General features: G+C 40.0%; 3 protein-coding genes and 1 long non-coding RNA gene across 11 annotated transcripts; 2 read left to right on the forward strand and 2 right to left on the reverse strand.

Annotated features, from left to right (window-relative positions):
* The first annotated feature begins 2057 nt into the window (after positions 1-2057).
* On the forward strand, positions 2058-30845 carry LOC107207177. Of its 6 annotated transcripts, none has more exons than XR_004498332.1 (6): positions 2078-2404; positions 2543-2686; positions 20033-20113; positions 25263-25426; positions 30089-30230; positions 30307-30845. It is a non-coding gene; the product is annotated as an uncharacterized LOC107207177 (long non-coding RNA). The 6 variants fall into 6 exon arrangements; XR_004498331.1 differs by having other exon boundaries at positions 2081-2404; positions 25263-25419; XR_004498330.1 differs by lacking the exons at positions 30089-30230; positions 30307-30845 and having other exon boundaries at positions 2058-2404; positions 2543-2634; positions 25263-27141.
* A 2890-nt stretch (positions 30846-33735) lies between these two features.
* CCDC93 (coiled-coil domain containing 93) lies at positions 33736-67267 on the forward strand. Of its 3 annotated transcripts, XM_015634865.1 has the most exons (23): positions 33736-33871; positions 34900-35013; positions 36673-36767; positions 39107-39218; positions 41736-41834; positions 42869-42925; positions 45239-45339; positions 46367-46406; positions 47805-47897; positions 48304-48354; positions 49328-49414; positions 52432-52548; positions 53988-54050; positions 54247-54320; positions 54829-54910; positions 55985-56056; positions 57115-57186; positions 57452-57560; positions 60089-60171; positions 63147-63184; positions 64036-64120; positions 64769-64882; positions 66093-67267. In XM_015634865.1, the coding sequence occupies exons 1-23, from the start codon at positions 33830-33832 to the stop codon at positions 66144-66146; spliced, it is 1854 nt and encodes a 617-aa protein (XP_015490351.1). In that variant the 5' UTR covers positions 33736-33829; the 3' UTR covers positions 66147-67267. The 3 variants fall into 3 exon arrangements, with proteins under 3 accessions (XP_015490351.1, XP_015490352.1, XP_033371832.1); XM_015634866.1 differs by lacking the exon at positions 66093-67267 and having other exon boundaries at positions 64013-64120; positions 64769-64791; XM_033515941.1 differs by lacking the exons at positions 33736-33871; positions 34900-35013 and adding an exon at positions 38252-38292 and having other exon boundaries at positions 36679-36767.
* Positions 67268-68445: 1178 nt separating this feature from the next.
* LOC107207551 (5-hydroxytryptamine receptor 5B-like) lies at positions 68446-79546 on the reverse strand. Its single transcript, XM_015634867.3, has 2 exons — positions 78535-79546; positions 68446-71804 (listed from the first exon to the last, which is right to left on the reverse strand). Exons 1-2 carry the CDS (start codon positions 79306-79308, stop codon positions 71472-71474), a joined length of 1107 nt encoding a protein of 368 aa, XP_015490353.1. The 5' UTR covers positions 79309-79546; the 3' UTR covers positions 68446-71471.
* A 5375-nt stretch (positions 79547-84921) lies between these two features.
* DDX18 (DEAD-box helicase 18) lies at positions 84922-94431 on the reverse strand. The gene is made up of 14 exons (XM_015635417.3): positions 94245-94431; positions 93955-94143; positions 92850-92984; positions 92190-92325; positions 91751-91851; positions 91454-91653; positions 91252-91366; positions 90267-90406; positions 89906-90067; positions 88745-88897; positions 87972-88085; positions 87455-87511; positions 86294-86471; positions 84922-85668 (listed from the first exon to the last, which is right to left on the reverse strand). The coding sequence occupies exons 1-14, from the start codon at positions 94360-94362 to the stop codon at positions 85526-85528; spliced, it is 1941 nt and encodes a 646-aa protein (XP_015490903.1). The 5' UTR covers positions 94363-94431; the 3' UTR covers positions 84922-85525.
* Positions 94432-128016: the final 33585 nt, after the last annotated feature.

Here is a 128016-nt window from a genome sequence, read left to right on the forward strand (position 1 = left end):
GTTTTTTTAATCAAACAAAATATCTTTCCTTAATGTCAGATAAATGCCTGTGGCCAGCCACATGCCTGAAGCAGAACAAAGTGCCATATCTATTTTTGCCTTAAAGACCAGGACCATCAGAAAGCTTGAAATCCAAAGCTTTGGGAATATCAAGTGTGTGCTGCAGAGAGAAATGTCTGGCATAAGTAGATGGAGACTGCCAGTGATTGCTGGATCTTTCCTTCTCCAGACACATATAAATATAGTCAGGTAATTGTATATCAATAAATTTGGATTAGTTACAGTCAAGTCTGCTGCTGTGTTTGGTACTGTAAAATCACAAGTAATTCCTACCAAAAAAAGTGACCATATGACAAATATTAGCCATATTAATAGAGACATATTCAAACTAATATGTGAGAAAATAAATAACCAGTGTTGGTATAATCACTGCAGGCACAATATCCATTATACAAAAACGGGAGAAGCATGAGGGAAAAGCATACAAAAATGTATCTGAATTGGAAATTGCTAAAATAAATGCATCATCAAATAGTTTTACAGAGAAAGGAGGCAGAGATATGACCTGCAGAGAAATGGCATTTGCTCTGAATTGACTGGAATTGCTATGAAACATCATGGGAGAATCACCTCTTGGAAAGCAGCACAGAGTTGTTTCATTGCACTGGCTGCAGAACAAGATAATACAGAATGCTCTGAATTTAGTTTTGGGACATCAGTATTGCTCTGGATATAATAAATCTGACAGTGAAATACTCAGGGAAGTTCATTTAGAGCAGAGGAGTCTAAAGAAGCCACTTTAGGCTGCAGAAAAAATGGAATTGCTCTCTGTTCCTAACAATGGCTTTTTAAAAGCTATATTTGAAAGGGCCTTCAGAGCTGCCTGGGACATTGGTTGAGTGAGCCAAGGTCAGTTGGCTTGACTGGAGGTGTGTCTGCAGCAGGACTATAAAGGAACAGTAAGAAAACAATGGGTATATGGATACATGGATGAATGGGTGAGAAAGTGAAAAAATAATAAGAGACTAGGTAGAAAAACCTAACCCGAGTCTGTGTGGTGATCCATGATAAAATATCAGGTGTTTCTGCACCTGTATCGTGTGTAAGTTGGGAAAAGCCTATGTGTATGGCAAGGAAAAGCCTTCTGTAGAAGTCTGGAGCTGATGCCTGGTAGGGCTCCCAGAATTTATATAAATAAAGGACAACATCAGTTCAATGTTTTTTGTTCTTTTCCAAGGCCTTCACTGTGTCCAGTAGTGGGGCAACCACAGAGTGCACTCAGTGTAAGAAAACTGTCTGTGTGGGAACCTTGTTCCCAGGGATTAGGCCAGGTTTGCTTTCTGCCAGGTGCATGAATAAAAGTTCATAGAGCTCTTCAAGCACAGTCTGCAGACCCTAAATATCTATGACAGCCCTTCTGCAGAAGCCTGTTTGTGAGCTGTGCTGAAGCATGGCCAATGACCAGCAGCAGTTTTGCAACAAAGAATGCCTGTCCCTCCCTCATTCCACATTGCAGACAACTATATCAAGTACTGCTGTTATCTGGGGCCTTTAACTGGGATTGTAAAAAAATGATACTGTAAGTTCTAAATATTCTTCAGAAATGCAAATCTCTTCCAAAGCCTTTTTGGAAGTTCTCCATACATACAGAAGCCTTCATAAATAAAGAATAATAGAACTGGGCACGTTTTCCAGAAATGCCTTTTATCTCACTAGCTGAGGATGCTGTTCTGTGTTTTATTATCTTCAAGAGGAGGTGCAGTAGCCACCTAGGTTAGCACACAGCTGGGTCACAGGCAGAGAGCGGCACGGCTGACAAGGCCTGCAGCACAGGAGCTTGTTAGGCACACAGCAGCGTGCTGTGAACTACTCCAGGGTCTTGGCAAGAGCGCAGCGAGCAGTGGACAAGTTCTATAAAATTGATTTTCCAATAGTGTTGGCATTTTCGAGAGGAAAGGGAAAAGAGACAGCAGCAGTGTGAAGCCATCGGATCACGTGCGTTCTCACTTATGAAAAGGGCTTGTGCTTATCTCAGGTTAGCAACAGGATATGCAGTTTTAGGGCTGATATCAAAGGCATTTCGGTTTATTTATTTAGCCACTTGCAATAGATGCTGTGTTGTCAGCTCCAGGAGCTGAAGTCCCTTATTTATGTGCCTGGATTTCCCTGTGTCATTCTGCCAGCGTGGCTCAGCCCTGATCTGGTTTCCACACTCATTCAGTACTTGCTGAAATAGTCACCTAGGGAGTAAACACTGCCAGCCACGGCCGTGCTTTCTGAGATATGGAGCCCAGCCCAGTCAGAAGTTTGCCAAGATAACCTCCTTGCATCATGTGCCAAAGAGCCTCAAACAGCTGGAGCATTGAAGGACTGTGACATTTAAACAAGATACTGAAAATGCAAGGTAATCATCATCATGTTAGAATGCATGCAAATGTGGAATTTAGAAATTAAAGACTTCCTACCATATTTTTATATATGCACCAGTCAACATCTAGGTTTAAGGAACAAATCAAATAGCTGGGACACTGATTTTTTTCAGTGGTGGCTTCTGGTGAGAAGCAAGGACAGTGTGGAGCCTGAAGGTAAACAGCGAATGTACCTGAAGAATGTACCTGGATGCATTCTAGTCCTGTGAGTGTGTGCATCTGTCATAAGTGTGTCACTTGCTAAGAGTCAAAATAAGGTCAGTGCAGATGAGTAAGTATATGTAAAAAAGGCAAGGAGGAAATTCATGTCAAATCAATCTCAAAATAGATGGCTGAGTGGATGAGGAAAATGGCATAAGAAATGCAAACAGAAAAACTACAGTCTGAGAACAAAAGCAGCCTTGCACAAGAAGTTAATTTTTTCTCTGGGCTTGATTGAAAATATTTTAAATATATCTGTCATTGAAGTTAGAACGAAAATTAACGTATCTAAGTTTGGAGATTCAGTTTCTCTCCTCATGAAACTCAGATTGTCTCCCTTCCTTCCTCCCTCCCTCCTTCCTTTTCCTCTCCCTCCCCTTCATTTCCTTTGTCACATCTCAGATCCACAAGGAAGGAGAAGATTCTAGGAACTGCACTTGAAAGCTTCTGCCCAGGACCCAAAGTTTTCTGTGAAGTCATTAGCAGGCAATCACAGTGACAATTGCATTTGGCAACACTGTTGGCTGAATTTATTTCAATTAGCACTATATTTGTAGAGATACAGACTTTATACTTAGGCCTAGAAAAAATATCAGCAACTCATTTTAAATTATTGTGAGATAGGGCAATAACCCGCCCTGTTTTGCCCTTCAGTGTACAAAGGCAGAGCGTGAACCTCTCACGCACACATCTTGGGGTGGTGCTGTGCAGGCTCAGGACTGGACTCGATGATCCTTGTGGGTCCCTTCCAACTCAGGTTATGCTATGAATCTGTCCTGTCTGAGCCTGAACAAGGCTACTCCTGCAGAGTTTTCAGTCCAGAGAGAGCAGCAGATTCCGCTGCAAGTGGTAGAAAGAAATAGCACACACAGAGTGTGATCCTTGTGCTCATTTGATGCATCTATTTTAAGTTAAAAAATTGTCTTCTGGAGAGGCCTGTTTCTTTCCTTCACCTGTTGCAGATGGAAAAGGTGCCAAACTTCATAGACATCTAACTTCTAGGCCTCGGAATAAGGAGATAATGATGTTATCCTGTGTAATTTGTTCAATAGCACAGGTTATCTGGGTCAGTGTTGAGGAATGTTTGTGTTGCAGCAGTCTCAGGCACTTCTGTCAGACAGCAATCACTGCTGGCATTGACAGTGCTGGGAAGGACACATTACAGAGCAGTTTGAAAAATGTCTATTTCTCTTAGCCAACAGAAATCTGCAAATTTACAGTGACAGTTCAAATATCGTAAGTTCTCGTTTCCAACAAATACATCCATTTTGCAGCATTCAGCTTCCTCACAAATTTGACCTTTCCCTCAGAAAGCACAAGCTGCAAATGCAAAAATAAGGGAACTAAGAGCTCACTTAGAAACACCATTTTCCATTACAAGCAGTTTTAATGAAATATATTCCATCAGCTGGAGTTGCTTTTGACAGTCAGTAAGTGATTCAGATGCCTAAACACAGGATTCATGGTCTGTCTTAGAAATACTTGGAGGCATCCAGGACACCTGCATGGAGCTGGGGATGTGACAGCCACCTGCAAGACCCTTACCTTGCTGAGGCTGGGCTGGGGCTGGGGAAGGGACACTCTGGGGTATCTGGAATAGCATTGCACACCCTGTGGCTGTGCAATTAGTTCCAGAATCTCTACAATTTCAGACAATAAAACACCCCATCTGATGCCATTACTAATGGGCTGTCAGAGCCTGATAAAGGAGAGGGGACAGCGGCACAGTGCCCTTGAATCTCACTCTAAATTCATGACACTCTTTTGGTCCCTCCTGGTGATTTTGCACCGCAGCAGGCAGAAATTCCTGCGTTGGCAGCTCCGTGCTGCATGGAGCAGGTGCTGGCTCACACACTGCCCCCGTGGCAAGGCCCAGAGCAGGAGGCAGGGTGCAATGCAGGCACTCAGGGCAGGAGCCCGTGCTGTCCTGGGAACACTCCCAGCACATGGCATGCAGCCACAACAAGCTCGGCAGGCAACAATGAAGTCTGGCGTTGGGCAACGGGATTGTGCAAGGAACAGCGGGATAAACGGAGCGGTACCTGGTAATCAACTCTGTGTAAGTCTCCCTGAAGCTATAGAAAGACAAGGAGGATTAATAATTGCCTGAGTCAGCATTATTATATGTATAGTTTTTATTAAGTCTCAGGGTCACAGAGGCACCACTGGAGAGCCATGTGCCTAGAGAAGGAAGACAAGAACATAACTGGTCCAGGCTGGCTGCGGCTCTGAGCAACCTGGTCCTGTGGAAGGTGTTCCTGCCCATGCCAGGGGGTTTGGAATGGGATGATCTTTAAGGTCCTTTCCAATCAAAACTATTCTGTGATTCTATGGGAATATAATATAAATGGAATTGGTATTGCAGACTTCTCAGGCCTTTTCCTATTTCATAATTATATTACCATTTTGGCTATAATCACTATGAAAAGATAAAGAATTGTCTCTATTCTATAGTGACCTGCTAGTTGGTGTCAGCAAAGAATTATTAGGCTGCCCTGGATTTCTGAGCTACTGCTTAAACTTGACCTTTTCTGATGAAAGCAGGGGCTTAGCCGTGGTGTGTAAGATTTGATGATACTACATACAGAACAGGGTATGAACCTTCTGAACTTACATTTTAATGTGATGGCAAATGGATCTGTTAACAGAACCAGTTATATTTTCTTCCACATATTTCTAAGGTTTAATGAGGAAGGCTTAAGAAGGTTTAATGAGAAAGATATTCTTTTAGTTTTTGCTTCTTTTAGTAGAATTATCACACAAAAGTTGAACTAAAGTACGCAGGACTTCAGAGGTACCGAAAAATACGTGCTCAGCTGTGTTGCTCATGTGGAACACTGAACTATGATCAGCTTAAAGTGGCTCCTGGATTTTGTCTTAGCCCTTTACTCCTATGCAACATATTTTAAATGTGAATTTCTGCTGTCATTGTAAATTTACCCCAGTGAAGAATTTGGCCTTCATGTTGCAGAGACAAAATCTCAGTATTGTGTTTGTGTTTGGATTGTTCTTAGTGGGTTTTTTTTGGTAAGTTGTTTTCTTCTTTTTGCTCGAGTGATTCATTTATGAAACAAGATGATGAGATTCAGGTTTCTGATGGTCTTTCCATTACCCAGGAATTGAAGTACTCTGAGCAGGCCAGGACTCGCATAAAGATAAACACACATACTTGAAGTGAACACAAACACTTTAAATACAACTTGTGCCCTGTGCTATTTACCCTGCTGATCTTCTGCTGTGGATTTATGGCTGTTGTCACAGTACTTTCTTTTCTGGTCTTTCTCCGAAGAAAGCTTTCTCAAGAACTAAGTTAATTAAATTCACAGAGTGTTAAACTAAAAATATTGTCCATACAGATATTTACATATATACATGCATACACCTACAATTAGAAACCAGTTCTTCTGGAGATTTGATCTAAATCTGGCAGATTAGATTATCTGATAATTAGTTTGAGTTTGGATGTGCAGGGCAGATGCTGGACTCCAGATAACATAATTACTTTGAGAAAGGGCACCAGTTTCTCATATGTGCATCCTTAGAGTCTTAGGAAGGTCCATTCCAAATAAATTCAAAGCCATGTGTCAGTTGCCAAATATATTATTTTTAAAAGGGAATTTTATGCAGTAGTGTTTTTGAGAGTTATCTGCTTATACAATTTCTGGACTTTAGATAATTTCCCAGTATTTGTGGTGCAGCAGAATAAAGATCATGTTTTATTCCAGTGATGAGATTTTAGCTATATATTATTAGAGAATTTAGAAGTAGTTTTACATTGTTGTAACCAGAGCACGCCAATGGCCCACCAGGACCAAAATGAGTAATATTTTGCCATTTCTGCTGCTTCAGAAAAAGTGATCTTAACTTCAGAACCTGCAGCAATGTTACATCTTATATCTTCAGATGAAACTTGGTCTCTTGTGTCTGTGCTACAAAACTGATGCATTTTCTATTTGCTCTATAGGCAGAATTTCAGTCATCCTGACTTTCTCTTTTTTCTGCATAATAAATAAGGATTGTCATTCAGGGTTTTTTTTTCTTATTCATAAGTAAGAAATGTCATCTTCGTTTGGTGTAGAGCCACTTCAGATGCTTTACTAACATTTTATTGTCTGCCTCACTAATAAATACACTGTGTACAAGAAACACTGTGGCTTCCCTTAGATTGTTCTATTCATTTGATTCAAGTGGACAATAAAGCATGCTGAATGACAGAGTGTCACTGATGACTAGAGAGCTTTAAAGAAAAACCATTCTGCCTCCTGCCTTTTCATCGATTTTCATATATTTGAATGTACCTTGCACACACACACACTTTATTTTAATAGTCTTGTTGATATATTTCTGTTAATTTTTAGTGATGAAAAAATAGTGAAAATAGGTACCCAGATATTGAAGATTAATAAACAGTCTGCTATTGAGAAATGTTAGTTACATATATTTTTGGTAAATTATTCTGCTCTACTTGGAAAACATTGGAAAACAGAGAGGTCCTTTAAAAGGAAAAAAAAAAAAAAGGTGTATATATATATATGTCCATCTGCTCTGGGCATAGATGAAAGAGATGACTGAGAAATTCCAGTCTGTGACTTGTATCAGGGGTGTGAGTTGGTGGGTTGGTAACAAAAGACGTGGCTTTCTCTCAGGTTGGAGTTTGCCATGTTGCAGAGCCTGGTGCAAAGCCAGCACCTCTTGTGTTCCCTTTTGGCTCACACAGTGCACAGGTCTCATGTGCTGCACAGGGATAAGCTGTTATTTACATCAGTTTTTCTTTTTTCACTCTTCCTAGTCAAGCAGAAGACTGTAATTCCTCTCTCCGTTAACTAGATGTGACACTTCAGCAACTTTTTCCTGACATACATCTGGTTTTCTGGAGCCCCTTATCCTGAGGGATCTACTGGACCTCCAGATGCCCTTCAAGTATTAGATACCCACTGTGTGATTTTCAAGGTAGTTCAGCAGAGATTTCTTTCTTTCTAAAATGCAGGTAGGGTTTTTTTTTCCCTGTTTATCACATATTCAGGTGTAAAATACAGATGCATTGGGAAGTAGCAATGATGGCAGCACAGGCAAGGTAATTAAATGAACTGTCTTGGAGGGGGATGATACTGGAGGCTCAGAATGTTACAGCTCTCCACCTCTTAAAATTACATACACTATTTACAACACCTCTTAGCTGAGTAAGAATTTATTTGTGTTGCTGCATGTGCAGCTACATGTTAACTGTGCCATCATGCAGTACTGCTCTGTCTCTGGGTGAAGATGCGAGTGGAAAGACGTACAGAACTTCCTTCTGTGACATTCCCATCTACAGATACCCATGAACTGCTAGAAATAACCTTTCATAATACCCACAATTTTCTGTGGTTCTAATTTTTATTGTGCCTGCTGCCTGAAAGATGATAAGACTTATTCATAAATTCACACTCCAGTGGTTTGATAAATATATAACAGTCTGAAAAGGAGTTTCTTGGTGCAGTGCATGTTATTTATCAGGTCTCGGTTTTCCTTGGGTTTGGTCCTAAGGTTTGTTGTTGATTTTTTGTTGGGTTCTTTTGTTTTTTTTATTTTGACATTTTTGGCTGACTTCTCTGATCCTCTTCCTATTTAGAGCCACAAGGAAAAACAGCACTTGGGACAACTAAAACTAAATTCATTGTGACAAAAAATATGTTTATATACCTTTATTATATTATCTCTTCCTCTCTATCTGATAAATGAGGAGGCGAGAATATTGTAAAGTGATATTCTATAGCAGGCACAACGCTTATCAGTTACTTTCCTTTGACCTTCTGCCTTAGAAAATTAATTCACTTGAGCTGTTCGTACACTAGAACATTAGGAAAAAAATAATGTTAGCACTGGTGAATATAATCTCTGCAGGAAAGCTGGGCAATTATTCAGTGGTCTAATCTTATCTCTTGTTTCATTTTTATATGGCAAGTCTACATTTAAAGTATTAGATATACTGTTCTTCTGCTCAGTACCATCAAACCCCAGTAAATAAACGCTGCTAAGTGCCACCATGAGTGAAGGAGCTTATAATGAGAAGTGTGAGCAGCCCTGTGCACCATTCATCATTCTGATCAGGCCCATATTGGGGCTCTTTTTATCAGCACTACTCGGAGCGGTGTCATCACCTCTGGTATAAATCTTCTGTCAGTGTCTGTCGTCCCCGTGCCCTATTAAACTCATGCTCTCACATAATCACTGAATGACCTTTGGATGTCTTTCATTAACCTCTGACCTGAACCCCGCTGCCTTCTTGTTGGTAGGTAAATCTATAACATGACATTTGCTTATGACTCAACCTTTATCCTTGCTTAATAGTTGTGCCTTTCAATTTTATTTTTTTTTTTATTTTTTTTTTGTTGTTGTTCTGGAGCAAAAAGATAGTTACAATCTTAAGGCACAGCTTGGATTTTAAAGGTTGGAACACAATATTCACCTAAGTGTCTCCTAATAGACTTTCTAATATTTTTCTGCTACTGCATGTTGAATCTTATCTGTTGTAAACTGATGCAGGATGTTAGCCTCTCAAGTAATAATTTCATTTCTGATAGAAGTTTTCTTTCCCTCAGATATTTTCTTCTTGCTATGTTTACCTAATCAGGGATTAAAGATTGATTAATTCAAATTCAATTATGCAGCTGTGCCACAGCTTAGCCTAAAACTTCTGATCCTGCAGGAGAGGGTAGTTACTACACAGGAATAATGATAAAAATAAGACAAGATTTTGTTCCTATGAGGGTCAAGTGGGCTGGAAAGTAGTTCCTGCAGAGCTCTCTCTGTGTTGCCGATGTCTTACTGCAAAGCCTTGGTCAAGCTACTTGCTTTTTCTATGACTCATTTACCTCACTTGTAAAACGGGCCATGGTAAAACTGTGCCTGCAGAATAAAACATGAAAAATGGCTTCTATTTACCTCTTGTGTGCTCGGGAACCAGGCTGATGCTCTTATTAACCCTGCTCAGCTAAGTGTGTGTACAGAGTTGAAAGCATACTGAATTATATTTCTCCCCCTTCAGTCCTCCCTCCCCTCTGTGAATGAGCCTCTAGTTGCTCTTAACTATAATTAGTACCAATTAACTAAAATTCTTAGCAGATTTAGTGCTGCAAACCCATTGATGAAAGGGGTTCTTGGCAGTGAACAGGGAAGGAAGCAATTGTGGTTTGTGCAGGCACTGGAATGAGGGGTTTGTGAAAAGGCAGGAGTGGCTGATGTTCCCTTGGCGAGGGTTGGAGGAATGGGCTCAGCCTCTGATGGGAAATGGGAGACAGGGAATGGATGTGGCACCAGAGAAGCTCAGGGGACACAAAATGCAGGCATTAAGGCTGAGTGAGATTGTGGGGATAGGTGTGAAGGGGGTCTGTCTGTTAGGTGCTGTGGTGCTGATTCAGTCTTTGGAGTGATCACAGGAAAGAGCACAAGGCTTCCTGTGGGAAAATTAGGGTAAAACTATGAGTACATGTACACGGATGGCTTCTGTAATTCTCTGCCAAAGTGCTGTAAATCCTCCTGAAGCAACGGTAAAGTAAGAAGAGATTAAATGGCTTTATCTTCTCCTGAATTTGACACATATCTTTAATAAGAATATTTTAGCATAATTGTGTACGTATAAAAATTTCCACTAATTTATGTAATGGCGACAGTGTTTCCTGCTCCGTATAATGCACACATTCTCATTAAGTCTGTCTTGATTTTGCTATGCAGGAATGCAAGCAAAAAGCAAAATGCCAGCAGTTTGTTCCTGAAATTTTCTTTTACTGTATTCAGGAGTGGCAAGTAGGTTATGCTTCTCTTTCCTGTTCTGGTATGAGGCTGTCTCCTCACAGCTGGAAGGCCCATCTCTTCTCAGCTTGTGATCAAGTACCATCAAAATGGAGACAATTTCAGGGAATTGGGAATGAACAGATAAGCAATTTGTCTCTTCTTTAAACCTACAGCTTTGATCTAGCATTTCTCCCTGGTTTTATCAGTGTTTCTCATTTCTCCTTTTTCTCTCTCATTTTCTTCTGTGCTTGGGTTTGTGTTTTTTGATATCAAGGGCAAAAAACCCCAGTGTTGATATTTTTCACTTCATAAAATACCTGGAACAGGTTACAGGGGTAGCAAAGGAATCTGTAACAAAGCCCAGCTGTCAGCAGATACCTGTCCCTGGTGTTGGCTGACAGCTGTAGCTCCTCTGCCCCTCTGGAAAGAGAGGCTGCTCTTGGCATCAGCCATCTCCACTGGAAGGTGACAACACCACATGTGCCTGGCACTGGTGTCCTCTGAATGACTGGGGCATTGTCTGAAACAGCATCAGCCTCCTTGTGGCGTCTGAGCTCAGACACAGGAGATCTCGGGGGATGTGGCTGCAGAGGTGACAGTGCCCTGGGGGTTGTGGCTGTGGAGGTGGCAGTGTCCTGGGGGATGTGGCTGCAGAGGTGACAGTGTCCTGGGGGATGTGGCTGCAGAGGTGGCAGTGTCCTGGGGGATGTGGCTGCGGAGGTGACAGTGTCAGTGTTTGCACAGAGCTCACTGCCACTTCTGGAGCTCTGGCAGTGCTCAGGTAAACACCAGGGAGTTCATGGAGTTGGTGGTAAATCAAAGCGTGAGATGGCAGCTCCAGAACAGAGTGCACACTAATGTCCTGGCAAGAGGCTGTGGCTAGATCAACCTGCTCTCATTAGCATATGGCACAAACTGGGCAACACGCTGTGTGATAGCAGTCCCTGGGCCATGGGGGGCTATTAATGCCCTCGGGACACTGACCCAAAGCCCTGCAGTGACAGGGAGCAGGGAACTACAGAAAATGTGATGGAAAGCTCATTTCTCTCATATGTGCCTAGTGCCAGTCTTAACTTGGGCCCAGCTTCCCCGGTGGTGCCCATGATGTGAGCTGGTACCTGGGCACAGGTTTACTGGACAGGGATCTGTTATGTCAGGTTTCGTTGGAACTGTTATAATTCCAAATAATGGTAACACTAGTGGCAATAGCAACAAGGTACTCTGGAGCTCTAGCTCTGGATCAGAATTCTATTGTGCTAGGCACTGTAAAACCCTTTCCATCAACCCTGGAGAGTGAGATGAATAAAATCACAAAAACGTGAGAATAGAAATAAAAAATAAAGGACTGTCTCTCTCTACTTTTTATTTGTATTTATAAATACTTTTGGAAATGGTTGTCAGGTTCAAATTTGGCAAAATGCAGTTGAGAACCTCTGGGAAAAAATGTATTTTGAGGATAAATGTGTAAAGTCTCTTAGATAGCTCGGTCCTATGAACCTGAGTGTGCTTTTGATCTGGCCATGGCAAAGCAGAAGATTTTCAACGGATGACAACAACTGGGAGGATTTTGGATGATGGCAGCAAAGAAACACAAAGGGATGGTTAATTGTGTGACCCACAGGGAGCACTGGAACACATTAATGGGTATAAAGAGGCCATATTTCCTTAAGTGACCATTAGTCTTCTGCAAATGTTCCTTGAAATATAAAGGAATGATTTTCTCTCTCCAATTAATCATCCCAGAAATCCTCCTTCGTGTAATCTTGAAAACACGGGAGAGGACTTAGTATCAGTAAGTGTTGCCAGATGTATGAAACGGCAGAGTAATGTGTTGTGTAAAATGATTTTGGGTGGCAGAAACTGGATAGGAAGCCAAGAATACTGCACCAACATTTGAGCTTTTCTGTGAGAGGCGTTGCCAGCCTCGGGAGGGAGCACTGGATAATTTATAGGTTAACATTTTCTTTTTATGTGAATAGCATTTTTTCTCATTTATAGTTAATTAGGTTAAGCATGCATGGGGAGTGAGGGAGGAAAGACTTTCAGAGAGAATCTAAACGATTAGTAATTTGAATGAAGTAAAAGAATCTGCTAAAGGATGTAGCTCTGGAATTAAATATGTTGCTATAACAAGTGTAAGTATCAGATAGGAGTTTTAAAGGTTCTTACATTAATTATAGCAGCAGCATAGAAAGAGGTAGAGCATATTTACAGATTTGGCACATGAATTATTTTCCCAAGTAGCTGGTGTTTCATTTTACTAGAGAAGAAGAAACTATTTGTCCCACCATTTCACAGGTTTGTATATTTTGCACATATTTCTTGTCCGGGGGCTTTGGTTTACATACAGGATCAGTTAAGGTGAATTACAAAGTAAAATGAACATTCCCTTAAAGACTGAGTTTCTTCAAATCTTTTTTCCTGTATAAAATCTTCTTGACACATTCTGGTTGGATGAATATTTTTTTGGCCAGTTCTTTGTGTCCATCTCTACTCAAGGACAGGAACAGTTTCATATAGGTCCCTCCAAAAATTTTGCACCATATTTAGTCTGGGACAGACTTTTATACAGACACTCAAATGTCTCAGGGTATTGAAATCACCTGGGCTGCAGTTTGTTTAGTGGTGCACAGAGCTGTCAAATGCAGCACATTGGTGGTGAGAGTTACACAGTGGGCTGGCATCTCCCACCACGAGGATGGTGCAGTTCTCCTTTGCAGCTCTGCATGACAGGCTCTGTCCTGTGCTGATGCCCCATTTCTCTGGAAAAACTGGCTGGTTTCAACCCCAAGCCTGGCTTTTTCACTCTCTGCCTCTATTGTGTGATCCAGAGCATAGATGCCATGGCCTGAGACAGGATTTTGTGTTCCAGGATATCTATGATGAGCATTTTCACCTGGAAGGCTTTCCATTGTGTCATTTTTGAAAATGCTCAAAACAGCTCTTTAACTAATTTTCAGTACTCTTAAATGTTGGGTGGAGTTTCTAAACGTAAGCATATAAGTTCAAATTTAAGCACCTTTGTCCAAAGGACCTGATGTACAAATTCTCCCAGCTGAAGAGTGTGGAGTACTTCTGACCATCAGGCAGGACTTTGAGTTAGATACTAAATACAGATTTAACCGTTTATCCCCTGACACAAATAATTCAAAAGGTGAATGATTTATGATTTCAAGAAATGAGTGATTATTTATACTGAAAAACATTGTCATTTTTATTGCACATAAGCAGTTCCACATGGAGAGTTATTCAAAGTAATTTAATGTTTGTGCTGTGCCCATAAATGCCAGTTTCTTTTTCTAGGCAAGGACCTTTAAAATATGCTAAAAGAATTGAATGCTGAGCCCCAGTGAAAGTCAGGGAGAGATAAGCACTGAATTCTCTAATTTTAAAAGATCCCAGTGTTTATTGGCTTACCCCCCAGCTGAGAAAACAACATTTTAGGATAAATTTTGGGTTCTTCTAACATGACAAGTGTGGTGCAATGGGTTTAAATGCCCTGTCTTGGGTGACCCAGGGAAGAAGAAGCAGACCCAGTAGAACAGAGGCACCTGAGTCAGAGCCCATTCACCTCCTGATCCACAGGCCTTCTCTCACAAGCCAAAGGGATTGTTTCACATGTGCAAGGAGACATGTCAGACAAAACAACAGTTCAGCCAAGCTCATAGTGGGTTTGGATAAATAGGATTTGGCCAAGCAGCCCATGCTGAACAGCGGAGCCCAGACCTTTGAGTTTGCTTCCTGGCTAACTGCACCTGTGCCTCTGGTGGCTCCTGGCAAGCCCTTCAGCTTGAAAATCTGGGCAGAAATGAGTTAGTTGTGAGAATTAGCTAACACTGTGCAAGAGCTCTGCCAGGGAGCTGCTCTGCCCACAGTGGGAGAGCCTGAGACATGTGCTGCCTCCAGCCTCTTGCTGAGTAGGATTGACTTGCTCGTCTGTTGCTGCTGAGGTCATTGGGAGGTGTTTTGATGCACCCTTTGGCCCCATACTTGCCCAGGCAGCCCCATGGACTGAAGCTGACTGAGATTGGTGCAGTTTAGCTGTTTTGACCATCAACCAATTCCCACAGCTCAAGGAAGGAGTTTTTATGTGAATAATCAATAAGCAATGATCACTGCTGCCTGTGGAGCAGCACCAGACCTGCAGGGCAGCTCTGCCACACCTGATTGCTGCCCCTCTAAAGCAGGTCCATAGCTCTCCATGAAGAGATTCCAGCACAGTTAGAATGTTAACAGGACTGGTCCCTCTGCCCATGTGTTGGTTCCCACATGTGGCAAGAATGGTCACAGCAGAAGGATCCAGGTTGAGGAACCACAACACTTTTATTTCCTGACATCCTTTCTGCTTAGAGGGTCAGATTGCAGGGGGGCAGCTTTGGGATTAGACAAAGGTGGAGTCTGCTGCTGCTACTACTTTATTTGTCCCAGCAGCATCAAATGTCTCCTCTCTTCATCAGAGAGAAGGAAGAGAGGTAGGCATATTTTATCAGTGGCAAAAATGGCAATATCCAAGGAGAGGGATCACTGGTGTGCATCTCTTCAAGACCTGGATCATACCACTGGCAGGTGAAATGTTTCTCCTTGGACCAGTTGGTTTTCCCATCTTTGGGAATGGCTCCTTCCCTTGCACCTGGGCTTTGTCTCTTCTCCACTTCTGTACTTGATCATCAGGACAGTGGGAGGTGCTGGGTGCACTAACAGTGCCTGGAGAACTGCATAGCTCTGAATGGCTTTTGCTGTTTCCTTGTGGGATCTCTCCTGGAGCCTGTGCCAGTGGATGTTCCAAAGTTTGGCTTATAGTAACATTCCTTTGAGAAATAATGCTTTCACTGGGAGAAGTTGCCAGTACATTAAAAATGTAAGAAGGACAGCATTTTTCACACAAACACTTGCTGTCAATATGGATAATGAGCTACGTGCTGCTCGTTTCCTTCTTGGGGTGGGAGACAAAGGAGGACTGGACTTTGTGCTGAATGGATGCTTGTGAGAAGCTGGTACTATTCAGTGATTCACGAGCAGCTTGCAGACATCAGGAGTAAAGGTTCATTACATCTCTAATTTTTTTCTTCCTTTGGGCAGGTGGCCTCACAGCCCAACAGCTGATCCTACGTTTTAAATTTAATTTTAATTGAATGCACTGTTAGAGATGCCTTAAATTGACTCTTTTTGTTTGAATTTCCTAAGGGAGTTTGCCCCAAGACCTCTATCCTAGTGATAACTTATTCTGGCCAATGGAGCCAGTGTATATTTATTGCACAGCTCTCTGTCCCCTCTCCAGCTTCTGCTCCCATGAACACTGCAGTTGCTGATGACTAGAAAATTACTCAAGTGTGAACTGTTTCACTGTCTGTCACTTTGCTCATTAGCCTAGTGAGAAAATGTATCTATGGCTCTGTCACACACAGCCCTCATTAGGTTAGCAGCACATTGAGATCATTGCCTTTTTTAAAGATGGCTGCAGGAAAATGGCTGGGTAGTTTGATGCTCCTCAGTAATAAGTGGAAGTAGCAAAATCAGGGCTCACTGCATTCCCTTCTGAGATAATTGCATTGTTTGCAGAGCCTGATCAATGGAATGAAGTGATACTGCTGGGCAAGGCAGCGTATTCCCACTTCTTACTCTGAGTGGAAGGGGCAGAAGGTGCTAAAATAATTCAGTATGCAAAAGAGATTGAGGACAAGGACACTCCATTTTTTGCATTAGCTTCTCCTTGCGCCTGTTGAACTGGAGGAGCCCCGTGGAGGGCATTGTGCTATTATTTGTATCAGCATGAGCAGAGTTTAGGTCTATCAGCTATAACTCTAACTGGAAATGAGGGCTACCAGGGGTTTCTAGTTCTTACCTCCAGCAATTAGCCAAAGTAGCACTAATCAATATAGAACCATTTTGGCCATTCTCAGAAGGCTGAATTTAGACACCCTCACTGGCAAATGTCTGTGCTGTGCTTCTGCTAGAAAAGATGTGCTAAATGACCACAAGCCTTCTCTGTAATTAGTGCTTTCTTTCTAGCTCCTAAGCAAAGAGTGCCACTAACCTCCACACTGGCATTGCCCCTCAAGTTGCTTCATTAACTTTTATTTTCTCTGGAAAGACAGGTTGGTTCATTCCAACCACTGAGCACTAGGACTTATAGCAGGACCACAGTGTAGCATGGGACCATTGTATTGATGCTAACTGCTGCTTGCTTTGCTGCAAAGGGTGATTCTGGGAGTTGCAGTACAGCCTTTTCTGTCATGGCTTTGGTGTGGACAAGGTCTAGCTCACCATCTCACAAGGTGCTGTTAGCACTGGGAGGTGATGGTTTGAATGTCACTACAATTGCTCAGGAAAGTAACTTTACATGAGGCATCTCTTCTATACTTCCATTGTGAAGTATTTTTACTGGTGATTTGCTTCTGTGTGGTGATCACAAAGACCTGAAAAGTAGTTTACACACAAACTTTTGCATCAACCGAATCTTTGTAGAAGTATGTGGGGCAGTATCTGGTCACCCCACTGGACCTGCAATGCTGATGATCCATCTCTATTTCACCACAGGAATGTTCATTAGAGGATCCATGGTGTTCTGTAGCTAATTAGGTTCATAGCAGATATGTATCCCCTAGGGATGAGGAAAAAACTTAAGGCCTTTTTGCTTATTTAAAGTTGATACCCAACTCCAAGTTAAATTGGATATCAAGTACATGACTTGCTCTTCATATATTCTCCTCAATTCCATATACATAAGATTCTTCTCATTATCTGCATTTACAAATTCAAAGGCAATTAGCCCTGAAATAGCTGGAAATGTAGAGAAAGAAATAAATGTTTGAATTTTTATTTCCCATAAAGTTCACATTTTCTTTTTCATTTAAGTGGAACTTTAATTTCTTTTGAAGCATGTAAGACAAGTGTAAAAAAAAAAAAAAAAAGGAAAAAAAAGGAAAGTCCCTCATGGGACAAGAGGCAGAAAAGAACCATTATCATGAAATACAGTATTTGCTTCCTAGGCTGCTGATTCAAATACTCCTTGAGAGGCTGAGTCTGCATGCACAGGTTGAGAGTTCTGGTGCTGGGATGGCTGGGCTCTGGTGTTTCGGTTCTCCTGGCAGCTGAAGCTGTGCTGGGAGCAATGCTGGCTGTTTCTAGAGGCCAGCCTGGTTTGTGTGCTCAGTACCAGCCTACAAGGTCACCACAAAGCACAGCCAAACGTGCAGCACTCACCATCTGCTGTGTCCAGCCCGTCCCTGCCGTGGGCTGGCATTCAGCTGGCTCTGCAGTCCCCAGCAGGAACTCAAGTTGTTATCCAGGCCAAGCTTTGGAGCTCCCTGTGTGGGAATACCTGTGTTCAGTCACAGGCTGAGTGGGTGTTAAGGAACGTGGGAGCAGAAGAAAGGGCTCCAACTCTCATTTAAGATGTAATCCTGGTGTAGCCTATGTGAAAAAGACCACTCCAGTTCCAAAGGAATTGGTGTCCCCACAGTAAGAATGAGCAGACAGAGAAAACTTGGCTCTCATGAACCCAAGCCCTGAGCAGCCACAGGATGGGAGCCAATTTCTTGGATTTTTTCCTTTGTGTCAGAATGGAACAGTCTGGTGAACAGGAAAGCCTGAGCTTTCCACTTGTCCTGTGGCTGCAGTGCCTGGTTAGGGGGCAGCTCTGGGGACCTACATTCCCTGCAGGATTTCACAGGGCTTGTCCCACATGGCCACTGGGAATAACAGGTTCATGCTTTCTGTTGATTTTGCAGTTGCCTTCAGTTTTATATTAGTATTCAAGTTTCCTTCTCATACATAACTTGTCTTCAGGCACACCAGCTTTTCATGAAAGTAATTAACTTACAGCAATATTACTTAGTTCATCCAGCTGGCTGGTTGTGCCTTATTAGTGCTTAGGAACAAGACTGGGGTTTTTCTTCTTTCTGACAGGGATTCTTGGAGCCTCAATGAGCAATTAGTTTAAAAAAGCTGTCCTGGGGAGACAGAATTAGTTCTAAAAAGGCCCAAGACCTGAACTGAAAATCCTGGAGATGTCTGCAACTTTGTTATTCTTTTTATTCATCAAAGGATACATTATAAACTAACAATCTTCCCCAAATATGTATCACCTATTAAAACTAATAACAAGAAGTTAATTTTGATAATTTTAATTTTAAGTAAAAATATAGCATCATCCAAGAGATGAATGAGTGTCCTGCTGAGCAGATGATGCGTCATGTGTTGTTTGGGGTTTTTTGTAGAATGATGTTTTTGTAAAGAAACTTCCCAAAGCAGAATTACTGCAGGAGATGACCTTCAAAGGACAGTTGGTGGCATCCGTTTCTTCTTTTTATTGGAGCTGGTGGGACCCAAGACTAGACTGTAGACTTTTTAACTTCTGTAAACTCTGCAATATCTGCTGCAGTAGGAAAATAAATAACCAGCAGCAATACATGAAGACATTATAGGTAACATGGCCTGAACTAGTACCTCACTAATGTGTACATAACCTGCTTTATAAAACCATATCTTATCCAGGCTAAAGACTTAATTATTATTGATTAGTTCTGCCCACTCTTCCAATATCAGTCATTATTGAAATAATCTCCGTATCCCTCATTAAACATGCATCTGTTTCCATGGGAATGCATTTTTAAATAAGTGCTATTTGAATATTATTGGTTTCACTGGTTGTTCAGGCACTTGGTGCTGTGGTTGCCCAATCTGTCATAGTTAATCAACTCTCATCTCTTAACACTGGCTGCAGTTATCAATGAGTTGAGGATTAATATTCTGGGCGAAGCAGATGATAAATCATTTGTATATAATTAGTGTACAGCAAGGTTACAGCTGACATGAATTTTTATCTTAATTACGAGAGAAATTTGTTCCATTAATTTAATTTAGTTTGCATGAGTGGCTAGACACCTAACAAAGTTAATCTTACACCTGTCATTACAACAGTAAGGAGAGGCTCATTTTCAAGCTGTAGACACAGAAACTCCAGTATATAAGGATAATGTTGCTCATTCTGATGTGAAAATAGATGATCGTAGACAGAAGATACAGAACCTACTCTTAAAGGCTTCCCAAAGGATTTATGTGTGAATATTACAGGGATTCAAATCTGGTTGCTTCTGTACCGAGCAGACTAATTTTCCTTCATTCTCCTTCTGTACTTCTTCATGAGGGAAGCATGCAGTGCCTACAAACAAAGGCAAAGATTTCCCTTTTATTTTCATTTTAATTACTTTAACTATATACATATAGTTAACATGTGACAATACCATAGCCCTTGTATGACATAATATCTGCATTAATAGCTATGGGTGAGGAAATTGTGCTGCCTGCAATCCAGACTTCATATTTATGTGAAAAAGAATTATTCATAACTTCATCTACTACACAAATGGCAATTATGCAGGCATTTCTGAGGTTTCAGCAGACTGAATAAACCTAAATTCTGTGTTAATTATCCAAGCAATTATCAAGTCTGATAAATCATACATGATTGATAGATAAGGTGGGGCTGTTTGGGTAACAGGATATGGTGTTAGTTATTTTGCTGATAATTAACCAAGCACCGAAATGAAAGAAGACTATTTGTGGCATCTCTTATAAAAATGTTTATTTTTATAGATTTGTTGATTATAGTTATTTTATTCTGGTAGGATGACATGGAAAAAGAAAAGCCAATACCTGAGTCTTTTTACAGCTAATGAGATGAGACTGAATACAGTGGAGAGAGAAATGTAAGTGAAAATTGCATTCTGCTCTAGCTCAAGTCCAAATACATATTTGTAATACAAGCCACAGTCTCCTTCACATTTGCAGCATAAAAATAACCCTCAAACAGAAACATTAATTGAACAGTAACTCAGATTAATGTTTTGTAATATTAGTTCACAATTATTACTCTCAGCTAAGGTCAAGAAGTATATAGTTGGATATTCACAAAGAAATGACTGATTTAAAAACAAAGAGCTCTAATGGAATTCAATAGTGCTTTTCAGTCATTCCAGTTGGCATCTCTATTACCTGAAATGATTCACAGTCCATTATGGGAGCTTCCATGCTAATAGAATGTCTATCTTCTGTAATACAGACACATCAGGGCACTAACTGAGAATCTGTCACAATGAATTTCATCTAGATTTCACTTCATCTCTTCATGGACTGTAAAATTTGCTCTTGTACAATGCCTAAATTTACTGTGGGTAATTGAGAGAGATCTATAGATGCAGCACACAGTAAAAAGCAGTTTTCCAAAGATCTATTGTAAATTGTGCAGATTTGGTTCAGTTGGGAAAAGATTATGAAATGCTGGACACCACTGGCTGCTAATTAAATGTTTTTGGTGAGCTCTGAAAATATTTTGAATGGATCACGATGAATAGAAGAGTGAAACCAGCAGCCTGGGTAAAATACCTCTCTTGCAGCTAGAAAGGCAATGAAAAAGCTTTCAAAATCTAAGAAACCCAAAAAAAGAGATCAGCAAATGAGTAAAAGTAAGCTCCATTACCCTTTGTAAGACTTATGGATCATATCAAGTAGACCTATGATATTTTTTATCTCTCTTGTGTTTACATAGTGCAAAGTGGGATATTATCCACTTAATCTGACTTCTTCTAGTTCTTTAAAAAATCATTCTTAAATAGGGCAAGCAACTCCATTTTGTTTTTGCAACTGAGAATATCCACCCTATCTGAAAATGTTGCTGTTAAGTTCTATGCATGGATTCTTGATAAAAAATTAAAATAACGTTTAATGCGCGGCTCATTTTTTTTCCCAGATGAGTACTTGCTCCTCTGCTCATGAAATAGATATCCCAAGCATTTTCAATCATTTATTTTTATTTTTTTTTTAATTTCCTTGTTTCCATTAATAGCTAAACAAAGTTATTGGTATCCTTACTGATCACAGACTTTAATATTTGTTAGTCAATTGCAATTGTGATATATTCTATAGCTTTTTTCCTAAGCCACAAACAGAATAATAGCATCACGCTTCACTGCAAGTGAAGTGATCTCAGCCTTTACATTAGGAGAAAATCAGAATGGTATGACTGCAGTTCATTACTGAAATAGGTAACTGATGAACTGAAAAGACAAAGGGCATTGTTAAATGAAATGTCATTATTAGAGCTGCTCATGTTTAACAAATGTACTGTAAGTTAATTCAGTGGTGTTTTCTCCAAAGTTCTCTGTAGGACGTTCACCATTCATGCTTATGTCTTCACATGTTCAAAGTATTTTTTTTTTTTTGGTGTAAATAAACATTAACTAAATATTAAGTAAACACCAGTTAAACTGTTGTAAAAAACGCTACACCAATTTTTGTCCAAGGTTTACTTCCAGAGCTATGGGTCGCCCAGTGAGGTCTGAAAGACAAGCTTTTTTTAATGTTTCTGAATGTTTATGTATATTATGTTTGAATAAATGCCTCGTTTTCCTTGAAGGAAAACAGAAGGTAAATCCAGAATTTCATGGGGAAAAGATTCAGTCTTTAGGTTCCAATTCAGCAATTTGTGACTATGCAACAAAGCACTTTGGCACGTGTTTAATGTCAGGACCTGAAGCATCTGTTTTAATATGTTGCTGAATTGGGGCCTTAAAGCACAAGCAGAATCTTGGACCTTGAATTTTAAGAGCTGTGTAAAAGTGGTGTTCTGATATCAAATAAAAAACATATCATACTTTCAGCATCTGTGGGAAACTGTTTGCATTGCCCCAGAGGTGATAAAAATAATTTATGGACTCAGTATTTTTCACAACAAGGAAATGACCTCAGCTTTGGCAATCTGAAGTAGTTAGTGAAGCTTTTCTGCTACATTTATAGATTTACTTGAGCTACATATTCTTTGACCTGTATTTGAGATTTATTGGCAGATACATAAGTCACAGTGAATAACCTAAAAAGAAATTGATGCTCTGTGCATTTTGTGCATGGATTGACTGACAGATTATGAAGGGCTGCTTCTTCACAAGTGATTGAGACCTGTGCCTTTGCTTGTTATAAATATGTCTGCTGGGGTGTCGTGTGAATTTTTTAACTAAAGGTTTTAATACAACAGGAAGATTAAAAGCATATTGAGACTATAGGATGTGTGAATATGAGCTTGAAAGGAGACAATATGTTATGGATGCCACAATAAGGCATCAAACCATCAAACTCCTGGGAGCAGCCCTGTCTTCTCTGAGCAGTCCCACTGGCCTGGCACCTCTCTTAAGAACAGGACTGCAAGAGTCCAAGTCAATGTTGCAGAGCATTAGTGATCCAAAAGAGCAGGACAAGAAAGGTTCCTCTGGGTCCTCTTCTCCTGCTGTCCAAGTGGTGACACTCAGGTCAGCACTGAGAACAGCTGAGGCTTCACCCAGAGCTTGCTTTTTCTTGAAAGGGTTTTGAAATGAAGTTCTGGGCCTCCAAGGTATATATTCAAGGCACTCCTCAGCTCTTTGCATAATCCTAGAGGATTGAGTGCTTACCTTGGTATGTGAGAGAGGGAGAGTCCTCCTGTGTTTCCTCAGGTGGATTGAGCACTGAGCAGTAACTAGGGAAATGCTCTATTTGATGGTCTAGCATCTGGCTGGAAATCACTGACCACGCAAGCATGTTTTTTCATGACACTGCCATGGATCTAAGCTATTAATGACATTACATAGATATCCCTAATATTTTTTCATCCCTTTTTCACTTTAGGCAAGGAACTTAGAAGTTGCAATCAAGTATCTGTACTGATAGCTCCATCATTTGCCTGATGGAAACTGGAAAACAAACAACCCCCTCTTCCATCCTGCCACCAGAAGTGAGACTAATTTAAAGTGCAAGGCAAGACTGTAAAAGTTTACTCTCAATCCCTGTTCTTGTGGCCTTAATAACCCTTTCACATGATTTTTTGACAGCAAAAAATAATTGGCAATATAAAAGTTTTAAAGCAATCCATGGTGCTGTATCTTCATTGTCTCGGAGGAAGCACAAGACACATAATAAAGAGTAAAAGTTTACTCACTTGAAACTGAGCTTCATCCTCATCTGTTCAGCATTGCATAGATTTTAAATGTATGAAAGAGGGATGTAAGAAAGAAATGATAACAGAGTCTATCTGTTCTGCTGTTTCTGTCACCAAAGACATCACAACCAAAATAAACATGATTTGGACTACAAACATCTATGGATGAATTAATATTTTCTGCCTCCTGAATGTGCTACAGGAGATCTCTGCATTGGAAATGAACCTTGCACTGTCTGAATATGCCCAGAGCTCTCTGAGCTATCTGCACCAACACCAGCCACCAGGCAAAACATATTTTCTCGATTTATATTTCCACTCATTTGTTTAACTTCACTGCCATCTGCTGTTAAGTATGAGAACCTGGCCTGGAGGCCTGGGAAATAGCTGTGATGTGCCCAGGTATGGCTTGCCAAAGCACTTCCAACTCTTACACAATTTTACTGTGTTGTAAAGGACAGGAAGGAAATAGTTGCTCATGAGGTTTGTGTCCTGTGCATCCTTAGCTCATCCAAAGCAGTGTCTTATCCCTGTCACACCTTGTGAAGACTCCAGCAGCACCAGCCTATATAACACCACCATTCTTTGAGCATGTCTTCCTTCTGCATCTTCCTCCCACTTCTGATCATGTTTTTTTTTGACAGCGCTATTGCCCTATGTTCCTTCAAACAGATCCTGAAAAATCACCTTTTCCACCCAGCATAAAAGTACATAGCATAAGGGCTTGAATAGTAACCAGTAATTATAGCATTTCTCATTTTGTGCAACGGAAGCAGCATCAGTTTATCAAGCAGAGAGGGCTGGAGCAGATGGATCATCAGCTCTTGTCATTCTGTACGTCAGGAGGTTCCTTCTAGTCTAGTTACTTCATACTGGCATTTTCACTGCATCTAACAAATAACACTCAGTGTGGATAATGGGTTGCATCCAGGAAAAGAAAAAGGACACTCAACCAACTGAACAGCACCCACTTAAAAAACATCAGAAATATACATGTATATTTAGGCTATGAATTGAAATAATAATTTGCTTATGGATCAAGATGTCAAAAGTGGAATATATTTGTCCTTTGACCACAGCAGGCTTTGGCCGAGACTTCCAGCAAAATTACAGTGGGAGATAAAGTAGTATATGAAGATTAACATAAATGTTGAGTTTACATAGTTAATCTAATGGCCTTGAAAGGTAAATATTACAGTTATATACGTTTATTACAAACAGTATAGTTTTACTCTTCAGTGTCAAGAATGGGCTCTTGTCAGTGTCAGTTTACTACTGTGGTATTAAATCTTTCCTCATGGCAATGCTTTCAATCTCCTTGCTTTCCTGATATATTTTTTTTTATTATTATTACTAAAAGAGCTGATAATCATTACAGCTATAAGAAAAGCAATATATAGTCTACATCCTCTTAAGTCCAAACAATGAAATTGTATTTCAGTCCTGATCTCAGAATATCTATTGCTATCAAAGTTATGTAATGAACTATATGGCTGAAAAAATGTAGCTCAATTTTCAGATACTGTGTAAAATGCAGATCTGGCATTAAAAAATTATCTTGCCTTATAGAGTGAATTTGATATGGAGTTTAGTGAAGAAGCATCAGAATGGAACACAAACGTGCCAGTTCCTTAGTAGAACAACATCTCTCAGGGCAACAAGATGTAGGTGAAAAAGTCTTCTGTAGCATTTGGTAACCAGTTAGCACAGGACTCTGAAAATTAAAGAGTTAAATAAAACACTTTGCAAAAAAGTTGGGCTAGAGTTGACCATGATCTAAAGCCAGAGATGTTCCTTTTTTTCTTTTTCCTTTATGCTTTATTTTTCCATAAAATATTTTAAATCCTTGTTCTGACTCTAACCCTTTACTGTGCATTTCTTTGTTTCCTCAGCTTTTCCTAAGGAACAAATGGATGCTCTCCTGAGAACATCCAATCTTCTGCAGAATCACCCAGCATATGTGGAAGCAGACTTCATGAACTAAAATCTCTTCAGAACTGGCTCAACATTTGAAATTCTGCATGTTGCCAAGTTCGTGGAAAATTACTGGTACTTGGTAATTCTGGCTTACTGCATGGTACAAGAGCCACTGCTGTCCTTCTCACTTTGGAACTCCCAGCTCACTTTGTCTTCCTGAAAGCAGGCTTGGCTGTTCTGCCTCTCACAGACCAGCACAGATCTGTTTTCTCTGAGCCACTGTGAAACATGCTGCTTCACTTCATACACACTTCCAGAAATAAAGGCAGGCGAATCCTGATGTGATGTTCTGATAGAGCATATGCACTCAATTCATCCTACTTCCTAAATCAAAAACTTGCAGGATTTTTTTGGCTATACAAAGGGAAGAGTATAGTTGGTGGACTGACTAGACGACAGCCAGTTAGGGAGGCAAAGACTGACAAAAAAGAAATGCACTGTCAGATTTTTCTTTAAAACTGCAGTACAAAGGGAACTGGGAGACAGTTTCAGCAGAAGAGATGAAGACAGACAAATGGCTTTAAACTCAGTAGAACAGTAGGCAAGGTAAAAGGTTAATTATTCCTTTGGTGGAAGTTAGAGTCCCTGAATTATTGGGAGCAACTTCATCTCCTCCCTAGAAGCAATTCCTGGATTTAGTAATTTCTGCTCCCCCTGGGTTCAGTTATGGCACTGCTCCATGCTCACTGCTTGGCTTCCCACCAGCCCCAGGCTTCCCAAAGTGGAAGGAAGTAATTTCTGCTGCGTCCAGCCATAGGAAATTAAGAGTTTGGCATGGCATTTTAGTTTACAAGAAGTCTGAATAAGAGAAGCAACACATCTCTACAACCGCAGGACATCACAGCCTGGAGCATGGTGTCAGAGCAAGGCCAAGAGATGGGAAGGTGGAAGAGGTTATATTCCCTCACAGAGACAGATTTAGGAAACAGGCTGCACGCCTATTTCTTATAGTGAGTAATTAACACAGATCACAAGAAAAGACAGCAGCAATGGGCAGCAGAGCTTGCTGGAGTTTCTGACACTTGTTTTGTCAATGAGCTGTGGCTTTAACAGCCATTCCAAACAAACCATGCTGGACAGCATATGGCATACCCCAGGTGTTTGTGTACCTGTAGGAACTTTTCTCCTAATTTCAAAAGTCGTGGAAGTTACAAGGTATCCTTTTCAACCTTGTTTCTAGAAGGCATAGTTCCTGGTAAGAGGGCACACTTTGGAGATAAGCAGGATAACTCCAAACATATTACAACTAGCCTTTCAAAATCTCAAGGATATGAACTACTGGGGACAGTGGAGAAACTGCTGGGAGATTTCTACAAGAAAAGACTTCATTTGGCTTGAACTGTAAAAAAATCCAACACAGTCACTGGAGTCAGCCATGCTGCTGCTTTTGAGGTGACTGATAAGAAAAATCCTGACAATCTTAGAGCTAAACCTTTCTCTTGAGTGCCCCTGCATAAAAGATGTGAAGTTTCATAATAAGATAGTGATAATTCTTATTTTTATTATGAGCTTTGCAATATTTGATATTTGTTTATAGACCAGCTCCCAGAATCAAAGGATTAGGTGAAAGTCTGTTTTAATTAAGAAACAAAGGTTTTCTTCAGATTTTTCTGCCCACTTTGTGAGATGCTGGGAGGAAGCATATCACTTTTCTTTCATGGTAATCATGAGATGCTCTGTGCTGACTTATTCAGCCATGCTACTCAGTTTTATGCTAGGTAACATTCTGATGATTATCTTTACACTTTGGAGATGTAATGCTGCATTATCTTACTAAATAAAAGATTAAATCAATATTACGTGGACCAGATAAATTGGTAATTACATGACCATTTTGTCATGAATTAGGTCCTTGGGTTAATTATAGTTAAGAACTTCCATGGTGTTAATATTTTTTACATTTACCTAGTTTTTTGGCAAGGTTCCCTGACGTTTAGGGGCTTTGCACAGGTCTTGGAGTGTGAGAGAATCAATCTACACAAATCCCAGACTTAGAAAACCAGTTCTTTGCAGACTAAAATTCCAGAAAGTGTTTTCTAAAGTTGTTATAAACACTAACTGCTTTTATTAACTCCTAATGGAACTCATATTAGCTTGCCCTTGAATTTTAATGAAAGGGGTGCCATCAGCATTGTGAAGAAGAAACTATTCAGGAAAATCATGTATTTTATTTGTTAGCATATTTGGGTTTTATTTGTGCTGAAATTAGCTATGATTTGCAAAGAATAGTTAGGTGAATATCCATCCTTTTTCCTTACCTCTGAACAGAAAAAGGGAACAGCAAAAGGTAATTCATATTTCTTAATAATTGCTTCTGTGGAAAAAGAAAATCTTTGAAAAGACAGCTCAGCCAAGTTTCGTGAACACTGTAAGACAATACTTGGATCACACTCTGAAAAGCCTTGAACTGTCCAGTGCAATAAAACTCGGGACTACATTTCATGATGCCCATAAAACCTGCTCTAAAGCCTCCTAAAAAATGTCTCAGAACAATTCAGAAAATGTTTGATTCAAATTGCAAGAACTCAGTGATTTAAGGGACAGAAGTAAGGTCACTGTCATCCCTAATTTGTTTTCAGGACGCTCATTCTTGTAGTCCTTATGTACAACTGAATAATAAAACATACTACAAGCGCATCGGGGCGGCTTTCCAGAGCGCAGCCTGTGCTCGGGGCCTGCGTTCCCCGCTGGCAGCAGAACACAGCGGTGTCACCAGAGGGTGCTCTTCCACCGTTTGTCACTGTCTGCCTGAGTGTAAACAAGATTTGCTTCTTAAAAAGACGCGTGCTTCCACTGGCACTTTTGGGTTACGCCAGAATCCCCTGTTTAGAAGCAGTCTGATCACGGAGGGAGTAGTAGTGAGTGGTAGCAAAGTTTGCTTTTCATTTAGGGTTAAGTTGCAGCCAGGCTAAAATTCCTAAAAATCATTGTTTCATTTCAAAATGCACACATGTATAAATTACTGAAGTTAAATTGGATGTGTATCCAGACGGTTCACAGCCATTTATTTTTTTCTGCAGGCTGTTTTCCTTTTTGCTTAGCTCTGTTCAAGGTTACGCTTCCAATGCTCACCTCGAATCTCTACGTCTCTCTTTTTTACCTCTACATCACTGATATTTTATCTAGCTTCTCTTACCACTCATCTGCCTTTTCAATCCCCTTTCAAAAAATCAACATGGAAGAAGAAAACCCAAATAAACCCCTTCCATCTTAGATCATTATTCTTTTGGGAGTGAGGTGTTTCTGTGATGTCTGTTACTGTTTCAGATTCTCTCACTTCATTGGGAAATGAACTGTTCATTCTTACAACTATTTTAAGTGAAGGATGTGTCATAGTATTATGGCATGTAGAAGGTAAAGTCTAAATCCATGTATTTTGCCTAAGAATACCACAGTGAAAATATACACCTCTCTGTCCCTTTGTAAGGATTTGTAAATCAGTAACCCAATGACCTGTAGTCTCTTATTCTTTGAACATCAAGTAAATCTTACTAGTGATTCTGTTTGGGGAAGTTTTACTTTTCACAAATATAATGTAAGTTCCTGGGCATTTTGTTTTCCAACAATTCCATATCAGATTTGCTCAGTCTAAGTATAAAAATGAAGGAAAGCATTTTTCACTGTGTGAGCATCACAGAGCTGTGATCTGAAATTTAATATCCTGGCCCAACACAAGGAGACTGCGATGCACTTACAGTGCAAAGGTTCTCATTTAGTTTGTTCCTTCTCAGGTCAAGGCTCAGTGAATTGGATTTAATTAGTTGTTCCACGGATGATACCTGAGTTAGAAAGACCCACTTCATTCTCCTGGAGTTTAATTTCTTTTGAATGTAACAGCTGCAGATGACCTGAGACTCTTAGAAGATGTGCAAAGGCACTGTCCCAAACAAACCTCTCTGTGGGTGACTACTCTCTGTCAAGGTGTGCTGTGCCTGTCCTTGCCTGGACCTTGCAATGTGTACACACATAGAAACTGAGAGACTGAGAAACTCCTCAGCAGACTGATTTTCAAAGAAGGCACAGTATCACTCTCTGAAAATGCATCCACTCAAATAATTGAAATACCTAAAATGATTGGCTACTTGCATATAGTGACTACAGTCTCTGAGTCATACTTTCAAAATCATGACGCTGCAGAAAGAGATGTCTGGTATAAACTTTATATTCACCACATACTTAGTTATAATATTCTTATTACTCTCCAGGCAGACTTCTAGACCTGGCACAGATGAAACTGTAGAGAGGACCAGACAACAATTCTGTCAACTTCTGTCATGTAGACCATGAGGAATTTTTTTTTCTTACTAGAATATTAATATTTCCACTATCAGATTACCTTTTCCTCTACAAATTCCACAGGCCATAAAGTCTTTCCTCTTCCATCTCCTTCAGAAAGGAAGCAGATGTGTGACCCTTTCCTAACCACATCACCAAGAACGTGACCACAAATAGGAGTTTTTTGTATTTCCAAAGCCATTACTCCCACCTGCTTTGCCTGTGTTTGCCTTGGGTTTTGTGGCAATGAGCTAATAGCTCAGTAAGTGAGCTAAAAATGTTCATGTTCATATTGCCAATCTTACAAAATTATATTAAAAATTACATGAACATAATTTTCAATATAAAAATGTCCTCTTGTCTGCCTCTATGTTTTAAGCTATTAAGGGCTGAAAATAGGAATTGTTCAGAGGAGAGACTGAAACAGGACCTTGTCTGGACTGAACCTTCTAAATGTCACCCACAGGTATGACAGTGAGCATGTTTAAAACACCATTTCCTGTTATATGTGAATGCTGAAAGGGCACAATACCTTGCAAAGAATATCAGCTGATGTGATGGGATGCAATGGCCTGCTGCAGCCCCTAAGACAGCGGCGACTGGAACAGGTCTGTGACTTTTTCATTTCACAGTGCAATAACTGGGAATGTGCAATTGCCCACTGAATGGTTCTCTTCATCTCAGGAAAGAGCTGAAGGGGAACTGAGTAACTGTAAGGAGATGGAATACAACCAAGACAACAAATTAAAAGAGTAAATGCATGCAGAGGAAGATACTTGTGCTGTAGCTAACAGTATTGCTGATTCCAGAAACCTGGATGAAAACCTTTATCACAGGAATCATTTCATTACGGATCAGGATGGAAGTGATGTCTGTACTGGGGCTGCCAGGCAACAAAATGGGTTGGAAAAGATCTGAGCCACAGAAAACAATGCAAAATCTGATACTGAGTTTGGAAGGCTTCAGCTTCTCCAGTAAGTAGGAAACCAACTGGGAAGATGCAGTCATGGCAGTACCAAGGTCCATGGCCTGATGCAACCACTGAGATCCTTTCCATTTACGCCAAGATCTGTCCATCACAATTTGTTTTATGGTATCCTTAAAAGAATGTTGCACCCTAACAAGAAGATTCTGTGTAAAGGACCATTTCACAGGAAGCTATATGTGCTTTATTTTATCCATCACGCAAAACAGAAATAAATCTCTTTTTGGCCTTCTCAGAACAGAGACCATTGGAAAGTTACTTAACTTACTTTATTTATCTAACTGTGTCTGCTGTACCAACAGTGGAGCCCTTGCTGTTGCTGTTACAAATCCACCTCACATTTTTATTCTTATTACAAGAAGAAACAAATATGTTCTAAAAGATACAGTGAAACCTACTGCTACATTTTCAGTGGTGACTGAGTTGAATGTTGTCATAAGTCCAGGCTGAGCAGCAAAATTAATCATATGGCTATATAAAAAAAATGAGGAAAATTTTTAGCTCAGCTTTGTGGGATCAAGACCAATGAAATAGGAAAATCAAGACAGGATTGTTGAAAGCAGCTGCACCACGAACCAGAGCTCACTTACTTTCACAGATCAAAATAAAGTAGGGAAAGGGAAAACTAAGCCTAAATTGAATCTGCTAGAGATTTGCAAGCACAAAATCTAAAAGTCTGAAGGAAATGAGATTTGTCCTTTTTTGATGGTGCCCCTCTTGGGACTCTTTTTAAAACTAATTGGTATTTAGAAGATTGATCATCCAAATGTTGTAGGGGACAACAGCTCTGTCTGGGTAACTGAGTGAATTTGCATCACAATAAGGTGTTGGGAAGCAATGATTTTGCAAAGTATTTTGTTGAGGTTCAAGTGATACCAGATGAGTTGTAATGACCATAGATTTTGTATTTTTATGCTCTTCCCTTTTCTTTCCTAACTACACACCAGATGAAGGAAAATTCTAGCCTATAAAGGAGAAAAATGTTTCCAGCTCTTGCGTCTCATAGACATAGAGCAAATTAAAAGAACCTATTAGATTTCTGTAAGTACATAATTTCAAGCCAGCTTTGTGATTTTGGAGGCCAGCTGCATGAGTTTTAAAGTTCATAGGAATAAATTAGCCCTGTCTCCCTCCTTTGCCTTACTTTACTGCTTGAAAAAGCCAGAGAAACAGTTCCATTTCCCAGACAGGTTTGTTCCCTGCCTTGTCTGATACTCAGTTACTACTTAAGCCCCTAGTTCATACTACCTTTGGCTGTTTATTTATAATTTTTCTTTATCGTGTTTCTTTGAAAAGGAATTTTATGGGTTTTTTTTTAAGATGATCTCTCTTCGCAGCAGTTACACTACAACCTGCACTTCCTGCTGCATTTGAAGGTCACCTACATCCCTTCCTAACACTCCCCTGTTTCCCTACTCTTTGTCCCTGCTTTTTGAGGGCTTCAGTCTTATTCTGCAAAGCAATCAAATTAGAACCATACAGTTCTCTGTGAGGAGAAGGCAGGCAAAACACAGAAACCCCATATTGCTGTGGTGACCACATTAGCCTCTGGGGCTGTGGAACACTGCTCTGCAGCTCTAATTAAGATGTGGCCTGTGGTTACACTAGTACATGGCCTGAGCTGGTCTGGCCTATTTTTTGCTTTTACTACTACTACTATTATTATTATTATTATTTTTACTATTATTATTATTATTACTATTATTATTGTTTTGATCACTCTGTCAGGGCAGCAGTAGGAACGGACTGTCTCATGTAGGCTCTGCTACCTTCCAAAGGATAGGAACACTGCACTCCTGCTCTTTCACCTCATTGGGATGCTTCCAGCCACAGCTGAGTACAGAGTTATTTTTTTTAATATTCTGTGTGTGGCAGAGTCTGGAAACAGAACACCTGTGATAGACCTGAAAAGACATCCCTGTCAGGTATTTCCAAAGCTATTGCCAACAAGAATGCTACCCATGAAATGCTACCGTGGTTTGCTATCTGGCTGTTCAGCCCTTCAAAGCCCTGTGCATTGGTGTGATTTTATTTAGGAATCCAACATGTGTTCACAACCAGCCTGGGCACGGCATTCAGAGCCCAGCACACCCATCACTCTGCAGGGTCTGCCCGGTGCTGCCAAACCCGGGATGGGAGGCCAGGCTCCAGCACATCCACCTTCCCACCAGGGGATGCTCACACATGGCCCTGCGACGTGCCATGAGGCAGAGCCAGCCCAGATTGTGGGGGGTTCTTGCTGTGGGACTGGAGCACAAATCTGATGAGCAGCAGCTGAGGGAGTGGGGGGTGTTTGGCCTGGAGGAGGCTCAGGGGTGACCTTTTCAGTCTCTACAACTCCGTGACAGGAGGGTGCAGCCAGGACAGGGCTTTTCTCCCACACAACCAGCCACAGGATGGGAGGACACAGTCTTAAGCTGTGCCAGGGGTGGTCTTGGTTGGGTATTACCAAAAATTCCTTCACAGAAAGCATGATTAGATATTGGAATGAACTGCTTAGAGAAGTGATGGAGCCAGTGTCCCTAGAAGTGTTTAAAGAAAGCCTAGAAATGGCCATTGGTGGTGTGGTCCAGTTGACATGGTGGTGTTCGATGTTGGATCTTTTGCTCATCTCAGAGGTCTTTTCCAACCTAATTGATTCAGTGATTCTGCGCCCCGTGTGCAGAGAGAAAAACCAGAATGAAATCCCACTTCAGCCGTTAGGTCACCAAAGGAAACACGGCCGGCAATGAGAAGAGTCAGCGCCCAGCGGGGCATGAGCGGCCGTGAGGCGCCTCGCAGTCCGAGCACTCAGGAACTTGTCCTCCATGCCTGCGGGAGGCCTCAGGATCCCTTACAAAAGGAAAAAAGGAGAAAACAGCGGCGGGCGCAGGGCAGTGCGGGCAGGGGAAGCGCGCGGGGCCCGCGCGGAGGAGCCGCGCTCTGAGGGGCCGCGGGCACGGGGCCACCCGGGGGCGCCCCCAAGGGCGCAGCCCGCGGGCGGGGCCTCGGCCGTTGCGCTCCGCGCAGCCAGTCAGTCACATGAGCCGCCGCCCTCCTTCCCCGGCACCCCTCGGCCGCGAATGGCACGGCCCGGATGCGCTTGTACGCAAGGAGGGTGCGGGCGAACCATTGAGCGGGGGCGGGGGAACCCGGCAGCCGCCGGCCGGGAACACCCCTTCGCCGGGGCGCTGCGGCGGCGGGGAGCGGACGTGACAGCGGCGCGGCCGGCGGCGGAGGGCGATGGGGGTCCCGCGGGGACAGGAGCGCCAGGCCCCGCAGGAGGTACCGGAGCCGCGTCTCTCCCAGCCCCCCGTCTCCCGGGCGCTGCCGAGGCGCGGCCGCTGTTCCTCTGGCTCCGCTGCACCGGCGTCCCCGGGATCCCCGCCCGCTCCTTCCCCTCGTTCCCGGCCCTCGCCGGCAGCGCGGGGGTCGGTGCCGCGCAGCGGGCTGGGCGCGGGGGGCGCGGGGAGGCCTGTGGAGCTGCCGGCAGGGCTGTGCGGGTCACCTTCGGTGCACCATCGCCTTCCTGTGTCCCCTCCGCAAGCCCGGCTCGCCGGGTTCCCGTGGGAGGGAGTGGAGAGGAGGAGGGTGCCCAAAGGAGTGGAGGTGGGAAGGGTGTGCAGGTGAGTCCCTGCAGCCCCTTGAGGCACACCTGGAGCCCTGTTACGGTCTCTCAGGCCTAGGGCCGAGGTGTCTGTGCCTCTAGGAAATCTCGTGTATCCCCGGAGCTGTGGGGTTGCATCGTCTAGGGTGGGGACAAAAGCCCTGGGACAGGCTGGCTGTGCGGGTGAGGCTTCGGAGCACTGAAACTGTCCGGGCTGCCTGTCACAGTTTACTTTTGTTACTGTTGTGCTTTGAAATTGCAATTGCCCAAAAAATGGAATTCCATGTGAGTGTCTTCTCCTGTTTTTGTAAAAGAATTAAGAGAAGCATGTCTTGGTTTTGGCTGGGATAGAGGTTAAATTGAGGTGTATGATTTTATGAACCCTGAAATTAAAGAAATGTGTGAAATGGAGAATAAATTAACTGGCTTATGGCAATAGGACAGTCTCAGTAGCTGGAGGCAAGCAGTGGACCAGGAATTTGAACAGAAAAAGCAGATTAAAGTATTTACGTGGGTGGAAATATGTGATGTTAAGTCCATGTTGAAATTTGTTACCTGTTTCTTTAATGTCTTTCAAATTAACAACCAAATTGCTAATGGAAGGCAGGTTTTCCCTGATATGTGGTCTGTGCCAAGGCTAGGCTTGAAAAACACTCATTCTTCAAATGAATGAGAAGAGCTGAATTAGTGTTTTGTTGTTTGTCAGGTTGAAACAAGAGAAGATGAGGAACAAAACATCAAGTTGACTGAAATCTTGGAACTGTTGGTGGCTGCTGGGTATTTTCGAGCAAGAATCAAGGGGTTATCACCCTTTGACAAGGTGAGGCCACTATAATATTTTGAAACTCCTCTTTTAAGTATAAGAGGCTTATATGTTTTGCCAGTTTGCTTAGCAATTCTAGGTGACTTTAGAAAAGACAGTTGCAACCTATGAGGTTTCCCTGTGTGAATAATTCTGCAAATGACCTAGTTTCAAACAGACAGGACCTCCTCAGTCTTGAAAGACAATTTTGTGCTGCAAGGCCTGTTTCAGAGAAGACAATTGGATGCAAAATAACTGCTGTCTGCTTTTTTGTAGGTGCTATGGCCTGTTCTAGAGTTGTGTACAGGGAATTTTCCTCCCTCTCCCAACAGCAGTTAGAATAGCTAGTCTTTGGGTACTCTGAGATAGCATGGTAATTAAAAACAGCATTGATGAGAAATGAGGAAGTGTCTATGTAAGAATGGAATAGTTATTTTGGGGCTGTTTTTACATGTCTTTAGAATGTCATATTTGTTAACCTTTCATTGTCCTAGACAGGAAATCTGTGATACTAACAGTGAGCAAAGTTCAGGTTGAAGAGAGATTTCTGCTTTAATGCTGACTCTGTGAGAAATTCCTGAACCAAGGTTTGAAAACACAGAACTACAGCAGCCTTGAAATGGATTCGGCTGTTTTCTGCTCTCTGTTTGATCATGGCACAGCCTCACTGTGCACTGCAATTTTATTCAAACTCCTCAGTATTGCTAGCAGTCCCTGCTCAGGAGTCTGTGCTTACGGAGTAGTTTCAAGGAGTCTGCCTTAGGATGTAACATTGTTGCATTTATGTGTAGAAATCACTTATAGTTACTTAATTATAATTGCAAAGTTACCATTTCATGGCAGTGCCCAACCTCACTCTCAGAATTGCTGCTGGAAATAATCACACTGCTGATGCAAATATGTAAGTTATCAGTTCCAGAGGGGAGTGTGAGAGGGGTAATGTGTCAGAAACCTTGTTAGAAACTAAGGTTCTTAATTTGCTGAATGATGTTGGCAAATGACTCCACATTTTAATCCCTTTTTCTCTTTGCCTTTGCATAAATTTAGGTTATCTTTCATATGTTTATGCAAGGTTGTCTTTAAATATTTATGTAAAGTTGATGAAATGTCTCAGTTTAAATATGCTCATGTCAGAATAGGGCCTGAAATAGAGATTTCTGTAGAGCTGGGGATTTCCATTGCTGTGCTGATACTGTCTCTAGCACTTTGTGTTGCATATGTCAGCAAGCAAGAAATAATAGTAGCAAAGATACATATAAAAAGGTAATATAAGGCTGCAGTAATTATGATCCTTGATAAAATTTTGATATGGTCACTTTTTAGAGGTCATGACATTTAACATACTGTTGTGTTTTATCCATTTTTTTTTTTGTTTGGTTTCCTTTTTTTCAATTTGAGAGCTGTTTGCAAAATAATATATAAAGCTAAGAGAGGAATTTAGGTTGTCAATAACTGCTGGGTTGGTTTCTGTCTTCTTGTACTTGTGTATTGTGTGTACTACTGTATGAAGTTGGTGTGGTTATGTTATATGACCTCTCTGTCTTAGAGCAGAGAGGATACTGAGGACAGTAAGATTACTGAGATGTAGTTTCTAAAATAAATAAAGCCTTGAAAGTGTATTTGGGTTTACCTCTTCAGTTTAAAGTGGCCCTGACCATGCTGTTGCTCCTTTGCCAGGTGGTGGGAGGCATGACGTGGTGTATCACCACCTGCAGCTTTGATATCGACGTGGATTTATTGTTTCAGGAAAACTCTACTATTGGTCAAAAAATGTAAGTTGATTAAATGGCAAGTGGGGGATTTTTCTTCTTAGAAAATAGAAATTGGGCAGGGAGTGGGAACTTACCTGCTATGTTTCTTAGAAAGAGTTTCAGTTCAAATTTCCTGCTTTTGAGGCCTGCCTGTTTACAAAACACTGCACAGGTTTTTGGGTTTCTCAGAAATCCAGAAAGAAGCTTATTTCAAAAAAGGCAGGGCTATTCCCTTTGGGCTGCCATGTTCTTATATCCCTACTAAGCAGTAAAAGTGTTTTTGTGGCTCCACACTGAACTGAATTGGGAACTGATCCAAATTAAAACCTACCAAAGAAAACCCAAAAAACCAAACCCAAAAGAAAAAAGAGAAAATAGTTTTAACATGAATGAATTCCTGGATCCAGTTCTCTGTGCAGCTGCACAGATGCTTGTGCTGGCACAAGGGGAGGATGCAGAGGCCAAAGCAAAGGGCAGAGGGAGACCACGCTGCTGGAAGCTGGAGTGCAACATTAGAAGACCTTCTCTAAGTTCCCTGTGTCTGCAATTCTTCTGTGTAAATAACCTCTGACTCCCTTTTATGGTTCTGGGTTGGAATTGTAGGCATCAGCAAACAGAATTTAAAGTATGTCACTGTTGCCAAAATAGTTACCTGCCCCATACTGAGGAGGAGGATTTCCTTCCTCAGAGGGACCCAATGAGAACATTTTGGTTTGATTCATTTCTTATGCATGGAATTTGCTCATAAGCCAGCTAATTCCTGTACTTGAGAGACTATAGACATAGTTTATGCTGGAAAAGGGAACACATTCTAAATTCCAATATTTCTTTATGTGTATCTGTGATAAAAGAGCCATAATTAAAATTTGCTGGCAATAAGATTACTCTGACAAGTTACAGTGGCATCATAGATAACTAACCATAACAAAGCATTGCTGAGTGCAAAGAATAAAGTAGAGACTAGGAATGAAAATGGTGGTGGTAGTTTTTTATCTTTGTTATCCTTAAGAACAACAGGATAGGAAACAGTTAAGTTGTTCTCAAAATGTTCTGTTATTTTTCCAGCTGACTGGATGCAAAACTGGCAAAACAAAAAACCAGGCGCCTCTCCCAAAACAGCAACAATGATTTATTTGTAAATCCAAAATGTTCAGAATCATAGGAGCATAGGCTGTTTGATGTCTGTGTAATGTTTGTGTTGGTAGAGGCTCAGGGCTTCTGTGGTGTTTTCAAGATAAAGAAAAGTTAAACTGTGTTTTCTCAATATAATTCCAAAGTGATGGTGTTACACCATTGTGATGGTGTCCTGCTATTTAATTGCTGGGCTGAAATAAACATGAAAAAATACCTTAAGAGAGTATCTTGCATCTATTGGATAAATAGCTTTTGTTTTAATTGCATTTGCTTTGATTGTGCTTCACTTCCCTTTAGGAAGTAAAACATTCCAGGCTCTATTCCCAGATTTTGGTCACTGTCTCATATCTCTTGATCCCCTTTTGTTCCAGGATCTTAGTTGTCCATTTGGGCAGTACTAAATATCACTGAGGTCAGTACTGGACCAGTTAATTTTTTTTCTTTCATGGGGAAATAGCTTTGGTTTTCCAAGTAAAGTTTTCATCCTCCGTGGTTGCACCTGCTTTAAAAATGTACTTGCCAATATTGACAGCAGAAAAAAATTCCTGCCCTAAAATTAGGTATTCAGTGGAATATTCAGGATGAATTTCATGCAGATGGATCCCTTGTGGCAGGGTAATCCTTTCACTTAACCAGCTCTTACTGAGCTCTAGAATGAGATTGCTGCCAGCAAGTCACTTGAAAAGTATGTGAAGTGCACTGTGTATTTAGCTTTCAAGTGCAGAATGTATTTAAATTCATAAAATTTCAGGAGTAACATCAAGATACATTTTGAGAGTTCTGCTAAAAAAAAGTTTTAAGTCCTTACATTTGATTCTGGATTTCCTTGGAGCGTACATCTCTTACTTAATGTAACTATTCTTAAAGCTACTGTCTCTTCATGTTGGGTGTACACTATAACATGCAAAGGTGTTTGTGGGTGTATTTTATATGGGTATTTTATCTGTCCAGACACGCAGATCTTGAAATTTTCTGTAACAGTTAAATGAATTTCCAAGGCAGGAGCCTGTAAGTGGGGCTTAATCACCTCTTCACAGGCTGATAATAAATAGATTAAATAGTGCCTGTAAAAGCTGTTTTGTAAATGAATTTGATTGCTTTTCATTTTATACAGTGGAAGTCACTAGAGGGAATCTTTGAATGGCTGTGTTTGCAAAAATAATCTATAATTTACAAAAGAAAATTGTGGCATATATACCTCTGTCTTTTTGTTGTTTTTATAATAGTGCCTTAACTGAAAAAATCGTGTCAGTATTACCAAAAATGAAGTGTCCACATCGTTTAGAACCACATCAGATCCAGGGACTGGATTTCATTCATATATTTCCTGTTGTACAGGTAATAATTTCTTGGTGTATTGATACTTTGCTGAAAAAGGCCATAGAACTTGCTTAAAATAATGGAACAAAACTTTGAATTCTTGTTTGGCTCCCTATTTAACTTTGGAATAAATGAACACAGAGAAGTAGTTTGAATTTATGTTTTTAAAGAATGAAGTGACATTATGGATGATAGAATTTTTAAGTGTTGTTTGATCTGTGTTTAAAAAGTAAACAAAAACTCTGAAATCTTTGCAGTGGAGTCAGACTGTGCCTATTGTGGAATGCCTGCTTAAAGAAACTTCAGTTTAATCTTGTTGTGCAATCTGATACTCTGCTTTGGCAGACTAGGAAATAGAACAAATACCTTACAGTCTGTGTTTAAGCTTATGGAATAAGTTATGCACATAGACCTTGAATCAGAATATGGATAAGGCAAAAGCCACTGGGGTCATTGCTTTAAGCATAATTCATCCTTATTTCCAATCACTTAAAAACTGTGCTCTGACAAGTGATCCTCTTTCTGTGCATTTGTTGAGCAACACTAACTCACCATGTGCATCGTTCTCAAGTTTATTAAGATTTAAGCTAACACTTGATGTGTTCCAGTTGCATGTGGTATTTTGAGAATCCTTGGCATGTTGTTATCATTTTTTGTTTTTCCTTTCATCTACACACAGAAAGGTATCTTTGACAGATAGGGAAAATGAAGACTCTTAAGTAAGCTTCTTTTCCATTAAATATCTCCTCACCTCATGCTTGTGAAGGGATTTAGCAAGTAATTCAAATCAGTTAGATTCAATTCAAATCTGAATTTCATTCTGTAAGAAGTGGGGAAAACTTCCTGGTGCTTTTTCCTGTTATCTTCTAGTTGGAGGCTCCTGAGGAAAGCCACACTTAACTGTATTTCCCACAAAACATTCTGTGGTGCGTGCTACTCTTACACAGCTTTCAGACTGTGATGATGTTGCCTAAGGTGAAAGTTTGTGTTTTGCTAATGTGAGTTTTTTGCTTCTAAACCCTTATTTCCTGCACAGGGAAAAAAAAAAAATAAATTCAACCCAGGTGAGTTTCTTGCCCTGGTCACTTGATGGCAATGAGTGGTTATATTTATCAAACACTAGGCTTCTTTCATAAGAAGTATATTCCTAAGCAATAGCACTAGGCATTCTTTTCTCTCACCTGCTTTATCCCAAATCCTGGTTTGGGATATTACTTCTGGAAAGGAGAAATATTAATTCTAAACAGGGAGGAAATATACTTCTGGGTTTCTCTGAGGGCAGTGACTCTCAGTATTTGTAGCTGGCCAGTAGGAGGTAGAGCTGACCCATATGTGGTGCTGAAGTCTTTTTTGATGGGCTTAGTTTTTGGTATGTGGAGGATCTTTGTTTAAAAATTGTGGCTTTCTGTTGGGTTCCTGTGAAGTTCTGCCTGTTCAACATACTGCAGGTTCCTCATTTCATCCCAGCCAAGGCAGACTTCCAAGAAAACTTGTTGGTGTCACCAGAATACTGTGTTCTGAAAAAGACCATGCAAAATATAAAATGCTGACTACACCATGTAGGAATTATGTATTTGATAATGGCCCTTTATTCAATGCCCTATTAAACTCAAGATTCCACTTGCTGTCTGTAAATCTCAAATCAGTTTCCAAATAATACAAAATCTTGCTCTTAAGCCTGGCATTGTGTCCCATTTGACTCTTGCACTATGCAAGAATTTAGATGGATCCTTCCCTACAGGAAGAAATTAAACTGAGTTGGCTCACTGCCATAGAACTTTAAAGAAAAAAAAAATCTAAAAAGTATAACAGATATTCCATTGGGCAGAAATGTCATTGTTCTTCCTAATAAACTCTGCATATGATCACAGGCAAAAGTATGTACAGTGTCTTGTGTTGATATGTGCTTGGTAATTAATAGTCTTCATTTTCATCTCTTGTTGTCATCATGTTCCCCTCACTTTCCAGGGGTTCGTGGTTATAGCACAGGAAACAGTTGCTGGTTCAAACTTGGATCCCACAATTGATCTCATCTCTTCTGTGACCTCCTGCACAGGCTGTCAACAGCCTGCAAGATTTATCTTCTCCAACATTGTTTAAAATGTACTTCAATATTTTGTGGCTTTTTGTGTGGTCTTATAAATGTCAGAGGAAGTCTTTATTCTTGCACAGGCATGTGGTTCTTCATGAACACTTCATAGGCTTGAAAATACATCTTTTCATGGTGGAGCTGTAGTCTTTTAAACCAGTGAGTGATCCACAGTATGAGAATTTCATAGAAGAAACATGCACAGAAGAAGAAGAAATGTTTATAAAGTAGCAAAAGTTTTTATATGTTTATAAAGTAGGAAATACTGACAGATTTTGTTAAGATTAGGCCAAAGACTTGCTGTTTACAAATAAATCACATGTTCTTGTTTCTGTGCTTAAAAATGTGGTTTTAGCTTTTATCATGTATTGAAAAATTATTCAGTAGTTTGGTGCTTACTGCTATTATTCTTATGTTTTCAGCTGATATAATATTTTCTTTTTCAGTGGCTGGTGAAACGTGCAATAGAAACAAGGGAAGAAATGGGAGATTATGTCCGTTCTTACTCTATATCACAATTTCAAAAAACTCACAGACTGCCAGAGGTAAGATCAAGGCAGTTCTTGTTTCTGTTATTATATCGCAGATGTTCAGTTGCAGTACCAGCCCCACAGCTCTGAAATCTGCACATTTTATGAATGAGTCCTGAAGGAATCCCCTACAAATTTATCTGGGAAGAAATTGAAGCATTATTGTGACAGAAATTTTGTAGATTCTGGTTAACTTTTGCCTAATGATTTCCTAGGTTTTTCTGCAGTATGTGGTATTTTTGTGTCATTCTAGCTGTTCAGAAACACCCAGCATGCTGTGCAGAAGCTAATATAGCTAATTGAGAATTAATATGCTGTTAATGCTCTGTAATTTGGGGTTTTTTTTTAGAGTGCTGAAAGGCATCTCTTGTCTTCCTGTATCCAAACCCCAAAATTTGTTCTTGAAAACTACATTTATAAAAAACTTCATCCAAAAACTGAACTGTTCTTCAGCAATGAGATGAAGTTTCATTGGAGGAGATATTGAATGAGCTTGGATGTGTGCCTGTAGTGCAAAGCCATCCGTTCTGTTCATACATTTCACAAGGCAATTCCATTTTTCATATGTAGAACCCAAGTTCTGTGCCTTAGTAATAGGATTTAAGGTAGATGTCCCTAGTGTTGGGACAGACAGATTTTATTAACTTGGGGTGGTTTTAATTTTGATTTTTTAAAAAATTATTATCTTTAATGCTTAGAAACTAAAATAACAGTAGAGGAAACTTCTCTTTTCCACATCAAGTTTATCCCAGCTTCATTTCTTAACGGTGTAGTGAAAGATTGGAGGTCCCAGTAGTGGGCTGGAATTGCTTATGTGTCATGTACTGCCTAAGCAGAGAGCAGCCAGGCTGCTGATCTGGACACAGTTTTGATGATCTATCTGAAGGCAGAGGCAAGTACTTTTCTGTTACAGCAAATCACTAACATTTCACCAAATCATTGGGCAACTCAGAAGCTGATTGACAGCTTTGTTTCACAGAATCATTATGTTGTTTGAGATTTAGTCTCTCTTCCTGATATTTTTAATTACCTCCACTAATGTCTTTCAGGATGATGAATTCATGCAAAGAAAAGACAAGGCACTCAAAACGATTACTGATATCTTTGTAAGTATGTTAGATTTCTTTTTTTAGTGGCCAAGTGAGTGGTTTTAGTAGTGAAATGGAGGTGGTTAATTCTGTTTTCTGCAGCCAGTCCTGGGTTTTCTCTGAGAAGATCCCAACTAATGTTGATGATCATTCTTGAGGCAGATCTCAAATGGCAGTATATCAGATTGATAGGTGTGCATTGTATGAGGAGATAAACCATACTCACTGTCTGCAGTGGGGTGTGTGGAACCCCACACTATCAAACAAAAGTCACAGGATAGCTTACAGATTATAAAACCCTCAGCAGACTTAAATGTGCGTTTGAAGCTATCAGCAGTTGTGCTATTTGTCTTGAAACTAATTAATATGGTGATGATCTCAATTATCTGCATTTCAGAACTTGACTTTTTTACTTCCTGTAATTAGCAGTGAAAGTACTCACTCTTCTTCAGAAATGTTTTCTTCAAGTAGCAGATGTTGGTTAGGAAAGGTGGTCCCACCTGTGTTCTCCCTGTTCACATGCAAATCTTCTAACTCTTGGATAAGCTGTTGGTATATATTTTTTGAAAGCTTGTTCATGAATGCTACAGAGTGTGGCACATAAAATACCTAGGCTCTCTCACTCTCATAGCTGAATTCAGCTGGCTGGCTGGCAACTGGAGTTTCTGTCTTGCTTCTAATTTCCCTCTTTGCTTGGGACCATCAGTTCACCATTTCTGACTCAGTAGTTCACTACTGGTTTGGGGTTTTTTTGGATCATCTTGATAAATTCCAGGCCAGCATTTGCCAAGAGAGGAGAAATCTGTGTTTGCTCTGAATGGGACATTTCCAAGGCTCTTCAACAGAAGGTGAAACCCTGCTTTCCTGAGAAAAATCACTGTTTTTTCAGACAGCTCTAGTCAGGCACCCTGAGCTCTTCATGCATAGTTGGAGGTGCTCAGTGTGGGTGTAAGGAGCCATAAGAGAGGTTGTGTAGTGGGCCACACAAGTCACCTTGGTCTTCTGTCAGGTTTTGGAGGGAGGAGGCAGTTGCTTTTCTGTACAAATTACCTGAGTGCTGCTGAGCCAAATAGATGTGGTTGAATTACAGTATGTGTTTGTAGAATAACATTGCAATGGAAGTCTCCAGGTGATGACCAATGTAACTCCTTTGTTAATCTAACTGAATAATTGTCCTTGCTTTGGAAATTTCAATTACAGTCTCTAAAGTGTTGTTCCCCATGATTTGATTGGGTTTTTTAATTATTAGCAGACTTACAATGAATCTTTTTCTCCAACTAGAAACACTTGCCTTTCCAGTGAGACATGTATTCTGTTTTACAATTTAGCTCACCCTCTGCACAGGTATCATTGCATAATTTATGCACCTGTATAGTCCTTTAAACTGAGAGACAATTCAAACCTGTGGGAGAAAGCAATTTCCAAATGCATCTTCTATCAAGTAGCACTTGAAACTCATTGGACTTCTGCTTATTTTCAGTTTTCAAAATAATTGTCCTTATTTTTTAAGTGTGCCCTTTACCTTCACTGTCTTTAAATAGCACTAAAGATTCTGTATCCAAGTGGCTGATCTTGACCTTGTCACTGAAGAGGCAGAAACAAAATAATTACAGTACTGTTATGGGACACCCATACCTAAAAATTTCAGTGTAATTTAAAAAAAAAAATAAAGAGGATATTTGATTAACAGTGACAAAGGGTTGCCTTTGGTTACTGAGAACCAGAAGTGTTTGCAGGGCTTTGTGTTTATATGCTATTAATTTGTACTCTGTCTCCTCTGTGTCACAGATCTCTAGTTTGTGGGTGCATCTTCATGGTACATAACGTTTTTTACATTTGTTCATCATTGCTTAGAGTCTCATTAGCCAAACACCTTCTCCTTAAATGGATGAACTCTGTCAGGATCATGTCTTCTACAGCTGGCACCTGATCTTCTTAATGAAAGATTAGTTCATGAGATCTCTTAAGGCATTTAGGCATGACTGCAGTCTGGAACACACAGAATAGCCAAATCACTTTAATAGATGTTGAGTGTGTTACTTTTTACTCTTCTTTGAAACATGACAGAGGAGATGGACAAGACATTGTTTGATGTTAAATACTCATTTATAATTTTTTTTTTAAACTAAGACAATTTCTATAGCAAATTGCTTAGAAATGAATTCAATAAGGTTTTATAATGTATTTCCAAAAAGAGAAAGTGAAGGTGGTTTATTTGGGTAGGTCTGTTGTGCTGGAAAGCAAACAGTGTGTATATCACTTTAGATACCAATTCCTCATTTATTTTAGAACACCTTTTTCCAAGCTCTCAACTCATTCACTGTCTTGCAGGAGGTTTACAAACCCCAGAGAAAATACAAACGTCAGACTGGAGCTGAGGAACTGCTGGATGAGGAATCAAAGGTTCATGCTACACTTCTGGAATATGGCAGGTGAAAGGCTTCATTTAGCTCTGGTTTTATAAGTGTGTATTATAAGCAGTACAGATAAAATTTGAATTGTGGTAGGGATTTTCCTACTATTTCAGAATTTCAGAACTATTTCAGATTTACTCCCATTTGGTTTCAGACAGTCCTCATATTTGTGAACCATATTTTGTCAACAGGAGACCAGGTTTTATGCTCCTTCTAGGGTGTTTTTTTAACATGTTTTTTTAAAAAGTGGCTTAAACACATCATCCTTCCAGGTAGTGTGTGTCAATCAGTATCAGTTTTTTGCAAGCAATCCAATAAAAATTTGATGAGAAAGGACCTGCAGTTGCTGTTGCTTCTTTTTCTAGCTCTCATGTGGTTGCTGCATGAAGAGGCTGAATCATGGTTGAATGTTTTGCCTTCTCACTTTCCTCCAAACTTTGATTCAGACAAAGTTACCAAGGCTTTCACTTTTCCATTATCTCTGAAAGTCCCTTTGGTTTTCTGAGAGCTCTCCAAACACATAAAAATGAAGCTACAGAGCTTCTAGTTTGTTTCCAGTTTTCTTTTCAGTTTAGTGGTAAGGACATCTTGTCTGCTGTCTGAGTTCTTAATACTTAATGAGTGCATATGATATTTGAATTCCATTTTTATCTTCTGGGGCTTCTTTTCCCCCAAAGCCATAGAATTTTTTTTATTTTTTTGTGTCACTGCTTTGAGTATTTTCCTTTTAACAGTATCACAGACTGTAGTGTAATAGCTCAGGATTAACTTTGAAATGGGAAGAGGGCATTGCTTTTTCCTTTCATAAGATTTACATTTTTCATGGAAAGTCAAGATTTGCAAATCTTGATGGAAGGAATAGATGGATCTGAAACCATTCTGTGACTATGCTCCAGTACTTACTTAGTTTACTTGAAACATTTCAAAACTAATTTGATGCTGGCTGTTGATGTGTATCTTATGTTGAAAATTGATAAAAAGTTAATGTATTTGTGAAATTCATAAGCAACGGTATTTTTCCTTCACGTTACTATTGTTCTTTTAGGAGATATGGATTTAGCAGACAAGCAGGAAAAACAGAACAGGTAAAAATATACTCATTTTAAATACTCAAATAGTGGGAAGAACTGCATTGTTGAAGTGTTGGTTACTGTTAAATCTTAAAAGAATACAGCAGAATAAACGGCTATAACTTCTATTATTAATGGATCTTAAAAATGTCTAACTGGAACTAAATATCTGCATGCCATGAAAGGTGGAATTGATCACCCTTTTTAAAGGATTTCCTTCATCTCTGCTCACAGATCACATTTTGCAAACTTTTTTTTTTGTTAAGAAGAAAAAAGGTTTGGGTGTTGTTTGTTTTGGTTTGACTTTTACTGTTAGGTAATGGCATGTCTTGTATGTTTAGTATCTTTTAACTGAGGGTTCCATAATGTGATCATTAAAGGGTTTTTCTTTTTAAAGAACCATTCAACTTGGTAAGAAATATTGTAGACATTTATTTCAAAATGCTTTGTTTAATGTGATAGAGAAACCTGACACCATGCCATAAATGAACCCTTGTCATTCTTGAAAATGAGCATCCTTGCTGTGCTTTTGATGATTATGGAATCAAAAATATGTCCATAAAATGTAGGGTACCCACAGTTTTGTTATTTCAGTGCACATTTTAATTTGGCTACAAGTTTTTATTGCAGACAGAGATAATGAAGATAATGCATTGAACATGTCATGGACCCAACAATACATTGAGTAGATTAAAGTTGCTCTTCTTCATTATCTCAATATTCCACATACAAATGTCACATTTAATTTTTTATAAATGGAGATATTTCCCAATCTGGACCCTCAGAGTAACCACTATTCATGTTTATAGAGTTCATTTTGTTTCTTCAAAAATTCTGTTGCCTTTGGGGTGTTGTACATTAAATGTTCATTTTGATTGTTGTGGAAGCTGAGTCTCCAGTAAGGCAGAAGTGGACAATGAAATAGGTTAGTGGTGCAGTGGGGTGACCTAGAAATTGAGTCTGGCTGTCCCCAGTTCTCTTTACTTCGATGGTACAAATTCTTCTAACTGAACCAGGCATGTTTGCACTTTTTAGGTTGAATGTTTGTTACATCAGTATTAAGTTCCAAAAAAGATTTATGTAAAAAAATTCAGTCTTGTCCTGTGTAGTAGACATCATTTTCTGGGTTGTCTCCTGAGGTTGGCAGCTCTCAGAAGGCTTTGGAATAAGGAATCTTTGGACCAGATAAGTCCATGGGAAGCCAGAGACACAGTTGGAACAGTTGGAATACTTGTGAGAAATCAGGGAGGCTTACATTTCAGCTGGCATGATTTGGAGGCTGAGGATGTTTCACTAGCTGAAATGTATTCATATAAACAGAACAGCCACATTCAAGTTTTCTCCTTGATGTCTTTCTTAACACTTTAGAATATTGGACCTAGGTGTAATAATGTCTTAATTTTTCTTCAAAAGGCTGAAGACAAAAAAGCAGTGGTACCTCCAGGGCTTGCAGGAGCAGGGAAGGCTGAGCCTTGTGATGAAGATGACCTTCAGGCCGCTGAAGAGGTGAGCCCCAGACACAGTAGGCATGGGAGTTACTAACTTGTGAGTTGAAGTGAGAATTTCTTCCCACAGGAGAATACAGAGCCTGAAACTGATGCACAGAATTACTGCTTGTTGATGTTTAATACCCAAAAACTTTTTTTTTTTTCTTGAATGTGAGTATTTTTTTAAAGGTTGATTTTTGCTTGACAGTGGGAGCTGAATAATCTGAGGGAATGTTTACTGTTACAAGAAATTTTTCTTAAATTTGGTAACTGTAGCCACCTCTTCTTTTCACAGATTTAGTGCCTCATTACATGTTTTAAAATACACATTATATGATACTAATTATATGTATGTGTCCCTGGCAGAAAAAAGCTAAACAATATAAGTTAAATTGTTATGTATAATTCTTGATATTTTGCTCTAGCTTCGCATTAAAACTCTGATGACTGGAATGGCTGCAATGGCAACAGAAGAGGTCAGTAGCATTTGAAACTGATACAGCTTTATTTAAATTATTGTTTATTGTGGTAATTATTCTTAAAATCAGACTGCTGATTCAGGTCTGAAGTCTTGGAATGACTGTGTTTAAATTTTCATAGGGAGAGTGCATAAAAAATGGTTGAATTAGGAAGACAGTGAATTTTACAAGGCTAATTAGTTCATCATTTGCCTTGAAATGTTAACAATAATATAAATAAATGCCTCTTTCAAATGGTTTCTACAAGAATTTCAGGGGAAAGACATCACAGCTATCCAAAATGCACTGTCTTACTTTATTCATCTTGTGAAGTTACTCAGAGGATTACTGGGAAGAGTGCTGCATAATTCTGTGCCTTTCAAGGTTGTTTTCAAAGCATTTATAAATAAACAACGACATTAGTCTAAGCCACAGAAAATACTGGATATGTAGCTTCTTAATTAGTTTTATTTAATGATATAATGGAATTTGTAGTCTGTTCTTTGATTTCTGGGTGAAAGGACTGGGAATAAATTCAATTGTTAAACATTGTTTCTGTTTATGCTGGAGACATGAAAGAAAAGGTAATAATTAGTCTAGTCTCAGAGCTGATTGACATACTTTGTATTGAAATCTGTTGTAGAATTCCATTCTGTTTGAAAACTGATTTTTTACATGCATGCAGTTTAAAGGTGAATTCTTGCACATGCCTGCATGCTTAGAGGTTTATTAAGAAAACACAAAATTCAGCATAAAGAATAAAAATTTAATTTCTGAAATATGAATAAAAATCTGCTAAAAAGGATTTAAATGAGAAATTTCTATCAGCAAAATTAGGCTTTTAGGGTGGAATGTTTCCTGGACTTTTCTTATGATTAGAGATTTTTACTAATTGTACGAATTTCTGTTTAAAATTAGAACTTAATGGATATTGTCATATAAAAGTATAGGCAGTTCCAAAACCCCAAGCATTTTCTCAATACAATTGCAGGGCAAACTGACAGCAAGCACAGTTGGCCAGATTGTTGGACTCCAGTCAGATGAGATCAAGCAAATTGTGTCTGAATATGCTGAGAAGGTAAGTGTGTTACCTGAGTGGGTTTAACCATGTGGTGTTTGATAGCTTGTGAATTTAAGCTTTAATCTGCCAACTGCATTGCCATGATGCTCTTGAACCACACCTTTTAATATATCCTGTTGGTTCAGAGTTCAGGAAAGTACTTTAAAGAGACTTAAACATACCCAGGCTTTTGGTGTGATGGTACATATCCCTGAATTGCATTTGTGACTAATTTGGGTTTAAGCACCTGCCTAAATGCTTGCATGAACGAAGAGGGGCCTGAGTTGTCTCTGTTCAAACTAGAAACCTAAATACTTGATATGCTTTAAAGTGTTCATTGTTAAGCATAGAAATACAGTCCTGTGGGCCTGGTCAGAGAAGAGTCTGGGCCTGCCCAGAGAAAAGTCTTGGCATCCTCCACTCAGATTTCCTGATGTTTGCACTGGACTCCAGTTCTCAGTCATGCCCTTGATCTCAAGTTTTGAATCTCATCTTGTCAATCACAATCCATTGTTGCTCTGAGAAGTCAAAGTAATTAAATGTGTGTGTTTGCTTCAGGTGCTCTGTTCAGCTGTGATTGTTTTTTGCAGTAATGTGAAAAGAAAATCTGGCTCTTCAGGCAATTAATGCATACAATACATCACTGACAGATATGAGTTATAGGTCCCTCTTACTTGTCCAATAGTTTTCTCATATTTCCTCCTTTTTGTTGACACATTTGAGGTATGGAGCTTTCCCATTTTGGAGATAAACCCTATAGCTCAACAGCAAATTCGTGGCCTTTCTTTATTATAAAAGATTGGAAGAACAGAAGCCCAAGGGTCATATTTCAATGTTACATTTCTTCTGTTCTGAGAAAAGAGAGTAGGACCTTGACTATTATAGTAGAGCAATGATTAATACTCTGAAAAATAAGAACTGATTCAAGTCAAATCAAAAATAGATCACTTTTTAAATCTATGGGATGTGATAAAAATCCCCCAGAATTTCTGTGCACAAATGCATGCACCAGGAAAAGAATTAAGGATGTTATCAAAGAGTTTATTGAAGCATCAGCAGTGTTTGGATATAATTCTAATAGTCTTAGCTGGTAACTGTGCATAGCCTGAGAAACACAGCAGTGCTTATTTGTTTACCAGAGTCTTAACAGAATCCACAAGCCCAATGAAGATACCTGACAACCCAAATTCTAGACCTGATGTTGCCATGAGCCAGGACCTTTCTCACAAGAGACATTTTTGCAGAAGATCAATGCTTACGATTTTCTGCATTTGGCCCTGCATTCTGCTGCCATGTTAGCCTGCTGAGTGAACTGGAGGAAGGATTGTAGTGTCGTTCCTCACCTTCTAAAAGTACTGGCAGAAAATTATTAACAAGCAGCAAATTGGTCATCTTTAAACAGTCAGAGACATTAGTGATGGTTCTTTCCCATTTTCAAAAAGCAACCTGTAAAGTTCACTTCTTGAAATATGATCTGTTTTTTTTTTTAATGCCAAAGCTGTGCTATATGGATTTTTACTATTTCTGCAAACATCAGTCTCAGAGTGGTTTAGTTCACGTTTCTTTCTCTTGTGTTTCCATTTTTGTCCATCTGTATCTTATGCATGTAAGAAATGTGGTGAGAAGGAGGAGGTATTTTGGAATGCATAACATGATGAAGGGAATGTGATTTGACCAAGCAATGAGAGAAATAAGTAAGACTGAGTGTGTATTTGTTGAGTAGTTCAGGGTTACAGGTGTTGCTTAGAGGAACTTCTTCCTTTCCTAACAACAAAAGCAAAGAAAGCCTGTGAATTGTTGGGTTAACCCATCAGAATTCATCTTTACTTGCTGGGGATATAAAAACATAACAAATCATTAAGCTGCTCTTCAATATGAAAAACATAAAAAATGGAGAGGAGGAAGACAGGTTTTGCCTCTTATTTTCATTTAAAATTAAGCTGCTTACCCATCTGCCTAGAGTGGAACAAGGAGCAAATATGAGTGAAGAGTATATCACACTTCTTTTAGAATTTTATCTGATTATACATTGTAGCAGTTGTCAACATTTGGTAATTATTCAAAAAGCACTTAGTATTGAAGCTGTTGACAGGCTATAAATTAGCACTTGAGGTACTTGAAAATTAACTGCTTTTCTAATGAAATATTGGAAAATGGATTAAGTGAAAAAAAGAAGTCTGAGTCCATGAAGCAAATTACAAAACAGATGGATTTAAGAATTAAAGTGAAGACTTTCAAAAGGTACAAATAATTTTTAGGCAAATAATCCCTTAGAGATCAAGATATCACTGTTTTTTAATGATTCTTTTGTCTTCTGCAAATATAGAATTTCTATTATACATGTTATTTTTGATAAAGAATGTTTCTGTCAGCTTTGCTTTCACAATTCAGAGAGAAGAGGAGACTGGATCCAGATTGCTCTCTCCATTATGCATTTATGAGATGCTTTTGGCAATGCATGCTGGATTGAGTAGTTCTCAAAGGCTGGTGTCAGCAATAAACTTGCACACACAAAAAAACCCCAGAGTGGTAAATGCATCTACCACACTGAGTATGTCATTGTCATTCAGCATGAAGATGCATCCAAGCCTCTATTTCAGAATGCAGTGTTGTTCAAGGCTTCTGAAAATTCTGGAGCTACTTATTGGGGTGTGGAACATCTTTGATTCAATGAGTTCAGTGAATACCACAGCTTAACGTGTTTTTTAGTACACTTGTATTTTTACACTGAAGAACTCTACCAGGTTTAACCATAATGCTGATGCAAAAAAAAATGTCTGTCTTTTAGTACACTGTAGTATTTTCCACCTTTACCAAGGCACCTGACTATTTTAGCTTGTTTGTAAATTTTGGGATATAGTTCAGTTGTTCAGCTGCTTTTGACATGAGGTAAATCAGTAAGTCATTCTTTTGGATAGTGAGACATAGTTTTTGATAAGGAATATCATAGGTCCCACTTTGCTATTTCCTGAACTTCTGAAGAAGCAGAAAGCAATGTTGTGAGGTCCAAAAGGCTGCTGTTACTGTTTTTTCAGCAATCTGAGCTTTCTGCTGAGGAGCGACCAGAAAAGCTTGGCGCCGCCCAGCAGCACAGAAGGAAGGTGGCATCTCTCAACAAGCAGATTTTGCAAAAAACCAAACTCCTCGAAGAGGTAAGTATTGTGTGTGTAGTAAAGAAGAAAACATTGATAAAAGTGGTTGATTGCAAAGTTTTTGCCATCCAGAAAATACCTGCAGGCTATCTCCTGCACCAGCAATTTGCCATGTTGAACGCTGATTTCTCTGAATGTCTTGCTTGCACTGCCCTTGGATTGCAAGAACAGGTTGTGTTCTTGGGGGCAGTTAGCTCAGCCTTAATTTTGGAGAGGACCATGCTTTTGCCATTTTAACAGTTGAGGGCCCTTTAAATCTGTGCAGCTTGTTTTCAGTACATAACAATCTCAGTGCTGTTTTTATATGGGGAAAAAATGTACTGACAGCTGTAAGCCAAATATAATCCTTTTATCACTTTACTAAAGTAAAAATTTCCTGGCTGAATTTTATTTACCACTTGCCAAAAGCAGCTTTTGAAATCAGTGACAGTCAAGAACCCCGCCTTTTAAAAAATATTTATGGAGTTCTGGCTTCAATACTGCAGTAAAGTTTGGCAAGATTTCTCAAAACTAGCAATTCATGTCAGTTTTCATGAGATTTGGACTGCAGACTTAATTTTTTCACTTAGTTGGAATAGAGTTTATTGATGAATTATTGGTGAAAAATTATGAAAAACTGAAAGAGCTTTCTTTTTAGAAATTTGGCTGTGGAAAGGGAGGAGTGGAGCATTAAGTCACAGCTCTGTGTTGTGAACAGCAAATTAAAGCAGCACAAAAGGAAATGGAACTGAGCTACATGTGACATTTTTTTTTGTACACTTTTGCTTCACTTTTGTAAACCACGTATTTTTGTTGTTACTATTTGTAATGTTATCTTAAATCATAAGGAGTTTAAAGAAGGATGTTCTTCTAAAATTAGCCTCTGTAAATTAATTGACAAATGAAATATCTAATATTTGATTATAATGCATACGTTGCTAACTGCCTTATTAGACTTTCCATAGTTATACAGAAGAAAACCATAAAGCAGCTTGGTTGTTTGGTGTGGAAATGTCCGTGGTTTGGTGCCATGGTTCTTCTGTTCAAGTCTTGAATTGCCCTGACTTACTTGGAGAAGTATAAAATGGGACTCGTTCTTAGTCTGGTGTGAAACTAGGCCAGTACAACCAGGCTAGAAAAGGTTGAGCAGTTTAGCAGAGATTCTGTCCAATAAGTCACCATTCTGTTGGCTTCTATTTTGTAAAAGCTGTTGTTTATTCTGGGACTTTATACACCTAAAAGATCAGGTGGTAAATGCTTGCTGTTAGTAACTGAATATTCAATCAGAATTCTTGCAATCAGATGCAGGAATAGCTGACAAGAAAAGACAGTGTTTGTTATACTTGACTTGCTGTTTGACAGACAACCATTATGAACAGCTCAAATATTCTCTGTTCTCCATTACAGGTGTAATTAGTGTGAATATAGAATCCAACTCTTTTTTTTCTCTTTCATAACAGTTGCAAGCTAAATGTGCTGATCTGCAGGCAAAATGTACTGAAGCAAAAAAGACATTGACAGAGGTAATCTTTGTTTTTTTCTGTGCTGTTTGTAGCTGAAACTTTTTTAAGAAATTCTTTGTGTTAAAGGATATGTTAAACAGTGAAGGTGTTAGCTAGCTTAACTCACTAATGTCATGATGTAGGAAAGTCAATTTATTATTAACCAATTTATTATCAATTTATTATTTATCAATTTATTATTAATTGTAACCATTAGGTTAAGACTTACAGTGAAAAACTGGACAAGGAACTGGCAGCCTTAGAAACAATAGAATCCCAAGCAGATTCTAGGTAAGTTTCTTTGTTATCTTTGAAATTCTGAAAAACAGTGGTTTTACAGTGAATCATTCAGTGTTTATTGCTTTGTCAACCTAACCAAATAACTAAAATTTAAAAATTAAATAATTCTCCGTCTTACTTTCCACAAACAGGGAAATGAGAAATGTCAGTCTGTAGTTCAAAATAATTGTAGGTGTTTAGAGCAGAAAAACCCTAGACATGTCTGACAAGTAGATGAGGCCTTCTTGATTTATTTTGTTCATATTTGAAGATTTCATCTCACATAAATTAAATAGAAGTCTCTCAAAACTTTCACAGTAATAAGGTTAAAACATAGCAAAGCTATCAGAATACTCAGTGTAACACTCCATCTTTATTTTGACCTTGTATATCAGTGCTGATATTTGGGTTTATTGTAAATTTATGTAGAACTAAGCTTGTTTTAATGTATGTTAATTCTATGTCTATTTAAATTGGAAACTAAAAAACTAACATAAGTTTACTGGATCTTCAAATTTAGCATATTACAGAGTCTGCGAGCACTGGTGGCCATGAATGAAAACCTGAAAAGCCAGGAGCAAGAGTTCAAAGCACATTGTAGGGTAAGTTCTAGTATCTCCTAGAAGGATTCATTTACATCTTGGTAAATAATCACTTTGCTGGTGTGGTGTTGTGCTGTGTGTCCCTGTCTGTCATCTGTCCCACACCCCCAGCCTCCAGGTACCGCTAACTCCAGGTTTGTATTGGATCTTAGCACCCTGGAGCAGAGAGGAGTGAGGAAGGATCTGAGTTTGGATGGCCCTCCTTAATACAGGGCATGTCCTTGGCACCACATCTGCTTTCTGCTGCTCAGAGCTGTGGCTCCTGTGGCTCCTCTCCCTCCCATTCCCATTCTGCTACAATGGAAGTGTGGGGTTGGGCTGTGCTGTCACAGCCTGGCATGGATCATCTCCCTGGGTAATGCAGCCAGTGTGACCTGACAGGTGCTAAAGAGGAGGGGTCAGCAAGGCCCCTGCCTTTGGAGCAAGCCACCAAAAGAGACAAGAATGAGATGGAGCCATTGCAGTTTTCTCAGAACATGTTTGAGTTTCACTGCTTTAGTGCTGTGTTTGGTCTCCTGCTACTGCTGTGTTTGTGGACTGCCCAGAGATTGCATCAGAGAGAAGTGTTTTCATCTTCTCTCCAAACAATAGTGGATGGAATTTAACAGAATGAAAATAAGTAAATAGTGGTGTAAGGCCTAGACTGAATACAGAACCTTGTTTTCCCATATGGACTCATTTGGAAAGCTCTAAAGGATTGTTCTGGAAACTTCCTTGAAAGGAACTTTAGGTTCAGTCATTTCTTCTAATGCCATGTATCACTTTCCCATGTCACGCTGTTGTAATGCTGCTTTGCTTCTTCAGTTTCATTTTCCATGTCACTCATTAGTTGTCTTAGCTGGATCTGGTATATTTGCAAATAAGAAATAAATCTGTTCCCATTTTTTTGTAAGCAGACAGTTAAAATAATGAATATTAATGGCTGTCTTACCCTTAAGCAGAGAATGCTGTTTAATCTTACAAATTTAAATATTATGTGTGTGGTCTGCTCTGAAATTTTTTTAGAAGTGTGTGTGTCAAGATTCTTCTTAAGAGGTCTCAGTTAAAAAGAATCAACTTCTATTTGTTTTAAAGGAAGAAATGGAGAGACTACAACAAAATATTGAGACTTTGAAAGCTGAAGCACTGGAAAATGGGGAGGAACAGGTAATAGCAAAAGTCTAAGTTCTTATTTTCAATTTGCCTTTTGAAATGTTTGTTTAAGTCATCTTTCTGCTTTTTGGGACATTCTTACAAGCACTTAAGTATCTGCTGGAATATCTAAAAAGTTCTGTAAAGCCACAGTTCAGACTAACAATCCCAGAAATACAGGAGTCTGAAAACAGCAGCAGCATTATCTGTTCTTTTTGCACAATCCATGGGGCTCTGCTCATAGATGCTTTTGTGTCTTTTACTTCCTTCTCTGTAGTACCAGAGAAAAATCTCTGGGTGTTGTGCTAAGAGCTGTGCATATCTCTGACAGAAACAGGTCTTCCTCAGAAAGAATGTCTGCTTTGGTTGTTTTTTTCTTAGAAGTGGGGTTATCTGAAGGACGAAAGCAGGAGCTTTCAGTGGCTCAGTGCATTGCATGCAGTGAGCAGCTGTCAGAAGTTAGGCTTTAACACAAGTGCATCCAGACTGATGGCAATGAATAATGAATGAACAGAGAAGGAAAAGCTTCAATGACTTTATTTTCAGTGGGTAAACATTTGATGCATTCATGCCTCTGGAGCAAGGCAGGTTACAACTTCCATGATGCTGCTGTCCTCTTCAACACAGCATGAAACATTAAAGTGCAAACCCAAATCTTAAATTTTTTAGCAAGAAAAAGTTACCTTGAAGTCCACACTGCAGGAAGTCTAGAACACATCAGAGGGTTTATGTTCTGTTCAGGTGCCTTGTACCCCATCACTGAATCAAAGTATAAACGCTCAGACAAGGGGTACTGACAATCTTTGGATTATTATCTTCATTTAAAGTGTGACTTGAAAACTAAAATATCAAAAGTTAAAAGCTGTCTAAATGCCCTTGGTTAGAGTAAATTATGTCAGGCTTTTAATACAGATAATGAATTATTATTTTTAAAAGCCCCAAACAATGGTGGCGTTATTGTCAAGGGAGTTAAGGATAGGAAAAACCAGAAAACAAACCAAATCCACCATTATTGCACTGCAGCTCTTGTATGCTACTGTAATACACAATTGTTTTGGCTTCTCAACTTCCAGGAGCCAAATAAGATCATAGAACAGCAGTACAAAGCTGAGAAGGAGAAACTTCAAAAGATCCGCCTGCTACTGGTGAGTTATTCTTTGTGTTCTTGTACAAAATTGTTGATGTTTGTCTTATCACGTTACTTCTAATACTTTGTTTTGTTGTTCTAATTTTAACAAGTGTTTCTGTCACAAATCAATTGCAAAAAAAAAATAAAAATTATCCTCAGCCAGTGCTTTTTGTTTTTAAAATCAATTATTTAATAACAAAGTATTGCTGGGGGGGCTTCATCCATTTTAAGAAGAGAACAAGAAGAGGCTTTCTTTTCTCCCCTCCTAACTTTCTATTCAGGCGCGAAGAAACAGAGAAATAGCCATTTTACAACGCAAGATTGATGAAGTACCCAGCCGAGCTGAGCTCACACAGTATCAGAAGAGGTTTATTGAACTTTACAGTCAGGGTATGTATATCAAGCAGGACCATCCTGCTGAAGGCTAAAGCCCTGAAAGGAGGGCAGTTGCATTTTAAGCATATGGCATGTTACAGCAGCACCTACTAATTTGGTGGTATTTTAAAGGTTTTTGGTATTCACATTACACATCATATTTTTTAGGTTTTATAAGCTGGGCTTTAAGAATTTTCCTGAGGGTGACACTCAGTGCACAAGATCTCTGGGCTAAATTTTGTCTGCAGCAGGTTCTGTCATTTAGGTTAATGACCAGTATGTTTTGAAAGTCCTTAATTCACATTTACAAATGAGGTTTCTGTTTGAATTGTATTTAATTAATTTGCCTTACCATTAGATTGCTTTTATTGTTTCCACTGACATGACATAACTGGTTCTGAACCAAACTATGTCAAGAACTACAAAGTAAAAGCAGTTTCTTGAGGGGATTGGTTTCTTTCATTTTTTATTAACACAATTCTGCAATATCTTGGTAGGAGAAGGATACAAATTGTCTTTAGCTTTTATGGTCAGAAATTATAAAATTGGAAAATGTGCAAATGGAATAAAATTTCAAAGTTGTTCCATTAAACTGATAACAGACCAGTATGCTTGCTGGTGTATCTTTAACTAGCTTGTGTGTTAGCATAAGAAAACCTAGCTAATGATTCAGAGGTATTCTACATTTATTAAATATATTTGTGAACCAAGCTCTGGAAAGGTGAGCAGTTCCAAACTGGTTATTTGAGTGTGATGTAAATCCCTTGCCCCTCCAGTGGCACAGTCCTGTGCTGTCCTCCACGTGTACTGTCTAACTCAGTACGTGGAATAGATGTGAGTACAACTCCAGTACTTCTTCCCCTCTCTTTTCTGTGCCATGCACTTTAGTTAATCAAGTCCAGCTATAAAGAACTTCGTTGTTTTGCATTAAATTTCTTCAGATTCTCTGTCATGTCTTATGCAAAGTTTCTGGTCAGCTACCTGCTCAAAAGATGGAGCTTCCTTTATATCTGAAGTACAGAGAGACTAGGATCAAAGAGACTTGTGTAACTTTGGGTGTAGCTTTTAAGATGCTTTGAATTTCATGGGACTTTGTTTTCTCAAGTACAAAGTGTGAGTAGTATCTCACAATAACACACTGCTCATGTGGTTGGGAACCTGCATTGTACGGGCTAAACTTCTAGAGAAATGATCTGGAAATCTCTAGCAGGTTTTTCTGTGAATTCTGGTATTTTTTGAGGTACTTAGAGGCTTTTCATTTAGCCAGATTCAGCTGAACCTTCTGTTGCCAAAATGTAGTTTTTTTGAACTTTGATTCAAAGGCTGTTAGACAAGACAATCCTCAGCATTTACTTCAAACCTTAGTGATTTTTTGATTTTTTTTTTTTGTACCAAAATCCTTTTCATTTACAATATTCAATGCTTTGGTTTTGACATAACTGAACCTCTTCCACTGAAAGTGTTTTAGAGTATCAATGAGCTAACTGGTTCCCTCTTCTCCCTTTGTCTGTTTTACCCTGCATGGGTTCTGGTGTGTGCCCATAAGGCTCCGTAAGTTGCACAACTTTCCAACACAGGTGAAACCTTGAAAGGTTTTCTGAGTTGTTATGTGGAATCCGCTCATGAAAGACTTGTGACTACCAAAGCTGCTGGAAAAACAGGAGTGGCATGAAGGAAATGGTTTGGGAAAGGCCTCTTTCATTCAGCAGTTTACAAATCCCAGACTAACAAGCATGATTTCATTGAGGTTTATGGTTTTTAACCCATACATTTTTTCCAGGTTCTGGTTTCTAGCCAGAATGACTTTTGCTGCCTGTTGAACTCTTTCCTTGGGAGTCACAAATATATTGGATTTCCTTAGGCTTTGAAGAACTAAAGTCTAGAGGAACACTCAGCAGATTTGAGTATCATCTTGTAGGCCCAAAGAGAAGGCACGCCTGAGCTTTGCCTTCCCTGCTGAGCTCTGACCAACATCTGCTGTAGCCACCTAAACCAGAAAGTGTTAAATTTAATTCTATCACCACATATAGATTTTAAGAAGATAAAAAGACTTCAAAACAGCAAAAGCTTTGTTGGGCATCTTGCACATGTGTAGCTTGACATTTAAAGTCTAATGTACTGTTTCTACACAAGATTATTTCTACCAAGATTATCTGCTCTTCCCTGTTCCTGCCAAGCCTGTGCCCCTCCATCAGCACAGGCACGGCCCTGTGAGCAGCACAGCTGCCTGGGTGGTGTCCGGGGAAAGCTTGGGAAGGAAGCACAAACAGGCAGCTGCTGGTGCCAACATGTGTTGGCAGAAAGGGCTGTCAGCAGTTGGGGCTTAATTTAGACACTGAGCTGTGCTGTTCTTATAAGAGATGATAGCTGGAAACCCTGCTGAGAGAAACTCTGAAAGGATGTTCCCTCTGCGTGTGCATTAGCAAGTGTGTTCCATTATTGATAGTGGAAAATATGTTATATAAAGCATATGGAGTATTTTTACAGATTCCATTTTACCTCATATTCTTTTATTATTCTACCCCTTTCTTTTTTGTTTGCAGTCTCAGCAACTCACAAAGAAACGAAGCAGTTTTTTACTCTTTATAATACACTGGATGATAAGAAAGTATATTTGGAAAAGGAGGTAAGAAAGTGTTGTTACTATTTTATAAGTTTTCAGTCTGTGAGGAAGGAATTAGAAAGTTTTTGCTTGGCTTTCACCATATTCAGTCCTGTCAGAGCAGAGTTACTGGTCTTTGTAAGCAAAAATGGAACAATTGATTCGTAAGAATATTTGTAATCTTGGAGGGGAAATGGTCTGTGTTGCAAAAGAATTGCTGTTAGTACAGCCTGTTTACACCACTCACTGTGCTCTTGAAACATGAGTAACGTTTGATCAGCAAATATCTCTGTCTTGCTATCACAGCACCAAATTACCCTTTTTTTCTCCTTTTAGTCAATACCTTTTATTATGAACCCAGACCACAGTCACTGACTTTGGAGAGCAAATTTAAGCTGCTGTCAGCAACATCAAGATTTAGTTCTCAGGGTTTGAGCTGCCTGCACTTAATTTGCTGGTGATTTTACTGGGTCAGAATAATTTTCATGAAATGTTTTTTCTCCGCTCCTCTTTCCCATCTATGTGGAGTTTGCTTCTTTCTTGGGCATAACTGAGGGATTTCAGTATTATTTTTTTTTTTTTCACTGACAAATGTCTGATTTCAGCAAGGATGGAGAAACAGGAGGAAACAAGAGGAGATAAAAATTACAACTTTTAAAATACGAAGTGTTTTAATGCCTCAGGTTTCTCTGTTTATTCTAATAAAATAAGAACAGATTAGTGAATTTTGCATCATTAAGATATATTTTTTTAGTATGTGAGACAAGCACTGGTCAAATTTCTGACTATTTAAAGACACTTTTCAATGTCCTTTCACATCCTGTTTTGGAGATCATGAGCAACCATTTCCTTCCCTTAAGCAGCTGATTCTAATCCATGTTAGGTAGTTTTCATTTTTTCCATTCAGAAAAGTCATACACCATAGTTTAAAAAATACATGAAGTAGAAGCTACCTTACTTTAACATCTCCCCTACATTAGCATTTAATACAGATTTATTTGTTTGATTTTTTATTTTTGGTTTGCTTTTGTTTTTGAGGGCAAACCTGAAAATACAAAAATTATAGAGAGACTGGTTTTGAAATGGGGACATAAAAAGCAGATTATGGATAATATAGAAACATAATATAGAACAGATTTATTTCACTGTTGTATAATCTGGAAGAACACTTGCCAAAGTAATTCAGTGCCTCTTGGGGGCATCTTAACTTAGTTAAATGTATAGTAATCATTGAGATTTCCTTGAGATGCATTTAATATTAGAACCAAAGTCTCAGAAAGTGAATATTGTCTAATAGTGTGTAAAAAATGTCTTTGGCTTCTGTGCCTCACAAAGATTTCTGGAATATACTTGCACTTTTTCTTGTTCCTGGTTTTGGGGAGAATTTTTTTTCCCCTTTTTCCTCCCCAAATCAGCCCTTTTGTAAAACACATTGAGCATCATTCCTTTCAAACAATAGTAAGAATTATTGTACAATTTTGTTGAATTTTGGCTCTGAGGGTTTTAGTTCTGACATGAAAGGTGTCTGCGATCATGGCTCATATTTAACCCTATTTTGAGAAAGATACGTTTTTTAAAAGGCTTTAAAAGTAATTGAAAATATCTTTCAATTTTGGGGTGTGTATGCTGATTTCACTGCAATGGAGCACATCCACACTCTTCCTACACCCTGGTTGTGCAGCACTGCTGTGCAGGGTTACTTTTCCTGCCTTGAGTGTGTTGTGGTACAACTGTAATTATGTTCTCAAGCACAGCTTTAGTGGAAGTATCTTAAGGCAGCGATGTGAACATGGCAAATATTGATGAGTAATGCAGTAATTTCACTGCTGTAAACAACAGGAATTCTTAAGTACCTTGGCTGCCTGGGAGTCTGTTCATAATTTGTTTGAATTTTCCAAGGCAAGGTCAGGAACACCTGCAGATTCTGCCACACCTGCTTATTGCTATCTTATTCAGATGGAAGATTTTATGAGTTCAGCTTTCTGTGGCAGTGGGGCAGGTGATTCTGTTTGCAACCCTTGGGTTTGCTTAGTGCAGAACTCTTCAAATACTCTTCAAAAGAAGAAGATGCTTGGAAGGCTTAACCACAGGAGTCTTCAAGATGTATTGAAAGCTGAGAGAAAGGATCACATTAATTTCTAGTTGTTGGATTTTAATGCTCTCAGCAATATGTAAAAAACAGGAAAAAATCCAAGGCAGTTACATAGGATGTATTCCATGTAGTTTTATTAGTTGGGGGAATTTATACAAATGGCAAAATATTCCTGGGATGCTGTGATAAATGACTGTTTTTGTCTTCATTCAGTATAATGTTACTGTCTTGTAAGAAAAGCCACACCTGAAATGCCATTCTGTACTTTTTATGAGTTCACCTGTTAGCATTCAGTAAAATACCCATAAGCAAAGTGAGCAATGATGCATGGCTCGTAGGAAACCTGTAAAGTTCTGCACAATGAAGGCAGTGCAGGAATTCACCTGCTGCTCCTGCACTGCTTGGAGTCTTCAGAGCCTTGCATGGAAATAGTGCTTCACAATCTGTTGAGTGGTTCCTATCTCAAAAGCAAAAGTGGATTTTTCCTGTTTGTTTGTGATGTGCTTGTGCAAAGTCACTGCTGAACACTGGACCAGCATCTGCAACATTCCTTAATGTCAAATTTCAACACTGAACACGTGTACAGGCCATTTTACTTTATTGCTTTAGTTTGGAAAGGCATCATGCTGGAAAACATTTAGTGCCAGTAAAATTTAAAATCTCAATTGTGGTCCAACACTTCTGCTTCTGTCATTCCACCAGTGGGATAAATTTTACTAAATCAAAAGGACTGTGGTTTATCTTCTGAAAGAAAAGTCATGGTGACTTTTATACATCTGTCTGCTTTTGAGGGCATTATCTATATAGTAATTTTTTGTAAATTAAAATTAATCTTATTGTCTGTGAAAACTCATATGAGGAAAGACAAGTGTGTATTTTCTTCTTTTTTTTTTTTCCCAACTCCCAGGTTAACTTACTGAACTCTATCCATGACAACTTCCACCAGTAAGTTATGGTTCCTTATCTCTTAATAGTTGCAAAGAGTGGTAGAGTTGGTTGGACAAATGGGAGTGGGCATCAGTTATAGAGAATAAAAATTTCTTAGAAGAATTTATAGTCATAAACTGATTTATAGAATAGTTTATTAACTGTTTAAACCAGTTTGGGGAATCACAGACTTGGAATTACATAACTTTTATAGCCAACATATGTTTTTAATATCTGACTCTTTAGTCATAATTCAGTCATAATTTTCCTGGAATTAATTTAAATATTTTCCTCATTTTTGTGGAGTTGTGGTCATTACATTATGTACAAAACATTAGACTGGAACATATTTCAGACATGTTTATTATAAACTACCTCTGTATTTACAAGTGTGAAGTCCAGATAAAATTGTGGTTGCCTTGGAAGTTCATGGTCAACTATTAGTCTGTGCATCAGCCAGTGTTTATTTTTCTCTAATGATTTTGAAGTCTAAAATGACTTCTAGGCTTTCCCTATTTCAGTGTGAAATTATTTTATACATTTGCTGTTCTCCTAGAACTCTTTTTCTTAAGAAATTATATTTTTATTTAGTTATTAGCAGTTGATTTCTGTAGAAGACACGAGAGCAAGGAAGAGACTTGAGCTGACAGGGAGAACACCTGTGATGGGTTCCGAGCTCTCTGTGCCCACCTCTTTGGTAGCTTACACCAGCTGAGGAGCTGCATTGTGGTACCAGTGATTAAAAGGATGAATTTTTACACAGAACACTAAGCAGTGAGAATTTTGGACATGGGTAGATGGGCAAGACAGCTGCAGCTGAGACACAGTGTCCCACATCCCTGTCAGGTGTTCCATTTTCTTCTTTCCAGAGCCATGGCATCGTCCGGATCCCGGGAACAGTTTTTGCGGCAGATGGAGCAGATTGTAGAAGGCATCAAACAGAATCGAATGAAGGTCTGACTCCTCTCACTTTCTTTGCTAGAAGCTGGAAATTAGCTCAGCAAAGCCTCTTGGATAATAATTGTGGATAGAAAGATTCACTGTATGAGATGCAAATTAGGCAAGCAACTAACAAGTATTATTTCTTTTCAATTCATCAGAAACTTCTCACCTGTAAATGTCAATGAATAGAGTATGACAGAAGTGTTACAACACCTCTGTCCCGACAGGAATCTTATACCCCTCAACTTCATTACTGGAAGTGTAGTGATTTAAATGCCTGAGACAGCTGAATGTCACTGAAATCAGTGAGAACACTTCCATTTGGACTGTGTGGGTGCAGTCAGACCTGCACCTCAGGCACAGGGTTTCTCAGACTGTGGGAGCTGACTTGAACTGCTTTCTGCTGCTGAAGAGGGTCAGCAGCACCTCAGGGTCCCAACCTGCACCTCCACCTGCACGTCCAGTGCCACTGGTACTGAGACTTCAGCATTGCGCTTTTAATTTTTAAGAGCTGATCTAAATGTTCATTGCATTTCAAGCATGAGCCAGGGGTATAATTTATGAAGTATCTCTCTCCCCTTGTGTGTTATAGATAGTTGTTCCTAATGCAGTATGTCCATGTATATCTCATGATCTCTTACCCTTCCTACACACCAACAGATGGAAAAGAAGAAGCAAGAAAACAAAATGAGAAGAGACCAGCTGAACGATGAATACTTAGAGCTTCTAGAGAAACAGAGGCTTTACTTCAAAACAGTGAAAGAATTTAAAGAGGTAAGAACACTTTTGCTATGTTCAGATGTCATGTGTTCAGTGACCCATTTGGATGTGACTTGTGCATTAATATATGCACAAGATTTCCTGATAGGATGCTTATCACACCATGTTCATGATGTATCTTGGTCATTTTCTCCATGTGAATCGTGGACTCTGAATTTGATTCTGGGAGTTCTTTCACTGCTAGACTGGCACCTCTCCATGTTACAGGTTGCCAGGCAAGTGGTATATTTAGGTTTTCAAGTGGAATCTTTTGAAGATTGTGAGTAGTTAGGTATTGGAACAAAGAGGGGTGTGGAAATCTGTGTGAATAAGGAGGAAATGCAGGGTCTCAGTCGTTAATCTTCAATGAACCAGCCTTGTTGCCTAATGACTGTGAAAGCACTATATAACACTTCATTGATTTAGCCTTTCCCAAGTTTTAATCATCATGGACTTCTGTTACTTGCTGTCTCCACAAGAATGAATGAATGAATGAATGAATGAATGAATGAATGAATGAACAGCAATGCTGCAGGCAAAATTGTCATTTGGCTTCATATGTTCAAGGAAAAACATCTTTGTGTAATTACTCCTGCTTTGTTCTGAGACATTTCTTTCCTGTTTCAGTGTACTCTGGCAGAATGACAGGGCCTGTTTAGGTACTTGTCTGACATACAGAATTTTATATCCTACTTGGAGAATTTAGGTAGATTTATTTTTAGGTTTTTCTATCTATTTTTCTTCCATTGCCATATGAGGGAATTTCTCCTCATCTCTGCTACCCTTAAAAATAAAAGAATTCATGGTTGTGGTACTGAACACAGGTGTGCTTATGTAAATATATTTCCTGATCGAGAGTTGTTCCCTGAGCACTGACTCTTTTGCGAGCTGTCCTGTGAGGTTCCAGATCACCTACAAGTAATCTCCATTTCACATTTATTCTATTTAAAAGTAAAAAGCTGAATTTGCTTTAGCTACATGTAACAACTTTAGATGGGAGGTCAAGCAGCAATCCTTCATGCTTGCATGTCATAAAGTTTAATGAATGTTGCCACTGGAGTAACATTATGGATGAATCAGAATTATCTTCAGCTCCTCACTTTAGGCTGCTGTGGATCCTGGAGATGTTTCAAAATGAAAGGAAAGGTTTGGTTCTGTTGATGTGCAGCTACAGGCAGCAGTGTTAAGAGCAATTCCTCCTTACGTGTTTGCTCTCTGTTAACAGGAATGCCGCAAGAATGAAATGCTGCTGTCCAAGCTGAAAGCCAGTTCTTCCTGAAGAACTCCAGCTGGGAAGTTTATACAAGATTGTTCAGTCCATTGAATCTCTTTTGTGAGGTGACAGTTATAACTGCAATGTAGATGTATATATATAGATATATATAGATATATATATAAAATATATATACACACAGCTGTAAAAGTCTGGTTTTTCCAGTATGTGTTCAGTTTACATTCCCTCATCACATGGCTGTATTATTCTTTATTGCCTCCACTACACAGTAAAGAGTTAACACAGTACAGCAAAATAGAAATACTGTCTAGTTTTATTTATTTGTGTTTGGGGTTGGTTTTTCTTTCTACAGTAAGGACAGTGGGAATGATTTTTATTTGGGTTTCAATGCTGAATTAGGTGAAAATTTTGGAATAAGTTTACATGTACTGTGTAATATGTCCACCACCCCACAGGATGAGCACTGCAGAATGCAGTAGTTTGTTAATTTTGGCCCAAAAAAACCCCACAGACTGAGATTCTTCAAACTCGCTTTACCAGCTAATAACTTCACATTATTTTAGTTTACACTCTAGCCATAGATAAGATTCCAAAGGATAACAATTAATTTCTAATGGCTAAGAAAATGAAAACTTACCTTGGATAATTCCTGGTGTAAAATTATAGATCTATATTTTTATAAAGTCTAGCTGTTGTATAAATTTCTTTGAAATTTCATTTTTATATATAGAGAGTGTGCTTGTTAAATTAATAGCTCCAGGAAAAAACACCTTAATACTAGGATCACCATGTTATCCCTGGCTGGGATGAAAATCCAAGTCTGTCACCTGTAATATAGGAAGATAAAGATTGAGACATTCTGCTCTAATGAACTGATGCTCACCTTTGAAGACAACAACCTACTTACCCTGCTGAAGATTTGCTTTTGGAAGTTCAGAAACTTTGTGGGACACTTTCTGAGACATTTTTATATCTGTATATACAGTATTTTATAATTCAAACAGTTGCTTTTTGTACTTAACACCAGGATTTTGGACTGACTTCTTAATGTACATGACATCTTCAGGAGAAGAAAACTCATGTTCCTTCTTTTCCCACTGACACTGATGACAGTGCTGTTTGATTACTTTCTATGGCAGTGAATATAAAATAAAGAATGTTTGGGATCCAGTGGCATTCTGCTATCGTATTTTTAAGGTGGCACTTGCCTTGGAAGCTTTCCCAGGCTCTTGAATTCCAAGTGCATTAAAAGATGAATCGTGTCCATAGTCAAGTAAGTCACTGTTTTCGTGGTGTCCTGTTCCTTCAGCACAAACAGAAAGAAAACCTTCCCACTGAGCAAGCTGGAACCTCACTCCCCCACACTGGTTAGTGAGGGAATAGATTTGGGCTGCTCCTCTTGCATCTGCTCAAAAAGTCAGTCTGCCCAGGGCTAGCAAAATATCAAAGGCAAAATCAGATTCCATCCCTTCAAAGAAGGAAAAAATTATGTTTAGCATTCCTTCCAAGAAGGAAACCTGCACTGAGTGCTGCTTGTAGACTTCCTGTAGTCAGCTTTGATATTGGGAAGCATTATTTCTGTCTACAAACTTTGCCCTCTATAAAAACTGTAAGACTCTTTCTTTCTTAACTCAGCTTTGGCACCAAGTAGACCTACTTGGGAATTCAAACTGTGCTGTGTTTGTGTACCATGAAACGCTAAAACTATAACTTGAATGGGCATTTCAGTTTGGGATTTATAATTTTAATCATGATTGCTTTTTAGCATCAAGCAAAATTTCCTAGGTATGGTAAATAATGAATTTGCATGTAGAATAAATGATGTGATTATTTGTTCAGTATAATGTTAAAATTCCTCCTTACCTGCTACAAGCACAGTAACCTGGAAACTTCCACAAGGAATGTAAAAATGTGAGATCTGTTGCTCTAACTAGGAGCTTCTGAGGTTTGTGAAGATGCAGTTGTTGCTCACAAAGGATAAATCAGAGCATAACTGACTGTTGTAGATGGAGCCCAGGGCTGATAGCCACTAGCTTTGGTGTGAGGCTCATGTGGAAAGGAGAAGGAAGGAGGCTGGTGAGGGTGTGAAAGCAGTTCCAGCAGCTGTTCCTTGCTTTCCAGCACAGGTTCTATGTGTTGGGTGCCATTTCTCCTCATACCTGGGGAGGAACTAACAGCAAGGAGAATCTGCCTTAAATCTCCATCTCAACTGATTGCAAGTGGGAAATTGAGACTTTCTCAGATTTTTTTCTTCAGTATTGCTGGATTTCCTTGTTGAAAGAGAAAGGTCTTGCCCTGAATTCATTTGGTGTTACCAGGCTTGTAAAGTAACATTTACAGGACCTGCAGCAAAACTTAATTTCTTTATTAGGGTTATTAGAATTGTCTCTTCACACTCATCTTCCAAAACACTTTAATTTCTGCACACTCTGAGCTCCCATAGCACAGCTGCTGCAGGATTATCAGAGCCTTTTTGCAGGGTGCAACAATCTGAGCATTGCTTCTGCTGAGCAATGGGCTCCAGTAAGTTTTTTTCCAGTAAGTTTTTCTAGGAGGAAATCCAGTGTCAGGAAATAAGAGTTTAAAACTAGTAGTCCACTGCTTACAAGCAGAGATGATTGTGTACTCCAAATTGGCAGCTTCTGTTGGGGAAATAAATTACAATAACATCTAAGACAAATGATGTCCCTTCAGAATACCTGATTTTTATTTTTTTTTCTGTTTGGATAGTCAAGGTACTGTCATTTAGCTTGGTCTGGGAGCATCCAGCAGGTTAGGCAACAACCCCTGATAACATATTTTCTTTGCTCCACAGTAAGCTGTGATTAAAAACCAGAATTTTAAATTCCAACACTGTGCTGCTGCTGTTCTGAATGTAGTCTGCATTTAGAGCCAGTGTGGGAAGCTGATTTTGTTAAGAGCTTTCTAAAGCCACTGTAATGAAATAAAAGCTCTGCTTGCCTCTCGTCGCTCTGGGTGCGTACGGAGGACGGGGCCGGCTGTGTGAGCCTGTCACTGGAACACTCACTGCTGGCACAGATGTTTGGGTGGGCAGAGCACTGGCTGCTTATCTTCAGAACTTCTCACAGCAAAATTCCAGAGGCCCAGCCTCGCCTCCCAGGGGAGCTAAATTCATCCTTGAGAAGGAGGAGGAGGGCTGTGTCAGTGCCCTGCTGCAGCTCTCCCACTTGCTGAAGGTACTCTGCTGCAGGTCAGTGTCTGCAGCAATGCCCTGCACGTGTTCAGCTGCAGGAACTGCACAGGGGCCTTGCAGCTCTGTGGTGTTCTCCCAGGTTCCAGAGGCCAAGCCATGGGAGAAGGTCCTTCACAGCCTGTTTTGCTTCGGGAAGGGTTTTGGAACTGGAGCCAGGTGCTGCTCCAGTCAGTTGCAATGTGCAGCCAGACTGGGATGGGCCAGGGCACCAGGGCTGGCATTGGATTTGTGTGATAGTAATGCCTTGGCTTACCAGGCTGAGAGGGAGTACTGGCACTAAAATTTGTCCAAAACATGATTATCAGAAACTTCAGGAGTGCCACATGCTTTTCAACACCAGCTCAAGATGACCTCTGCATTTCCTCCTTCCATGTCATCTGTTTGGATTTTGAAGGTTTTAGAGGACTGACTCTCTTACATAAAAAAAATTCAATTGACTTGAAAAATATGTCAGTGGTTCTGAAGGAGGCTGCAGGTTTTAGTAACATTCAGTCTCTTACATATGTGCCTTCCTTCTGGTTTAATTAAGCCTCCAAACACTGGTTTGAATGGTAGTTATTCCATATGCAGGCAAGTTGAGAGTCACAAGGGAAAGTTATTTAAATTGGCATTTAATTCTGAGTCATTATCTAACAACTTTTTGAAATTCTAGGTTATTAAACCTTCTGAATTCCCACTGAAATTGAGAGAAGTATCCTCTGCAGGAATGCAAGACACACAGGTGGCTGTGGCTGTAGGCACAGCAGGTCACACTGGACTGTCACAGCACTGCAGGTGTGAGGTACAGCACTGCCTGACCTCACCATACACTGCGCTCCTGAGATGCAGCCAAGCTCTCTTAAGCCTCCTGGGACTCTGTGTCAGTAAAAAGCTGCCATGCTAGAAATACTCAGAGATGCTGTCAGCTCTCCCACTCAGAGCAGGGGAGGAAGTAAAACCCACCAGAGAAACAAATATGAAGCAAGATGGACTTGGCAGTATGGAAGGAAATAGATTATTTATGTATTGTTGGGGCAGGGGTGTTTGTCAGATCTTGGGAAAACTATTTAAGGCTTGGGTTTTGGGGAGTCAGACCTGATGGCATCTACCCCTTTGTTACAGCAGGAGGAAGTTGATGCCAGCTGACAAATTGTTGACTTCACCCAGGCTGATGAGTACATTTATGGTGCAAGGGCCCCAGACACGGTGCAGGCACTCACCTGGCACTGCCAAGCAGCCACGTGTTGCTGCCAGCACACCTGGTGTGACTGAACATCCTGGCTGGTGTTTGTAACACAGATGCCTGCTCAGTTTTATGGCAGCATGAAATAACCATACATACAGTCCTCATTCACTTGGAGGTGTTGGTTTCTATCTTGAGCTCACCTGGGTTTCATTAAACAGGGAGAGCCTGAGCCTGGCAGAGTGAGAGGACAACACAAGTAAAAAATCCTCACTAGATCCTCCTTTGCAATCAGTGAGAGCACAATCTCAGGGGCTCTGAATAATTCTGTACTTGCCTCTAAAGTTTCACTTAACCCCTGTTTGTGACCTCTTTGTGTTTGGGACACAGCTGACCCCTGTTTGACCAGGTCTGCCCATCAAGTCCTGCTGCTTGCAGAGCACACAGCCCCTCAATCAAGGCAGGATGTGTTTCTCAGCTGCTTGGTCATCTACTTTAATATCACATCAGCTCAAGGACTGATTGACTGCAGCATGTTTATTCCCTTCCAAATAAACCTCAAAACCGAAGCCAGCATCCTGCCCATGTCACAAACATGTCAGTATTGCTCAATTAGCAGCTCCCAGCGGTGCCTTTGCTAATGAGGAGAGCTCCAGCACGGCCCCGGGGCTGGCTGGGCAGGATCAGCCGTGTTGGGTGTGACAGCAGCAGCACTGGACACACACAGCGCTTCCCGTGATGATTTGAAGAGCAGATGAGAGGCATTCCCTGCCTCCACTTTCTCTGCCAAACCCTGGCACAGCACATAAGTATTTCTAAGGGGGAACTGTAAACTCTCAGTAGGTTTATTTCCAGACATCTTCCATCTTCTTTTTCACTGCTCCTAAATCCCCTCAAGTAGCTCTAGTGCATAAAAACTGTACATATCACAGGAATGTTTCCCTCAAGAAATCGCTCTATAATGCAATAATAATTTTCTCTTCTGTGTCTCCTTTTATCTTTGCTTTACAAAAAGGTTCTTGAAGGCATTGTTATAATTTTTGTTAAATGCTGTATAAATGAGAGGATTAAAGAAAGAATTTGAGTAGCCAAGCCAAAGAAAGATGCTTTTCCAGACGGGCGGGATGTTGCAGGAACAGAGGGGACTTATTAATTCTGTGATGAAGAAAGGGATCCAGCACAGTACAAAAACTCCAATTAAGATGCCAACCATCAGAGCTGCCTTTTTCTCTTTCTGTTCTCTCCATGTTTCTCCATCTGTCTGGAAAGTGATAGCTGCACGACGCGCTGTAAACACCATCTGTGGTTCCTGAGAAGCTTCCTTCACCTCAAACAAAAGCAAACACAGTTTCTTACCAAGACAGTTTGTTTGAGTGAAGTATTACTTTTAAATGACAGCACAACATCTGTGCACCTACACAAAAGGCCCCAACTACACTCCTTCCATGCTAAAAAAAATGAAATGCCCCAGAGTGCCAAAGTTACCAGGCTTCTCGTTACACTGGAAAAGCTGCCAAGTCTTACTGACAAACAGAGCTTAATAAAGAGTACCTGGTGCCATGTGTGTTGTGGGATTCTTTTCCAGTTTATTTTATTGGAAGTCTTCATACCTAGGGGGAAATCAGGCAGGCTAACAAAGGCCTGTGCCTGCTACCTATCCCTGCACCAGACCCATGCTGCTACACGGCCTTTACACCCGCTCTAGGTGAACTGCTTCAGCAGGGACCTTGGACTAGATGATCTCCAGAGGTCCCTTCTAAGTCAAACCATTCTGTGATTCTGTATTTTCTCAAAAAGTACTCCATTGCCAGAAAAACAGCATTTCAATTAGCCCTCAATTCAAACTCTGGCTTCAGCAGAAGTTATATGAGAGGAAAAAATTTCAGCTACTCCAGGCTGTCGACAGTGCTTGTCTCCTCTCACTAAGGGCAAGACACTCATACTCTGCAGTGAGTGCAGCACCGTGCTCTGGGGCAAACAGCTTCTGGGCTGAAGTTACTCATGTGCTTTGAGTCTGACCAGATGAACACACTCCCTAGGGATCTGAATCTGAAGATTGAAGTGTCTGTGATATTAAAGGTCTTCTAGGTGCTACAGTTATGAAGAGAGTGCAGTAAAATCAACAGTTTAAGGCTGTAAAATTTGCCTGAGTGATAATTCACAGGCACTGCAAAACTTTGACAGCACTCCAAATATGGATCAAATTGTTAAATTAGCTGCATATTCCACATGCATGTGCTACCTTTGTAATAGATGGAGGGCCTCTACTCAGAATGAGCACAGCAATTCAAACAATGAAGCACTGTCAGTGGCTGAACAATCACTCATCAGGATGGATATCCCTGTCTGTACCCTCAGACACGAGACAGGGCTGCAGAACATCAGAGCAGCAGATTATAGGTGCAGGCAAATAATGGAGGAAAATGAAAATCACATCCGTACTGACAATTAAAATGGGACACCCCTCATGTAGCAAGGATCACACCATTTGTCTGCAGAAGGACTTGCTCTGCACATCCTTAATCACACTCTGCAAAAAGGGATGAATGTATGACACGAGGACAAATCTGTGACAAGCAACCCTGAAAGATTATGTCTTAGCCCTGAGGAATAGTTACATAAGTGCCTCTTGGGAACAGCCACACAAAGGACATTGTCATGAGCATCAGGCACAGTTTGGTCCTGTATTTAACCTTCAACTCTTACTCAAAAGATGGAGCTTGCTGTGTGCCATCATCAAACCAGAGCCTTCTCCTACTTCTGATTGCAGAATTTACTAGCAGTAAATTCTGACAGTGAATTATTTTATCACTTAATTACATATTCTAAGAAGAAGTTATTTAATTTCCTTTGCTAGAAGATGCCTCAGTCCTCAGGTGTTTTCCACAATGAAGCCTGCATTTACAGCCTGCTGAAGCTCCTACTGAAGGCTGTTAGGTCAGGCCTTTGAATACAAAACAGCAAGTGAAAATAGATCATGGTACATTTTGTTAATTACTTGCTAGAACTAAATGCAGCTCTAACTGTACCAAACCTGCAGTTCCCAGTGCCAGTCTCAGAGGCTTTACACAACTCCAGTTCCCAATGTAAGTCACAACAGCTGACCTTTATCCCTGTACCACACAGAACAAAAGACAAGTACAGAACCTTTATCCCCATTTTGGGCTTACTACTGAGCAAGCAAGCTGTGACAGCAGAAGAGGTGGTCACAGACTAAATCAGAGCAGTCCATGGAGATGCCTTGGGTTATGCTGGAGCCATCTCTGCAGTGTTGCACACTGCTCTCACTCGGTGTCTAGCAGCACACTCTGCCTTGGGCACAGATTTCCTTCCATCTGCCCAGGCACCGCTCCAGGAGCTGCGAGTGAGGAGCACTGGGGAAATAGCTGCTGTGAAAGGACTGCTACTCTGAGGCCAGAATTCTGAACTCGTGAAATCAGCTATTTCCAGGACAACAGGCTGTGAGAAGTGCAGAGATGACTGCTGTTCTGTGGGAATAATAAAGAGATTAAATGAAGGAAATGAGCTCAAGTACAAATCCTTCTACAGTCACAAAGGAATTTGGTTTTAGTTCCAGAATTCATTCTTCTGTACATTGATCAGCAATTACAGTTCAATACCCTTCTGTTTGTCTGTACCCAGTAAATTACTACTCCTAAATGGCTACCTGTTCCCAGAGCTGTCCTGTGTTCCTAGAATATCACAGAAAACATACGACCAAGGAGCTTCTGACTAAATCCCTTGACTTAAAATGTTCCTTATTGCTTTAATGATTATTATTACTGGTCCTTTGTGGCAGGTACTCTGTGTTTGTCCTGCACCTGCAGGGTCTGCAATAACAAAACAACAGTAAAGATGATAAACATCAACCAAATCTGGTTTAGCACCACAAGTTCAGAGCTTGCCTGTCACAGTGCGGTTCAGCAAAGGTCATTACTGCCTCAGTGCAGCCCTGGCACACTTCTTGCTCTTTGAACAAGAACACAAGAAGCTAAATGCACAACAAAGGATCATAACAGAAATGTCTATGCTCTCTTGGATGCTCCACCAACACGACAAACAGTTCATTTGACAGGGAGAACACCCACATTCTCTCACAGGATTTTCTTCTGCTGTAAGCAGGACTAACTCTGTATTTCTACCAAGAAATCACTACCCACTCCATTTTGCTTCCTGCCTCACTCCTTTCTGGACATTTTTGGCAACTCTTCTGGACAGCTGAACTTTGTTTCCTGACCCATCTCTTCTACTTATACAGAGGCAGAAATAAGAAATAAAATGCCTGTGACCCCTTCAGAAAAGAAGAATCTGCATTTTCTCCCACACTGTCCTGACTGCTTAAGTGAGTTGGAGAAGCTGAATGGGCCAAGATGCAGAACAACACATCACCTCTGGAGCTCTGGGGCCAGATGTTATCCAAAGAGGGCTCTCACAAAACTCTAAGGTTTGGATGATGCCTAATGTTTTTATACACTATATAAGTATTTTGAGAGGGGTGGAAGAAAATAAACTAAAAAAAACCACAACAAAACCTCCACCAGTCATCAACAGAACTTGGTTTTTAACTCCTCATATGAAAATTTAAACCTGATTTTGCCACTGCTACATGTAAGTTATGCAGACATTCAGATCCCATCATCCTTGGTTTTGCTGGGCCATCCCTATGCTACAAGGGATTTCATTGATTTAAAAGGGCACTATCCAGCAGTATCTGCTGTTTTTCAAGCAGTCTCATTTATTTCAATTGGACTGTTCAGAGAGAGAATTATTGCCTGCTGTCAACAAGGTGTGACAGAGCATAGCTCTCTGTCAGTGATGGTATGTCACTAGATTTTTAATGAGGGTCACTCACATCAGTGTTGCCTGCAGAATTCACTTTTCAGGGAGTTTCATAATTGGCAAAGAAATAATTATAAAAGCACCAGCTTAATTTAGGATCCAAATTTGGCAATTATTTTATTTCAAAGGAAAGCAAAAAACCAAGCTCTCATTAAAACCTGAAGCATCTCAGATGTTTCATGTCCATCTCTCACCCAAATTTTTTCAAAGGTTTTGAAAAGTATTTTTCAGCAACAAAAGCAAAATTTTAACCAAAGAATGACTCGAAATAGTTATTCTGTAACTATTCTGTTCTGCAGCTCTAAGAGTACAGGAGCATAAGGTATGAATGCCAATGCCCAGTTTCAAAGATATGCCCGTTCTCTGTGAAAAAAAAACAAACCCAAACCATTATATATATATATATTTATATTTATATGCACTTATATACAGGGACAACCTGCAAAGCACTTTGGTGCCTGACTCTGTTGGTTGACAAACATCAAGGTACCAACCTCACTGCTCCACTTTGTGCACTGTTTTTCCAAAGCATCCCTACTGGCAACTGAGTGTTATGGCATCTGACCTTTTCTGTCCTTAGTTTTGGCAGAATTAACCAGTTGGTTGTACCTCAAGCCATGGACTGCAGCCCTGACACTACCTGACAGCTCATTCCTGACTGCAACACAGACATCTTTCCCAGCAGGGATCCCTGCTGTTACTGCTCACCTCCCGGCTAGGAAGCACTGCCAGCCTTTGGCACTGTCTGCCAAAAAAAACCCACTAATATTCCTCAGATCAACTGGTGCAGGGCACCTGGAGTGAGAACTGACATAGATGCAGAGGGAAATTGATATCCAGTCACAGTGACAGAAGGAAAATGTTGCCAGGGTGAGTATAACAGGTGAGCATTCCCTGAGAATGGACATGGAAGAAAGTACAGGAAGGAGAGACATCAAGGGAGAAAGAAAGGGAAAATAAGAATGATTTTATGGGCAAACCACAAGATGCAGAACTGAATTTGCCCCAACAGAGAGGAGAGGGCTGATGCTGACAGCCTGATCCCTGCTGCATGCAGAGAGGCAAAGCTTGGCAATGTTACCTTTGTGTTTGCATGTTAAAAAAACATCAGGGTTTTGCCAAAGAACAGTAGGATGTGTGTGAAGATTCCCCTCCAGAATTCACTGGGGAACTGCTACTCCTCCTGTGGATGTGATGGATCCTACTACCACAAGCTTAAAAAGGATCAGGATAACACTTGCTATGTAAATATTGGTATCTTAATTTAGAAAGAAAAAAAGAAATGCATCCTGAATGCCAGCTCGCTTGATCCACAAGTTCATTTAATGTACACACATGCAGCATCAGCTCTCTTCCTGCAGGTGAGGAGTCAAGTTGGCATCTGAATCAGAAGTCTTTTAATTTAAGTCAGCAAACAGAGCTGCTGGGACAATGGAGGAAGTTGTCACTACACACCGATTGCAGATTCAAGAATCCCCTTTAGGAGAAGTTAATATGTCAATCACACCAATGTGAGAAAGAAGACCTACTCAAGCAAAGGCTTGAGCATTTGCTGGTATTATATAACCCCTCCAAAATGGATGTTTAGCTCACTCCCCCAGAGCCCTTTAGCCAGTGCAGCCTAAAGCAGCCCCCAGACGTTGCACTCACCTGGCAGCCGTGCTGGGCCCACGCAGGGCCTCTTGCAGACAGAACTTTGACAATTTGCAGCCAGACTGTGTCTTGCTAAAACTGCCATGTGATGTGTCTCTCCACTGCCTTGAGCAGCAATGCCTCAGCTCATTTCCCTTCTCAGAATTTTAGATTCCAAACAGTTAGTCCTGTATGGGTATGTGTGTATGTAAAAGATAGAGCATGCAAAAGCACTACAAATCAGCTGGCTTTTGTGCTTGAAGAGATTATACATTAATTCCAAGCAATACTTTCATCATACTTAAAACTATTTGGAAGAAATTTGGTGCAGACTAGGGGCTGAAGATTGTAGGAAAAAAAGTCTTAACTTTTCTAAGAAATATTTTGCTTTTCCATAGAAGATACCTTCATAAATCAATATATATTAAAAGTATCTTCAAGATATTATGATTCAAATCTGCGAGTCTAATCACATGTGATTGTCAGTGCTGTTATTTCTTGCAAGAATCTGGGGACACAACCTCCAGACTCTCACTTGTCACCATAATAACGAGCTTCCTTGACTCCAAAGCAAAGACAAGATTTTGCAGGGGAATGAGGCTCCACAGGATTAGCCCCAGTGGAAATGTTCTCTGTAGGTATCCCTAACATCCACACAGCTCATCTTTGGCTACTGGGAAGGGACTGGCCTTAGGAAGTGCAACATGCAATCACAAAAACATAAAGACTGGTAGGTGTGAGAGTAAGAGTATGTGACAGAAAGCAGGGAAAGTTCACAGCCAAGCACGGTGGAGGCATAGAATGGGTGACAGCAACATAATGCAGAGAGCCTGACTTATGGGGCACAAGGAGCCAACCCCAACTCTTCTGAAGGGACACAGCATTCCTGTCAGCAAGGTGTATCCCCAAAATGAACGAGATCTCCCAAACGGCTAGGGCACTGCAGCATTACAGACAATCTTTGGGATAAGAAGAACATGGTTTTGAAGCCAGCAGGTGATTTTAAACCAGAAACGATTGCTCATTGCTTCAACATTAGGCAGTGAGCAGTATCGAAGGTAAAATAGCCCAAACACATCAATATGTGTATATATATATATATGTTGTGTATAGTGCGTAATTTGCTTACCAAAATCTATTCAGACACACAGAGTCTGTGCTGTAGATAAATGTGCATTTATCTCGGTACAGGACCTAGGGATCTGTTTATGCCTTTTTTTACTCCACCAACGCTATAAATAAACGTAAGGAGGAAAAAAACCCCAAGGAACGGCAAATTCAAAACAAAGAGACAATTTTCAAGTCTCTCTCGACTGGCATCGAATGCACCTGCCCCTTACTCTTATATCACACAAGGAAAAAAGAGAATAAAGCTCTTCTCCAGGAGCTACACTTTTTGGCTGGCTAACTACTGCTCACGTCCAGCCTGTGACAAAGTTAAACTCACTGCGGAGCCCCCGGGCACCTCGCAGCCTTCTCGCTGCGCCGAACCCATCATGGCAGGGGTGAGGGCCGGGAGCTGGCGAGAAGCAGGATCGCAGCGCCTGGGGGAGCAGCAGGGGCTCCCTCCCCTTGCCCAGCCTTACCTGGGCAGCCTCGGGCAGGGGCGCCACGGCGTTCCTCCTGCGGCCCCCCATGTGGAACTTGGACGCCTTGTAGATCTTCCAGTAGACGAAGAGCACCACGCAGAGGGGCAGGTAGAACGCCCCGCCCGTGGAGACGATGGTGTAGGACGGGTCCTGGCTGAGCTGGCAGCGCTCCTGCTCGGGGCTGTAGGTCTCGCCCCAGCCCAGGAGCGGGGCGAGGGAGATGGCGGCGGAGAGCAGCCAGGTGAGAGCGATCATGACATTGGAGATGCGGCGGCGGGCGAGCAGCGTGTACTGCAGCTGCCGGGTGACGGACCAGTAGCGGTCCAGGGCGATGGCAGTCACGTTCCAGATGCTGGCCGTGCAGCACAGCACGTCGAAGCACACCCACACGAGGCACAGCTCCCGGCCCAGCCGCCACCGCCGCCCGGCCGACAGCTCCTTCACCAGGCTCAGCGGCATCACCAGGGCCGCCACCAGCACGTCCGACACCGCCGTGGAGGCCACCAGGTTGTGGGGTACCCGGTGGAAGGCCTTCACTCGCAGGATGGTCGCCAGCACCAGCAGGTTCCAGAGGAAGGTGGCCACGGTCAGGAGCACCAGCAGGGTCAGGATGAGGACGGTGAAGACGGAGAAGGGCTCCCGGCCCCTCCACGCGCTGCCGCCCACCACCGAGGAGGAGGCGTTGGCGTCCACGTTGGCGGACGAGGTGTTGGCGCCCATGCTGGGCTGGCACTGGCCCCGTGGGGAGCAGGGGCTCAGGCTCTCCGCCATGCCCGGGACCAGGGCTCACAGGACCCCTCACTGCTGCCCCTTCCCAGGCCGCCAGCACTGCCCCAGCCCCGCTGCCGGAGAGCGAGAGCCCCGCACCGGGACGCGCCTCCGCTCAGCGGCCGCCCGTCATGTGCCGCCGCCCCAGCGCTGCCCGCGGCTCCCGTCCGCCGCTCCGCACGCCCATCCCGGGCGGCTGCAGAAGGGAGGCAGCCTGGAGAAGGGAGGGAGGCGCGGCGGCGCTCCCGCACGGGCAGCAAGGGCGGGCGGGCGGCACCGCTGCTGCCGCTCCGCCCCAGCGGCCGCCTCGGGGGCGGCGGGAGGCGCGGCTTCCCCGGCTGCTGCCGCGGGCCCCTGAGGGGAGGGACGCGCGGCTGGAAGGGACCTCTGGACGTCGTGCCGTCCCACCGCCCTGCCCAGGCAGGGTCAACGCGTGCGGGTGTCACAGGAACATGGCCAGGTGGGTTTGGAATGTCTCCGGAGACTCCACGCCCTCCCTGGGCAGCTTTTAGTCCGCTGCCACCCTCAGTGTAAAGTTCTTCCTCAGGTTGAGGTTAAACTTCTTGTGTTTTAGTTTGTGGCCATAACTCTTTGTCCTGTTGCTAGGCACCACTGAAAAGAGTCTGGCACCATCTTGGCATCTGTCTTTGAGATCTTAATGTGCGTTAATGAGATCCCCTCTCAGTCTTCTTCAGACTAAACAGGCCCAGCTCCTGCAGTCTCTCCACAGAAGAGGGATGCTCCAGACCCTGCATGATCTTTGTGGCTTCTGCTGGACCTTCTTCAGCAGGTCCCTGCCTTTCTTGTATGGAGGAGCCCAGATTTGGACACAGTGCTCAGATGTGGCCTCACCAGGGCCGAGTGGACAGCAGTCGTCTGTGTCCCCACAGAACCAGGTGGTGACGAGACACCCCCTTCTCCCCATGCACGCCATGAGGGTATGGGACACCCTCTTCTCACAGCCCCTTCCTGCCACGTTCCCTCACCAACCATTTCATTGCTCTTAAAATAAGCAAATATGTGACCAAGGGCTTGGAGACGGACAGTAGGATTAACAGTGAATACAAGGGAATGTCGTCTTTCCATCTGGATGTTTGGTACTTTGTGGTGCTTTCGAGAAGACTGAAGGATGCAAAACACAAAAGGGTGGAAAATAGAAAGCTCTGTTAAGTCTAAATACTTTACTTCTTCATTTGCATCTGTTCCCACTTTTCCCTGTTGAAAACAGAAATAATTGAGAATTGATGAGAAAAAAACTTGGGACAGAGATGAAAAATTGCCAAACAAATTTCCTTGTTCTCATCACTTTACCAAACACCACTTCAGGACTCTCTTTAACTGAATCTTTTCAGACTCAGTCTTGTCATAATATTTCTTTTTGTCAGTCTGAAAGTTCTTAACTTGGCTTAACCCTCCCTGCCTCCTTGCAATTTGTGTCCAAGGTCCCCTTTGCTCAGCTGTGCTGAGGTGTCTGTCCTCCCCAGGGAGCAGCTGCCCAGGCCAGCTTTGTTACAGCACCATTTCCAAGCGCTTCCAAGGACATCATGCAGCTTAGGAACAGCTCTGGAGGGTGATGATTCATCCAGATATAACAGAATTCCAATCCATTTTGTGAAGTGATGCTGCATTTTTATAGCAAATATATAAAATTTAATGTTAAATTTTCCAGAAGTTTGGTTTTATCTGTTAGAGACAGATTATTTTTAGACCATAATAAAGGGAGTACACTGAACTTGACTCATTTTCCATTTTTTGTTTTAGATTCAAAAGTGCTACAAAATCTTCTAGCAGATGCAGTTTTATTCCATCCTCTGTAATAGAAAATCAGCCTCCTTTCTAAAGCATTTTTTATAAAAAAAGTCAGTTATATAAATCCAGCAATTAATTTGAGAAATATATAAAAAATTTCAGCTCTAGGCAAAAAACAAACCTTCCAAATTCCTTTGACAGCTGGTTCCATACTTTTATGATTGAAAATGTGATGGAGAATCTAGATGTCATATACATGCCTGCTAGTATTGATTTTATTAATAATAAAAACATTCACAGGTGATTGTAACCACTCATAGAAGAGCCCAGAAAGGCCTGGGTGTCTCAACATCTTTAGCTGACAGTCAGAAGAGAGGAGAATTTGGAATTTTTTTAACTGTTATACAAGTTTTTGCAGAGCCTACAATTTTTTTTAATTTTTTTTTTCTTTAAATTCCAACCATCTAGGAAAAAATAGTAGAGGTTGGTTATGTTTTTCAGTGTTTCAGCTTACAAAAGTGTCAGGGAAGATGGACTGCTATTGAAGAGTATGCTAAGGGTTTGGGGTTTTTTTTGAAAAGTGAATGCAGTTCTTAACCTGGATGACAGCAATATAGCAAAGTGAATGTGTTTCTAGACAGGACCCCAATTTTCCATTTGTCTTCCCTTCTTCTAATGGCATCTTTCCTCTACTTCTCCTCACAACTCTGTAGCAAAAGTTTATCCTGCTGGCTGAGAGGAGAAACAAAGAAGTAATCTGTTCCCCACGTGGCTGAGCAATAAAGAGATTTGACAGAAGCAACATCATGGTATTGATGACTTTGATGCAAGCCAGCAGATTTTTTAGCAGCTAAGAACATTCCAATTCAAGAGGCTGGATTCTTATTGTCAGGGCTCAACACCTCCTATAAATCTAAAAGCATCGGACAAACAAAAGCCTCAGTAAGTGTCGCATGAATTCTCCTGTCAGCTAAAATCCTGAGAAAACCAAGCTAATAGAGCAAAAGCTAGAAACAGTGATACACTTTATTCTGTATGCTTAGCCTCTTGATTATAGGCTTCTTTCAGCATTACTTTAACTTGGAAAAAACCCAAATCCAACAACCAACCCACCCTTCAAGGGCTAATAACTGGCTCTTTTTCAGGCTCTGTAAAATCCCTTCTAAGTTTTGGGCACTTGAAGTAACTGGACAGTGATCTCCTAAGCAGGGCAGTGGTAGAAGTAGAACCAAAAGTCACAGACCTGGCCAGCATCATGTCTTCCTTCACAGCGGGATCTCTACTAAAATATTATTTTTTTTAAATCACATAGCACTTTTCACCTTTCCTGTGAGTTGCTTTCCCCAGGCCTCAAGTCACCAGCTGGAAAGCAAATCATCAGAGCTTTGGCAGCTTACTCAAAATGAGTTGTCAAGTTATACATCAAACAGAAAGGCTGATTACTGCCAAAATATAAACATACTTATTTACAGCAGACCTCAGTAGATAATATCTTACCCAGTTCCCAACTATTCTTGCTCTACACTGTCAATAAAAGTGCCTTCTACCTGTGACATTCACCCTGAAAAATGGGATGGCAACACTTTCTACCAGCATTGTGCTTGTCTATAACTCGGCAGCTTTATGGCACAGGAAACTCAGATCATGACAAGATTTTTCACAATTATGAGCAATAACTCAGTGGCAGAGTGCTCCTTTATGGGCCTGTTCCAAGAACTGTCAAAAATATCCTCTAGTTCAAGCAGGACAGTTTTGATCACCCCCTTAAGTGGTTTAAAGAGTCCAATTTCTTTGTCAAGGTTCTCAGAGGAAGAAAGCAATTTCTCAAGGCACACGATATTAGTCCCCAAGCTATTGGTCACTGTTATGAGACAAGCCTTGAGAGCCTGATGGCTGAGGTCTATTAACTGCTCACAAGATTGATAACAGGGGAAGCTGCAAAGGAAACCTCAGATTTCCAGTTTGACAATCTTTTGCACCTCTTGCAATACCATGGTGGAATAGATGCTGCCCAATACACAGATATTTCATCAGAAACTATTTGTCATTTACGATTTCATAAACAAAGCAAAAGGTAATTGCATCTGCACAAGACAGGAAGCTTTTAATTCCCATTTAGTCTCAGCTCAGGAATTTGTCTTCTGCTTATAGAGCCTTGTAGATGCTACAGGCAGGGTGGAGCCATTACACATCTATGTCTAAGTAACCGTGTTAACTTTTTTTTTCAGTGTATGCTACCATTACTCTACAGCAATACCATCCAGTCTCTCCATCTCCTACAGAAGTTTGTTTCAAAGATCTTTGTATTAGAAAATTAGGAAAATACAACCCAAGCATCACAGGGAGGAGTTGTGCAGGCTTTGTCAGTTTTCCATATCTCAGACTTTAGAAATGGCAGGAATTTTTATGCACTTTTAAGGCCATCCAGTTCTGGCCACGAGCATGTGGGCAAACAGGTGCTCACTGGCTACATACCCCAACTCTCTTCCTGTTCCAAACCAATACTCCACACTACTGCAGCCACTGCTTGTGCCCACAGAACCACACTCTGATCTTCACAGTGGTTTACTGCAGCTTTGCTTACATCTCTTTCCCAGTAATTCATTTTGCAGTTCATCTAATGAGTCCCTCAGCATTTCTCTGCTTTAATGAAAGTTAATTCCCATACAGTAACTGCACAGCTGGCACGTATAAACAGAAGCCTTAAACTGTATGATGATGTAGATCTCAGAGACAACTCCTAAGATGTGCTATTAATAAAGACATGAAAATTACTTTAACATCTATTATTTATAAATTTATCAGAAAACCCAGAATCAAAGATTAGAACTCAATGAGACTGGCATCATATTTAGCACTGCTAATGCTTCAGAGGAGATTTTGCTATTTCATTGCAAGCTTAGAAGCACAAGACATTCGAATTCTAATAACAAAGTTACTTTGACATTAAAAATCTTAAAAGCCCATTAGGGTCTAAAGTCAGCTATTTCGTAAGAGGGAAAACCAGACAATGCTCAGTTCTGAAGGGTGGAAGCACTAGAAACAGAATGGTCCTATTACTTCTCCTCATCTGCTTTCACCAAGGATGAAAAGTCCACAGATTTTTTAAAAAATACTTCAATGCATGTATCAGTTTTAAATCTGACATGCTACCTCAGAAGACCTAAGAAATAAGAGTCCAATTTATGTTGGAATGACTACTTATGCTTTTGTAAATTAAAAGCTCTTTTACTGTAATCACATATGGCCCACATTTCTGGATTTTGTGACATATTAGTCTTTCCTTGACATGTGAACACTTTGTAACCACTTCCCACCACCACTGTAGCCTCATAAGAGCAGTCACCTACTGCTACAATGGCAGAAAGCTGGAAATAATATATGTAATACAATTACTCTTACCCAACTTGTGTATTCTTCTTGTACTGAAGCCTCTAAATTTTTTCTTGTCTGTGATGTGTATTCCACCCTCTTCCATTTCAGTTTTTTATATTCCTCCTTCAAAATACCCTTCCAGTTTATATCCCATTTCACCTTTTCACTTATTGAGTCTCTTCACCTACCAGTCCTGTGGCATATCTTTGACTTTGCTCATTGCTGATCTGATGTACTAAGACTTGAAAGCAATTCTCTTTTGTAATTTGCAAGATACAACTGCAGAACTTCTCACTGCATCAAGGTTATGAAGCATCTTAAAAAACATTACCTGGGTTGAGTGCTTTAATTTATGTAATCTGCTTTCCTTAATCCTTTGCAGAGTACACTAGATATCACCAGATTAATAAATTCAGATTGAAACTGAACATGAAGGAAAACCAAGTATTTCACTAGAGTGTTACCATTATTACCATCACCACATTAAACCAGTATCAGTCATGTCCCAGAATTGATGCAAGAGATTTATTGTTGACACTGTACTTGTTATACAGATACTGTGTCTGAAATTATTCACAAGCTCATACAGCCTTGATTATTCATCCATGGTTCAGTTATAAAGGAATCTTCTATATTCTTCAGTATATTTGATGGCCAAAGCAGAGTTCTGTAGCATTAAAATCTCTTGCAATGATTCATCTGAGCAAAAGCTTTTTTTCTCACAATGTCCTTATGTTGTCCACTCTAAGAATTTTCAGAGATATGCACAGAAAGAAGGGTAAGTGTAAAGCAAATTCTTCTATAAAACATAAAAGTATTATTCCTTTCTTTAATAAAAATATCTCTGTAGTATTGACTTAATTTAAATGATCTTCCTTACAAGAGTATGGCAAAATTCGCTGGCCATATTCTCCTTTAATCTCAGTTCTGAAGACTCTTCCTGAAGTGAAAAATAAAAGATGTTCCCAGAAAAAAAAAATAAATTCTTAAAGAGACCTAAAAATGGAAAAGGAGCTGTTTAAACTGGAAGTAACTGCCAGATGGTTCTGATCAAGGTAGGCTACTCCAAGGCCACAAGGCATTTAAGTGACCATAATTAACGAGAAAACTGCCGATTGTCAGATTTTTTGCTGATGTGTTTGAAGATTTTTGCTTTGTGGACGTTCTTTGCCTTCTGGTAGCCAAATCCCCCACCTCCGCCTCTTTTCTGCAGTCTTCTGCCATGGTTGCTGTTCACATCTGAAATTTTATTGGTTAAAGAACTTAAAAAGGAGTAAATTGAAATATTGCATTTTGGGTTTACTAAGAGTTGTTGATGTGAGAAAAAAAAAAATTACACAAAAAGCAGAGCTGCCTAATTACAGAGAACTTTGTGCCTGTGGTTCTAAATACTCCTCCAGCTGTCCAATTAAACTGTTCAATGCACTGCTGCTTCAAATTCTATCCAGTCAGGTTTGACAGTAATTTAGACACAGTTTTCTAGTTCCTGCTCTTGCCCATCTATGCCAATATTCCAAATGTAAGCAAGTACATTTCAATGAAAACTATTTTTCATAGAGGAGAACAATACTTTGGAACATGGGTGCATCCCATAATCTACCCAACAGCAATTGAAGATTTTATAGCATGGACATGTGCTAAAAGAGATGTTTGTAGGCATTTTTTGCAGTTATATTATTTCAAATATTTACATTTTCTTTGAAAAGTGCTGTTTGAGCATGATGCATTTCTATGATTATTAGCAGAAAAACTCCAACCCCAACAACGAAACAGCAGAACTTGAGGTACCACAGGAATTCAGCAAGTTGCACTAAACATTTATAATGCAGAAATTCAGCTTTGAAACACTGGAATAAAAGGATACTGAGGTCAACAAATGGAGGAACTTTAAAACCAAATGAAAGGCTGACTTTGGGAAGATCCAGATTATTCACATCATAGATCTGCTTCAGAGAATGGGAGTCATAAGCTCTGATGTAAGCTTTGTAAGCCTCCTGGGCTGACTTGTGAAGGAAGTAGTTCTTCTCTATCAGTTTCTCCAGCTGGTGAGGGGACAAGAAAACCAAAAGAGACACAAACAATTATGGCTGTTAAAAGTCTATATATTATATTCAGACATTTTTTACTGTGTGAGTGGCAATGACATTAACTCCTCACTTCAGCAAAACTGCCCTGGGACATCAAAATGCACATATAGGTGTAAAAATGCTTCTGTAGACAAGAAGAGGGACACAAAGGCCTGAAGCTGAGTTACAGCACAAACAAAGGCTTAGCAATATGAAAATTTACAGAAATATTAAACTGGGTTGTCCCAAATAAGTTAATCAAGGACAACACACCTGCAGCTACCCCATGAAACCATGTGTATGAGAACTGCCAGCCTGACAGCTGAACTGTGTGATTCCATGCAATTCTGTGCACAGTCTGGTGTGGCAATGCATGGTGAAATCAGCAGTTTTAATTCTAAACCAAAAATGCAGATACACCAGGGTAGACTAATACATTTTATTTGATGTAGGCCAAATTCCCAATACTCCTTAGATCCCAGGGTTTCATTTGATGTTTAACGTACATTAATTCAGCATTCTGAAAAAAAAGCTACATTAGGCATAATTTCTTCCTGATTATGCTTAATTAGGAATCTCTCTCTGTAAGGACTGTCTTCACTGCTTCCTGTACTTGCTATTTTAAATTCAAGTTACTCTAAAGAAACTTAACAGAACTCTTATCAAAAGAATGATTCACAGAGGTAATCAACAATAAAAATTCACATCTTCAGAATTATCTATGCTATTCCACTCAACTCTGTGTTCCTTGGCTATTTTTGTAGCACAGGAGCACAAAAGAAGTTTAGCTGATGTTGGGCTTTATTCAAATCAGCTAATTAAAAACACACATAGGATTATATACTACAATTCCTAAACAAGCACACGTATTTTTGAGTTGGAGTTATAGACTGCAACATTCTCCATGCAAATTATAATACAGATATTCAAAGTAGTTGAAATATAAAAACATGTCATACCTGAGACTGGATATCTGAGATCTTTGACCAAGAGAATTCAAATTCACTTAGCGGTACCTTAAAAACAAAAAAAGAAATGAAATACCAAAGTATTTATTTACACTGTGTAAATATAGTGAATGTGTTTAAGACCAAGGACAAATAGAAAAGAAACTGCTAGGTAACAGATTTTTTTAATACTACAGCTGTATCTGTAAAGTGCCTTTACATCAATATGACAGTATTATCGCTTCCTTTAAGCCAGAGTAATAGAGACACTCAGTATAACACCATTTTTTACCTCTTTTGCTTTAGAAGTTAAATCACTTTAGTTAAAAGTCACAAAACAAGTCTATAAGGAGAGCAACCAAGAAACTCTGCAGTTCTATTAAAATTATTACCTTTAGAAAAAGACTCTGCTTCTTTTGGAATGAAACAAAATTAAACTGATCTTTGAAAAAACAAAACAAACTAACAGTTTTTGCCTTTAAAAACTGAATGTACAGTAAAAAAAAAATAAATGCAGACAGAAGTTTACCCTGGCTTGTTTCAGATAACGAAGGAAGCCCAGTTCTTCTGGTCGTAAAATGAGCAGAGCGTGTCCTCTACCATTTATTCCTCTGGCAGTCCTACCAACACGATGGATATATTCCTTTTGGAAAGAATAACAGGCAACAAGGTCAGGCAGTCTTAATAATCAACAAAAATACACCAAAGTTAACCTCAGTATAATGTAATGCATCTTTCCCTATTTGGTAAGACTTTTTCTTGGCACTGACACATGGATAAGGGAACACAGGTGCTGAAGGTGCAAAGCAACAGCTGGCTGAGACAGAGCCCTTGACTAAAGCATTTTATCTTTTACTAAAGAAAAAAAATCTTAGTCTGCAGTAACTGAAAACTAAACCTTGATTTTGGAGGTTTTTGAATTTCCCTTGTTTACAGTAGACTTTTATTCAAGTAAGAATACTATCTTTAAACAAAATGCAAATTTCAACTGGAAAAGCTCAGGGATGCATATGTAAACTCACACTTCTCTGGAGAAGTGTTTGATTGTTTAGCTGATTAGATTTTAATTTCACAGCACAAACAATATTTTAAAATGCAATTCTTGAGAAGACAACAAAGGTCTTGGCTAGGAGCAGCATTTCCTAGGAGCTGGTGAAAGGCAGTGAAAGAAACCAGCAGCTGGATATGACCATGGCTGAATCCTGCCCTCTGCCAAGCAGCAGTTTCAGCTCTTCTCTGCAACTAAGTTTGTAGTCAGAATTTGATTTCTTGCTGTGAGACTTGTCTATTTCCTTAACTTACCTTTGGATCATCTGGAGGGTCATACTGGACAATCCAGTCAACCTCAGGAATATCCAATCCTCTGGCAGCCACATCAGTGCACAGCAATATTCCAGACTCTGCATTACAGAACTGGAAAAACGTTGTAGTACGTTTGGTCTGTTTCTGCTTGCCCTGAAAGGAAACAAATACACTGGGGATGAAATACCAAATAAGAAAAAAATTATTTGAGATATCTTTCCAAATTGTGTACAGACCAAGCAGGACCATTCTGCAGTGAAGAAACAAAGGAAAAAATAAAAGGCACAGGGTTACAAGAAGTGTCATCCCTCAGGTTACAATGTAGCTCCCAAAACACTAAAAATTGCATAAACATTCTTCTTATGAGCACAACATACATGATTCAAGTTCAGGAAAAGGACATTAGCAAGTCTAGCAATGTTAGACAGATTACAGGTGAAAAAAGCAAACAACCAAACAAAACTGATACTTGTCACAGTTCCATCGAAAAATAGCAAGAAATTTCCCCCCAAAGCATAATAAAAAAGGATTATTTGTGGTTAGTTGTAACTGTTTTATAGACTTGCAGTCAGTTCTTTGTTCCAGACTGTGCATTTTGTGGTTTTGACAAAAAATTTACAGTACTGATCCAAATGGTAAGAATTGGCATTAAAAAATAATAAAAAATTATATATATTAGACATAAAATATTTCTATATAATAGATAAATATATATAAAAATATTATGTTTTATATATTTATGTGTTATATAAATACGTAAAAATAAATCCAAACATCACCTTGGCCTTAGGAAAAGCATCAAATACTTCAGACATGAGACTCTGGATTTTTCTGACAAGAAACTTGCCCCACATATTGAATTTTAGTGTTTGTGAAAGGTAACTTCTTGGAATAAAACAGAAATGTTGATACACAGAGAGCATAAATTAATATCAGTGTTCAGTGCTGGTTCAAAAAACAGCAAGTCTGATTACTGAAGTGTTATTACATAATCTTTATTTCCTTCCTCTACAGACTAATCAAGACCATCATCAGTTTGGTGAGCAGGGTGTCTGTTTATCAGAAACTGGACTGAAACAAACCAGGCAAACGTAAAGCCAGTAACAGCTTACAGGTGTTATCAGAATAATTAAAAAATAAATCAATGAATAAGATACTTACATGAATGGCCAAAACAGGCAGATCAATGTAGTTGAGTAATTCATAGTGGTACTTGACTGACATACATGAAGAAAAAAATACCATCAGTTTCTTCTTCCGGTTCTTCTTGAGGAATGTGAAGAGCAGAAGGAATCTTTTTTCAGATGGACACACCACATAACCCTGCAAAAATTTTCAACATTTTAAAATAAAATTAGTAAGGAGCAAACTTGTGTTTTAGTAACACACATCAGGGTTACTGTGTGAAAAAAACCTCACCAAATAGTTAAACAGTGAAATACATTTGAAACATCCCAAGTAAAAAAACCACAGGGCTTGGTGTGTTCAGAGATCTCAACCCTCCCACTAATGTTTGTCTTACCTGCTCCAGACCATCGACTGTTGCTGTCTCCTTGTTATCATCAACCCCAACATACAGTGGCTCTTTCTTCAGAGAGATCTTTGCCAGATCTTCAACCTTTCTGGTTTGTGTGGCAGAGAAAAGCATCGTCTGTCTGCGCTCTGGAAGTATTTGAAAGACAGCCTCACTTTTTAAAGAAAAATTCAAATAGCGAAGTCGTAAAATCTCTAACTGCAAACTTCCTTGTGCAAATCTTCCAATTAAATTCTAACTCAAACACACTACTACTGACAAAGAGGTGTAGTTGTATTATATAGGGTGTACACCATGTTTATTTCAGCTGTCCCTACCCCCAAAATCCTAACTGCTATCAAAATACAGTGTTCTTTCTCTGTATTTCTCTGTAAAAATGTTAATAATCATTTGCAATCCAATTTAGACACAAAACAACAACTTAAACAGAGATCCATCTTCTAATTCTAAATTAATTCCCATGAATACTACAATATTATTGTTTAAAAAAACAATTCAAATTGTGTTTAATACATCAATTACAAGGAATAGCTAAATAAAAAATTAGGAAAATAGAAATTTAAGGTAAATACTTAAGCTTCTTCAAGACACTGGTCTTGGAGGTGTCAAAAAAGATTGAACTGCAAGTCAGAAGATCTTTTTCCTTGTATTTAAACCTTATTAGGAAATAATGAATTGCAGGAAATAAACAAAGGAAGATGAATGAGAAAATAGAGATGTTAAACTAAAAGGATTTTATATTTACAGAATTATATCTCTGAATAGCATTTGAAAACTCTGTTCTTCAGATAAATGATGTTCAACAAGTAATATATACTGGCTAGCAGAAAAAAAGGACTGAGTAAGAACACGGCTATGAAGTCAATTTACAGAACTATAAAAATTAATGACTTCTCTTATAATAATTGAGTCAGAAAGAAGACATAATGTTAGTCTAGTGATTTCCAGGGAAGAGAGAGATTTTTTTTCTTACTTGGTAAAAGTTTTATGATCTGTTTCATTTCTTCTTCAAATCCAACCTCCAAAATTCGATCTGCCTCATCAATTACCAAACACTGCAAGTTCTTGTACATGAAACCTGGAGTGTTCTAAAAGATTAACAAACTCACAGTCAGACAGGAAAAAGAGTTTTATTATGTTTTAATAACAAGATTAGACATCAATATTCTATCTACCTGCATATGATCCAGCAGTCTTCCCGGTGTTGCTACAATGATGTTGATTCCATTTCCAAGCTTCTGTGCTTCTGCTGATCTATTACTGCCCCCCATTATCAGACCATAGGTGTGAACATGATGATTCATAAGTTCTTTAAGAACTCCGTAGGTTTGCATAGCCAGCTCTCGAGTAGGAGAAAGAATAATAACACCAGTTCCTAAAAAATACATCAATTAGACAGGAGTCAGCTACAACCCATCCAATGCCCTAAATGGCTGCTTTACAGTAAAACTCAGTGAAATGAAGAGCCTTACCATTCCTAGGCATGAATTTCAGCTTGTAGATGAGCTCTACTGCAGGAATGAGAAACGCAAGTGTTTTTCCACTGCCTGTTTTTGCAGCTGCTAAAATATCCCTGTAAGCAGCAATGTTAGAAAAAGAAGTATTTAGTTGACTATATTGAGAGAAGAACAATCTGATCTCTGCTGACAAAGTAAAAACTAACACAGCTTAAAGAAGACCTAGAGAAAAAGCTTTAAGAAGTGGAGTTGGTATTCCACTTTAAGAAGTGGAGCTTGCTGGCAGGCAGGTCACAGCAATCAGTCAGTGAAAGGCTGGACTCGATGATCATGGAGGTCTCTTCCAACCTTAATGATTCCATGATTTGATTTTATCATTCATATATGTAGCTTGCCAGCAAAGTTTACAAAACATTTGGGGTCATTAGAGTGACTAAAAAGCCCTATTTCTTACCTGCCTTCTAGAAGAGGCTTAATACTTTTATGTTGGATTTCAGTCATGTGTGTAAATCCCATGTCGTTTATGCCTTTCAATGTATTCTCACTGACAGAACCAGCCAGGGAAGCAAAGGAATTGTCTTCAAAAGCACCTGAAAGTGAGGGACAAAATGAAAAATATTTGAACTTATTTCTTCTAATTCCTCTGCCATCTGAGATTAACCAGATCAAATTGACTTATACGAAAAAAATCAAAGGACTTCTTATTGCATTCTGCACAAAATCCAATGACACTGGAAAAATACTCTGTATTAATGAGTTCATAAGAAAACTACACCGAGTTAATAAGAATGAAGATGAATGCACTGCTTCTTCTGTCAGATTTACTAGTTCTACGCCTCCAGCTTGCTATTCATGGACCTCTTCCTTTATAGACAAGCATGTGTGTATATAGGTTTAAAAAACACTTGCACTAGTAATGGTAGGACCAATGGGTGTGTATATAATGCAGATTTCCAAGAACAGTAGGTGGGTGAGAGCTGTACAGCTGCCAGTGTCACATCATGTATTCAAACTCCTGACTCACAAAGCTCACTTGAAAACTGCAACTTGCTCTGGAAGGAAAGTGTTAGATCTTGGAATTTTGCCTGTGAATGAAATAGAGAACACAAGATACCTGTTACACCTAGTGGCAAACTGGGCACTTCATCCTCCTCCTCTTCCACTTCTTTCTCTCCAGAGTCCTGCTTATCTCCATCTTCTACCTCTGCACAATCATCTTCTTCTGTTTTTGCTTTTTTGGTTTCTGTATCTGGAGCGTTATTTTACAGAAGACAAGTCAGTTAGAAATACAAAGGTCACGGTTATCATGTAAAGTTGGTCCACAGACTGAATTTCCTTTAGTCTGTAAACCACATAAAAAGATCACAATTTTCCATTAGGTGGAAGGGAGAAGAGACGAGGATCCTATGGAATTTTCTGAGACACAGAGCAAAAAATCCCAAAGTTCCTTCCACACAGCCCAGTTTGCATAGTGAAACAATGTAGCTTGATATATATCATAGTGTGGAAGCAAGATAAATTGTCCTTAAACCAGTTACAAAATTCTTTTACATCTGAAATGCAGACACTAAATATCCCACACCATTTGTGCTCAGGATATATGAAAACTTGCATTTTAGGTACTTGAATCTTCAGAGGCAAAAGCATCTCCTCATTGGCATAACCATGATGCGTGTCCCAAAAATCAAATACGATTTATAAACCTCTATTCCTCACGTACGTCTATATAAGTATCTATAAATATATATGCATAAAAACATATGCAAACCTAGCAGTATTTGTGTGGTTATTTCTTGGGTTTTTTGGTTGATTTCCAGTATAATTCAGTTTCATAATATATAAATGTTGCCAAAGGCTGGACATATTGCTAAAAGGCTGTATTGGCTGCACAGCCAAGTACAGAGAGCACCCATCTACCAGAGCTCTGAAACAAGAGGGCATATATTTGAATAATACACAAGCAAAACATCCAATCAACGGTACAAAGCAGAATCCCATGGAACAAATTAACTGGCTACTAGTACGAATTAATATTAATCAAATATCGCAGCTGGAATGAAACAGGTAAAGCTTTAGATCTCAAGGACTTTAAAACGCACACCTGACCGGCACATGGCATTTCTAACATTCCCCGGCGCGGCGGGAGCCCTAAGGAGGCGCTTGTGGGGTCTCCCAGACTCAGCTCTGGGAGACACGCTGTCTTTGCTAAGAGCACGCACCATCTCCTCCATTGGCCGCCGCTTTTCTCTTTTTCTTCTTCTTTTTCTTCTTTTCTCCGCTTCGGGGTCCGGCTGCATCCACAGGCTCTGCGCCCTCTTCGGCCGCTGCATCCACCTCTGGCACCGCCGCCTCCTCCACCTCCACCTCCTCCTCCTCCGGGGGTCCCTGAGAAGCCCCCTCGTTCGGCACTGCATGGCGGAGACAGAAGGAAGACACAGGGGAAAGAACACAAAGTTAGGCTCCGCCGGCTCTCAGCCCGGGAGAGGCTCGGCGGCGCCCCCGCCCTTACCTGCCCCCTGGGCCGCCCGCAGCTTCAGGTTGCGCTGCCGCAGCTTCAGGTTGCGTTTGTGGATCTTCCTGCGGAGCAGCCGCATGGGCAGGTTGCTGGCAGCAGCCGGCACCGACATCGCGGCGGCGGCAGCGGGAACCCCGCGCTCCTGGCACACGTGGGGAGGCCGCGGCCGGACCCGCCGGAACCGCCGCCCGCGGGGCCTCACGGGAACCGGGCAGCGCCCTCTGGGGGACCGGCGGAGGCAGCGCAGCGCGAGGTCCGCCTCGCTCCCTGCCCCGATCCTGCTCTTCTCCCGGCCCCGATCCCGCCCCGATCCCTGTCCTGCTCCCGGCCCGGTCGCTGTCCTGCTCCCTGCTCTGCTCCCTGCTCCGCTCCGGCCCCGCGCCTCAGCCACCTCAGCGGAATACGTCCCGCATTTCCCTGAGGCGGAGGCCCGCCGTGTCCCACACAGACCCCCTAGGCTCACAACACACCGTCTGCCCTGTGGTGCTCCCTCCATCCGTGCTTACAAGTGTTGAACGGGAGTAAGAGACAGAAGAATCAGGTTGGAAAAGAGCTCTGAGATCATCCGAGTCCAACCGACGACCAAAATCACTATGTCGACTACATCTGAGTGTAGGCTCTGAGTGCCATGTACCGGATTTCCTTAAAGACTTCCAGGGGTGGTGAATCCACCACCTCCCCAGGCAGTTCATTCCAATGTTTGATCACAATTTGTGAAGAAATTCCTCCTAATATCCAACCTAAACCTCCCCTGGCGCAGCTTGTGGCCATGTGTTCTTGTACTGTCTCGGTTCCCTGGGAGCAGAACCTGAACCCCCGGCTGCCTGCTCCTGTCAGGCAGTTGTAGAGGGCAGAAGGGTCCCCTGAACCTCCTTTTTTCCAGGTTAAAAAACAGACCCTCAGCTCCCTCAGCGCTGCTCATCAGACTTGTGCTCCAGCCCCTTCCCCAGCCTCACTGCCTCACTGTGCTCTCACTCCAGCCCCTCGGTGTCCTGCGACTGAGGGGCCCAGAACCGGGCACGGCACTCGAGCTGTGGCATCACCAGTGCCAAACACAGGGGAAGAGTCACTTCCCTGCTCCTTCCGTCCTGAGAGCAGAGGGCACAGACAGCGCAGGGATGTGCCGCAGCTTTGCCACCTGAGACCAGAAACCAGCGCCTTCCGAGAGACCCGAGACCGCAAACTGACTAAGGTTCGGCCCTTGATACCTTGCTGAAACACAGAATAAACTGCGAAACTAATTCTATATTAAGTAACGAAAGCAATTTTTCGCCGTCTGTAATTCTTGTCTTGCATAGGTCGTTTGGATCACCAGGATGAAAATTAAATTTTTCTTGCCAGAGCTTCAGACTGTGAACTATGCCATCCTGTCCAGACTTTCAGAGACTGGAAAATGTGTCTGGCCACTGCTTTAATAAGCTGAATGGATTACTGCTATTTCCATCAGCTGCATTTAAAACTAGACTGATCCATCCTCAGCAAGAAAGGCTTTTGGTACAGACTCCAAAAGAACTCAGTTTTACCTGCTTAATATCAAGCATTTCATACTGCTAGATTCTGTGCGTATTTTCTCCCTGGCTATCTTATATTGCATTTGCAGAATGTATTTTTAAGTAGACATGGGTTTGCTCTTCCTAGTCTGTACTGATTTATATAGTTGTGACTAGGTTTACTGTTTGGATCCAGATTTAACCTGGGCAGTGTTTCTTTCTAGAATATGGTCATTGTGCAGATAAAATGTATAAAGATCTGGACAGCAGGGAGCTAGCACTAATGTACAGAGGGAGGACAAAGTTATGTCCTTTGGGCATGGCATGGTCTTCATGTTCCCATCTTAACCAGTAGTTCCAAGATCATCACTATTTTTACTTTCACCCTCGTCATCATACCCCCAGCTCTTCTAAGAATTAGGACCTGGAAACTCTGGTCAGGTAAAAGCCTTTATAAAGAACTCACCTCAGTGTCCATTCTGGGTTCTGGCTGACTTGGCAAGTCTTCGTGAAATTGCATTAGTGTGGCACGAGGCCCACATTGATAAACTGTCCGGAAAAGTTATGTCAGATCCCACTGACCTGCTGTGTCTGTTGGCTGCAATCACCATGGCACACAAGGAAAACTTCATAGACAAAAGATACTCACTCATCTGTTTACACAGATGTCAGGGCATTCTGTATAAGAATTCAGAAATGACAGATGTTTTTTATGTGGCAAATTATCATGAGGTCCAAAATTGTTTTCTCTCAGTATCTTGCAAAACATGTTACTTAGAGTTAACAAACAAATGTGCTTCTCTGGAAACTTCAAAATGTGTTTTTGAGCTTCCTTCTTTTAGCATTTATTTGTTTTAAGCTGTTATTGTGGAAAGTCACACACACACACAAAAAAAAAAGAAGATAATAATGATAATATTATTGTGACAAGTCTAGACAGTAATTTAAACCACTAACTCATGTTAATAGTTTTTCTCTGAATTTTGGCATTTCTTAGATAGTGTATGTATCCCCTCTAGCACAAGTGTCATTTTTGTCCAATACATTCATTCCTAATTGCTTGAGTTATCAGGCAATCATTACTAACAATAGGATTTTCTCAAATGGTTATTGAGTTGTTGTCAAAATGTCTCAAATTTTCTGCACATGATCTCGCAGGAAAGTTTGTAGGGAAACATGTTTTGTGTGAGTGAAACCTTTATAGAGCTGAACAGGTCCATATGAGATGCTCTGAATTTGTTTCTGAAGATGAATGTTTTTAATGGGCTTCCTATGTCAGTATTTTATCTCCCAGAGTTAATTCATCCTTAAAGCCAAATTCAGATTTCTTTTGCCTACTTACCATAAACTAACTTGTGTTGAGTAAAATGTAACACGGAGGTAGTAATTGATTTCAGTTGTATCATTTCAAGTAGAAGGTGGTAATTTATACATAAGGTGCCAAAATCTCATCTAGAAAATATCGTGAAACAAAGGTGTGTAGTTATTTTTAAGTATAGGATTTTGGGAATACACCTAAATTAAAGAAGACAAGTTTTGTTTTCAGAAATCAGAATTTCTGAAAAAATGCTTTTTTGATATCTTGAGTTGGACATGAAGTTCAACACTGATGCATTTTATAAACATCTGCACCATTCAGCTAAAAGTTCTGAACTAGAGAACTAAAGGTTTTATTGCTTGCAACCACAAACTGGAAAAGTGTTCAGAGCTGTCTTTAATGTTTAGCATATTATTATTTTGCATGTTAGAGCAAATATTACTGTGTCAGACAGTAATACAAAAGGACTTGGTTTAAAATCAGGCTTTTTTTTCAAATGTCTACCTTACCAATCTGTGTACATATGATGGCTACAAAGGTATCTGTAGAAATAATCAATTTTCTAATTTAGTTGAGGTATATAATTCTGAAATGTGGACTTTAACAAAGAAAAGTTACCCAAACCTGAACTGATATGAATAGCTAGATACAGATATATTCAGATACATCACACAGAGAACTGATGACCTGATTTATAGAACATGTCAATGTTAATGTGAGTTAGAAATTGCTAGTACAAACCCTGTCTTTGTAGGGTATCACTGAATATCACTGAACCTGTGAGGGAAGTGAAAGTATGGCTTACAAGGAGAGTAAGGTATCCATATTTGGAAAAACCAAGGTAGACTATCACAATCACATTTAGGGTTTTTCTTCAATACTGCTTTCAGATAATGTCTCCCTTGTGCCATATGGAAGTCTGCTCTCAGTTATGACTGACATCAGCAGCACTTTGTGGACAGGGCAATGGAGCTGGATTCAAATCACATCTGTGACTTTTTTAGGAAATTTCCCATTCAGCCCATGTTTTACAGCTGGAACTGAAACCATTGCAGGTGTTCTAATGCATGATCTCCTCTCTGACACACAGAGGACCAAATGCCACCTTGTATGAGCTACTGGAGTTCTTCCTTGCAGTAAAAGATTATTTTATGTTTATCACCTACACACTGCAAACAAAATATCTTCAGGAAAACAAGTTGCTATACACATTTTTGTCCTCACAGAGGCAATGAGAGAACAAAAAATGCATAATGCAAGAGCAGTGCACAGTTTGTAATGTACCACTGGCAAGATGGAGAGTACCATGAGGATAATTGGAGTACAAAATTATGCATGGCACACAGCTGAAGAGTTTAGATTCTATTTTATTTTATTTATTTATTTTTTTTATATTTACAGTTTTTTTCTGACATTTGCAGTTTAAACTTACAAAATGTTTTTTGGGGTCATCAGAACCTGCTTTTCTGAATCAGATAAAATAATAATCAAACATTTTCTGTTCTATTTTAGAGGCTGTTTACAGTTGTTTGCATCCCCTGTTCCACGAACCCTAGCAGGTGTTGATAAATAGCCTGTTTTGCAGATGACAGTAAGCTACACCCACTTTTATTAAGACAGCATGTAAATTCTCAGTATTCTTTTTTTAACCTACAAAGATATAATTTTTAATGCTTTCCTGTTTTTAAAACACTTAGAAAAGGTTTCTCTAAATGCTGCAAAGGCTCCAAGTAGGATCAAGTGATTTATTAGCAGATTAATCAAACTGCAGGTATAGCAACTAGTTTATAACTTAGACTGACAGGTTCATAACCCTTAAAATAATAATTTTCTCAGGCATAAAAGGCATTCCTTTTACAGTGCCCTCATTAAATTAAAGAATCCTAGTAAATATATTACTGTCTCCTATTCAGAAGGAGTGTGTCTTTTATATGGCTTTATAATTCACAGATCTTCATTTAAAATAGCTCTGTTCAAACGATATAAAGTCATGATTAAACTCAGAGTATGAAATCTGATACAGTAAGGGGAATATAAAGGATCATCTAAAATTCTTTGCAGCTCTTTTGAAGATAAAATTTGAAGGGGAGGGGTATTCTGGGTGCATAGCAGCTGCATGGAGGCTGATTAGTGGTAGTTTGTGGCTGGAGTGAACACAAGATGTCACCCTCACTGTGAGAGAGCTCCAACACACAAATGCCTTTAGTTAAAAAGGAAAGAGAATGAAGTATTGAGGTTACTTTTTTATTTTTTTAAGTTGTCCATCACATGTGTTCTGTCATTTACCTGTCCTGGTACCCAGTCTCACTGTAAAATTTTCTCCACCTTGCTGAGTATAAGAAAATTCTCTCATGCCATTTATCAGTTTTTTTAATTGCTTTTTAAAAGTGGGTTCTGAAGTTCAGAATCAGATTTTACTTCCTTGAGTAGTAGCCCTATATTTATTATACTGTTAATGAAAAAGAGGATGGAGAATGCCATATTTTTCCTGTTTTCCATGTTTTCTTCAGTAACATTAATTTTCATACATTTACCTGGAAGTTTTAAAGCTTATAGAAGGATGAAATGGTAACCATTGTGGAAAACTTTCAGATAATATAATGAGCTGAACTTTTACATTTCTTCCTTACATGTAAAACCTTTGTGCTTAAGACTAATACATTCTTTTTGTTACAGTTTCAAATTCCCTTTACCTTTATTCTAAACAATACAAAACTCTTCTTTTGAGGAAGAAAGGGTTTAAAATATTGAATTAAACAAAACATTGATTAAACAATGGTATTAGTTTTTTTCTGATATAATTAGATAAATATAAATCTTATAATTTAACTCCTTGAGTTCAGGCCTCTGAATTCAGTAATGCAGACAGCATGCTTGTGTTCATGCTGACATTTATGCTTTAAATGTTTGTTTCCTTGAAGACATCCCAGGGGTGGGACTTGTGAGGACAGACCTCAATGTCTTGTTGAGCTGTAGATGTTCCTGTTACCTTAAGTGGTTGTTCTAATTTTAGTTATGTCATCCACACAGTGGAAATATCTTCATTAATATGGTGAGGATAGCCATTCTTCACTCCCACTGTTTTTGTTTAGATTGCAAGGCCTTGAAGAAAGAACTATTTTAAGAAAGGTATTTTCATGGGACCTAAAGAGATAGAGTCTGTATTGCACAGAGAAGGCCTGTGTGTATCAGGGAGCTCTGGGCACTATTGTAATATTGATTAAACAAAATTATTCTTAACCACCAAAATTTAAAATACAATGTAAATATACAAGCGATAGTAAAATACTGTTTTGTTGCAAATTATACATCTAGTGAGAACAAATTCTCATTGACCCAGACAGAGTTGAAAAGTAAACAGGGAACAAAGGCCATGTCAAATAATGTGATCTCTCCAGCTGACTGTCCTTTTAGCCCATTATTGAACACCTTCAAGAAAATATCAAGAGTTCATTCTCACATTTCCTTGGAGTGGCTCACCCCTCTCTTGCTCAATATCATTATTATGCTCATACATCCATAGTTTTATGGTAGTCTTCTGCTCTGCATAATTCTGCATGTCCTTAAACCCAGTGTAAGTCACTTTTACTCCTAAGACCCTTTCAGACTGGAATTTAAAGGAGATTTAATATCCATGGGAATGAGAATGGTTGGTTCTTATCAACCGTTATGTAACATTGCTTTTTCTGATTGAAAGTCAGCAGAAGATTGGAGAGTCAGCACTCCAGAAGAGAATCTTTAAGTAGCTTGTATTACTGGGCTCCGAGCTTTTATGGTTCAGGCCTTCATAAACTGTGTCAAGCTGTGATAGTTATAATTATTGCACACGTTGGCTTAACCTGTATCGCGCAGTCATAATGCATTAGCCTTTCCAGCTTTCACTTGCCTGTCCTTTATTAACTGTGACATTTTCCCTTAAAGGTTCAGAGCAAGCATGACTTTATGATCAACCATAAGCTCTAACTAAACCGACTTTTTTCCCAAGGAAGACTGTTGTGGAAGAAACCAGGAGATGGCAGTCTTTCTTAAAGCATCATGGTTTAATCTGTTGGTGACTACGATTTCTGTTCTTGTGCCCCAGGATAGGTAAAAAAATTTAAAATGAGGTGAAGGAAGGTCCACATCTCTTGTCTTGTTGGCACAGGAAACCATTGCATGCTCTGGTGTCTTTCAGAGGCTTTTAATTCAGTTGTCAAATCATGAACTGTCATAAATCCTGGGGGAACTGTGGTTCATGTTGGCCTTAGTGCAGTTTTCTTACCTGGCTGTTTCAACATACATGAATTACAGTTCTCTGTTATCTGGTAACACTGAGGAGCCAACAGTGAGTAGCCAACCTCCCTGAAACTGTGTTCTTGATCTGAATGCAGGCCATTTCACAGAAAACCAGCTTTGAAACAAAACTCATTCATGTATGTTTAGTCAGAAAAAACAGATTCAGATCGGCCCAGAGACTGTATGACCTACTCTGTCTTGCTATTAACTTGTCCCTCAATTTATCTCTCAACATTCTTGGACAACACAGTGCCTCCTCAGGGGATCAAGATGGTTTTAAGTGGCTGTGGTGCCTTTGATCTCTGTTATGTAACGTGACAAAAGGCAGTGTCACATCTGTTTATAACCCAGTGGGATAACACTGTCCTGGTGTGTGATTGTCTGTTCTTATTGGAGAAATAATTACTTCATGGTAGTATTAGAAACCAGGTTATTTTGAGCTGTTGTCTGTAAGCATGAACAGAAACTTCTTAGCTTTCTATATATTTTTTCAGTAGAGTAAGCACCAGAAAGTGGCACAGGAGAGCACAAACGTGGCTTAAATTAAGTCTTTGTCTTTATTGACACAGTGCAACTCAAACAGAGCTTAGTAAAACCATGTTCTGTCTTCAATTATTTACTAGAACCTGTGATAGATTTAATTCTACAAACTAATAATCTTGTATCTCCTCAGTCATCATGGCCTTTGGACTCCCAAAGCAGGCTCTCAGCATTGTCCCTGCTTCCTTTGAACTGCAGTAAATTGCATGTGAATGGCAAATGTGTAAAGAGAAGTTATTATTCATAATCATATCAGGCTCATACATAGTTTCGACCAACACTTTCACTGGGGAAAATTCTTGCTTTGCACTTTAAAAATAGCTCAACTTCTCTTAAGCATCACATAACGTACTAATAGAAATATTAACAATAACAAAATGAATACATTCTTTTAGACAGTGTTAAATAGGGGGAACAGATATAGAAGTTAGCTAATGTTTATGGAGTATTCTAATTGCTACCTGAACTTGTTGCAGAACCAGCAAAACAATACATTGCTCCAAATGTCCAGCTATATTCTTAGTCATCATATTTGTCAATAGTATAAGAGAAAGGTTTTTTCAAGTTGGTGATAACAGACCTTCAGGTCATGTTTTTGTGTAAAGGTCCTCAACCTCTCTTCTGCAACTCACTTTGTTCACTTTGGTGCATGTTACTCAACATCTTGGCACTGTCTTTCTCAGCATCCATGCCTGTAGACATCCTGCAGATGACTGGTTCTCCCAGCAGAGAGCCCTATTTTTAATCTGGCATGCAGGAAGATGATCTGTTCACATCTAGAATGCAAATACCTGGAGCTGCCAGGATTATGCAGGTGAGAATTGTGTACATGGTGGAGTATCTGGATACAACGAAAGTGTAAAACTCTTTGGTGTGGCATAACTTGATGTATGAATGACACTGAGTTTATTTACCAAAGTTTGTTACTTTATCTGTGTCACAAAGTATCAGAAAGAATGTATGACATTTCAGTTGCTAGGCAGCATCATGCTACAGGCCTCTAAAAGCCATGTCAAACATTTAGCTTAATCATTTTCCAGAAATGTTTAAAAGCATAATATCTCATTAATAACTATCTAATCATTGAGTCATTCAAAGAGAGATGTTCCATCTTTACTTTCATAGTGGCAAAATACGGGTCATTTACTGGGTATGCAAGAGTATATCAGGTATTAGAATTACAGAGCCTTGTTGGAGGATATGCACAAATCAAAGAAGACCATGGTATACAGCCTAGTTTATACACTCCCCCATTCTCTGAGAACTTAAAACATTCTCATGTAAAGAAACAACATTAATAATATAATCAAATTATTTCTGTGTCTCTCTTTATCAGCTGTTGGGAGTATGGATTGAACAGGCTCTGAGCAGTCCTGTGCAGTTTGGGAAGACATGTTGGGTGTTTATGTGGGTTTGTAGGTTGTGAGTTTTACTTGGTTGAGTTGAAATGCTGTACTGCCCTAAAGTGTCACTCATACTGTTTGGATAGAGTTCAGTAACTATTATGCTTGCTTATCCCTGATAACTAAAAATCCTTGACTCAGGTCCAAGGCATGTAGGGAATCCTGGATACTCTTAGAGAGAGACAGGGTCTGGAGGGCTTTCCCATGTCCTTCTGCTGAGCCCTTGGCCTCTCAGGGATACGTTTTGGCAGTTCAGACTTAGGGTACACACAGATCAAGGACTCAGAATAGACATCCCCTTTGAAGACAGCATTTTCAGTATTCTACCTACATGATCTTGCAGTACTCTTGATTCTGGCTGATGTTGTACAGCTGTTTGTTGGTCACTATGAGGCTTTCTCCAGAGTGTGATTACATGGGATAAGAATTTCTATGCAAAAGTAAAGACATTTGTGTTGTGCCACAGAATTAGTGTTACTCATTTTTTGTTCTGACAGAAGATAAAGCATTGAAGAAGTCTGACACAGGAGGTGATGGGGAGAGACACTGGGAGAGATATCAAGTTGAGTTCCCTGGTCAGCCTGGCTTTAGTGCAGAATATTTAGTGAGGAAGTTAAACCTCACCTCCACCGTGCACTTCTACAAATTTACACCTTCTGCAACTTTACACCTTCTAGAAATTTAACTATCTTTGAGAAGAATAAACTAACTAATCGTAAATACCTTTTAATTACATAATTTCCAACATCATATAATCTTTCTATTAAACAGCACAGCTTTAGCAGAGACAGACCTGTGAGACAGCAGCTGTGGATCTGTTTATCTTTCCTTCATTATTATTGTGTGTTTTCATTGATTTTAAGTTTCATACTCAAAATCATCTAGTAGATTTATACACACAATTTTAAGTGTGAATGATTTAAAAGCTCCCAGTATCTCTACCTGACTTCTTTGATTTTGCTGTTTCATGTAGCAGTGAAGTGCAGAATGAAGAATTGATTCTGCTTTAAAATTCTGCCTCCCTCTTGTTATATTGCTCTTAATTGGAAAATGTTTATAATTTCAGCATGTAATTTTCTGCTATTCTCATACAGCCTTACTGGTACAAGCAGTACTCACGGTGCGTTTGAAAGATACACATTGATTAATGAAGAACAATCTAGTGAACTAATGTGAAGAACTGTAGAAAGATTAAGATTTTCCAGTGCTATTGGAATGGAAATAGACCCTTGAGTAAAATATTTTAGGAAAAAAATCCAGCAGGGTCCAATTTAAAGAGAATGTTCACTTACATTGATAAGCACAGGTTTCTGACTTTTTCTCTCTTTCAGAATTTCCCCTAAGTTATAAAATAAGAATAATTGCTTTAAGCAAATTTTTCTGATCATTTATTCTACTAGGATTTTCTGGAGTACATTTTCAGATCATGGATTATAGGTGCATTTCTCATTATCACTAATGAGAATTTCAATGCATGATATAATTTTACTGTGCTATTTTGTCTGACTTGTATTACACCTGTCAGTCTGCTTTCTCCTGCTATTTCATTAATATTTAATTATTAATATTTAAAGGTCAAACTTAGCCTTCAGTGATATTAAAATATATTATTCAGTTTCATCTGAACTTAGGAGACTATTTCTGGGACAGTTCTCAGTAGACAGGAAAAAAGGCAAATCACCATAACTTTGCTGCCTTTTTAATCCAGGTTTTTTCCTCTCTTTCCAAAAGAAGTTGAACAGTTTCTGTCTCAGAGGGGGAGGAGAGAGGTTTGTAAAGGAATGAAGTGTAATTCACAGTGCAGTCAATGGGATGAGGTGCTGCTCTTCTTTGTGCCTGGAGAGCCTTGCAATAAAGCGGTTGCAGAACTGAAAAGCTTCACAGGATAATGTTTGTCCAGTAGAGTTTCTCAGAGCACATCTCAACAATATGGCATCCTGGAATAAAAGGAAATGTTATGCTTTTAGTGCATTGGTGTGATAAAGGCAGTGCTCCAAACTGAGCAGCACTTTTCACACAGATGTACAAATAGCTGAACTGTGTTTCAAATGTGGGATTTTGCATTTTGAGCAAAAATCAATTATACCAGAAACTCCTTATCTGTTTAAATATTTGCAGCATCAGTATTGAAGGTTATAAGGCCAGGCTTGCAAAGGATTATGAGTACAGTGTGTAGATTCCATATAACAATGTTCCACTCAAGACCATTCTAATGGTAATATTTTTGTGTGACTGAATGGCCCTGAAAACACCAAAGATACTATATGGCCTTTATTTAACTTGCTCTGTTCCAGAACTTAGTCTGGTTCTGCTGAGAAGGTGGAAGAGGTCCTGCAAAGCATGGGATGGATATGCACAAAAAATCTCCATGGCATCAAAGCTGCTTGTCCTGTGAATTTCAGGGATTCTGCCATTTTTCAAGGTAAAATTTGGACTGTGAATATGGTGTGTGTGTGTAGATTGTTGCCTATATCCTACACTTGCAGAAGTCCTTGCAATATTTATTCATGTGCACACAAAATGGTCTCAGAAAAGACCTTGTAGATGAGAAGTCTTCTTGAGCTCAGCCACTGCTCCAAGAGCAAGTGGGGTATGTGACAGCAGACAGCTTAAATGAAGCATATTTGTCCTATCAACACTGGATATTGATGCAGTTGGACTTGGGCTAAGGCACACCAGGGATCCAGCTTTTCCAACTGTCTTCTTTCAGTACACATCAAGGGATTATGCAGATTTACACCAAAATTGTGTCCACACGATGTGGACACAGCAGTGGTTTGGACTGAGCTCAAGTTTGAGCAGATGTTGGTTATAAATAGACACACCTCTGGTGCTGGGAAGCTGTGCAACTTGACGCATTTTATTGTAGAAGACTGTCAAACAACGGGGAAACTATTTAGTCCAAATGTCAAATCTCTACCATGGATGTGAAGAAAAGCATAATTGTTCACTTCAGTGGAAATAAGATCAATCTCCAAGTGCTTAACAGTGAATAATCCTGAGCTTCTATCCTAAACCTGCCCTTGTAGTATTTCACCACTGCTGCCAGGCTGTATTTTAATTTTTTTGTTTTACCATGGATCTACATATTGTGCCATGTGAGAATATATTGGTCTTCTAATGTAAAGAGAACACAGTCTTTGAGCCTTTGAACTTGCCCACTAATGCCTGTCTTTAAGGTGGAACATTAAAGTGGACTTTATTTCTTTAGTCTGAAACTTTTTGTTTAATCTGAACATGTTAGAATGTAACTTTTCTTATCTGCAACATAAATTGATTATAGCTATTGCTATCAGACACAAAAGTAGAAATTATAAGTGTGTATGCCTTTAATTGGAGAAATTATCTTCAGCTATAGAGCTGTTTATCCAAATCTTAATGTTATTCTTATCAACCTAGAGCTATCTGCTTCTGAAGCTCTGATGCAAATTATAATTAATTTTGTGACTCTCCTCAGCTTAGTATCATTGTGCAGTGTGATTTTCTGACCTAGGCTGGTGCTAGATAATCAAATGCCCTTGCTGTATTTCCAAATGCCTCTTTTGAAACACAGAACAGCAATAAGAAAGTGCAGTTGCAGACACATTGAAGGAAATGTTAAAAGTGGGATATGATCAAGTAGATGATCTTTTATCACTTTTTGCATATTATCAAAGAATTAAAAATATTTTTAATAAGCTAAATAATTTTTCCTAAACTCAGTAATTTTATAATTCCTCTGGGAGGGTGTGTATGGGGAAAAAAACCCCAAACAACCTTCCTTTTTGCTGCCATAGAAACCAACCTTAACCAGAATGTTGCAAATAAAAAGAGCCCCCTCTGGCTTCATATTTGTGTTGATTATGTGAATATGCATTGCTTTTTAAAAAGAAAAAAATACAATTTCTTAAGCAAGTAGTCTGTTGATCCCTCCTTAGATTTGTCTGTATTTGCAGAAACATGCTTAAGAAGTGATTTTTGGCTTAGACCCTAAAGAGTCTGCAGAAGCAGCCTGAGCACCCCTACAGATTTTTACTGTACAGTCAGAAAGTTCCCACTGCATCTCAGCACAGGGCACAGCAGAGTGCATCTCTCCCCTTGCTGTGCCTTCATCCTTCATCTACCTGTCATGGACAGTGGGTGCTCATCATTTCCAGTATTTTTTGTAATAAATCAAACATTTTCTTAGAGTGGCACAGCTGACACAGCCACTTTCCTGTAGCTCAGTTCCGATATAAAAAGGAGTGATTCAGGCTTTCCATAGGAAGGAGCTGGTTGGTGCTTTGATTGATGAGTGTCCATCTTACAGCAGTGTTTGCATTGAAAAAAGAGTAAGTTTCATTGAAGTGCCACAAGCTAAAATCCTCACAATGAAGGCACTGAAATGACAAATGAAATGCTTCCTCTGTTGTCATGGAAGTTTGGGCACATATCAATTGCTTCTTGTAAAAAACCAAAGATTAACTGCTTCATATTTGCAAAAATAATCTAAAAAGTTGCAAAATTTTTTCAGTTCATTTTTGTTGAATCTACTTTTTTTAATCCCAAACTTTTTTTTTTTTAATGCTGAAATACCTTTTTTTCTCAGTGTGATTCTGCCCTACCTCTCTGTTTCTAGAGACAACTTCAAAATATGCCAGGTCTTTGGAGGCAAAACTCTGCAAACTACTAATGCAGCTATGAACTTAATTAGCAGCTGGTAGTATCTTTCCACTCATTGTGTATGTTGTCTGTATATCTCCTTTTAATGCGCTGCAAAGTTGCATGTTACACATAGAAACTCCAGTGCTCTGTTTGTCCTTGACACTGGGGAGATGGGACTGGGCTGGATTGGGAACACAACTGTGGGAAATGAAGGTCCATCTGCTCTGCTCAGTGCAGCTGTACTTTTCCAGCCTTTTATTTGGTTTCTACATTTTATTCCGGAGAGAATATATATTATGCCAACAGAGGTTGAAAGGCTTTATGCCACTCACTTTTATACTCACTTTTGCTGCTTCAGGAGGGACACCTATCCGACTGCTGCAACTCTCCAGAATAACCTGAAATGCTTATTTTAACATCTAAGAGTGAATCCAAGAGACAATTCTGGAGAGCATTCATATATACATTTTTTTTGTGGGCCATATGTAGTCCAGCTACACCATTGTAATGAAAAGACGTGTCAAAATCACACTTACAACCCTGTTGTTTGTCTGCTGTCAGTCATACAGCACTTCCACAAGGATAAACAAATAGGTGAAAGCAGCAGATCACAGCTTAGTTAGTTCTATATATTTGCACATATAATGGAAGGCAGTCAGCCTCCCAAGGCTGGGTAATGACAGTGGCTTATTGTCAGCAGGTACAAAATACTGTGTCTATTGCAAGAAATGTATAAATATATCCTGCAGTCCCAGCAGGATGAAACTAGCAACATTCTGTATGGAAATCTGCTGTTCATTTCTGTAGGGTCTTGGTGAGCCATCAAGGCTTTGCAAAGGTCGTGAGCTGAAGCTGGTTGTTCATGCTGCAGAAGAAAGTATTTCATGATAGTCTTGTCTTTTTTGCCATTGCTGGTTTCATTCCAGATGAAGCAGCATTTCTTCTCTGACTGGTCTTTGTGTTCTCACTTTGAAATTCATACTTCTACCTTCGAATGCACTGTAGATCAAAAAGTACCAACATAATGATTGCCTCTTCCTTCTCAACAAGGCTGCACTCAGAGTAGTACTCACTGGCTAGCATGACAAGAGACACCTCAGAATGATTTTTCACTGTTAGCACAGTGCCTGGGAGGTTTGCTCAGCCAATACCACAAAGAAAAACACTTCTTTCCACGTCTCTCTTTAGCATCGGACCCATTTGCTAAGTCACAGCTGTGCAAACACACTGACAGCCAGGGAGTTACACCGGGGAAACCGGGCACCTCCCGCGACCTCCACAGCCTCCCCCTCGATGGGAGTGTGCTACAAGAAAGAGCAGAGTGTAAGCTTTAGATCTCTCTGCCTTTCTACATTGCAAGACTGTTCTTTCACAGAAAAGCACGGTTGGGTTCAAAGAAAAATTAAATGAAGTCTCTGGGACTTTTCCAGGTGCTAATGGCTGGGGTGTGACATAGGATGTGGATGCCAGGATTGGTGTTTCTCAGGGAGAAGCAAAGTCAGGGATGACACAGAGGCAGAATGTGGGGGAGGTGTTATATCCATTTTATCTCTTTAGTGAATGCTTGTTTGACCCATGGGCTGGGAGTCTGTCAGGGCTAAGTGATACCTTCTGCATTCAGAAGTAACTTCAGGCAGACCCCCATGGCATGGGACTGTGGGGTTAGCAGCTGTGCCCACAGAATGACTAACAATTACTTTGGGGATGTAAGCTTGGGACAGGTAAAAATTAAATATAAGTTATGTTATATAAATTTATTCCCATTTCAAAATGATGCTTGTCTATATTAACAGTCTACTTTTTTTGTGGAGCAATGAAGTTCATGAAAACAGTTGCTTAGGCTGCAAAATCAAGTATTTTGAGGTTGAAAGTTGCCAGATTTATGGTTGTCCATGCAACATTAACCGTATGTCTAGTGTGTTCAATTCTAATATCCTGTTTTATTTTTCTACAGGGTACCTGCCTCATTCAGTGTACAAAAAGGGAAAGGAATCAGGGCAACTGAACTGGTCTTGACTAAATGCCTTGTGCCCAACTTTGTTCCTAATATTTCCCATTTCACTTGGTTTTTATTCAATTTATCAGCCATCTATTGTTAGTTTGGTGGCACCAGACTGTCCTTCCACCTGAAGACTTCAGGACCTTTTTAAATGATACAATACCTTTGCAAACCTTCTTAAAATCAAATTCTTCATTTTACAAAGGCAGTTAGATACAAAAAATTGAAATTATATACTTGGACCCACAGGCACCTAGACTCAACCCAGAAATGTAATCTAGATTTGTGGCCTCCTGACTTTCCATTTTAATAACAAATCCCTTGTCTTATGCATAGTTATTGATTTTCAATACAAATGGGAATCAGAAATCTATGGTCCCTTTTAATAGATCTGCAGTAAACTGCTGACATTATATTTTTTAAAATTTCAGGTAGGGTGTTTGAAGCAGGTAGAAGTAATCAATCAGAACCAGCTGTAGATGTGTCTATAAACTGCTAAGTGACAAAATCTGAAAGTGAAATCTCTTGATATATCCAGCCATATTAGTGAGAGAGGAGCCTTACATGGAAATGATTTTTCTTTTCACAGTAACACCATGGGAAATGACAAGTCAGAACTTTATCTAAACCCATATTTTCATCACAGTTCCATCTCTGCTTTTTTCTGCAGTGAATGCACATCCCATAAATCCTTAAGAATAAATTGTACTGTTAATCCCACCTACCAAATTTTGTGTGAGTCTGTGGAGGTGAAACTGAGATTGTGACTTCATTCTACCCCAGCAGGCAGCACAGCTGGTTAGGGTGGGGCTGGGAAGGCTCTAAATAATAGGAATGCCAGAAGAGCAGAAGGAAACAGGTTGACAATTCTATATGGGATTGTTCATGGTGACAGGCCAGTCACTGTGCTAAGCAAGGTGTATTTTTCCTGAAATGTTTCATTAAAGGCATAAACTGCCAAATTTTTGGCCCAGTTGAAAAAGCTTTAAGGTTGAAAATAAATGCATTTAATCCTCAAAAAATACATTATATAAATACATATAAAAATCTGATAGCACCAAAAAAAGTCTGGCTCTGGGGTGCTGTTAAGACCTTGGATTGTGTTCTTTGCTCAAGAAAAGCTGGTGTTTTCTGAGGAACAGAGAGAGAAAAGAACAATAGTAGAAGTTGTTCTGGCTGTAATGGAGGCTTGTTTACAGAGTGAAGGATATGTTTATATGCCTCTGTGAAATAAGGCTGCCAAAATTCCTGCCAAAGCATAACCACCAAAAATAAGCATGCTGTGTCTTTGGTATTTTCTAAGCCAATTTCTTTACTTAGCATGAAGTCTGCAAGGGGATATCCATTAACATGAAAACCTACTGTGTAATTTAAGAAATAATATTTGTCCTAATCCTTTTTTCCTTCTGTCTCCTCTCCCTCCCCCTTCCTGTCTCATCCCTGCTGCAGAATGCTGTAGTTCTACTGAATGCCGATGAGTCCACACCAAGCCCAAGCCCTGCCACTCACTATTGACCAGCTAAGTTGGCACCATATCAGCATTTAATACTTCTGACAGGGAGGTGATCAATGGAGAAGGCTAGTCATGATATTGAATTTTCTACAGAAAATGGGACTTTGTTTCATTTTAGTTTGTTTTTTAATATAGTTATTCAAGTCCTACCTGATTATATTCCCTCCTCACCATGGCAAAGTCTTCTTGTGTTCAATCATCTCAATCTGTTTTCTGAAGATGCACATGCAGAGAGAAGCCAAGACCTTCTTTCAGCATGCAGTGAGAGAGATTTATTGCTCATATTTCCTACTATTTCTGTCCACCTGCATGCTTTAGTTGAAATGCTTCTTGATCCAAAAAAGTTTGTAGGTGATACTAGCAGATTCAGAAGGAAACCAAGGCAGAGAAATACCAGAATGGAAGGTGGCATTTTCTAATTCAATATTTGTGCTGAGACATATATACACTGTATTTAAGTAAGATCAATCAGTACAGAATTGCTGTTGAGAAGATACTAAAGCTAAGAGGAAGAACAGAGATGCAGTGGGTGCTGTTAATCAGCAACTGAATACAAGTGTTTGCCTGTGGGTGAAGCAGGTCTTCAGTGAAAAATATGGATGTATTAGAGGGAAAAAAAAGGTGATCCATGGCTCTGAGAAACAAGTCCCAGAATTTAGGAGTTGTAAGTATAATCAATAATATGTAAGTGTTGGTATCTTTGAATTATGGAAGCTTTAAAATATATAAAATATGAGTTACAGTTTCTTTGTGCATTACCAAAGAGGCTGAACTCTTTCATGTACACTTTGGAAAGAGCAATGGCATCCATTTTTTCAGGTACTTCTGTCTAATAACAGTCCCTAGACAGTAGGAGCAGTCACACTAATGCACTACAATATAAAGTATATTTCAAAACCATTTCCCTGACTGCAGCTGTCAAACACAGCATATAATGTGTCCTGCCTAGTGGCATACACACATTTCTTAAATTAAATAATAGACATCTCACGATTTTATTGAACTACCTCACTGAAAGATATGTAGACAATTAACCAAAGTGGTAAATTCCATAATCCTAGAATGGTGGAAGGCAACTCAGGAAATAATCCAATCCAGCTGCTGAAATCCAATCCTCTACTCCTGAAAGCAGAGGCAGCTAAAGCAGATTGCTCAGGATCCCCTTCAGTCAGGTTTGGAATAGCTCCAAGGATGGACACTTTACAGCCTCTCTGGGAAATCTGTTCCAGAGTATGAGAGCCCTCTGAGTGAAAAAGCTTTCTCTTATTTATACATATGTTTGTATTTCAGTTTGTGGCCATTGCATCTTGTCTGATCATTGGGCACTGCTGAGAGGAGTCAGAGCCCATTTTCCTTCCTCTCCCATCAGGTATTATTATGTATTGCTGAGACCACCCTGGGCATTCCTTTCTCCAGCCTGAACAGCCTCAGCTCTCTCAGATTGTATTTGTATCTAAAAGCCTTTAGAGGTCTTTGTGATGCTTTGCTGAATCACCATATCACAGATTCAGAGCATCACATGTGCGTGTTTGGAGAATCCAGAGCTGGACACAGGACTCCAGAATTGTCTCACCAGGGCTGAGTAGAAGGGAACCATCACTATAAGTCACAAGTATGCTCTGCCCAAAGTGTGAAGTATTGCAATCCAGCCTGTCAAGATAACCCAAAATGTAATCCCCTGGTCTGGAAATGCAAGAGTGTGGCTTGTATCATTCTGTGCTTTTCCTTACTGGTAACTCTGGTGTGTGTTCCTGGGCAGCTGTAGGCATCTCTGAGCTTAGTAGCACATTTCATTATCAGAAATGTAGTTTTAGAATGAAATCCAAATAATTTATTACAGAAAGTTCACATTAGAGCAGATCTATGTGTGCTGCCTAATGGTGGAGTGCTGCACTGGTCTGTTCAAGAAAGTTGAATTATGCTGAATCAATTCTTATCAGAATGAGATGACAGTATCCACTCTATTCCCAAGTTTTATGATAATTTGTGTGAAGTTCCTCCAAATTAGAGAACAAACAGATAGTTGCTTAAGCAACCTGAATTTCTACCTGAGAGACAAACACTATAATCTGTATCTGTATCTGTTTATATTTTCCTGTTTCCCTGAGTTTCCTGGGTTTTCCTGGATTTTCCCTTTTCAAGTAAAGCTTAAATGGTGTGCATGACACTGTGATGCAAAATGCTTCAGTTCCTGCTGAATCAAAGCTACATTTAGCTCTGACTGAGGCTTATGAAAAACAGTGTTTACCTTGATCTTTATGCACTACTCACTGGCTGTGGCTGTTTTGCTTCCTGACAGATTTCTCGCTAGTCGTGTAAGAAATCTATGGCAAATGATTTGCAGGGCTTTCCTTCTAGGTCAGCAGTTTGCAAACACTCTTTCAAAAGTCAATTAAAATGTTCCATTTTCTCATTGGCATGAGGATAGTAAATGGAAGAATTTCAAGGCTTAATATGTCTCTCTAGCAGAAGTACTGCAGCTTGCACAGCTGTGAGCAGAGGCGCTTTATCAGAGATTAGTTTGTTCAGATTTCCTCCTGAAAATTGTTAACAAGGATTTGATTACTGTTGTGGGGGAGGAAGCTACAAAATAAAGGTGATTGCTGGCTATTTGCTGAAGGAATCAGTTAAAGTAATAGTATCAGTTAAAGGGAGTTGCTGCTGCTGCTTTGGAAGTCCCTATTTGCTTAATTGCAATCTTTTCCAATGGAGCATCAGGTAAAAATAGAATTCCAGTATGTCCTGCACTTCAAGTTGTTTATATCTTGTACAAGGTCTTATCTGCACTGTCTCTACAGGGGAGATCCAAAGTGGGAGAGAGGTGTCTGTGCCTCTCTGCTGGCAACCAAATATTTCTCTGCTGGGCAGTTCAGCACTTTGGAGAGGAAATGCTTCCTCTCTCCTCCCTGTCCCACAGCAGCTGTGGGACATCTTTCAGCTCACAGCCACGCTGTGTCCCTGGCAGGCCCTTCAGCTGAACTGCACATGTTTTCATCCCCTCATAGCATTGCTGTCAGAGCCATGGCTTCATCCAACAGTATTTATTGCTCTGCACAGCTAATTCAGGCTCAGTTAGTCACGCTGCCCTTCTGCACACAAACTGTGCTTTTGCTGAAGTTTTCATTGAATAGAAAATAAGAAGTAACTTCCTGCTTTTGTCTACCCCTCTCTGCAAGGTATGGGACTGCCTCCTGCTTATCCCATCTCTTTTCATGCAGATATCACTGATTTTCATATGGCTTTCCTCAGTTTTGATACGTTTCACCTCAGGTTGATTATGTTCAGCCTTCCACGGGTATCCCCTGGATTGTTTTCTTCATCAGAGGAATTGTCAAGCTCATCACTTCTTGCTGCTCTGTCTGAACTTTATAATTAGCTCTGCCCTAAGGGCTTGTGATCCTGAGGAGCTCTGTGTTGACCAAAGTGGGTTTGCTCGATAGGCTAAGTGCAAATTTTCTGAGTCTTTCCTGGTACTTACCCAGCCTAGCTTATCTCTGCATTGAGCTCCCTCATCTATAATTAATACATGTCAGAGATGAATCTCTGCGATGAAATTTTCTTATAAGTTCTTCCATGAAAATATTTATCAAGTTCTACTCACCTTGACCATAGCAGTGAATTTCTTTGTTCAATTATTCACAGTCCTGTGAAGGACTCAAAAGTTCAAATAGCATTTTAATCACAGAATGGGTGGGATATGCCATAGGCTTTGTACTTTGAGTCTGTCTTTAGAAGAATTAAAGCATTTTTTCTCACAGATGTGTTTTGAAGGCCTTATTTTAATTACTGGAAGAAGTAAGTCAATACTGCCTCAGAATTACTTCTAAATATGTGAAACTTTGGTGCAGGGATATTAATAACCTGACTTTTCCCACTGTGCTTAGTCTCTGCAGCTTTCATTAACTTCAGAGAGACTTGCAGTCACCTGTACTTCCAACTATAATTTTTCAAGCTTTCTTGACTCATCAGTGACAGAGATGGGAGAATGAGTCATATTTTTCCATTAATGACTGGTGATTTTGAATATATCAAGGCTTTAATTCCCAGAAATCTCACAAGAACCCTTTTCTTTTGCCTGTCTTCCTCCCAGCATTCCACCTAAACAACATGGTCAAAGATCTTGTTTTGAAAAGTCAGGCTTCTTTATTTCCAGGTTTCAGATTAAAACTGAAAATGCAAAGTTCTGGAAAGCACCTGTCACTCACAAAGGTTCTGGCAATGACCCCTTTAATTTAATTTCATCTCCAGCATTCCTCATAATTCACTCTGCCAGTTCTGTAAAGCTGATTCTGTTTTCATCCCATCCTGCGAAATTGAGAAGAATATTTCTATTGATTCTGAAAGCAGGAGGATTAAGCTCTAGTGCATGCTTTGCTCCATTGTGCCAGGGAGTGTCTTATAACCAATTTACAGCATATGCAGCTGTGGTTTTCTGAGTGCACTTCCAATATCTAACGGTTTACATCAAGGGCGACTTTCTGGCACAGAGAGTTATTTTATTTTAAGTGATATAGTCTTTATGGAAATAAAGATTTTTATTTTTTTTTATCTGCTGCAGCTGCTGTAGTAAAAACCAATCAGTTTAAGAGCATCTCTCTGATTCACCTGAGCTGGGTACACTGACAGACCTGACCTGCTTTTGGCACAGAGATAGAGCCATAAAGTCATCTGGGTGATCCTTTTTAGTAACCTGTGCTGGGAGAGCTTGTGCTTACAGTTTTCCATATTCTGCCCATTGAAATAGTGTGATATTTTAAGAACTACTCTCAAACCAATAGGATTAGGAGCAGAGCTTGCTGTTGTATAATTTTCTATTAGACTGAGACTGCTCATGTGCTATTTCTCAGTTCTGAGTTTCTACAGGCCCAACAACTGAATGGGCAAGAAATTGGTCACTCTAATGGTTATTTTTTTGAAGGCTCTGATAAAGGATTTTTTCTCAGTTTTATTATACTTAGCAGTATATATTTAATCCAAGCAAAAATTCAACTACAATAATTCCTTGAGGTGAAGTTGAAATCAGGCAAAATTTGCTTAGACACAAAAATATGTTACTCTGTTTGCAAATATTTGGGAAAAAGAGATCTACAAGTGTGAGTCAGCAGCTGTTATTCCCTGCCTTGGCCATGGATTGTCCACCATTGGTAGAGAGAACTTGGAAGGTGCTGTTTCATCCTCGTTCCTTATGTTATCTGTTCTCTCTAGTGCCATAGGTGTAAAATCCTGGGGAGTTGATAGTCCAGGCGGTGGCAATGAGGTTTTGTGGACAGAACACTGGGGTGGAGACCAGGGACCACTGGATACCATTTCCTTGTAGCCAACAGGAATATTCCCCTTCTTCTTGGGAAAATGAGGCCTTGTAAGGCATACAGCCTTAAGAATGTAAATGTACAACTCCCTCAGCTCAGCACTTGTTGGAATGATCTACGTCCAAGCAAGGGCTTCCAATTTTCCCTGGCTTGGCATGGGGCTGCTGTATGACTGTTTTCCTCAAACACATGCCTTTGGAGGCTCCCTCCTTCCAGGTACATTCCTTGCACATGATCCATGGAAACAGAGCTCACAGGGCTCCTCCTTGCTCCTGGGTGTGACTGCAGCCAGACTGGTAAATAACAGTGGAAATGATGGAGCAAAGGATGTGAGCCCTGCTGCTGCTGCTGCTGCTGTGGGCTTTACACAGCATCCCATGTGCCAGGGTGTGCTGGTGCTGATGATGCAAAGCCCTGGTGTGGGCTGCACCTGCAGACTCATTGCACCTGCATCATGAGAGGATGTCACCCTTCACTGAAAGCTGTGCTTGAGGAACAACTAATTAACACCTAAAGCACATGGGATAAAATGGCAGAGATTGCTACTTTGCTGCTCTCTTTGGAGAAGAGAGATTTATCTCAGTTTTGAAATGTTTAGTTCTTAGTTTCTCTTTTTACATTTCTTCCTTTCTCTTTTTTATATTACACGAGGAGGAGAAAATGCGAAAATGATCAGAAAAGTTGCCTGAATACATTTTAATAATAATTTTAACATGAAAAGAGAAAAATCATAATTTTGTTCAAGCGGTTCATCTCCATTCAGACAATACAGAGGTTATTGCAGAGCTCATGCCTTTGATTTCTTACTTTACTTTGGCTTGTGTACCAACCAATTCTTGTTAAATATTTATGGACAAGATTAAAGACTTTATAAAACTTAGCAGCTGGCAGCTGTCCTAGCCTAAAGGATAATGCAGAGTTTTCATTTTAATTGGATAACCGTGTGACTGAAATATGCAAACCCCAAGGGGAACACGAGAACTGAAAATATGTAAAATATTTTTTTAAAGAAAATACTCTTTTACATTCTGGACTTTCTTTTTCTCTTAGTAGCTTTTATCTGAAGGTGAAATTGTCATTTATTTTCTACTTCTTCCTTTTCAAACTTTTATTTAAAGTTGGTTGATTTTGGGTTGTTTTTCCCACTGAAGTTACACTTTTTGATGGGGTTCCTTCTGTTTGCTGCAGGCTGGGCATGTATTAATATGTCCGTGTTCTTCCTTCTGAATTTTTTTTTTCTTTCTCTACACTATTTCCATTTTTTATGTTCTTATTTAACTGCTCCTATTATGTTAGCAAGAATTTTTGAGTTCCACCCCTTAAAGATTATCTATCAACACAATATTATAGGCCAGGGTGTTCCACATTAGCTGCCTGTGCACACACACTCTCCTTCTGTCTGTCAATATTTCACATACACCTTGTGGCCTAGGTAAAACAAAAGGCAGCTGCAGCTGAGCAAAAGCTGAGGATCTTATTTCAACCCTTTTTCCCTCTGGGCCCATTGCTTCTGCCTTTCTAAAACTGTTTACTTCAGTATCTTAAGCTGTCCTGTGACTACTGAAGTCAATAAGGCAGTGTTTGTCTCTTCATGAATGTCTGCATGGAGTAAAACAACAGCAGTTTCTTTCTTCACCCATTCATTACTTCTCAAAGATTATGGAGAATGGCCTCACAACAAAAGCAATCTCTCTCTAACACTCTTGGAGGATGTTGTCAGGGCCCATCAATTTTTAGAGGTCACATTCATGTAGTAATTCAGTTTCCAGCTCTTCCTTCTCTAATGATGGGGCTGTGTTTGCATCAAGCCGGAATTTTGTTCCTAAAGCCTGGGTCCCAACAATTCTGCCCCAACAATTTAGCTTATCTTTGCCACTGAGCTGTACTGGCTTTAAAATTACTGCTCATCACTTCATCCAGGACGTTGTGACCTAAGCTAAAGCAGACATCTGCTGTCCCCACCAGAGGTGTGGGGGAAGGCAGACACCTCCTTGCAGAGCTCAGCAGGTGAAGAGAGCACACAGGGCAGGAAAAGAAAGGTGAACAGTCTGTGGAGTATCACCTGCAGGATGATGCTCAGGACTATAACTAGAATTGTCATTGCTCAAATGGAAATTAGCCAGGAGAGTAGAAGTCTTTCTTCAGATATGTCTTAAAATGACTCACCAAAATTCATAGCTGAAGTCCTTTCCAGAGAATAAGCCCCCAAATTTGCTTTGTAAATAATAAATTGACATGTCACTATGAGCCCTGTTTTTTTACTTCCAGTATTACTTCTCTTTTCCCTCTTGGCACTTCAAAGCGTTGACATTTTAGATTTGACACATAGATGTGTTGTTAGAATGACCTGCAAAAAGCAGGAGCCTTTGGGGCTGCACTGGGGCAGCTGTACCTTCATGCATTTTTTATGTGTTTTCTCAGCTTCCAGCAACAAGAAACAGATAAGGAGTTTTTGAATTTTATTGAAGGATGTAATTATTTCCCAGGCTTGTTTCCTAAAATGACATTGTTGCCTTCCATTTGTTAAGAAATGAGTACTCATAAAAATATTATCATGAAGAAACATCTAATTAAAATACCTTTTTTATTTCTTCTTTCATTGTAACAGATAACAAGAATTAACAGATGGTATTATACAAATTATGATTTATTTTAATAAATTATATAAAAATTGTATATTATCTCTTCTAGTTCAATTTGTATTCTTTGAATACATAGAGGACACTTATTAGAAGGTGAAAACAAATATAACTGATCTTTTTGAAGTGAAAAACCCCTTTAAAATACTCATATCCTCTGCTGTATTATTAACATATCTTTTTCCTCTTAAATGTTGGGCTGGCATCTGTAATGCCAAAATTCTTAGTTGGATATGAGGATCTTCAATAGCTGTAAAAGCAGCTCAGCCAGGGTTTACATATGTTAATATGTATATTTCACATATATCACAGTGGTCAGAGTGCTCCAGGGAGCAGTTATCTGCCTTTTGTGATTCTGGGAGGAATATTGACCTCAGGGTTTAGAGGCACATGAGGATTATGTCTTTCCCTTCAAGAGCAGAACTTTTAAAATGTTAAGAGTGGTACTTAAGTCCCCTTTCTGTCATCATGTCTGGTGTGTGGGTCAGTAATTTCCACTTTCACCTATCTTTGTTTTAACTGTGATTAGCTTCCACTCTGGGTGGAGATTCAGGCACAGAAACTTCTGGGTTAACTCTTGTAAGGATTTCATATCAGCCATTTCAAACAGGGACTCAGCATATACTTTAAATGGACATTTTCCATGCAGATTAGATGCATTAATTGGCTGCATTATGTCTTGTACACTTTATATAAACTCTGTGATGGCATCTCTAATATCTCATTTTTTAAAAAAGGCCTGTCATGTTATCATCATTTTCCTACTTTGTGACTCAGGCATTGCTGAGATGCAACTTCACCCTGGTTTTCTTCTTTTCTAATGGAATTTCTGTGACTGAACAAATATATTGAAAGAAAAAGAAGGTAGGTTATACCCCCAATTTCTTATTCTCATAATCACATTAGTGCTACAAGTAATGTCATCCAGCAAGAGTCACATTTTTACTCTGCTAATACACTTTCTGTGACAGGTCTGTGAGGAAGATAAGGGAGTTATGTCTACTGAAGTGAGTTTTCTATTAACTCTTCTGGTTGGTGTTTTGGGTATATATTTGGCAGTTTTACTGCTATCTCTCTTCATATGATAAAAAAATGTTTGTTGTATGTAGCTCCTGCAACCTTTTCCATGCTGGACATCTAATCTAGATGTGACAAAGTGATGAGAAAAGGATATCAGAAGTAGTATCTTGAAGCCCTTATGATGTTCCAAGCTGTTTTTTTTCTGTCTGTCAGGGTTCTTGGGTTGCAAGAACAGGAATAGATGGCAGAAATGCTTTCTATTGCATTTTGGGAAACTCCTTCACTGGGATGCATGGACTAGAGAAGTGTGCATCTCAAGAATATCTAAGCCACTAGGTTTTGGATCATGCTTGTGACATCACACCCCATAACCCTCTCTTTTTTGTTTTTTTTCACTCTTTAGGAAGTCTTAAACAGAAAAACAATTAAGGAAAATGTTGAAAAACACTGCTAAAAAGGTTTAAAACATTGGGGTTTTTTTTACCCTCAGTTGTGTCTAATTTAGTCTTCACAAATCACATAAAGAGGAAGAACTCTGCGAGAGCAAGAGGCAGAAGAAGGGAAAAGCAGAATATTTGGTTACTTGGCAATGCTATAAAAACCCACTTGCTCTGCATAAACCTTACATGAATTAAAAAGGACATTTAGTGCTTACTCTCTTGCTGTGAGCAGAATCTCTGTATTACTTTGACTCATGATTTACACAAAGGACTGTAACACACTAGTGAAAATTGTAGTTAAGGGCTCCATGGAAGAATCTGTTTTGCTTGAGGATGTTTGAGAAAGGTGCATTGTGAAGGTCTCTGAGGTACACACAGTGGGTAACTCACAGTGAAAGGGATTTGGGGGTGCTTTGCAGCAAGAAGAGGTGATATTGATTAACTGCAGTTCCTCTTGACCCAGCCTCTCTCCAAGGCTTCTAGTTCAGTCCCTGAAGGCCATCAGTTTTATCCTGTGGGACATCTTCGTTCCAGTCCTGTTCTCATGACTCATTAAGTCAGCAGCTTGTAGGGCTTGGTGCCAGCTTGTCAAGATCTAACAATAGATCATCTTCTGCCCTGCCACTGCCTTCCAGCTGGCATCGGTATCTGCACTCCCCGTCTCGGCTGCACCCCACCTTTGCAAGCTGGCCTGTAGTTTCAGAGTCACTGAACCATATTCAAACCAGGAAAGAAGTCCCTGATGCACAGCTTTTCTCCCAGTTTTCACCAGTTCTTCTTCAAGGTGAGTACAAAAAGCTTTCCAGAGATGACCTGTCTGCATTTGTGAATTTTCATCTGTGAGGACACCTCTTTGCACTTAAGCAGGACTTGGGAGTTCTCTGAGAAAACCAGATCCAGGGCTGTTGCAAACAGCTCTGGTTTTGAGCTGTGCAGTGGAATGTACTTTGAGAAGAGAAATGCCAGCATTGCCTGGATGGGTTACATCAACAGGGAATGACAGCATCCCCTCACCACAGGGAATCCAGGAAAGAAGATGTGACCAAAGGGGAAGTAATGAAATATTAGGGAGATTTCTCATAAAAGAGAAGAGAAAAATCCCAATGGGGGAAAAAAAAAAAAAAGGTGAAGGGATGAAAATTCCAGAGTTGGCAGAAATATAACAAAGCCTCATAAGGAAATGCAGAATAAGGAGACAAAAGGGGATCAATGAGATTGAAAAGCCCCCACATCTTGGGGAGCCTTTTTATCTGCCCTACAGCCTTCAGCCTACAAGAAAGCTCCCCCATTCTTAAAGGAGAGGCATTGGAGCTTACATGACCCACAGCAAGATTTCAATGAAATTGATAATAAATGGGTCAAAGGAAAGAAAAGAAAGTAGATTTTCTTTTGTCATTAAAATCCTTACAAATGTACTTTAGTTTTCTCCCAATTCTCAGCTTTTGCTTTTTTCATTTTTACATTTAGGATTTAATTATCAAGCAAATTTAGCATATTTCTTTTTCTCTGATTACTCAGATGGAAAAGCAGGACCTACTTTTTGACTTTCAAGTCTTCACACTGAATCTCCCTTAGGGCTTAAGGAAACATGAAAAAGTGATTACTTTTCTGTTCTCACCCTTCTTCCCCTACCCTGAAATTTCAGCAGGCTTTTGTCACTGTACATTCAGATTGAAAATGAAAAAAGCAATTAGAAGAAATACAGCGTGTTCCCTTGGGTCCCCAAAACCTTATTTATCTGCAGCCTTTGGCCTTAATAGCAGAAGCCCAATATCTGCTTTCTGCCACAGCTTCCAAGGATGCTTATGCAAAATAGCACTGGCATGGGGAGACTTCTGAAATGAGCAAGGAACTATGACTAAAGACCCTCCTAAGGCATTGCCTTGAAAAGCAAGCTCAAGATGAAGTATCTAGTTGCTCACAGTTGGAATAGCAGCACTTAAGCTGTATAGCATGAATTTAATCAAGCTTTTTTTTTTTTTTTTTGTCAGCATACATGGCTGTAGGACAGCTCAATTTTTGTTACTCCCAAGGAATGTTTTATGAGTATCTCATATTTTTTAAGTGGGCAGTAGAAAGTGTTTCAGGTGCTTTGAAGATTGAAAGATACAGAGTTAGTATCAAAGACAATACCAGCAAAAAGAAACACAAGCAAACAGAAGACCACATCCATTTTAGGCTTTGCTCTACTGGACAGTTGTTTCACATCAGGGAATTTTTTGTCCTGAAAGCAGAAATAAAACAAAATAGTAAACAGCAGAGTGATGATGAAGCATTCCTTTTATGGACAGCAAAAGGAAGAAGCAGAACGCCAGAACTTGGAGTTAGATGTGTCTTTATCATCCCCCAAAGGATCTGTGAGGAAGAATGTGGGATGTAGAGAACACTGTTTTTATCTGTTATCTCTCACTTGCTGGGAGCAATATGCCCAGTTCATGAATATTTCCAATTGTATTTCTCAGGTGTGCAATCCAGTGGGAGTGCAGAGACTGAGAATGTGCTTCACCTTTTCCTCACTGTCCTTGTCTGTTAGGATTAAGCAGAGGATGGTGAGATTTGCTTTTCCCTCTTCTGTGTCTCCTGGAGAAGGCAAGGTCTGAGGAAAGCCACAAGTCACAGATTAGCAGAGTTGAGGGGGCCTTATTCCCCATTTTACTCTCTTGCATCAACCTAGGGTTAGACTGTTATCTGGCATAACCAAAGCAAGGTTCTGGCAGTCCAGATGGAAGCTGGCTTCCTCTTGAATGTAAATTCTCTAAATATTCCACTGGCCATTAGGTAGCTTCTGCAAAGAAAGCAGCTTTCTGTTGAAGTATTTTTACCAAGTGCTTGTCTCCTAGTAGGATTCATCCCTCTTTTTAATATTTGCTGGTGGCAGAATGAAAATACTTGCTATAGATTAAGCAAGTCACCAATAGCTTTGAAGTCTACAAGGTAAAATTCATCTTCATCATCCATTCCAGATGAAGAAATTAGATTTTCTTTATAATGATGCCTTGCTTTCTAATTTCTCTCTCTGGCAGTCTAGACTTCCCATGAAGCAACAGACCAGTTCTATGTGGGAACAAAATAGTTGCAAGGTGGAGAAAGCACCTTAAAATCTTAATCTGTGGATTTGTATGCTAAGAGAGTTCTGAAAAGATCTATCACGATTTCTTTATAGGAGAGCCTGGCTGAATTTATATTTTGTGGCAGCTTGCCTGTTCACTCTCACCAGGTGACTTTTCTTGCACAATCTGACTGTCTTCCTAACCAGGGGTCCAGGGTGCTCTGGTACATCCTTGAAGATCTTGCTGCTGACAGAATTGCTCCTGGCAGCTGCACTGGCTGTATTAAAGTTATTTGGGTAGGTCTGTGTGTGATATGTGCTAAGGTGCTGAGGTACTTTGCAAATCTTCACACACAGTTTGTGTGATTTTATGGGAGTGCTCAGCAGACCATGCTCCTCAGTATGAACCTGGCAGTGCTGTGGTTTGGGCACATGCCCTCACTGCTCCTCTTCCTCCCCAGCTGGACTGTCTGCCTGCAGGGCTCGGTCCCAGCCTGAAAGAGTTAGCAGGGCTGTTGAACTGACATTTATCCTCCCCCCAGGCAGTTAGGGAAGAGGCAGGGATGTGGTTATAGATTTTGTTTGCCGCGAGAGCTCTGGCAGCTTGGCAGGAGATGAGGTCGGTATCAGGATCAGAGAGCTGTAAACCACCTGTCAGGAGGAAGAGGTAGGAGAGGGATTATGACTGTGATGAAGTGCAGATTATAACACTACCTGTTATTTGTGACTGTGCCTAATGACAGGATGCAGCTCTGTGAAGGCTAAAAAGAAAATATATAGCCAGGATTGTGCGCTGGGGTGTATATCCTCACATTCTCTCTGCAAAATCATTGGCATGGGGGTGTCAGAAGACCTCATTTTAACCCAGCAGAGAGGCAAAGTTGCAGCTGGGTGATTCCCTTCCTCCTTGAGCATCATATTTTTTGTTTTGCTGCAACAAATAAACCAGCAAAGTTAAGTGGGCTGGAGCTAATGAGAGGCTAGTGGCAAGCAGCATGTGAATAATGTAAATGTCTTACTATGATAAGATGATGTATTTTCATTAGGTTGGAGCAGCATTGACAGGGCAGCTGAAGGGCCCTTTGGCAATATGAAGGCTAATTACTTGCCATGAAGAAACGAAAACTTGTCAAGCGGGAGCTCTGTCATTGCGCAGTTCAATAAATCAAGACAATAAATCATGCTCAACAGAGTCCCTGTGCCATTTTAGGCTATCTGAAATGTGTGTGGGAGTGGAGAAACCAAACACTGAAACAAAGTGCCATCTCAAAAAGGAGCTGATTTTATACAGTTTATGAAAAATTATAGCCACACTCGGATTTTATTGGGACTCTTTGAGTAATGCATGTACCCTGATTGAGGTGGAGAATGGTGAAGAGGGTGCAGGTTAATGTAAAGGGAAAATGGACATACATTGAAAGAGGTTTATGGTTTTCTTAGGTGCTCAGGGTGAGAACTTTAACCATGCTACCTGGTTCTGGTTCCTCACTGTGTGCCCTCCAGGTTAGCTGCTCAGGAGTGCTCTCAGTACAAACTGGTGACCAGGAGGCAGTGGTGCCTCGGTTTTCTGATTGCCTTCTGGACCAGGGGACCATGAAATATCACTCTGAGCTGAGCACTGCTGTTCCAGCTCTGCTGCTGACTCTCCCAACATGAGGTAAAACTGCTGCTCTTGTGCTGGAGCCTTTGGTAAAATGAAGGAAATAACACATGCCCAATTTCTAAACTTACCTGGAAACTAAACATTAAGATACTTCAGAAAAAATGGTAGGAAAACCTTCTTTATTGTTGTTTTTATTGTAAATGAGCTTATTAAACCAGGATACCTAATTGGCTCCACTAGTGTCACAGAGCTGGATTAGATTCAGACTGGAGGTTTCTGTTACTGCTCTGTGCTTGCTTTATGATCTGACTTGCAATTGCAAATGTTCTCTGAGGAGATCTGAAGAAATGTTTTCTGATCTCTGAGGTGGTCAGCTTCTGCTGTGTCTGCCTGTTAGTTTCTAATTGAAACAAACTATTTAGGAGTTCAAAGAGAAATGTTACTTTTGCTTGGTTTTGGCTTTTACTTTTATATTTATTCTGAACAAATACCGTATTGTGTATTGTTTTCCCTGTCAGTGATCACAACAATTTAATTTCCTCACAAATTATGAGTGTAATTAGTATGTGGTACTCTTCTACTTCTGTGGTAATGTTTATTTATTTGCTTAAAAAATTCATTATGGCTGGAGATGAGAGGATCAGGGATTAAAAGTATGTAAAAGCTGTAACTGTTAAAAATAGTTTAGTTTGAAGAAAAGTTTCTTTTTCCTTTTCTATTGATTTTAAAATATTATAAATATTATTTCTTTTCCTACTGCAAATGAGATGACTATTGAGATTCTCATTGTATTTTTTAAGGAGGGTGTGATAGCTGACAAGTAAGACCTTTGTGTTATTGTGTTGGGAAATGCCCACAGCTGTACAATCCCACACAATCCCATCCTCCTTCCTGGGTACAAGGGGTGCAGAGAATAAGCTGGAGAGGAGGAATGCTGCTGACAGCAATTGACACAACTGGAGACTAGGATCCTATGGAAAGGGGATCTGCATGGTGCAGGATAAACTTCCAGAGGAGTCCATACAAAAGGAAATGCCCAACAGAATGATAATGACTTGAAGGTAACACCAGAAAAATCTAGATCACTGGTATTAACTGAAATTTATGAGATATGACTGTTGATTCCTTTTTGTTTCTGGGACAAAAGGCTGAAGTGTTGCAAATGAATGCAATATTAGAAGAAAAAAATTCTGCATTGAGGTTATTTTGCCAGGAGTAGTGAAACATGGCCTGGAAGAGGCATCCAATTGGTCACCTTTCAGTGTTTGGAATAACAAGGTTTTGCTGCTGAGAGAAAAGCATAAAGGTGTTGTTTTTTTTTTTTTAACTGGCACTACAGAACTGCAACAAAAAGTATTAGGTTTAATTTAGCCCCACTGTAAAACCAGGAAAAATGACAGATGTTTTTGTGGCGATGTGTTTAGTCTATTGTGAACCAACCATAGCTGTGGAACAGAAAAAAAAATCCTTGTGAAATTCTCTTATCTTTACTGGGTAGCTCATTAAAATCTCATTAACAGAATAGTTCAAGTTTTGTCAAATTCCTTGAGGCAATTCTTTATATGGAGATAGCAATTTTTTTGCTAGCAACCGAAAGGTGAATTACCCTCGGGTAAAGCATGGAAATACCATAAGATCTTTTCACAGTGAAAAGACTATAAGTGGTGAGGTTTCATTCTTCTCTGCTCCTTTTCTTAAAATTAAATTTTAGGCAAGGAATTTTAAAAGCGTTGGCACATATCATATTACAGAGAGTCCATCAGCAGTTCTATGATAAACTTCCATTTTTAGGTTGGGTTGTATAAAATCTCATTTTAGGCTGATAGTCAGCAGTAAAATAAGTTGGAAACTATGCTGCATAAGAGCTGTGGCATATTTATCTCATATTTCAAAATCACTTCTCAGAAATTGAAGTCCTGTATTTAGGTCATCAGTAAGGTCTGAGTGTAAGCCTTTTGTAACCAAAAATGACAGTTCCTAGCTGAGGCTAGAGAAAGAGGAGTTGCAGGATCCCATTTTCAGAGGTATTTAAGCTCCTGGCTCAGCTAAAACAATGGGAGGCATCCATGTAAATACCTGCAGAGTATTGAGTCACAGGTATGGCAAAGCTTGTGCTAATAGGGATATCCTGGTGCAGATCCCAGCGCCTGCAGGAGGTTCAGCAGCACTGACCTAAACACAGGAACAGGGGACCATAAGGCATGCTGTTTCAAGTGCTGCCTGACCTAGATGGGCACAGAATTTGGGTGTCTTTTAGTCTTGGACCTAAAAAAGGATTTTTAGGGGCAGCAAAAGGGGCAGAGTTTCATAACGCTGCTAAGCCAATGTCTTAGCTCAAAATGTGTCTTCTGAATGGCATTCATGCTTAGGGAGGTGCACTGGTTTTCTGTGGGATAAGGCCAGTGTCAGAGCAGGAGGTGAAAGAAACTTGTAGCTAAAATACAGGAGGAGAGGGTGGAGCTGGATTTCAACACTGAGACAGGGATGCTGCAGTCCAGATTTATTGATGGGAGCCAGCACAGCTAGATGGTGCACTGTGTTTGGT

This window comes from Parus major, chromosome 7 (genome assembly GCF_001522545.3).
Source record: "Parus major isolate Abel chromosome 7, Parus_major1.1, whole genome shotgun sequence".
Classification (NCBI taxonomy): domain Eukaryota; kingdom Metazoa; phylum Chordata; class Aves; order Passeriformes; family Paridae; genus Parus; species Parus major.

What these genes read in the sequence shown, in the direction of transcription:
- CCDC93 (XM_015634865.1), top strand. Translation starts at nt 33,830, where the DNA reads ATGGGGGTCCCGCGGGGACAGGAGCGCCAGGCCCCGCAGGAG. An exon ending in TGTCTGAATATGCTGAGAAG is followed by an intron (nt 49,415 to 52,431) that starts GTAAGTGTGTTA and finishes CTGTTTTTTCAG; the next exon opens with CAATCTGAGCTTTCTGCTGA. An exon ending in ATCCATGACAACTTCCACCA is followed by an intron (nt 63,185 to 64,035) that starts GTAAGTTATGGT and finishes TCTTCTTTCCAG; the next exon opens with AGCCATGGCATCGTCCGGAT.
- LOC107207551 (XM_015634867.3), bottom strand. Translation starts at nt 79,308, where the DNA reads ATGGCGGAGAGCCTGAGCCCCTGCTCCCCACGGGGCCAGTGCCAGCCC. An exon ending in CCCTGCCCGAGGCTGCCCAG is followed by an intron (nt 71,805 to 78,534) that starts GTAAGGCTGGGC and finishes CTTTTGTTTGAG; the next exon opens with GTGAAGGAAGCTTCTCAGGA.
- DDX18 (XM_015635417.3), bottom strand. Translation starts at nt 94,362, where the DNA reads ATGTCGGTGCCGGCTGCTGCCAGCAACCTGCCCATGCGGCTGCTCCGC. An exon ending in TTTGCCACTAGGTGTAACAG is followed by an intron (nt 92,326 to 92,849) that starts GTATCTTGTGTT and finishes CCTCACTTTCAG; the next exon opens with GTGCTTTTGAAGACAATTCC. An exon ending in TCTCAGATATCCAGTCTCAG is followed by an intron (nt 86,472 to 87,454) that starts GTATGACATGTT and finishes TCCCCTCACCAG; the next exon opens with CTGGAGAAACTGATAGAGAA.